Here is a 118,914-nt window from a genome sequence, read left to right as displayed (position 1 = left end):
AAGCCATGTAAAGTACTTATTTACAAATTTGTTTTTGTATATATGTAGGCTTTGCTGTTCGTGTTTCTGTGTGTTTACAGCCTGCACTTAAAGTCAGTCCATGTTTAAATAAAACCTTTTTTTTTCACACGTCATGTGGCATGTTTGGTGTGTACTTAGTACCAATACATGTTATTTTCTTGCAATGATGGGCAATTAAGATTGATGGGTTGTCATAGCTGAGTAATAGCCAGTAATAGGGCTCGGGATCCACGTTGCATTGTGGGACGTCGCAGCCATACTGACTGCTACGCAAACGTAAGCATAGCTCTGACACAACGTTGTTGTTGAAAGAAGAGACAGAAGTAGAGAGAAAAAAGATGTTAAAATCCCGAAAAGGATCTGGAATTTACCAGGACACATTAAATAGAGAAGCCAGGGACCGGTATGGTGACAAAATCAGCATTATTAATCATTTGGATCCATATAAAGTTCCAAACAATGAGTGGAGCACCGATGAGTGAGCGCCTATACTTCAAAACAGTTCCCAAGCTACAAGTCCTTGGAGTCTCATGTGCAGTTCATGAATGGATGGGTTCAGGAGCTGCAGATCATAAAGCCAGCAAACAGTGGGAACACAGTAATCCGTTCGAAGGTAAGCTGTGATCAGACGGGCTCTGGAACCTGCTAGTTTAGCAACTGCTAACCGCTAGTGCTAACAACCACTCACGCATGTAATGCACTTTTAACTAGCTGCTATGTGTTTCAAAGATGTAGTTAGTAACGTTAACTGCCAACTCTCCGGGTTTCTCGCGTATTTGAGCATTTTCCCGCTGCCGTTTTTATTATTTTCCCGTAAAAGATCCCAACTTTGAAGGAAAGAAACAAAGTAGGCTATAAAATAAAACCGTGCATCTTTAACTTACCAGAATGAAAATGCAGGGAACACACTCTCAATGACATAGGAATACTGTGGAAAGTTATGTTAGGTCGTATTACAGCCGCGATCCAAGCTAGCCGACGACTCTTTATCTCTGACGCTTGGTCTCCATGGTTACGCCTCCAGTCAGGAAAGCGGTGGAAAGTTAACCCATTTTCTATGTTGTTCCCATGGCGATGATGTGTTGAGCTGTTACAGCCCACAATACAGCAACGGTTTACCATGGTTGAAATCAAGTTACGGTGAAATTAATCAAATTAAAACACGGCTGAGAGGGAGTACAGTATGCGGTAGTCATAGGCAGTAGTCTGAGCCGCGGTAAAAGACGCATTCAACATGGCGGCGACGCAAAGTGCTTACGTCACGACGACCAAGCCCTATAGTAACTGTCCCCCACAGTTTCAAAAACCTATCTGCGCCCCTGCATTCAACGTCACTTTTTAACATTACCTCTTTCTGCTTGGTATGGAACTCAGAAGTGTTCAAATTAAACCAAGTAATTCATTAAACAAATAAATAAATCAATTAGTTATAAATGGATAAATTATTAAATAATAAAAAAAATAAATGAAACAAAATTATCAGCAGAGAATCCTTTAATTTGGATTTTATTTTCCATAAATATAATTCAGTCGGCCGTCTTAAGGTGGTTGTTGCAAATCGCTCAGTGCGCAAACAAAGATTCTTCTTCCTCTCAGATGTAAACCCAGAAGCATGCAATGAGTGAAACGGAGTTCTTTCTGTCAAACTGACAGACCTTAGTGGCCACGTTTGCTCAGCCATGTCTTTGTCCAAATACGTCGTCGCCTTTTCTTTTTAGGGCTTTCAGCACAAAATTGCACAAATTGCCAAGGCAGCGCGTTTCACTCTAGTGAGCTTCGTATGGCTTCATTCTGGCTTGTAGCGACAACAAGGTGGAGCTGAAGGAGCAGAAGGACATCATGAACAGATGAACATCAGAAGAAGCTTTTGAGTGAAACCTTTTTCATGTAGGAAACTTGATGTAAAAGTGTCGCCGTACATTTAGCCTTCATCCATTCCCTCTATAAAGAAGACAAAATTATTGTGAAATAAAACTGACAAATATAAAAAAGTGGACTTAAATAAAAAAAGCTGCACCATTACATTTGTAAAATATAAAATTAAATATAAATTAAATGATTGTGTATATATATATATATATGTATGTATATATATATATATATGTATATATATATATATGTATATATATGTGTATATATATACATATATATGTATATATATACACATATATATATATATACATATATATATAATGTGTATATATGTATGTATATATATGTATATATATATACATATATATGTATATATATGTGTATATATATACATATATATGTATATATATACACATATATATATATATACATATATATATAATGTGTATATATGTATGTATATATATGTATATATATATACATATATATGTATATATATGTGTATATATGTATGTATATATATGTGTATATATGTATATATATGTGTATATATGTATGTATATATGTATGTATATATATGTGTATATATGTATATATATATATGTATATATATATGTGTATATATGTATGTATATATGTGTATATATATATATATGTATATATATGTATATATATGTGTATATATGTATGTATATATGTGTATATATATATATATGTATATATATGTATATATATGTGTATATATGTGTATATATATATATATGTATGTATATATATATATATATATGTGTATATATACAGTCATTATTTTACTATTTCGCTCAGATTAAATATTCCTGTAGAAGTTTTTTATTTATCTGCCTACCGGTTGGAGGTCTGACCAATCCCCTCCTGCCCCCCCCAGCAGAGCACGCGGCGTCAAAGCGCCCTGGCCTTCTCCCTCTTCGGCGTCCTTGTCGCCCACGGCGACCTGAGGAACAACAAGCTGAGCCAGCTGTCCATCAACCTGTGGAACCTGAGCCACAAACACGGACACTGCGACACTCGGATTGCTGTGAGTTCACGTTTTTTTTCAGTATTTCTGCTCTTTCAGTCGTTTCTTATTTGGGCTCCTCTTCCTCCTCCAGGTTCGGACTCTGGAGTCCATCAAACATCAGGCTCAGCTGCCCGCCATGGCCCACCTGTCAGACACCGTCCAGAGGCTCGCCCTGCAGTCCCGCACCTGAAAGCTCTGCTGGGAAAACATGATCAATGATGTCACTAATGTAAATAAAATAGATTAAACTACTAACATCAACATGATGAATCTGCATTTGTTTTATTAAATTAGAGTTTGATCATTAATTTGGACTAAAAAAAACAAATTTTCTGAAGCTGGAAGTTTTTTTTAGTTAATTTAAATTCAGATCCCTCTTAGAGCTGAACACAAGACTACAGTCCCCACTGAGACACGGTGGTGACGGTACCATGCTGTTGGTGAGCAACGCTTCCCTGCAATTGTTTTAAAGAATTTTACATTTTTTTCCTTGATCAGGGGCTCCCAACGAGGGGGTCAGGGGTCATCAGATGTCATAACTGATGTATGGAAGGCCAAAATACAGCAAGAAATAAGCAAATGTTCATTTAAGACATGATTCGGGTATTAATTACAATAAATTATTTAATAATCAATTTCCAATGCCATTAAAGCTGTATTTAAAGGAAAAGTCCGGTCAGCAAGGAATAACCAATGGATCATTATTTATACCTAAAACTAATATGTTTGCAGTAATTTAATAAATTTAGTGTTAATCAGTAAAAAAAAATTAAAAAATCCTTTTTGTCGCCATCACTGAGTCTGGGAGCGGCCATTTTTCCCCAAATATAGTAACCCCTCCCTCCTGCTATCTTCCAGCAGTGACGTCACGGTGCGGTAAGCCTAGCGCCATTCTCCCCGCTTTACAAGCAAAATCAATGGGAACTACTAGACACATCTGCAATCAACAACAATTATTGAAGATTTCCAGAGGACTTCACCATTGAAATTAAAGTGGAAAAAAAGAGTTATTTCACCTTTCTGATTCCTGATCCTCCACGGACGGGTTGGTCGTTGGATCGCCAACTTGAAGAGGGAGGATTTGCCATCGAACTTCTGGCCAGAGAAAAAACACACAATATGTAGCCAACATTTGGAAGAAGAATGTTTTCAAGATGACTTGGATAATAGCGCGTTGTGACAAACACCAGATACAGCACTGGGACTTGATCAACAGCACCAGAAAGTTATTTTCACTGTCATTAGACACGCTAACACTGAAGATGTGTGGCGTTATCGTTGTCTGGGCAACCACTATGTTATACATCATGTGGCGTAGTTCAGCCAATCATGTAGCGTAACGTCACTGGCAGGAAGCAGATCTGGTAGCTACAGCGTCTCAGAGCGAACAGCTAGATGGTGATTGATGTTGGTTATTCCTTCGGTGCAGAACTTCTTTTCCATCTCTTCTCACCAACCTTACCTGATCTGAACCATTAAAAAAAAAAAAAAACACAAGTTCATGACTAATTCATATTTTTAGTGTTTTATTTTGATCCTGGAGTCATTTAATTCCAGCACTCCTTTAAATAGAGTTTCAGAAAAGTTGATGGTATGAGGCTCAGCTGATTCATTAAAAAAAAAGTTAGATGTAAATTAAATAATGGTTACTTCAACTAAAGATGCATTCAAGGTGTATCATCACTCTATGGAGGGAAGTTTGTTCTATTAATGCTGCAAGTAAGGGACAGGTTTAATAAAAAAAAAAACAAAAAAAAACAGAAATTAATACTTAATTAAATGAAAAAGAATTGAATATAAAAAATAAAATTCTTTTTCCTCATCTGAAAGTTTTATTTCTGGATTACATGGTTTTTATTTCTGTTTACAAAACATGATCTTTGCTTGCAACAATAGAATAAAATTCCCTCCGTAGCTCCATTCAAACAGACCAAACGGCGACACAAAGCAGAGACTATAAGTGCGTTTTAATTTACATCTTACAGAAGAGACGTAACAGAATAGTTGTTGAAAAGAAAGTCATCAGCGGCTCCATCTTGGCCGACCGACTGAACCCTTTGAACGCTGTAGTGAGCTCACTAAACCCCGACGCTGAGCCATCGCCGCCCAGGCGGACGCCGATCCTCCCGTCTCCTCGCAGCAGGGCGTCCTCTGATGATGGAACGAAGTGAAACAGCAAGCAGGAGTCCCAAACTACCCACAACAATGAAAAGAGAAAAGATGTTTTCAGTTCCACAGCAGGAGAGGTTGCAGTTTGGCTTGTTCAGTCCAGACAGAGCTGACAGCGGCGTTTTGGTGGAATGATGCTCTTTTGGTTCTGGTTTGGAAATGAACTGTTTGGATGATGAGACTTTTTATCTCAAAAATAAAACAAACAAATAAGGATCCGCCTGTTAAAACGTGGAGCAGCGCCTCGCCCGTACCCTGCTGGACCAGCAGGGAGGCGGGATGGTCTTCCCTCTTATTTTTTTTCTTTTTGTTTCCCTCCTCTGAGTGTTTGTTCTTCTCGTAACGTTGTTGGGACTCAGTCCAGTTCTATGGGGCTGCTGTCCTCATGGGCCTCTTCGGCGCCGTCGTCTTCTTCCCCAGAACCCATCAGGCTGTTCAGCAGATTTCCTACAGGGTGCAAAGAACTGATCAGGATTCCAGCTGATAGCAGAACATTTATCAACAATCAGACAGTCTGCTCATTTTTAGATTCACAAGAAAAATGGAGATAATTAAAGTTGCTTTCATGCTTTCCCCTGATTTAGGCCACACCCACACAATGATGAATTGGGAAGAAAGCAAAAGAGAAACCGCCTGACCTCAGAGGATGAGTCAAACCTGTAGTAATACTGTTGTTACACCAGTGGATGGCGCTCTAGCCTTGCTACACAGGTTAAGAAGTATACTGGTAAAGATTCTCATTCATTCAGTCAACCACCTGCCTTCACATTTTAGACAAAGAAGACGGGTGGTTTGAAAGGGGTGTGGAGGAAACCATTTATGCTAAGAGAGAAAAAACAGCCTGTTTTGTCCCCCCCATGCAGGGAACAAAACATCTAGCCTGGGAAGCCAAGACAACAATTACCCCTAACGACCCCCCTTTCAGAGACATAGCCCAGTATCGGGTATTGCAGGCTGACAAAGAACCCAAAACGACTCCCCATTCCTAAGCAGGAGACCAGGAGGCACGGAAGGGAAGCTGGTATTTTTATGAATGTTTGAAATTTCGTGATCACGGAGGCTGACTGTAAGGAGATGAAGCAGTCTGCTAATGCGCTATTTATCTGAGAACTGAGCCAGAACCAGTTTGGCGCGGTTCGGTTGTGTCTGGCGCCCTCTGGTTCAGTTGTGCGTGCCATTTACACTCAACAGTTATCTGGGTTAGTGTGCTCAGACCGACCTCGGCATGGTTTCAAAAGGGTAGTGTAAATGGGCCTTTTTTAAAATGACTGACGGGGGGAAATGTCTAGTGCTCCGCATGGACATCTCTATCAGGCAGTTATTTGTAAAAAACTTAAATGTATTCCCTAAAACAAAAAAACAATCTCATTGCAGCTTTTCCGACCCAACACTTCCTCCAAATCCCCACCGACATGCAGCCGTTCTCAGACTCCCGACCTTCCACTTCTCTTTATTCCGTGTCCTCGTTCGTAAACCATAGTGACATGTTTGGTGTTCAGGTTTAAAGGTTTCCTTTCTGGGTTTAACCAGTAAATCTGGACACTCCTCTGTTTGACTTGGACTGGGTACCTTTGTGTTTGGGCTTTTTCCCACAGAACGACTGATGTTTTTCTGAAGGTTTTTATAGAAATCATAAAAGGTCAGTTTTTGTTTGCTTTAACTTTATCAGCACTGAGGGAACGAAATAGGAGGTCCCTTTATTGATTCTGGCTCAGTCGACCTCCCTGTGTTTACTTTAGCTTGACAGGACCAACAGAAATGTTTTTACAGGAAACAAACTCCTCCATCTGCTGGCTGAGCTTAAAGACGTAAATGTTGATTCCTTCATGACCTTCAAGCATTTCTTTGAGATTTTAGATCATAAAGAGTTAAATGTAATCCAGTGCAACGTTTTATTCCAGAAGACCGTGACCATTAGATGGAGAGCGGCTGCGTCTGATGAAAACAGGCGACCAGGCAGCTGTAAACTATGGGCCTTTTCTCACCGTGTTCTGACTCCATCAGGGAAGCTGCTACACATTTTAAGACATCCTCAGGAATAAAGAAATGTCCTCAGCTTAGTTCTCAGGTTTTAGACATGAACTTATCTCCAGAAAAAGAGAAAATATTTGAGGTTAAAGCTTCACTGTCGCCTAAAAAAGTTGATTTTATCCAAAACTATCCTTTAATGAAGGACACATTCAGCCTTATGTGAAGGACTCTAAGGAGGAGTAGGGAAGGAAACAGCGACGTCATCATTGTTCAAACCCAAAATAAAGCTTTGGATCATTTAGGGAAGAATGTTTGGTTAAGATTTCACTCGATTGCTTTTTCTGAGATTTTGATTACGGTAGTTTATGGCTAAGACCTGAGAACTTTATCTGTGTGAGCTGAGACCTAATCGGCCCACTAGAGATGCAACTAACATTAATTAGCTAATCGATTCATCTGTTGATTATTTTTGTGATTGATTAATTAATAATCAGATAGAAAAAGTTTCCTTAAAGATGATTTTTAACAAAATTACACAAAGTGAAACTAAAACTTTTCTACATCTAGAGCTCTGGATAGAAGAGATTGACAGATAGAAAAGTTTTATCTTAAATGCTAACTATTTATATAAATTTTTACAATTTTGGTATAATTACTGCTCTAAAGCCTCTTTCCCAATGAAAATCCGCTAACATTCATCGCAAACAACACTTAGCTGGCAGCTGCGCAGCCTCTGTCTCTCATGGCTGCATCTCTTGTGACATCATCATGTTGGGTTAGCATTGATGATGTCAGAAATCCGGGTTGTAAACAATGGAGAGCAACATGGAAGGAAGCCAGGGTGTAGTCCTTGTTCTTTATTGTTTATCTCTATTATCTTTCTGAATCCCTCTAACCAGAGCTGCTCCATGTTTACTGAATGTCAACAGTGTTGTTGTTGCTTGTTAGATCAGAAGCGACTGGCGCGTCAATATGTTGTCACGTAAATTAGCGGGTCGACCCGGTTCTGGTGTCCCCACAGCATGCCGATCAAAGTCGAGGAGATTTTAACACGGGTTGCTTGCCGAGTCGTTTGACCCGGGTAGACGCGCGTCAGTGAGCTGTTATCACTGCCACTAAAAGATGATTGTTCCTGGGTTTAAATGGATTTTTTGGCCAGTGGGAAGCCTCATCCCACTGAAAATAAAAGGATAACTAGTGTTTTTCAAAGAAGAGTCGACCCGCTAACAATTAGCATTAGGCTCTCTTCCCACTGGCAACAAAAGCTGGTCTAACCCCTCATGTCTGGTGACATCATGCTGGTTTAGCGTTGATGGCGTCACCAGTGCGACTGAAATCAGAAAAGTAAACAATGGAGAGCAACATGTAAGGCAGCCAGTTCGTAGTCAGTGTTCTTTATTGTTTCTCTCTATTATCTGTCTGAATTCCTCTCACCAGAGCTGCTCCATGTTTATCAAATGTAAACAAATTGTTTCCGCTTGTTAGATCAGAAGCAAGTGGCGTTGATGTCCGTAATTTAGCGGGTCAACCTGGGTTTGGTGTTCCCACAGCATGCCAATCAGAGCTGAGATTTTGGTGAGTATTCCCACTGCCATCCCTTTCCCACTGGCTGAAAAACTGTTTTTTCAGCCAGTGGGAAAGGGGTATAAGCGGGTCGCTCTGTCAGCTCAAGGTTTTATTCTCTATACTCCCGTTAACGACTACTCGATTACTAAATTAGTTGATGATTATTTCAATAATCGAGTCATCAGATTAACTGTTGCAGCCCCCTGAAAAGAAATTCACTCCGAACCTTTGATTATTTGCTTATTTCCAGGTGAGAAATCGTACTGACTGTTTTAGAGGTGAGGAACCCGATTAAATGTTTTAATAACGTGGATCTTCTTCCTCCCATTTCATTATCAACCAGATGCTTGTCAGGATTCTAACTTTCAAATTCAGCTTTACTTTAAGATTAAGTTATGAAACTAAATCTTATTTCTAAATATTGAAAAAAAAATACGACTGTGAAAGAATTAGTGGCAACGTTTACGAGGAAACAATTCACGGTAATAAACCGTTGCAGCAAATTACTTATGCCTGAATTTTTAATGGTCAGAGTGTAAATCTTGAGCCCCCACCCCATCCTGGCACAATTGGCCCGTTCGACCCCCCCCCCCCCCCCCCCCCTCGGCGGGCGTGGTCAGAACATTCCGATCAGATTCAGCGGGATGGGAAGGAAAGCGTGATCCGACTGAGGGAGAGTTATGCGACCTGGGTGGACATGAGCCCCCTGCATCAACACGACGTAGTTAAACCTTAAATTGCTAATTGCTCTGGCTAACCGCTATCAAAATATTGAAATTATATCCTTTACAAGACATATTTTTAATCTGGTCGGTCATTTTATTCCAAAGAAACATTTAGTTTTTTAATCTAAATATATTTGAACTAAATCCTGAAATGTTGTGCCTGTTAAAGTAGCTTTTTAATCAAAGGCAGATACTCTGTTGAACTCACCCAGCAGGCCACCGCACGAAGGAGACTGTTTGGGCGGGACCCCAAAGAAAAGCTGTCCTATTCTGTCCAGATACTGTGAAGTCAGCAGAAATCAGATCAGATCAACAATAAAACAAACTCAGGTTTAACGTAGCAGTTCAAAGTGTTGCTCACCTCATTATACATGGGATCCCTCTTCAGGGAAGGTTGATATTGCTCGCATAACACTGTGAAAACTGTTAATTTACCCCTAAAAAGGACAAAAAAACTCTAATTACTGGACGTGAATGTTTTTATTTACTGTCAAAAGGCTCGATAATCAGCAGTTTTGTCTCACCCTTCCACTGCCAGCAGCAGAAACCAGATAAAGTTTAGTAGAGGCTGGACGAAGGGGGGGCCCCTCTCTATGGACGGGTGTTTCTCTGTGTATGTGCTGAACACCACGGAAGCGCTGTTTTTGTTCTTTAAGCAGAGGAACCTGCAGCGAAGAGGGACAGGGAGGAAAGAATCAGGGATGAAGAAAATCAAACAGAGGAATGATTAAAAAAAAAAAAACACATGGAGGTCAGAGGTAAAAAAAATAAGAAAATCCTTCAGCTGAAGACAAACACAAAGGAAGCCTCTCCTCCACAGCGCAGCTGTCTCCGTTCACTTACTGAAGGACGGCCTGCGCCACAAACATGTCGACCTCGCTGCGGTAGCCTCGCGACGATGAATACTCCACCAGCATCTGAGCGCAGCCCTCCCCGTCGGATGAATGAAGGAAATGATACCGAGACTCGCTGTAGTTTTGCTCTAAAAACATAAAGCAGAGAAAAATACAACATTTTAGGAGTTTTATTCTCAATCCTTTCTATAGCTAAAGTTTAAGCAGATGATACATTCTTTTGAATCCTAAAATGACTGTATCGCAGCCATCGAGTATAAATTTGCATGACAAAGCTAAGCTGGCTGCATCTATTTCACTGAGAGTTTGAATTTTCCCACAGATTTTGAAAGCATCATAAACCCCTCCTCCAAAGAGGATTATATTTTGGCCCACTACAGCAACCGGCAAACGAAATATGGCGACAGCAGGTGTTTCAGTGCAGGAATATATGATAGTGGTTTGGATTTCACGCCGAGGACGTCGAGCAAAAGGCGCTAATTTGTAAGACCAAAAACCATTGCTGCAAAAGGTAGCCATCACCTAAAAAGTAATCTGCTGCAAACTTAAGAATGCTGTAAACTCTGCATGTCAGCGTCTCCCCACACACCAATTAAAACGTTCAATAAATCAGCTGTGAAACCGACGACGTCGGCCTCGTCGTTTAAAAATAAACAATCCCATATAAGAGAAACAAGAGATGTAATCGCAGATGAAATCACATTATGACGTTATTGACTTGTTTTTTAGATGCTCTAATACCAATCATGTGATGTTCAGAGGTTTTACAGGCTTCAACTTGGCAATGTTCTCAATTTTCCAACTTTTTGTGCTTCTTTAAAATTCCCAGCAGGTAAAGATCAATGCTGATAGTTTTGATGTGTTCTAATAATGCTTTAATATTTGGACATTATTTCCACTTTTGTTTTTGTAATTTTAGATTTCTTTATTCATTCCGCATTTTTTTTTTTTTGTATGCACAAAAGAATCCTTTTTAATTTTCCATTTTATGTAGTATTGTGTGTTGTGGCTTTTCTTCCTGTTTGGTTGCTGGGATCTTGTAATCTGCTAATATTTGGACCTTTGGTCAGACTAGAAGTTTATACTGAGCTTTAAGAGGGCCAGTCTTTATTTTAACTTTGCATGTCTTAACTGTTGAACTTATTTCACTTTCTTTGTCTAAAGCCAAATTACATGCACGTTGCTTCACGGCACTTTGAGGCCTGTATTCGGTTTCAGGGGTGTAAATAATAATCGTTTTGTATCGATCCAACAGCCAAAGATCCGATGCATTAATACGTCCGCAAGATAATCGAATCATGTTTTTTTTTTCTCCTGGTCTATTTTTATCGATTTGCTCCTGGGCGTAATTCTCCTCCCGTGCTGCGGTGGCGCTAAACCTATTTTGCCCTCCTACCTCGCTTCCTGGTTATACTCTTACAGCAGTGTGTTGCAGTGAGCTTGATGCAGACATTTTTAAATTATGCTCAATATTGAAGCGTGGTCTGTGCTACACGCTGTGGGTCTAGATACGGCAGAGGCGGAGAGGAAGTCCGGGCGAGTTTAGTCCAATGACGGAGGGACATGAGGGCCAAAAAGGGCGGAGATCCAGGTGGATAAAATGGTCCCAGCGTTTTCGCGTACCTCGCATTTCTATCGGGTCAAACTTCATGAGTTATTTTCCGCTGATTTCGGTCATAAAAACAAAACAAGCCGGCCTCCTGTCTGCTGCACTGTTTGCGGTCAGCAACAATTTGGGAGAGGAGCAGCGGAGCGTCTCTCAAGGGGGCGGGGACGTCTGGAGCCGAGGTATTGCATTGCACTGATTATGTGCAGCAATTTTTGATGCAAAGCCTTTCAGAATCTATTACGCAGGTGCATTGGTATTTTTCAGTGAATGAGGTTTTAACAGGAATAGGTGGAGTGCAACTTTTCTACTTCTGTTATTTGCTGTTGTGTCTCAAATAAAATGCATAATGACATTACAGCTTTCATTGATTTATTTCAAATTTGAAACATTGTTTAGCCTGTTAAGGTGTTAAAAAAAAAAAAAACAAATAAACCAATTAATCGAATCGTACAGTGCTGTATTCTTGAGTATCGAAAATAATCGAATCATTGGGTCAGGAAATCGATACTGAATCGAATCGCCATGATGGATGTGATCATTCTGTTTTTTATGAAGTCGTGCTTCACCAACAATCATCTACTGACTGGGGTCGACATGAAGAAAAACAGTTTTCTTGTTTTTTTGTGGCTTCGTTTACCGTTCAGGTGCTTCTTGTTACCCAAGGGAGATGGAAAACAGGACCAAGGGGAGGGGCGTGCAAGAACAAGCCGCAAGGTTTATTTCACATAGAAATATAATTCGAGTTCCTAGGATAGGGAATATTGACTCTAAATACAATTTGTGGAACTTTTTAGGGCTATATGCATATTAAAAACAGTTTTAAGCCATTATGGAACTAAATCTGTCACTTTATTTAATTAGAGCTAAACAAATGCTGAATGTAGAAATAAGAAACTCCATTTATAAAATAGACTACTTAGCAGACGTCATTTTAACAGTTGTGACATCATCATCCTCAACTAGGGTTGTCACGATACTAAACTTTTCAACTCGATACCGATACTAAGTAAAATATCCGATACTCGATACCCTTTTCGATACCACAAGAATAAAAACAAAGACTCTAAAATTCAACAGAAATATTTTCATTACTAAAAAAATACAAGAAATAAATAAAAAAACAATTAGAATATTTTGAGGTTGTATGCAGTGCACAATATTAAGCAAGCTTGATAAGAAACGTACAAAATTAAAATTAAGTGTTCCTTCCTTGGCTATGCTTTGCACACATAACAATGACACTAGCCAAACCAGTTAAACAAAAATCATTCTCAGCAGCTGCACCTGTTACAGAAAAAGTCTGAAAAGTGCACAGAATTATTCAATCACAGTGGTCAGAAAGTGCATTTTCCACTATTCTGCACTTTAGATGGCTGTATCAATACTTTTGAAAATGAGTATTGTATCCAGATACAACGTTTCAGTATCGATACTTTTTTGAGCATCGATACTTTTGACAACCCTATCCTCGTCATGATAAAACTGCACATCATCAGAGCCAGGAGCACATTTGATCAGCCTCCGTTAAGTCGACCAACAGATTATAGAGTCCAATCATCATTTCAAATACATTTAATCAATAGTTTTAATGAATTTAAACTAATATATCAAACCAGGTGTTTCAGTTTGAAGGGTTCTGATCTAAAATCTAACGCTAACCTTTGATTTTCCTCCTGAGCAAAAATACTTAAATACAAAAATAAGCCAGTCTATTGAAAGGCCGCTCAGAAATAAAAAAAGATTTATCAAAATAAGCCTTCATAACATTTCTTTAGTTTATCAAATTGTTCTTAAAGAAAAAGTCCCCTCATATTCACAATTTAAACTTCTGAAAGTACTTCAAATATGAAACAATTACATACTGTTCAATAACTGATCAGAGTTTTTTTATTAAGAGTAATTTTCATTTAAATGTGCTTTACTGGACATCCATGTTTGTCAAAGTTCTTGTTCTTTTTCAAAGCCTTCAATTCAGAACAATCCCATTAATTTCTGATGCTTTTAAAAAACTTCCCTTTCATTGTTTCCATAAATAGACTGAAACTTGCCTTAAACAGCACGCTGCTTCTCTCTTTTGCACATCAGAGTTTAGCTGCTTCTCTCTTGTACCAGACAGCAGCTAATAAGGTCTGAGCAGAGAAATCCCCACAGTGACTGAAGAAAACGAGCCGCTTACCTTTCCATAAGATGACAGCGAGCAGCTGGTGGAGTTTTGGGTGACCTAACTTGCCGGATCCTCCAGTGGACCATTTCAGGGCTCTGGAAACAAAAGCCACCCTCTCTGGGGAGTTTGGGTCCATCAGGCTGAACAGCTTGGCCAGATGTTCTGCTCCAGACAGAAACAGAACAGAACCTTTTATTATTCCAGATTAATTCCTTTATAGTGCCATTTATGTAAATCAGAAATGTGATGATGGACCTAAATTAAACATTTCTCATCCTGGTTTGCAGAAAAGCATCATATACATAATAAACATGCAGTTAAAATGATCCATCTGCAGCAGTGATATTTCATTTTCTTTGAGATGATGATATTATTTGTCAGCCAACCCCTGACTTGCTCGATTCAGTGGGCCGGTTATCTCTCAGTCGCACAAAGAAAAAACAGCAAGTATAAAAATAGATAAATGCAGACAGCTTTAAAAATAAATAATATCAGCCGGTGCATCATCAGACTGAAACTCACCTAATATTTCATCTTCTACCTTAGTATCGGACTTCTCCAAAACCTCCAGCACCAGCATGGAGAGATCTGCTGCACTGTTTTGCTAAAAAATAAAACAAAAAAAACATAAAAAGGCCATTTTGTCCATTTTCACAGAGAGGTTTGTAAAAATAAGCATTAATCTGTCATAAAGCGACACAGGCAAAAAACATGTGACAATTTACGCACAGAAAATTCTGGCAACGTTATCAGTCTGCAGAGAATAACTAAAAATAGCTCATCTTTTTCTGTAGCAGACTGATGGATGTTTGAGTCTTTCTCTGAATCATCTCTGGGTTGGTCAGAGTCCTAGCCCCCCCCCCCCCCTTTTTTTTTCTCCGATTAACTGTCTCTGTGTTCATTCTGCCAGATGTTTCAGTTTGCTTGAAAATAACACAATAGTACCAAATAAAGCACTCCTCCTTTTTAAGGGAGCTTGGGATGTCATGCAACTAACTAGGCCCAGAGCATCACTGATCCTCCACTATACTTGACATAATTTAGAGGGTTGTTCTCTGTATTATTTCCCTCTCATATTTTACACAAACTTACTGGCCATATAACTAACAAAAGAGCGCCAGCATTTATCAAATTCTACATGTTTATGCTCAGCTGATTTTTCAGGCATTACTTTCCAAACAAATAAGGTCTTGTTGAATAAATTATATAAAAAGGCAATAAAGAGAAGTTTAAATGAGATTTTCTATTATTTTCAAATGTTCCAGTATGAAACAATGCTCCTGCCACATTCATCGTCTTATGTACCTGGTTATAACTGAAGAAGAGAAGAGCCCCATTGTACATCAGCTCTCTGGCTTCAGCATGTTTTCCCTGTGACATATACCTGATGGAGGGAAAAATGGAATATTAGACATTTACTCTGTTCTCTGATAATAATATTGGACTGAAACTATATTTTCAAAAAGCACATTACAGTAGCACGTCAATTCAAAATTCTGTGCATGAGAAAAAATAGATCAGTTCTTTATCATCCAGCCTATTTCACATATTGTACTTGAATAAATCTTATTGGACAAACTCACTAACGTAATTTTATCTTTAGATGTTTGTATTTTTGGATGAGAGAATGTTATTAAACACTTCCAGATTAAATCAGACAGCTACAGCAGCAGATAAATATGACTGCAGGCTACATAGGCATGTCTACCGATCATGCTTAATAACATGCTACCCAACATAGCTAAATCCTGTCACAACAGCCCACCGTAAACAAACCACCTTTGTGTGATGGCAATTAAACATTTAGCTATTATACGTTTATTTTTTGTACATTAATTCAACTGTGACGAAGAAACAGCTGTCTCATTTGCCTATCTCAGTAGCTTGGCTAACAACTCTGCTATCATCAGCTCTCACACACTGCCTCTGCTAAAACGGTAACCAGCCAATAGCCATAGACTTTCTAAAGAACGAAAGGTCAACTGACCAATCATGTGCAGCGCCTATCAAGAGTAGGCGGGTCAGGTAAGACAAGCAGCCAATCGCGTGTGAACAGCAGTGAAAGAAGAGTTGACAGCAGAATGATCTGGAACAGGTAGGCCTCGAAGCCGAATGGAAATTACAAAGTGAAGCTAGAAGCGAACACAGCGGCCATACCCACCTAAAAAATAAAGTTCTGTACATCTGGTGAGCTTCATAGTAGTCCCCCTTTTCCACGCTTGCTCGAAGTTTCCCTTCGACTCTCTGAACGCCTCCACGGTTCCTGACGCTGGAGCACCTCAGAGACTCCGGCTCAGCCATGGTCACCAGCTCCGCAGCAGCACAGCTCAGCGCTGGGAGACAGACCAAACCCTTTTAACCGAACTGGCCCTTCTCGGCTGCCGTAGTCGGTTTCTTCTAAGTGGAGGCAAGATACCAATATCTTACCATCCCTTGAAACGTTGGTAATAAGAGATTAGAAAAAGTTACCGTAACAGTAATAAAAAGACTGCTCAAATAAAATTTACACTTTTTTCAAATATTACTTATAAACACCCATTCGAAAATCAGCAACTCAATGTTATAAGATTTTACCGAAAACAAAAAAAAATCCATATAATGTTATGATCATTTATTGTTTCTTTTGTTCCAAGGCACATTGCATACTGTGAGTATGTAGCCGTGTTTCCATTTTAATTCACCTACCATGTAAATGTACCATTTCAAACTTATTTGACGAAGGTTGTCCAGAAAATGAATTTAAAATTTCCACAAATTTTTATAACACAGCTTTTAAGACGTAAATTTCATGTGGAATGTATAGCACACTCTTGTTCATAATAGAGGTGAGTATAAGCATAGGTTCAGTGATATGATATGTGTCACGATATGTGGGTCACAACACAATATTATCACGATATCAATATATATTGCAATATTTTTCCCAGCTATCACATTAAATGTATAGGTAAAAAAGAAATTGCTGTATATGTTTTTCTGAAGATATTGATGATTTAGGTTTGGGGTTTAAGTCATTCCACGTCTTCCACTGTGACCGCCGCAACCACAGATAATGCGCTGCGCCGCACAGCGCCAGGCTGACGGTGCAAATGTAGCCCAGTTTTCTTCATTGTTTTAGGTAATAATGTTTCGTTTTTAAAAAAAATAGGAACTGAAAAATCGATATTTTATTGGGTTGTCCAAAATCATGATATATCGGCAAATCGATTTTTTCCCACACCCCTAGTTCATAATTTGAACATTTTTTCATGAGTAACTGATCAAGATTCTGCTATAAACTCATTTGATTAGATTAAGTCTTTTATAAACAGGTTTTAAAAACATTTGATTTACTTAGTTATCCTACATTTTCTGTACTTTTTTGAAGATGACAATAGAACTGCTAAGCTTAATTAGAGTTGAAAAGTAAATTCAATTTTATTACTCAATTTAATAAGTGATTGACTTACGAAGGTAAGATAAGGAATGCTTTTTTGTCTCACAAGGAAGGAAATGTAGGTGTGACAGTTGCAAATAAAGAGAAGCCATAAAAACCTTTTCCTATAAAAAAGAATTGGAATGTAGAATTTGAAGATGTAGTAATGCTGCTATAAGCTTAGGCTGCAGGAGGACCCCTTTTCCTCACTCTGTTACTTTCTCCCAGTACACTCCAATTTTGTACGGTTTTGTTGTTATTACAGGTTTTAACTTAATGTTTTTTCTCTCTGTATAGTTGATTAAATCTGGGCTAGTTTTCTACGTGACATAGTCCTGGAGTGGTGGACATCAGCTAGGCTTTAGCTGCAAACAGTTTCACGTTCTCCTTCTCTAGATGAGCCCCATCTTTCAGTGGGGGCTCATCTGTCTATTTCCTAGAAAAAATCTATTGCCTGTGCTTTTACTGTCACTGATTTTATTCCCTATTTTTATCTTCAAGAATTCAATACAGGCTTAAAGTTAATCTTTTTGCTTTCTTCTCTCCAAGAAGAAGCATCTACAGGAGCTACTACAGCTATTAACTCTACTTGCATATAAAATACTCTTGGATCTATGGCTGTTCCGTCCTTCTAAACCAGCAGTCAGTGGACTCAGATAACTGTTCACACAGCCTGGTTCCGGTTGTTGCTGGATGTTTCCCTCAGTTAAAGATGACTTTTCCTCTCCACTGTCACCATATTTTATAATTTTATAATTTAACTTTATTGTCCCACAGTGGAGAAATTCACTCTCTGCATTTAACCAATCCTTGCACAGGAACCCAGAGTGCAGGCTGTGGGGACTGACCCGGGTATTTGCAACCTTCTCAGAGCACAAGCGCACTGCTCTAACCACTAGGCCACAACTCCCCATTAGTACTCTTTAGATAAGCTGAATTGAACTGATTTTCTCCAGTATATCATATTCTATCCATCTAAATTTCTCTCCGGTGGGGCCGGTGCCCATCTGTGTCACTCTATGAATGAGAGGCGGGGTCCACCCTGGACAGGCTTCCAGTCTGTCGCAGGGCAACACAGAGACACACAACCACGCACACAATCACATCTAAAATTTAGAGAAGCCAATAACCTAACAGACATGTTTTTGGGCTGTGGGAGGAAGGCAGAGTACCCAGAGAGAACCCATGCATGCACAGGTAGAACATGCAAACTCCATACAGAGATAGGAATCGAACTCAGAACCTTCTTGCTGCAAATCAACAGTGCTATCCACTGCGCCATCATGCACCCCCATTTCCAACATTAATTCTATTTCTGGTTTGTCGCTTTTGTCTCTTTATGAAAACAAATATTTTAAAACTGCAAAGTTCCAGTTCATATCAGTTCCTTCACTTTTAAATATTACCCCTTAAAGGGACCCTTTCCAGCATTCAGCACATACCTCCATGCTCCCCATGCTCCTTCACCCTCCACATTTTACAGCTTGTAGCCTGTTTATTGATTGAAAAAAAGGAACCTGTTAGTCTAATACAGAGCAACTACATTCATGTTTCTAATCGGTAATGAAGAGCAGAGGAATCTTGTCTCGGCTGGGATGCTGACCTGGCTCCAAAAGAACTCAAACTCCATGAGAGCTGAATATAACAGCAGCACTCTGAGCAGTCCTTCACTACCCAAAGAAAGGAGTTTGGACAAACCTAGCATTAGTTCATCAGACAGGAAACTTAACAAATACTGCGCGGTGTCCCCAGTTTGTTGTCTATCAAAATAAATTAGCAATAATAATGATTGGAAATAGCTGCAATAAATGAGAAAAAAATTGAAACATTGAAAAAACCTTAAACTAATTTTACACCAACAATTGTGCATAGATTTCTGTACTACCAAGATATAAAATTTCACTTGTATCTAAAGCCACATTACATGCACGTTGCTTCACGGCACTGTGAGGCCTGTATTCTGTTTATTATGAAGTCGTGCTTCACCAACAATCATCTACTGACTGGGGTCAACATGAAGAAAAAGTTAACAATTTTGTCGTTTTTTTGTGGCCCCGTTTACCATTTAGGTGCTTCTTGTTACCCAAGTGAGGCAAAGCCTTTCAGAATCTATTACGCAGGTGCATTGGTATTTTTCAGTGAATGAGGTTTTAACAGGAATAGGTGGAGTGCAACTTTTCTACTTCTGTTATTTGCTGTTGTGTCTCAAATAAAATGCATAATGACATTACAGCTTTCATTGATTTATTTCAAATTTGAAACATTGTTTAGCCTGTTAAGGTGTGAAAAAAAAAAAAAAAACACAACAAAAAAAAACAAATAAACCAATTAATCGAATCGTACAGTGCTGTATTCTTGAGTATCGAAAATAATCGAATCATTGGGTCAGGAAATCGATACTGAATCGAATCGCCATGATGGATGTGATCATTCTGTTTTTTATGAAGTCGTGCTTCACCAACAATCATCTACTGACTGGGGTCGACATGAAGAAAAACAGTTTTCTTGTTTTTTTGTGGCTTCGTTTACCGTTCAGGTGCTTCTTGTTACCCAAGGGAGATGAAAAAACAGGATCAAGGGGAAGGGCGCCGAAGAACAAGCTGCAAGGCTTATTTCACATAGAAATATCATTTGAGTTCCTAGGATGGGAAATATTGAATACAATTTGTGGCCTTTTTTAGGGCTATATGCATATTAAAAAAGGTTTTCCGCCTTTATGGAACTAAATCTGTCGCTATATTTAGTCTGAGCTAAACAAATCCTGAATGTAGAAATAAGAAACTCTGTTTATAAAATAGACTTTGCAATTATTTTACTATTTTGGAGTTTTCACTTCTTTATGTTTTTAAATATCTTTTATTTTATACCTTTATTTTAAAATGTTTTTTTTTTTTTTCATTTTAACACCATGAGGCTTGAAGTGAAAAAAAATTGCTTCATGAGACCTTGAATGTGGTTCATATAGATTTAATTTTAGATCTTTTTTTTCTATACATTAAAACAATCAATCAGTGGGTACATTTATTTGAAAATAATAAATATGTTGCTGTCAGATATTATGGCATTAAATGGGGTACAGACAATCATAATTTTTCTAATTAAAGCCTGGCTTCCCATCCGATCAATGTGTGATCTCTCTCAGAGTCAAGGGGGGCAGTAATGCGTTCATCCTGACAGACACAGTGGACCTGAGCTTTACTCCTGGGGAGTTGCAGAGCGGGTTATGGCTGTTTGGTGTCTTCAGTATATTTGCTTTTTCTATAAGGTGCCTGGACTCAACGTTCAGGGTAGAGCTGCTGCATCTCTGCATCTAGGTGGGTAGAAAAACTAAACATCATACGCAGGATGGGCCATGTGATTGAGATATATTTTATCCACACAGAAATAACAGTCCTCCAGCTTAAGAGGGAAAAGGAAAAGTAATTGATAGAAAGGCCAATATAGTAATTAGTAATTATTTAATCATAACATCTGGTTTATTTTTGAAGGTGGTGTGATAAGAAAAGGTATTTAAAAAAAGAAATAAATGAGTATCACTGCAAAATATATTATAAATTACAATGGATATTAATATTTTATAAATTAACTTTTCCCAAAAAAGCATTTAACGTTTTAATGTTCTATCCCCTTTAGGAGGAATGGCATCTAGTAACTCATGCACTGATTTTTTTCTCTGCATTTATCCGAAGCTGTAACGGGTTCATAGTCACCTGGTGACATGGAGATGAACAGCTGGGTGTCGTCTGCATTGCTATGGTAACTGATGTTATTGTTTACTAAAATCTAAGTTGAGGGAAGCATGTAGATATTTAATAAGATGGGCCTTAAGAGAACGGCACATGGAATTATTGTGGCCTCTAAAATAATGTTAAACATAAAAGTCCCTGTCCTTCACGTAGGATTAAACCTGGTTTTGGACCAGAAAAAAGAACAGCTTTCAAGGTGCTCTGATAAAATAGAGTAAGACATAGGTATTTTGATTTTGCTAACTGATTTTATTTAATATTAAGCTGTGTATAATAAGCATAGAATCAACACATAGCCTTTAGTTTGTAGAAGTTATATCACAAAACCCTGATTCTATGAAATTCCAGCATTCTGCAAGTTTCTTCCCCACTGCAATCAGAAAAAAAAACTCTAAATCATGTCACAGGCTGCATCACACTGATAACACCAAAAATACTGCATAATTGCACCATATATATTAATGCTCTGAACTTCCATATAATGCTTTTTTGCACCATGTTTTTTTCTCCCACTCTGTTTACATTTGATCACTGCTGCACTTTATGGAATAGAAATGTTCCTTTACTGCCTGAAAAGCTGTAATAAACATAATAAAAAGAAAAAAGTTAACTGGTTTTTAAATTTGATTTCAGTTTAATATGAGAAAAAAATCAGAATTCTGACCTTTTCCTCAGAATTCTGACTTTATTCTCAGAATTCTGACTTTTTTCACTCAGAATTCTGACTTTAATCTCAGAATTCTGACTTTAGTCTCAGAATTCTGCCTTTTTTCCTCCCAATTCTGACTTTAATCTCAGAATTCTGACTTTTTTCCTCACAATGCTGACTTTAATCTCAGAATTCTGACTTTAGTCTCAGAATTCTGCCCTTTTTCCTCCCAATTCTGACTTTAATCTCAGAATTCTGACTTTTTTTCTCAGAATTCTGACTTTAGTCTCAGAATTCTGACTTTAACCTCACATTTCTGACTTTTTTCTCAGAATTCTCACTTTAGTCTCGGAATTCAGACTTTAGTCTCAGATTCTGACTTTTTTTTTCAGAATTCTGACTTTAATCTCAGGATTCTGACTTCTTTCTCCCAATTCTGACTTTAATCATTTAGAATTCTAAATTAATTCTGACAGCTAACAAACATGTTAGCATGATGTGGAGCTGAGTGCTCCACATCTCTACCTTCATTGTCCCCATCTAGAGTAAGATCCACAATTCTGAGATTTAAGTCAGCATTCTGAGAAAAAAGTCAGAATTCAGAGAATAAAGTCAGAATTCTGACTTTTTTCCCCATATTAAACTGAAATAATATTTAAAAAATCAGTTAACTTTTTTTATTTCTGCAGTGGCCCTAATCCTCTTCCATACTAAATAAATAAAAGTCAATAAAAGTTGGCCTGGGCTCGCTGTCTCTTGCAGTACCCAGATTTGGACGGTAGGTGGAGACATAAACTACAAATCAAGGCTTATTAGACATTAGCTAGTTTTGCTCTGCAAACAACTCCGCTATTCCCCTCCTGGTTAATCATTACAAATGTTTTACATATGGAGTAGTTTTATCTAATTCTCTCCTCGCAGTGTGGAGTTTGTGTTGTTGCTAAAGAGCTGAAGTCAAGCCGTGGGAACGATGCTGTGAAGGAAGTGGGCACGTCGCGTCCCACGCAGAGGAGGCTTTTCCGGTTAAAGTTTCCTTTGTGATTCGGAAGTCGCACCGTGATGCTGAAGCTGTTGATCCTCACACTCAGCGCAGAAGTGGCAGACCTGACCTGTAAGCATGGCCGTGGATGACGCATGTTGGCTGGTTCTAGGTGTAGAAGGAGGCGGCAGGTAGCCGGCTGGCTGTCCGGCTTAGCGGCACCGCCTGCCCGCTGAGGGCTGCTAGCTGCTGCGCTAACTGCGGGGCTCTGGAGCCACAATCCCGGGAACCGTTCGGACCAGGCCGGTTCTGTTAGTGGGTGTGTGGTTGTGTTGTGTGAGTGTGACTGCTGGGCAGGTTTAGCGGGATGAGAGGCAGCTCCCATCCAGACAGGCTAGCATTAGCCTAGCCTGCGTGTGTTTTGAACAGTGACAGCTGACATCCTGAAGGCCTCCTGAAAGCTGGATTCCTCCAGCAGCTCATGCCTGCAGCTTCTTCTGTTAAACACGCAGGAAGCTTCTCTTTGCTCTGATCCAAACCTCTCATCTCACCGTCAGGATAAACCAAGCAGACTAATGCTTCCTCCTCTCATGTTTTTCTCCAGCTAATCGGATGGACGCCTCCACCTGCTGAAATGGAGAAGATCCTCTTGAACCTCTGGTAAAGCAGGTAAGCATCATTGTTTTTTTGTTTTGTTTTTTAAATCTAATCCTTATGGATGACATCTGATCTGTTCCTGTTTGGCTGTGACTCCATCCTTGAGAGAAATATCAGCTGTGCTGCTGCCATCAACACCTTTGTTTATAGATGTTGGAGCTTGGCCTGTTTTCCAGTGTAGTCCTGTTTCTCTGACTGTGACTAACTGGATGTGCTCTCTTCATCCTCTGACATGGGAGCTGGCTCAGAGCTCGTCTGCCTGGCTGTGTGTTTCCTGGATGGGGCCGCCTTTTACAGTTGCTTTTTGCATCTCTGCTTGGGTCTCCTTGAACCCCAGTCGGCCTCAGCAGATGGCCGCTCACACTGAGCCTGGTTCTGCTGGAGGTTTCTTCCTGTTACAGTTTTTCTGGACTGTTTACACACATTTCTGAAAACATGCCTCGTATTCTCAGAACTCTACACACAAATCCAACAAACACACACACAATGGGCAAAACCCTTCAATTCTCCTGCAAAATGAAACTTTACATTCAAAACAGTTTTATCTCTTCACAAAAGGCCATTTTGTGTTCAGATGACACACACAAACTATCATATGAACAGACAATTAAAAAAAGCATTTAAACACTGATGTGCTCAGTGTAAAACACCATTCTCCATTCATCATAATGACTTTTTGTTCAGTGTTACACTTACTACAGACATTAAATACATAAGTGCGTTGTAAAATATTTTAGAATATTGTTTTTATACTCAGAACACACAAATATACTGTAACAAACATGTTTTATTTTTCCCACAAAACAATGTACACAGTGTACATCCCAACTGACACAAAGTTGCACATACAGTGCAGAAGATTTTACTGTATACAGTTACAGTAATAATAAAAAAACAAAACAAAATAAACTATGCTGCATCCTCTCTTCTGTTTCGGTCTGGCCACAGCACCTCATCTACATCACAAGCAATGTTTTCCCTGGCCAAGCAGCGGGGGAAATATCGCCTAGCATGGCGAATCCAGCCATGAAAAGCATCAACTGCTATATCTCCACATGCGTCTTCCATAGCTTGGAAAAGGGGTATACGCGTTTCTGAATTTAGGTCGTACACTTTCCATCTCCAGGCAGAAAAAAATTCCTCAATAGGATTGAGGAATGGAGAATATGGAGGGAGATAAACAACTGAAAAGCGTGGGGGGTCAGTGAACCAGTTATGAACCAGAGCAGCCCGGTGGAAGCTTACGTTGTCCCAAATGACAACGTACCTGAGCTGCTCTGGGCCGTCTATCTGATCTGGTGGAATGAGTGTTGTGTAGGGTGTCCAGGAATGTGATCAGATGGGCAGTGTTGTAGGGGCCAAGGGTAGCATGGTGATGGATGATGCCATGGTCGGTCATCGCTGCACACATTGTGATGTTCCCTCTGCGCTGGCCAGGGACTTCAACAATGGCACGCTGGCCGATTATATTCCTTCCCCTCCTTCGTCTTTTTGTGAGGTTGAATCCAACCTCATCAATGAAGAAGAACTGGTGCTCCACTGCATCCACCTCCAGCTCAAGGACTCTCTGAAACACACATGACAATATCAGAAGTAGACATGGAGCGGTCTCTATTGTGAAGCACAATCATTATGATTACAATATAATAGAAAGAAATATGTATGATTTGTACAATGTTGACAGTATGCATCAAAGGTGGGAATGTACTGTATAGGACGTACTTGCACATAGTTATATCGCAATTCTTTGACCCTTTCTGAATTGCGCTCAAATGGCACCCTGTAGACCTGCTTCATCCTCAGTTTATTTCTGTGCAAGACACGGTCCAGCGTTGATAAACTTACCCTATCAATATTTTGAAATATCTCATTGTTTTCTATTATTTTTCTTTGTATTTGCCGTAAGGTAATGGCATTATTTTCAAGAACCATGTTCATGATCTCTGTTTCCTGTTCAGGAGACAGAAGACGGCCCCGTCCACCTCTTGTTGGTAATCTTTCAGTTCTGCAATACAAAGAGTGCAATACTGTAAATACTGTGTAGGAATACATTTCCCAAATACTCGAAACACAATGTCCTACAGAACAGTCCACAGGTAATACTGTACTACTGTACTCATTGAGTACTGTATTGATATGCAGTACTGCAGTTTTGTAGTGAGAGTAGATTTCTTACCTATTCTCATTGCGGAAAGTCCGGATGATGGATGCTACAGTGTACCTGCTCAAATTTGGCTGTACTCTTTGCCCAGCCTCCCTCATTGTTAGGCCATGGTTGACCACATGGTCAACCAAAGTTGCTCGGATCTCATCAGAAATGATTGTCCTTGGCCTTCCTCGTCCTCGTCCTCCCCATCGTCCTCCTCTTACTCTCACTCCTCTGGCTCTGGCTCTGCCTCTGCCTCTGTTTACAACATTGGCCTCCATTGCTCCAAAACAGAAGAGCTCACCTGTTGCCCTTCTATGCTAAAGCTCTGATTGCTGAGTGGAAACATGTGTGTTAGGTGTTTGCCCATGTGAGGAGTCAGTGTGCATAGTAGGGAAATTAACTTTAGAGTTTTGAATAACAGTGTGTTCCTTGTGAAAACAAAAGATTTTCTTCATGACAATTGTGTGTAGAGTTTTGGAAAAAGTGTGTTTTAGAACTGCAATTTGAGTGTAAAGCAGGAATTGTGCTTGTAGTTTAGCAGAATTGGTTCAGGGGGTTGGTGCATGAGTTACATTTTGTGGTCATTGTGTTTCAAGTACCAATATTTGTGTGTAAACAATCGAGAAAAACTGTAAAAGGGAGTTGTTTCTCTCCACTGTCCCTACAAGCATGCTTAGTGTGAGGGATTGCTGAAGAGTCATTGAGTCGTTGCAATCAGCTCGTTTTTCTTAGATAGAAAACTTTGAATAAATTTGACTGGATGATCTGGTTGAACTGTCTCAATAAAGTGCCTTGAGATGACATGTGCACTATAGAAATAAACGGAATTGAATTGATTGTTTTTCCTGTTTCAACTTTTAAAGGAAAAGTCTGGTCAGCAAGGAATAATCAATGGATCATTATTTATACCTAAAACTAATACATTTGGTGTGATTTGATGAATTTAGTGTTAATCCGTAAAAAAATAAAAACAATAATTTCTGAGTCTGGGAGCGGCCATTTTTCCCCAAATGTAGTAACACCTTCCTCCTGCCATCTTCCAGCAGTGACGTCACGGTGCGGTTAGCTTTTTAGGTTGGAATACATCGGGTAAAAGTAAAAAAAAAAAAAGAGTTATTCCACCTTTCTGATTCCTGATCCTCCACGGACGGGTTGGTCGTTGGATCGCCAACTTGAAGAGGGAGGATTTGCCATCGAACTTCTGGCCAGAGAAAAAACCCGTAATATGTAGCCAACATTTGGAAGAAGAATGTTTTCAAGATGACTTGGATAATAGCGCGTTGTGACAAACACCAGATACAGCACTGGGACTTGATCAACAGCCGATACCGCACCGTGATGTCACAAACCAGTAGGTGGCAGTAGTGTTCTTTGACAAACATGGACGCCTCCAGTAAAACACATTCAAAGGAAAACAAAGCTGAAGTTGGCTTCGGATTCGGGAAATGATTAAAGGGCGATTGTGAAACCTTCTCTGATTTGTGAAACTCCAATAAAGGCAGATTTCAGCAATTTCTTCCCCCTCTGTCCTTCATAAAGTTTCACAAATTCCAGACCTGGTTTTAATTATTCTACGAATAATTCAGAATAATCTAGTCTAGATGTTGTAGTTTCTTTTGTTTTTAAATTAGAGTAGATTAAAGATGCTGAAGGTAGGGAAAAATGCCCAACTTCAGCTTCGTCAAATGGAATTGCTTTTATTTACACTTATACACTTATAATTGATTGAACAGGATGTAATATCTTTCATATTTAAAGTGCTTTCAGAAGTTTGAATTCTGAATATGAGCGGACTTTTCTTGTAAAAGAATCCAGGCTGTCTGGACGTGCTTTTGCATCACTTTTCTACTATTGCGCTTGCATTTCAGCGAGGCTAGTGTGGGCGTGTGCAGAGAGGAATGTGCGTCTCTTTCTCCACTGCTTTGCTGCAGAGCGTGTTGGAACAGCAGCCATCTGCTGGGAAAAACCAGGACCTGATGTTCCACCTCTGAAAGGTCACCTTAAAGGAAGAGATTGATTGGACGTGGAACCCGATAAGCCAAAGGAAGCCCGGGTTACCATGCATCCATTCAAAGCTGCTCTCATTGCTCCGTCATGCCATGTTGGCAGCTGACATGTTGGCATGTTATCACATGTTGTTTTCAGGCTGTCACTTGTGTACAGCCAGCGAAACATTGGATCAGAGATTGCTCTGTGAACAACAAACGTTATCTCAGACCTGTTTGCTGTGGGGTCTCACTTAAACCCCAGAGACAGAAGCCACCGTCTGTTCCTCAGAAACACTCTGTCATGTTTTTGATGCAGCTCTTTGACAACATTAGTAGAACTGGAAGGTATCGGTGCGTTGGATGAAATATTCCCCTTTTAAACAACTATAATGTTTAATGTAATTTGTCAAAGTAGAACAAACAAATGATTTTCTTTTTAGAATCCTATGAGACAGAGCAGCACTAAGTGGCTTCTTCTAGTAAAATGTTTGTTTCTGTGTCGTTGAATACGGAGTGAATTTTGTTCCAAGACCAGTGGTGGAAAGTAAAGATGGACATTTACTTGATCACTGTTCTTTACTTGAGTGCTCTTTTTTTGCTTTCCCGCCACTCCATTTTCAGGAAGCCCTTAGTTCCTTGTTCCTTTTGGCTCAGCTTAGCTTTTTAATCCACTGTTGCTGTTTTTCTTTCTTGAAATGTCATTTCAACATGGCGGATAGTAACCCTTAGGACTAAATCAGGACGCCACTGTTGACTTAATGACGTGCGGGAGATTTGAGGAACTCGGGGCACTTGTTATTAATTGTTTATTATTTTGTTAAAGTGTCAGTTGTTGCCATGTGGCCAAGTTGTTCAGTAGGATGAGTCTCAAAGCAGAGGTTTAGTTTCTTTAAGGGATAGGAAGGTTTATGAAAACCGTCCGAACCGTTCGGTTCGACTGTCTCGGTTCGGTTCATGCGCTGCTCCTTTTTCTCATAGGCGAAGCGTTTACACTCCCGAGCAGAAGGTGGCGGTACTGCGACCAAAGCCAACCACCGGTAGTAAACAAGAAGAAGAAGAAGCGAAGCAGCAGAAAAAAATCAGTTGTTGTGGAGAATTGTGTGGGTATGGCGAGTGGGAAAGAACAGGAGTTGGAAGACGCGCCAGCAGCACTTTATAGGTCTGCTGTATGGGAGCGCTTTGCATTTAGAGTGACCTTTAATGACGGCGGAGAGAAAGCTGTGGATAAAAGTGCTACAGTGTGTAGGCATTGTGCAACACGTTTTGTTTATGCTAACAGCAACATGTCAGGCTAACAATCAGCATATACCGAACAGAACCGAAAACCATGACCACGAAACGGTGAACCGAACCGAACCGTGGATTTTGTGAACCGTTCCACCCCTAGTGTGTTTATGGTAATAGATTTAACCTTAAACCTCTATTCCGTAGTGAAAATGTGAGGAGAATCAATACTCTCCTGTTTTCCTTTTGGTTTGTTTTTAAATAAGAAATAATAATCTAAATATCTGTCCTTATTTTATGTGCATTTTTATACTGAAGTGCTTTCCAGGTGGTGTAGGATCTATAGCAGGTGGTTCTACGCATCAATACACCAAGTTGTTTGTGGAAGTAAAATTACTCTGAAAAATAGACAGAAATGTACTGATATTAAAAATATTGATTTTTAATTTTGAACACTTGAAGGTAAAGTGTAGGATTTTTCTGAATTTTTGAAAAGATTATTTATTATTAAACACGTGTGAGAGCATGCATAAGCCCATTTCCCCTCCTGCACGCTCTGGTTAAAAGTTTCTGTTCGCATCGCTCATACAAGAAGATTTCCAATTTTCCACTATGAAAATGGGGATTAGAATGTAGGACGGCCTCACGTAAACATATCTCACCAGAATGATTGACATTTAGGAGGACCACTAAGTTTGATGATCCACTTGGAAAAAAATACATCCTCCACTATACCTTTAAGTGTTTTCAAAAGTGAGTATTTAAATACTTTAACTTGAGTGGACGTTTGAGTGAGTAACTTTAAGTTGTAGTTGAGTAAGAGTTGACTGTGAGTATTAATACTTTTACTGAAGTAATACTACTTCGTCCACCACTGTCCAAGATACATTTCAATTGGTCTGCATGGATGTTGGCAACAAAAGGATTAGTCTATCTTTAAGGAGGTATTCCCTTTGATCTCCTCCTCCATTTTAGATGTGATTAAGAAGTTCTAGCCCTTTGGTTGCCCTAGGCGAGATTGAGTTTTGCCCCCCCCCCCCCCCCCCCCCCCCCCACTTTTGCCGTGCAAAATACCAGTACTGTTTTCAGCATCTGTTTAGTGCTTCATTGAGTTGTGTTTACAGTTCCACAAAGAGTGCTGTGCGGTGAATTGTGCCTACAGCTGTGCAAAGTGTGTGTTACAAAATTGCAAATTGAGTGCAAAGCAGTGTTTGTTCTTTTAGTTTTGTGAACTCAGTGAGTGGATTTGCTATAAGTATTAATAGTTTTAGAAATTGTGCTATAAGAATCAAGGTTGTGTTTAAGCATTCAGAAAAAACTGTAACTTAGCATGGAGTGATGCATAGACAAATACCAGAATAGGTTTCAGTACCTTTTCTTTTTTATTATTTCAAATAATTTATTACACACTCAAAGATAGGACTGTGCAAAAACACTTTTAACCATCTGTAAGGACACTTAGGTAAAGTATAACTAAAAAACTGGATTGAATCAATGAATGAATTTATTTCAGACAATTAACAAATTTAACACACATTAAACAAATATTAAATAAATCAAGTTCACAGACCAGTGAGATGCATAAACAAAAAACAAAAAAATACAATACAGTTCAGTAAAATACAGTTCTGTTTTATGCCTCATTCTTGTAAGTTTAAAATGTTCCAATGCTCCTGAATGCACCATAGCTTTCTGACGCGCAGCGAACGCATCTCACTGGTCTGTGAACGCTGTGCTGTGTAGATGCGCGTTTGATTTTCCACTTAAGAGAAACCTTTGCAAACTCCAAACTCACGTCGGCTATCACGGTTTAGTGTTGTGTGTAAATAGCAAGAGACCACAACAAATAAATCAGCCGTACCTTGGTCAAAATCTTTGGATTTAATGTTGTTCAAAAAATCCGTAATTTTGTAAATTAATCTGCCAAATAACCACAACTTTTTCCCCACGAGAGGTATTTTTAAACGTTTTTATATCATTAATATAAGAACCTAAGCTCCATTGAACATATTTTAATCCGTTTTCCTCGTCGATATGCAGTTCAACAGAGCGAGGCACGCTCCCGCGACTGGGATGCATATTTCGGCAGGCATGCACTTTTGGGCATAACACCTGTTGACGTCCAATCTCCACTCATTGTCCGACTCGCTGTTGTTCGTCCGCTGCCTTCTCTTCATCTGAAACATCTGGGTCGAACATGTGAGGCTCCAGACACAAATATTCTTCCTCCGATACATCAGAATGGTTTCCTGGTAGGAATCGCTCGGTTGAAGTCGAAATTTTGCTTTCAGATTTCTCGTTTTGGCTATCGCATTTAGTGCAGTAGATCGCCATGAACGCTCCCGTTCTGACGTCACGACTTCCGGGTTGGAGGGCGCTTGAAAAGTGATCAGAATCTTTTCCGATTTTCTCTTAAATGTGAAAAAATAAATATAAAAACGGTGGTATATTTATTTGTTCATATTTTGCTATTTATATATACGTAAGGTGAAGTCAAACTGACGGACGCTTCATAACCGGTTTAATTCGCTTTTTTTTCTAATTCTATGATTAATGGGAAGTAAGCCTAAGGGCGACGCTAGAGGGCGCCCCCAACACATTTGTCGCCCTAGGCAATTGCCTAGCTGGCCTATAGGAATCGCCGGCCCTGCAGTTGACCATAATATTCTTTTAGAAAGACTTGAATATTTTGTTGGAATTAAAGGAACAGCACTAGACTGGTTTAAATCTGATCTATCTGATCGAATTCAGTTTGTTCACGTTAATGATAAATCTTCCTCATCTCAAAGGTTACCTGTGGAGTACCACAGGGATCAGTGCTAGGACCAATTCTCTTTACTTTATACATGCTCCCAAGTGATAGAGTTATTAGACAGCATGGGATTAATTTCCACTGTTACGCTGATGATACCCAGCTATATCTGTCTATAAATCCAGATGAAGCTAACCCATTACATAGATTACAGGCATGTCTTGAAGACATAAAAACCTGGATGACTCTTAACTTTCTGCTTCTGAATGCAGACAAAACAGAAGTTATAGTCTTTGGACCAGAGTCTCTGAAAAAGAAGCTGATTAGCCAGTCACTTCATTTGGATGGGATTAAACTGATTTCAGATAATAAAGTAAAAAATCTTGGTGTTGTTTTTGATCAGGACCTGTCATTTAAATCCCATATCAAAGAGGTTTCTAGAATTTTCTTCTTTCATCTTAGGAATATTGCAAAAATGAGAAATCTGCTGTCCAGGGGTGATGCTGAGAAACTAGTCCATGCATTTGTTACTTGAAGGCTGGACCATTGTAATTCTTTACTATCAGGAAGTCCACAAACTGTAGTTAAAAGCCTTCAGCTGATCCAAAATGCTGCAGCCAGAGTTCTGATGAAAATTAAATCATCCAGTCAAATTGGTTCAAAGTTTTCACTCTAAGGAAAACCAGTTGATTGCATCGACTCATTGACTCTTCAGCAATCCGTCACACTAAGCATGCTTGTAGCGACAGTGGAGAGGAAAAACTCCCTTTTAACAGGAAGAAACCTCCAGCAGAACCAGGCTCAGTGTGAGCGGCCATCTGCTGAGGCCGACTGGGGTTCAAGGAGACAGAAGCAGACATAGAAAAAGAAGCATAGATACAAAAGGCAACTGTCAACCAGCTCCACAGGCGGCCCCGTCCAGGAAACACGCAGCCAGGCAGACGAGCTCCTAATGGCTAGAGCATTGCGATTGGGTTACAGAGGTTCTGAGATCAAGCCCCAACCCACAGAATGACACTGGGTCCCTGAGTAAGACCCTTAACCCCACACTGCTCCCTGAGCGCAGCACAATGGCAACCCACTGCTCCCCAAGGCTATGGCTAAAATGCAGAGATTTAATCTTGTTGCTTTTATGCTTGTGACAATGAAATCACATCCTTCCACCCAATTTATGCACGCTTATCCCTGCTGGGGCCACAAGGGTTGCTGGTGCCCATCTCCAGCTGGGTCCACCCTGGACAGGTCGCCAGTCCATTTCAGGGCAACACAGAGAAAAACAGGACAAACAACCATTCACACACACACTCACACCTAAGGAGGATCTAGAGAAACAATTAACCTAACAGACATGTTTTTGGACTGTGGGGGGAAGCTGGTGTTCCCAGAGAGACCGGGGCCGGTAATCGAACCCGGAACCTTCTTGCTGAGCAGCGCGTAATTTAATCACAATAAAGTTGAATTCTATTCTATTGTATTCTAAATTCCAACACCATGTTATTTATTAAAATGATTTTCAAACGTTTAAGTTTTGGATTGTGTCCCCAAATTTTAATTTACAAAATGTGTTTTTTGTTGTTGTTTTGTTTCAACAATATTGGAACAAAATTCACTCCATAATGGAATAGGACGCTCTCCTCGAAGCTCGAACTCTAAAGGTGCTTTCACACAGCGAGGGCAGAAGAGGGTCTCCCCAAGCCGATCAACAGTTGTTCATCGAGAACATTTTAGCAGCCGTCTGTAATGCTACATTTCACCTATTTACTAGATACTTGACAGGAAATGCTATGGGGTTGCCAGGGGTAACGGCAAATGGAGATTGTGAAACAGTATATATTATGTTCAATGCCAGCGCAAGTAGGACATTTTATGCAATAACTTTATATCCAGAAACAAGCGCAGTGCCAACGTCTGCTAGGATGGTGACGTCAAAATAAAAAAATTTAAACTGAAGGCAGCACAAAGCATTCAGAATCTATAACAAATAATTTAAATAATCTTTAATATCTCTGAACCAAAAGTAGCACAAGTGATCATTTAACTGCATTAACGAAGCAGCGACAAATCAGTCTGTTATTTTTCACGTGGGCAGGGCGTCAGCTTCACGCAGCTGAAGCCCCTCCGGCTTGATGATGCGGTCTGTGGTGATAACATGGAGCATCCGAAGACACAGCTGTGAAATCCCAGCAGTGATCGCAGAAATCACGGCGCTCACCCTCAATGCACCTGAACTGGGTTGCCATCTTCTCAGACGATTAAAAAGCATTCCCTCAGCCTGCGGCTGCGGCCACCGTGTCTCACTGTGGGGGCGGGGAGTTAAATGAAGTGGTTTTCCAGAGAGCATAACGTTTTGCATGGCTGAGCCATACATTTCCATTTGTTTCATCTGACAGCAGCTGTTTGCTGTTTGCTCTGCATGGCTGCTGACAAACTTTCCTCTATCTGGGCTTTATTCACCATTGAAATGATTTCTGAAAGCTGTTTTTATTTGAGGGTTATACAGTAAAGGGGACTTAAGTACGGCTGGAAGCAAAGACCAGTTTTTCATTTGTTTTAATATCTATGGAGAGAACTTTGATCCATAATCGTTAAAATTGGAAATGGAAACATTAGAAAAATGGAAAAAAACTATTTTTATACAAAAAAAAATGTTTTTGAGGGTAAAATGTTTTTCTTTTAACTTTTAGGTTGTATTTGAATAAAATAAAAGTTTTTAAATGCTCTGTCATCTTTTAAAATTAAAAGTATTTTTACTAAAGCAATTCATTAAAAAAATGCAATTATTGTATGCTAAAAAAAACAAAAATGAAACCTAGCAAAAAATGAGAAAATAAAAGAATGAAAATGTATTAAGTAAAATACTAAAGACAAAATATGAGTACTCCGGCCATACACTGTGCGATTTAACCCTGCGCTTTCGTCATACAGAGTTACCCCCTGTACAATACATGATGCACGATCAGCTGAATGTCGGGCCCATCGAAAATTCTCGCATGACTGGAAAGTGGGCCTGAAAAGTTATGCTTAAAACAGTTTTTTTGATTCAGACATTTTTCAGTTTCATTTCTATATATATATATATATATATATATATATATATATATATAATATATATATATATATATATATATAATATATATATATTTTTTTTCTTTTTTTTTTTCTTACTTTGCACTTACAAAACATGTTTTTTGCTGCAACAATAATGGACCAAAACCCACTCCATAGACACCATCTGTCCTTCTGGTTTATCACTTTAAATCCTAATTGAAACAACTGATTTCTCTTTGTGTAACGAGACAAAGTAGAAAATCTGCTGATTGGTCCTCAGAGTTTCTGTTGTGCTTCTCTCCTCCCGTCTTACTGGGTAAACACTCAGAACCGGTCTCTAACTGGTCCTTTATCTAACATCTTAGCTAATTATCACTTTAATTCCAGCTGAGGATCATTGTCTCTTTCTCCAAATGCCTCGAGCTGTTAAATTGTTAGAATGACTAAATGTCTGGAAGTGAAAGAGAAACTATTACCGGCTTAAATAGGGAGATTAAAATCTGCCTGTCTCTAAGAGCTGTAACAGTTGTTTAAAGCTCAAACATGCAAATTGTGTCCCGGCTCTGTTAGTTCCCAGCCTATGGCTCGCACTCTCTTTCTTTCCTTAATTTGTTTTTCATGGTACCTTGTTTCCAGGAACAGATAGCTAACCATGTTTTTCCTAAAGCCTTTATTCTTTTGATCTTACTTTTTGTCTGAGCTGGCATCAAATCATGGAGCAGATGTTCCACCCTACGATACACAGTGGGTGATTATAATCCTGGATGTTAGCATCATGGTTACTGTTAGATCTGCTGAAATCTTTATATAATCTAGGGCTGAAAAAAGCAGTCAGATTAATGATGACTAATCGATTATTGAAATAATCGTCGATCATAAACTGGAGAATAGAGACTGTAAAACATGCCTTTAGATGATAGATGATAGAGCCACCAATTTGGGGAAGGAATTATATCAAAATAATATTTTGAATGAATGTTTCTGTCTGTCAATATTCTCTATCTAGAACTCCTCAAGTGGAAGAGTTTTAATTTCAGCTGGTTTACTTTCATACAAAATCTTTAAGAACCTTTGGCTATCCGATTATTAAATCGATTCATCAAAAAAATAATCTGCAGATAAATGGATTTGCAAAATAATCAGTTGCAGCCCTAGGGGGTGCTGGACGTGTAACTTCCATATATATACATATCTATATCTCTATATATATATATATCTATATATATATATCTATATATAGATATATAGATATAGATATAGATATAGATATATATAGATATAGATATAGATATATATATATAGATATACAGGTGCTGGTCATAAAATTAGAATATCATGAAAAAGTAGATTGATTTCAGTAATTCCATTTAAAAAGTGAAACTTGTATATTATATTCATACATTACATACAAACTCATATATTTCAGATGTTTATTTTGTTTAATTTTGATGATTACAAATGACAACAAATGAAAATCTCAAATTCATCATATCAGAAAATTAGAATATTGTGAAAAGGTTCAAAATTGATGGCCCCTGGTGCCACACTCTAATCAGCTAATTAACTCAAACCACCTGCAAAAGCCTTTAAATGGTCTTTCAGTCTAGTTCTATAGGCTACACAATCATGGGGAAGACTGCTGACTTGACAGTTGTCCAAAAGACGACCATCGACACCTTGCACAAGGAGGGCAAGACACAAAAGGTCATCGCTAAAGAGGCTGGCTGTTCACAGAGCTCAGTGTCCAAGCACATTAATAGAGAGGCGAAGGGAAGGAAAAGATGTGGTCGAAAAAAGTGTACAAGCAAGAGAGATAACCGCACCCTGGAGAGGATTGTGAAACAAAACCCCTTCAAAAATGTGGGGGAGATTCACAAAGAGTGGACTGCAGCTGGAGTGAGTGCTTCAAGAACCACCACACACAGACGTATGAAAGACATGGGTTTCTGCTGTCGCATTCCTTGTGTCAAGCCACTCTTGAACCACAGACAGCGTCAGAAGCGTCTAAAGAGAAACAGGACTGGACTGCTGGTGAGTGGTCCAAAGTAATGTTCTCTGATGAAAGTAAATTTTGCATTTCCTTTGGAAATCAAGGTCCCAGAGTCTGGAGGAAAAGAAGAGAGGCACTTCATCCACGTTGCTTGAAGTCCAGTGTAAAGTTTCCACAGTCAGTGATGGTTTGGGGTGCCATGTCATCTGCTGGTGTTGGTCCATTGTGTTTTCTGAGGTCCAGGGTCAACGCAGCCACATACCAGGAAGTTTTAGAGCACTTCATGCTTCCTGCAGCTGACCAACTTTTTGGAGATGCAGATTTCATTTTCCAACAGGACTTGGCACCTGCACACAGTGCCAAAGCTACCAGTACCTGGTTGAAGGACCATGGTATCCCTGTTCTTAATTGGCCAGCAAACTCTCCTGACCTTAACCCCATAGAAAATCTATGGGGTATTGTGAAGAAGAAGATGCAATACACCAGACCCAACAATTCAGAAGAGCTAAAAGCCACTATTAGAGCAACCTGGGCTATCATAACACCTGAGCAGTGCCACAGACTGATCGACTCCATGCCACGCCGCATTGCTGCAGTAATACAGGCCAAAGGAGGCCCAACTAAATACTGAGTGCTGTACATGCTCATACTTTTCATGTTCATACTTTTCAGTTGGCCAACATTTCTATAAATCCTTTGTTTTTATTGGTCTTCAGTAATATTCTAATTTTCTGATATGATGAATTTGAGATTTTCATTTGTTGTCATTTGTAATCATCAAAATTAAACAAAATAAACATCTGAAATATATGAGTTTGTATGTAATGTATGAATATAATATACAAGTTTCACTTTTTAAATGGAATTACTGAAATCAATCTACTTTTTCATGATATTCTAATTTTATGACCAGCACCTGTAGATATAGATATCTCTCTATATATATAGATATCTCTCTATATATATAGATATAGATATCTCTCTATATATATAGATATAGATATCTCTCTCTATAGATATAGATATCTCTCTATATATATAGATATAGATATCTCTCTCTATATATAGATATATATGATAGCTAGATATAGATATAGATATATATATAGATATAGATATATATATAGATATATATAGATATAGATATATATAGATATATATATATAGATATAGATATATATAGATAGATATAGATATATATAGATATATATAGATATAGATATATATAGATATAGATAGATATATAGATATCTATATATAGATATAGATAGATATATAGATATCTATATATAGATATCTCTCTCTCTATATATATAGATATCTCTCTATATATAGATATCTCTCTATATATATAGATATATATGATAGCTATATAGGTTTATATATAACTATATAGATATATATATATATATATAGATATATATATATATATATATATATAGATATATAGATATCTATATAAGTTTATGTATAAATATATAGATGTTATCTGTATAGATATATATATCTATATATATACATATATATATATAGATATATATATGTATATATATATATATATATATGAGAGTAATGGGTACTTGTTGATGGCATTAGAAATATTTCTAATAGCATTAAAGGAGCGTTAAAGAGCATTAAATTAGAGTTAGTCGTTTCTGCATCAACAAATGGTTAATCAGTGTGTTGTATATCTATAAAGGCCTTAGCAGCCTTTTCTGTGATCGGTCAGTAGTTATTTTTAATAGAGGAGGTGGCGTCTCAGTGGGTGTGGGCGAGAACTGTTAGTGTAGCGCCGCTCTGCAGAAAGGATTTCATGATCTCTAATCTGATAAATATGCTAAAGCAAACAGCCTCCTCTGTGTAGGACGCTGGTGTCAGCGTGAACCCGCCTCCCTTCGATGAAATCCAATCACTGAACAGAAAAAGATCTGATATTATTTCTGTTTTTCAATGGCTGATCATACTGCCAGCTGGTTTCTTGGTGCATCTCTAACTTTAAAATCTTGGTTTTTATTGCAGTGTTTCCAGTCACTATGGCAACAGCTGACCCCCTGAAAGGCGGTGACCCCAGCACCGGAGCTATGGAGGTTGCAGGGGCGTCCGGCTCGGCCCCGAGCCCTCAGAGCGAGGCGGTGACCAATGAGCTTCAGGAGCTCTCGCTTCAGCCGGCTCCTAATCTGCTGCCCATACAGGAGCGCAAGAACGGTGAGTGGGAGTCGTTTGTCTCACATGTTCAGTCTAAAGGCTGTTTGAGTTAGAAAAATGTTCATTTTTATAAAGAAGAACTGTACGGCGCTGCAGACCTCATCCAGCTTTAGTCTTTATCCTGTTGATGCTCTGGGCTCAGATTCCAGTGTAGGTGTTGACATGAAAAGATTAAACGTTTGCATTTGTATTCATGTGTTTCAGCTTAAAAAGTCATGGATGCACTTTAAATATTTCAAAGATTGATGGGTCTGATTGGGGCAACTTACCATTTGATCACTTCCTTACCCCTTAAAAATCGATTCCCCCCGTCCCTCAGTGAGGTCTAGAAGCACAAGATTTATATCCAGCCATCCAGCAAAGATGCTGCTACATGGATGCACACGACGTTTAGGCATTCTCCGATTAAATGAGCCCCTGGGGGGACATGTTACCTGCTGTAAATTAACCCTGTATCGTATTTGATACATACGGTTTCTGAAATGTTTTGCATAATTTAATGGTAAAAACTTTTCTCAAAATCCTATTGTACACAATCAGATCTACCTGATAACAGCCAGTAGAAGACTACACAAAAAAAAATCTTGACTTATCGCATAGTAATAAATTATTAATATCAAAAATGTATTTCTGTTTTTTCTTTTTACATATTTTGTTAAAAGGCCAAATAAGGACTTCAAGCCAAAAAAAAGTAATTTTCTGTTTTGTTTTATTCTTGGATCGGGCTTTAAAGGGTTAACAAGTAAAAAAAAAAAAAAAAGGCTAAATTAGCGCTATATAAATAAACTGCATCAAATTAAGTGGAAAAGTTAAAAAGCTAACTGAAAAGTAAAAAAGTTGCTTTAAAAAGTTAGTTAAGTTAAAATTTATAAAATGTAAGTGCCTCTATCAGCATGAATGATCTCGGTTATGTTTTAACAAAGCATTTCTTACTGAAAAACTTCTATTTTTCTTTATATATTAGGGAAAATGACCCTTTCTTCTGATTACATTAACCCTAAACTTAGACAGACTTTGTCATTTTGTACACACACAGTGTATGCAAAACAAAATTTTGCTCAGTACTGCTCTCAAGACGTCTTCACTGTCATTGGGCAAAACTTCACCCAGAGGGTTCGATGGCGTCAGCGTACGGCAGCCTCAATTCTGTTAGTGAGCCCCAGGGCAGCTTGATGCCACCATCAGTGTGTGTGAATGATTGAATGTAGTGTAAAGTGATCTGGTCAAGTCTTCTGACTAATAAGAAAAGCGCTATATAAGTACAGGCCATTTAACATATATTATTATTAATGTATTTATCTGCTAGCTGAGGCATCGACCGACCCCGTGACATCACCGCTCTAGACTGCAACATGGCGGCGTCCTGCCAAAGAATTATAAAACAAAGCTTTGTTTGTTCTTTTACCTTTCTATTTATCACCTTTGTAATTTATTTTAGGCTGCAACTAACGGTTATATTGCAATTTTCTTTTTTTTTTCTTTAAATGCATCAATTAAAAATCAAATAGTCAAAGGTCCAAATAAACCAGGTGAAACTAACTTTTCCACTTGAGGACTTCTGGATAGAGCAGATTGACAGAAGAAAACGTGTTTTTTTCTTAAATGCAAAAAGTTTATATATTTGTTTTCACAATTTTGATGTATTTCTAAGCTGTAAGTGAGTCGCTCTGTCAGCTAAAATCAATTAAAAACCAAATTAGGTGACTATCATTTCAATAATTGATTTATTTAATTGAACTGTTTCAGCCCTAATTTAGTTGTTGATGATAGTAGACAAAATGTTGTGAATTCAGTTAGTTTGGTTTTTGTCGGGGTTTTTTGCACAGTGGCTGGATGTATGATTCTGATTCTAATCTCTACCTATAAAATTTTTATTTTTGTTCATAAATAACCCAATAAACTCCACATGAGTAATAAACCTGGCTCCACATCTCCTATCCCAGTTGATAGCAGCAGCGCTGCTGGTTTATTCCCTTCTATCCTGGCTGCTTCCTGGTTTCCTGTAGACGACTCTGCTTGGTTTGATCTTCCAGGGAGAAAATGAGCTGTTTGCATGCTTTTGGTTGCAGGGCTGTTTCCAACCTGAGCAAACCGACAGGGATCCAGATGGGTTCTAGTTTTCTGCACAGACTGAGGGGGAACGGTTTCCTCTAAAACACTGGAACACCTCAGGGTTGTGTGACTCTTTAACTCAGGATGATCTGCAGCAGACAGACTGATGATCCTGCTGTCAGAAGAACCACAACAGAGCTGCTGCATGGAGTGTTTTTAATACGCCGTTATTAAAAACAGCTTCTTCCTGCAGCTCAGTTTGAATTCTGGTTATTTGACTTTCTTATGACTGAACTTGGGCTTGTATTGATATTTTATTTGCAGCTTAGATGTAGTTTTCCTCTCAAATTTTATATTTATCTTGCTATGAGATAAATCTTACTTTGGCTGTTTGATAAAAAAAACTTTACTTTTTGTTTAACATTTATAGTAATGTTCCCCCTGCATCAGTACAAGGAGATTTTATTGATTCAGTTTGTTGTTAAATTCTCTGTATTAAGGAGATTTACTCCTGCAGAATAATAGTTTGGTTTTAGATCATGTGAATTAAACCTGCCATAACTCAGTGACAGAGGTAAACTAAAGGGGTGTTTCTGAGGTGAAAGTCTGCGTGCTTTAAAGTGACCATAAGGAGCGGAGCAGCTTCTGCTCCTAATTGGCTTTTGTCCTGCATGCCTCCCTCCTGCTGCGGCGGCGGCTTAATGCTGCGCGCTCGGCTGCAGGTCTGCTTGAGTTTTAGGTGAGGAGCGATGAACCTGTGATGAACTCTCACCTGATTTAATCATCTGACATGTTTGCTTATTTTTCCCCATTATTCACCGTTCATGAAAAGCTGTTTGTCGTTCTGATCGTCTGTGGAAAATATTCAGCTTTGAATGTATTTTCTTATCTATTATGAGATTTTCTTTATGATTAGTAAATTTGCTAAAATGACCCGTTTTATTTTAATTTTTTTTCCTGCAACCTTATTCTCCTAGATGTTTTCATTGATAATTTAGTTGCTGCTGCTTTTCTCTCCTTCATGCAGATGTTGCGTCACTTATTTGCCCTAAATTTGAGCAGGAAATAAGATGATCTAAAATCTATTGAGTTTTTTTTACCCTTAGAATAAAACAATTAGATATTATTTAGTTGAATTTAGATTTTTTTCGTATTTTTTGAACATGAACCATTTTATTGAAATGGCAAACTGTCTCACCTGCTTCATGAAGTGGAAGAGAAATGGAGTAACACTGAGTGCCTGGAGGTCTGCCAGGGCTTATCTCTGGTGTAAATGAAGGATCCTGGAAGCTGCGGGGCCACCAGTGCATCCAGTTCAGGGTCTTTAGCATAACAAAGCTCTGCTCCTGTCTCGCCACATAAGCAGAGATTGATTGGAGGTGAAACCTGAAGCTGGCTGCAGATACTCGGCACATCTTTGCATCATAGAGGAGATGTTTTTGCAGTTTTGTCCGTTTGGTTTCAGAGTGTGACGTCACGTCGCAGGACCTTATTTACCTTTTAAAGTTGCCATCAGCCTCAGGCCAGCGCTCCTTCCTGCTGTCGGACCTTTCCTGACGCTTTCCTCCTGTCAGGCAGACGTGTTGATGCAGGCTGATCGGCAGAAAAGACGCTGCAGCCTCTCCTGCTCGCTCTGTCATTACGCCGATGTTTGCAGATGTTTTTACACCCTTAAGTTTATGATGTTTTCTTCACCTTACAGCCACAAACTTTAACACGTGGCGTTGGCTCATCGTTTGAGTGATAAAGAGAGTGTGAGCGTTTCACACATTTGATGCAGTCTCCTGATTAATGGCGTCCAGCATTTACTGTCAGAACAGCAGGGCAGCCGCGGAGCAGAGCAGACGGGTCAGGAGTGAAGATAACTTATGTTTGGAGCAGACTTATCCTGACGACACCCCTCTACAGCGGCAGCATCATGCTGAGGGCTCCGTGGTATCACTGGCCTTTGATGTTAAACCTTGGTTCATATTTGATCACCGTTTCTTCTCTGTTTGCTGATTCAGTTATTTTTCCCCGGTTTGAATTTATAGGAAAAGGTTCTTCTTTTTTTCCAAAGTTTCTCTTTTTTTTTTTTTTTTTTTATGGCACTTGTGGCTCATTTTTTTGGACAGAAGGCTGACAGGAACAGGGGTATGAGAGGGGGAGTAACATCAGGCTTCCCGTGGGTCCTTAAAAAGTTTTAAAAGGCATTAAATTCTTCAAAATAAAACTAAGGCCTTAATTGGTATTAAAATGTCTTAAATCAGTCTTTCGTAGATCTTAATTTTTAAAACATCATAAATAGATTTATTTTTATTATGATTTATTTGTGTAATCAACAAAAAACATTAAAATGTACCTTTTTTTGTATTTAAAAATATTATTGGCTCGCCATTACTGGTTCCGTCCCGATAGCGGAACCAATTAAAGCGTTGTTGCGGCCGGGACATTTGGGAGATGCACCATTTACTTTTTGTCTGGAAAATATGAGCAAGTGTAAATGTAACCAAAATTGTCTCCAGCCAAGAGTTTTCTCCATGGCTAAAACCAGGGAACATACATGAGGCTCAGTGGATTTAGTGCAAGAAGTCATTCAAGCTCAGAATGATGGGAATTAAGGCAGTGAAGTCGCATGCGAAGCGCGAAACACAAAGCGTCAAAATGGAGTTACAGAGAAACAGCCGGTATTTCTCAGTTTAGTTCCACCCTTGTCTCTGCAACGCCTCCACTTATCACCAAATCAAACATACTAAGAAAACCATAGAAAGAAAAATAGCTGCAAAAAAAAACTGATTTGTTTTGTTCCCTGCTAAAACAAAGTTTGTGAATTCAGTTAAATAATTGTTAAAATATATCTGTCATTTGTTTGTTTTTAGCTTTCTTCCTGTATGGGAAGCTTTTTAAAATTTGAAACATTAGTGCAGTGGTTTATGTTAAAATAAACCTTTTGGGTTAAGTTGTCGCAAGCAAGTTGTTCTTGTTTCTTGTGAATTTGGTCTTAAATTTTTATTTCAAGTGGCATTAAAAAGTCTTAAAAAGTCTTGAGTTTAACTCACCTTATGCTGTAGGAACCCTTAACATACGGGAAAGGACAAATGTTAGATTCAAACCGGGTCGTGTGCGCTAACCACTGCTCCACCAAAACACGCCCCCTTTTCTTTTTTTATAGATTTTAGATTGTAATTTTTTTTATTTCTCCTTCTCAGACTAACTTTGGTGAATTTCATTGTTTTCAAAGTGTGTTTTTAAAGATCAAATTCGCTTCACTTCCATCCCGAACCAAACACTGCCGACCAGTAAAAATGTTGCAACTAACGTCAAGCAGACCAATAGAAAAGAGTCTTTGCTCCTCAGTCCAGAGGAAAGCCCACCCCCAGATGTGTGATCCAGAAAACACGATTTGAAAAGAGAAATTAGAAAAAATAAATTATGAAAAACAAAACAATAATGGAACAAATTTCACTCCGTAGAAACAGATAAAAAGGAGGAAACAGCAGTGAGGATTAAAGCTTAGAGATGCTCCTCATCCAGTGTGTCAACAGAAATGTCTGTGTTTATTCTGCAAAACTCAACTACACGAATAAAAGTTCCACTTTAAATCTGAAGCTCGGAGGAAAACTTCTGAGTGAATGTTTTCTGCACTGGAGCTCCGCTGAGCGTCCTGTTTGACCTCCAGAAAGGTTTGTTTACTGCAGCAGATTCCTCCCTGCGTTCTGAGATCTGTTATCGTCCAGACTAACGCGTGCATGACGGCGGATTCTAGACGGGCTGGCCTGCAGAGCTCTGAACATTTCCTGTCCTCCCAGTTCCAAACTGGCCACTGAACCAGTCTGCTGCTAACAAAAGCTGTCAGAGTGTAGGAGTGGAAGGAGGTGGAGGATGGGGAGGCTGAAGGAAGGGGGAGGTCATGTCTGATTGCATAACTTCTCAGAGGGAAGGAAGAACTGAAGAGTGGCTACTTGGACTTCACTTCTTTTCTGTTTCTTATTCCTGAACCGGTCGAGGACCTTAGAGGAACCAGTCAGAGCAAAAAGCAGCAGATCAGATATAGGAGAGTGGAACCTATGGGTTGTTATTCAAGGAGCTAGGAGGCGCCGCCGTACACGCCCTCTGAGCCGAGACATGCTCACACTTGTAGAGTCGGTCTAGAGAGGAGAGTCTGAGGTACAGCTGCCTGTGGAAAACCAGCTGCTGCCTGCAGGAGAACATTTCTGACACCTCTCTGAGTGGATGGTGTGGGGAAGCTTCGCCCGTCCGGCCGTCCGTCATCTCGGAGCATGCACCGGTAGCCCAGGAAGGAAGGACGGATTGTCTCCGGCATGGTGCAGAGGGACAGGACCATCCAGTCAGGTAAAGTCTGCAGGTTCTGCTGGTGTCGCTGCCATGGAAACGCACTGGTTTCTGGGTTTTAATGGGTCAGGGTCTAGGGTTTCTGTGCACGCCTGACTTTAGGGTCTCATCCTGAGGTTCTGTAGGGAAAATGGAAAAAGTAGGAGAAAACTGCACACCTGTGGAATAAATCGATCTCCCGAGGGCAAAGGAGGCGGGTGGGGCTGGCGGGCCCGACTAGAACCCTGTGGAAGCAGATAGTTTTGCTGACGGTGATCCAGACGAGCTGCTCGGACCGAACGAGAGCCGAGACTCTCTGATCCACAGCAGAACTCGCTAAAGTAGGTTAGAGGCATCAGCTCTGCTCTAGATTTCAGCAGAACGACATGCAGGGTTCAGTGAGAGACGGATCCTTCCAGAACGCCGCTGTTTCTGCACAGCCTGCAAAAAGCAGGGATCCTGGGTGCTTCGGGGAGGTTTCCCACAGTAGGTGCGGTTAGGAGCAAGGTGATGCGAAGGACATATTTCTACTACTTTGTGATAAAGAAATTAAAAAACAGCAAAGTTACTCACAAAATTTTTTTTTATATAATAATGAATTTTTAAAAAATTTAAAAAATCTGTTTTTTTTGCAACAATAATGGAACAGAAGTCACTCCATAGGAGGACGTTTTCTTAATAAAACAAAAAAAAAAGATGGACACAGAAAGATGAAAGGAAGGTTCATAGATGGCTGCAGGACTGAAAACATTCGCTTTGCCAAGGGAAGAGCCCCCCTTCGTTCACCAAAACTGTTTTATTTATTTATTTTTGTTACCAAACTTTACAGGTTTGCAATAATGCCAAACCCAAAAGAGGGACAGGGAAGAAAAATAATAAAGGAAAAGAATCTGAAAAGGAGAAAGAGAATGACAGCAAACCCATACAACATAGAGGGCTTTTTTAATCTGTTATAATTAATCAAATAAAAAAAACAAATAATGTTTTCCTACATTCCAATGAACAGGAACATGGTGGACATCTGAGCCTGTTGATATATCAGAATGCTCCGCTAATATGCAAAGTTGGTGAAGTCAAGAGCTTAATGCTTTCAGGTTGGAGGGAGGCAGAAACTATCAGTTTTCTGTCCTAATCTAAAGAAACCTGCAGCTGGACGCTCTCGGCCTCCTGGAAGATGCAGGGCAGCCTGGCTAACGGTGATGCAGCTGATGGTGGAGTTATGCAACAGACCCGGAGGCTGCCAGCAACCCAAGGCCTCAAAGCGCTCCGTCAGGATGAGAGTAGGGGGGGCAGGAAAGGGGCAAGATGGTCAGATAGATGCCTGCACGGCAAAAAAGGAGATGAAGAGGTGTCTGTTTAATTAGATGACGGATGAGAAAGTAGAAAAAAGAAAAAGCAAGTCAGGAGGAAGGAAAGCGGTATTTAAGTCAAAGTAAACAGCTGCTGCAGGTCTGAGCTGAAGGACATGTAATCTAACGGATGGACGTCCTGATGGGAAGCACAATCGCCTCTTTGTGGATTAATGTGGCTGGAAATCCACTAAACTCAAAGCCATCAGTAGAGGAACGTCAGACACGCATACATGGCTCTGGTTTGGTTTTCACGGTACCTTCTGACAGCATGGTATTTTTCTGCATGCACCAACACAATCCAGAAGTTTGATTTGTGATCAAGTAAAATCCTGTCACTCTGATCCGATCTCTCGCCTTCAGCCAAAGAAAAAGCTCTTCTTCTTCTTCAGCTCGTAGCAACAGGAACACGACGCCTGCACGCCCACAGGTACAGGCCCACTCATGCAGCGTGGACTGTAATTTGCAAAATGCATCGCTGTTGTGAAATGCAGGCGGTGCCAGAAGGAGAAGCAGGGATGAACATTTGCTTCGGTACATCTTGTCTTCCTTAGACTCTGAGCGAAATCAAAAAAAGCGAAATCAGTGCTTTAGATGAAAGCTCCTCCTGATCCGTCTAACGTTTAGTGTAAAGACGTGGAAGCATGCCGAGCATGGAGCAGGATCTGGGATGCTGACGGTCAGTTTTACGTTGTTTGACTTTACAGCCACAGGGTCAACAAAAAATAATTAACATTCCCCCAAGAAAACAATCAGGGTCTTGATGGAGTTTTCTATCCAACCTAGATCCAGAGCTTTGGACAATTCCTCAATGGCTCTTTAGAACTTAAGAACCAATTAAAAGTTAAACAATTGGCCTACTAAAGGCATTTTTTGCTATTTGTAAACTGAATAAGTGCCCTAACTTGACCCTGAAGATACCAGTAATATTTTCTATTGAGATTAACTGATTATGCTACGTTCAAGACCGCACGCTGCAAAGTCATCGGATGCGCGGGACGCGCTACGAAAGCAACAGCTGCCAGAGTCAGAAAAATGTAACTATTGCTGTTGGACGCGCCACATCAACCAATCCGAGAAGCTGATCTGGGCGCTGGCAGGGAGTCGGACACAGCACTGCTGATGCAGAGCGCTATGATCGCTCCTCTGAAACAGTTTATTAACGTCTAAATTAACTTAAAGGAGAAGTTCGGTTTTTAACACTTTTAGCCCATTTTCTGTAGTGTCCAGGATGAAATCGAATGATCGACACCAAAATTTTGACAATTGGTCCTGTCTCTGCTTTTTGGCTCATTTAGAATCCACCCCTGGCTGCTTTAGAATGGCTTCCATAGAGCATGTCCGATAATGTCCTTAAAACAACCTTAAACGTTCTTTTTTTAAAATATGCTACTCACCGTGTCGTCAGCGCTGTTCAATGACGTTCCAAAAAAATTTTCGTGAAGAAAAAACGTCCCTGTAGTGTTTTATTTAGCATTTTGTAAATCCCATTGAGTTCTGTTGGAATAGTCAATATTCCCCTGCCACCGGAAACGGAAATGGGGCCTGTTTACACAGTTGTAGTCTTTTCGCTTCACTCTGTGTACTCCGACGTCGAGGTGCTAACGTCTCTGTTAAACACTTTAAAAAACTCTGAAAATGGAATACGAAAGGTGGATTCTTGATTCTCGACGTCGGAGTACACAGAGTGAAGCGAAAAGACTACAACTAAGCGTAAACAGGCCCCATTTCCGTTTCCGGTGGCAGGGAAATATTGACTATTCCAACAGAACTCAATGGGATTTACAAAATGCTAAATAAAACACTACAGGAACGTTTTTTCTTTACGAAACTTTTTTGGAACGTCATTGAACAGCGCTGACGACCCGGTGAGTAGCATATTTTTAAAAAAGAACGTTTAAGGTTGTTTTATGGACATTATCGGACATGCTCTATGGAAGCCATTCTAAAGCAGCCAGGGGTGGATTCTAAATGAGCCAAAAAGCAGAGACAGGACCAATTGTCAAAATTTTGGTGTCGATCATTCGATTTCATCCTGGACACTACAGAAAATGGGCTAAAAGTGTTAAAAACCGAACTTCTCCTTTAATATGTAGAAACTTGTCGGCTAAATATGTTGGATTTTTATTATCTTGCTGCCTGCAGTTTGCTGCTTCCAATGCGTGCGGTCTGAACATAGCATTACAGTTTTCTGGCCGATCATCAATTTTTAAAAAGTCAATTCCAATTTTAACCGATACGATTTTATCACAGTTGTAATTCAGCTTTAAAGTTTTATTCTTATTTGAAAAAAAAAAATAAAATAAATAAAGACGCATGAAACGAATAAATTTTTTAGTATAGAGAGAAATTAGTTCTAGTATTATTGAAAGCAAAAAACTCTTTCAAAAATGGGAATTTAAAAAACCTTTAATTTTTAATTCTTACAGCTTTATTCAAATTTTATTTTTCAAATCTTATTTTTTTTCAAAAATTTTATTTTGAAAAACAAAAACAAACAATAAAAAAAGGAAATCAGGCTTCAAAATCAGGCTTTTGATTAAACTTTCATCAAAGTTTAATCGAACTTTTTATTATTTTTATAGCAAAAATGCAAATACTATTTTTTTTTTTTTTTGGAGAGACACGCCTTTAAAGGAATAGTACACCCAAAACATGATTAGCCTTCATTTTCTACTCACCCCCATGCTGAACAACACTCTGGAGTACTTTTTTGATATCTCAAATGCATCTGGAGATCTGGGAGGCTTCTTGCTGTCTGCTGACATTCAAATAATGGAGGTCTATTGTGCCCGAGACAGAAAGGTCCATAAAAGTCCACAAAAACGTGTCAATATTCCTCCATACTGCTCGTCCAATGTAATCCAAGTGTCCTGAGTGGGTAGCATCCAGAATTTACTCGAAACGAAGTCATTTAGAATGTTTTTAGAGCATAAACAGTAGTGTATAGGATTTCCTAATAGCGCCCCCATGCGCGCTCACGACGCTACGGAAGCCGGCAGACCAAACCGGAAGAAAGTGCGCATTCAGCGTCTGGTCTGCCGATAATGCAAGCGTAGAAGAAGAAATGTGCTGTTTACCTGTGCAAAGAAAGAAACAACGAAAGAAAAATGTCTGAGGACTTCAGTGTTGAGGAAGAGCATGAGTTCTTTGCCGAGCTGAATGCGCTGGTTTGGTCTGCCGGCTTCCGTAGAATCGCGAGCGCGCATGGGGGCGCTATTAGGAAATCCTATACACTACTGTTTATGCTCTAAAAACATTCTAAATGACTTCGTTTCGAGTAAATTCTGGATGCTACCCACTCAGGACACTTGGATTACATTGGACGAGCAGTATGGAGGAATATTGACACGTTTTTGTGGACTTTTATGGACCTTTCTGTCTCGGGCGCCATGGACCTCCATTATTTGAATGTCAGCAGACAGCAAGAAGCCTCCCAGATCTCCAGATGCATTTGAGATATCAAAAAAGTACTCCAGAGTGTTGTTCAGCATGGAGGTGAGTAGAAAATGAAGGCTAATCATGTTTTGGGTGTACTATTCCTTTAAGAATTGTTTTCTTTCAATGTGATCATACAGATTGATCTTTCTTCACTAAACCTTAAAATATAAGAAGAATGAAAGCAATTTTTGCTTCATTATCAAAAGGTTTAAGTTTTATTCAGCTGAACTGAGCAGAGAACATCGCTTTGGATCATGAATCCTGCAGAACCCTGAACCAGACAGATTGTGCTACGATGCAGATTTAACCTAAAGCTTTTTATATGTCGGGTTTATACGTCTTTACCAGCTTCTCCACCACATGATTGGAGGTTTAGTTGTAGCATTCATGCTATCAGGCTCACACGGCGTCCTGCCGTCACACGTGCAGATCTGCTGCTGCAGGAATGCTGTGTCACACAAACAGGATACGTTACCTCATCCTGCTCTGATTCTGTTCATCTCCAGCCCTGAATAATACAACAGCCATTAGCCTGTGAGTCACCTGCTACCAAACAGCAAATGTTGCACATTTAACGCCGGCCCTTGGACTAATGGGACTCCTGTGTCATATCTCTGACTCAGACAGAAGATGCTTGTTCACAGCAGCGGCTGCTGAACTTAGAGCTGCAGGCTAGACTTTCCCAAGCGACTTTTGACAGAATGATACTTGAACTCACAGGATCTCATCCTAAACGAAATGTTATTGGTGCTGCAGAGCTTTGGCGTGCAGTCAGAGCAAATTAAAGGGCACAGCTTGGATTCAGATCCCTATGATCAGTCTTTAAAAAGCCAAAGGTTCATTTTTTTTATGCTGTTGAATTGAATGTAGTTCTTTTCTAAGACAGAATTGGATCTGAAGAATTCAGCTAAACCACCAATTCTCAGAAACAAAGGTGGAGTCTGTGACCCCTTTGAAGGTTGGGGTCTAATAAACAACCCTGACGCTTCAGCCAATCAGCAGCCAGGCTTATATTAGATGTGCCACACGGTGGTGGTGGCGGGGGGCGGGGGTAGACAAAGGTCTGTGAAACCTGATGCAAATGGTTTTAAATGTAAACTTTTTGGGAAATCTTCCCGCTGTGCTCCATCTGTCTCCGTTTGCCATCACGAAGCCCGTTCCTGAGAGGCGGAGAGGAGAATCGGTCGTAATGGAGCGAATAAAGTCATGTTCTTTAAGTGGGGCATGAGGTTATGGGGTTTGCTACAGTAAAAACCTTCCTCAGATGTTGGTTATGTAACATAGAGGGGCTTATGAAGCCACGGAGGGAACTCCCCAACCCAGGCTCTTATTTTCCTCCGTCGCTGCCTCCTGCTCAGCGTCAGCGTTCCTCCCTCATTCCTTCCTCTGCAGTCCAGGGTTGCGGTGGCAGATGCAATCAGCTGCCTCTCAGACTCTGGCTTCATTGTTTATTTATTGCTGTGTTGCCATTATCTGTTAATCTGCGTCGGTATCGTTGGACATCCTTTGTTTTACACGAGGACAATGAAATGACTTCTGCTAAGAGAGCGTCCTCTCTGCAGCCGACAGCTCAGGCGTTGATGCATCGAGGACGTGCTAACAAGAAAGGCTAATTTAGGCTTATAATATATGGACTGTTCCCTGCGGTGGCCGAGGGCTGCAAACCCAAAATTCTCAGCAAACAAAAAAAAAAAAAAAAAGAAAATTAAATCAAACACATAAAACAAAGATGCTCCAAATAGCAAAAACAGGAGTGAAATGATGCAGCGCTACAAACTAGCGCTGCATGATGGAAGGGCTGCAGACCACTAGAGGGCGACGATCATTAACTCGTATGGGAGCAGAACTAAAGCCGGGCATACACTGTCAGATATTTTCAATCGTTGCAAGGAGCTACAGCTCAAACTGTGTGACGAAACCACAGGGTTTACAAGTTCACATCTCAAGATGTTTGTTCTCACACTGTGCGACCCGACGCTCTGATGCGATCTACCGACTCACACTGTACGTCTAAAAACCACTTCGGACTCGGTGCAGAGAGATGCTGCTGGTCGGACTCAATCTGGAAAAAGAAGAAGAACTCCCTTGTTTGCACATGTGCAGTGCTCGAGGTTCTGGTAAATCGGCTCGTAGCTGTGATTCAACAGCAGCATTTGCTCACGACGGACGGCTGAATTTCAAACATGTTTGATTTTCTCCCGACGTTACGATTCTTGATCAGGGGGTGGTCTTGTGAGGCTAATCGCCTCCTCGATACCCCCTGTATACGACACGAAGCACGATCAGGCTGAAACGCGGCCCCAGAATCGTCCCGAAAAGGTCAAAAAAATCCTACATGCTTTAGACGTTACTGCGAGTTAATGCCCATGAACCAAAAAAGAAAAGTATGCCGCTATCCAGAGGAAAGAAAGAAAAGCGAAGTATTCATTACAATCTTTTTAAATCATTTAATCTCTCCTAGCATCCTGTCTATGCCTTTACTAAAGCTCTCTATGAGTTGATGATCGTCGCCCACTAGTGGTGTGGAGCACTTCCATCATGCAGTGTCAGTTTACTGGTAGAATTTCCTTTCATGTTAACATTACACTTTTTCCACTTTTCTCATCCCCATTTTGTTCGCTTCGTTTTTTTTGGGTGTTACCCTAATTTTTTGTGTGTTTGTCCAACTTTTCAGTTTTACTAGCAAACACAAACTCTTGGAAAAAAAGCTCTTCTTTACTTCCTTTCCGCAGCTTTCTTCTGGGTCAGTCTGCTCCTGTGTGACTTAGTTGACTGACTCCCCCTAGTGGTCTGGTGGATTTGCAGCAGATCAGTTGCACAGCGATTATTTCTTATTTGTTTGTGTTCTCTAGAGTTTTGCATCATTCGTGTGTTTGCAGTGTGTTTACCGCCTGTTTAACCGTTTGTTTTGTTAGCCTGTGTACATGTGGGTATTATGAAAACACCCACCTGATCAAACTACAGTTTAACGGACCATTCTAACTAAATATTTTTTGTGGGAATCATATGGCAAACAAAAAATCAGCAAAGTTATTTTAAAAAGCTTTTTATTATTTTTTATTCTGGATTGATTTTTTTTTACATTTCCATTTTTAAAATATGATCTTTTTTAATTATAAAAGAACAAACTTGACTCCATATCAGTGAGTTTATGTCTCTGGATAAAAAGGGTGGTTGTAGGGAGTTATTAACAGCCGCCTTCCTGCTGGGTTTTTTTTAATCAGTGTTTTTTCTCAGTCAGATCCAAGGCAGCCGTGGAGCTCCGCCAGTGACATCAGCTGAGCTTCATCCAACTCTAAGTGGATCAATCAGTCTTTATCTTATCTTATGGCCGTGCAGAGATGAGATGATGTGAAATCTGATGTCTGTGTTGAGTTCTGGCCAAATGTTGGGAGTGCTGGTAAATTTCAGAGTGGGGGGGGGGGGATCAGGAAGTGAAGTACAAAAAACAAAACCAGCACCAAGGCTGGAATGTTAATGGTTGGTGTGACCTGTGGCAGACTGACACTGTCTGACTGCGTTCTTTAAATGTTCTGCTGGTTAACCATCAGGTTTGTTCAAAGATGCCTGATCTGGACCTTTGGCATCCATTTTTTTTTTTTTTGATCCGGTTGTTTTTGGTTGTGGATTATCGTTTAGGTTAGGAAATATGTGGTTATAGCAGCAGATTAACATACTGGAGATTCCAGCCACTTCATGATGAGACTCTCTTCAGATACTCGACTCCAGTCGGACCGCTCCACAAACTGGTTTCCAAGGAAACTTTCCTCTCATGTTGCAACAGATGATTTAAACGGGTTCATTTAACACGTATTAAATCTGCCACCGGTTCCACATTATGGTTTATCTGCTGTGGTTGGAAATTAGAAAGAAATAGAACTAATAATGATTACTGTGGATTTAAAATCCTGTAAAGAAGAGAATGAACCATGACTTTTACTGAAGGTTTCAAGCAGGAAGCTTCCTTTGCATAAAGACAATGAGATGGGTGGGATTTTTATTTTGCTCTTAGCAAATTCCTAGAAATGTTTGAAGGATAAAGGAGGAGCCAAACACAGTTCCAGGGTCAAACAGCTCTTTCTGCTATGCTCCTGGAGCCCAGAGACGTTCTGTAGAACCGCCATCCAGACGTTCTGGATTCATGAGGTAATTATTGCTGTCCTTTAAAGTAGCTCTCCCCCTCAAGGAGGAGGGATTTATTGCCTTAGATTAATACCAGGATGGATTAAATAATCCATATGATTCCATGCCCTGGTGGAGAGCCTTCTTCACCGCGAACACCTGGACCCTCCCTGCACTGCTTCACCTGAACAATGTGTGGAAAAAGCAAAGGCAGGAGGTCTTATATTGAAGGCAGAGGGTCAGGACAGACTGAGGGATGCAGAGTGGAGGAAACTCTCACTTTGTTTAAATTTTGCTAAAGAAAGTGAAAACAAAATCTGAGGGTTTCTCTGCAAAACTTGGTTACATCCAGGGGCGGATTTAGGACATTTGGGGCCCTAGGCAAAGACAGGAAGGGGGCCCTCTGAATTGAGAAGACAACACACAAAACAGACCCATTCTATAAATAGAGAAATGTTAATAGAATAGACATCCATTATCTGTTGTAGGTTAATGGATGAGCAGAGTTCGCTGCTTTTAGATGTTGTCTCCAAAGTCTCCAGTAGCAGAAAAAAGTTGCAAATATATGTCCATATATATGTGATTTCTATGTGATCTCTTGTGTGACCTGCATTCACGCAACTTGAGTGTCCCGCATGCACAGTAGAGGACCCAATGAGGTCACAAGTGGCAATCACGCTCTGTGTTTATGGAAGTAAACATGGATGGTAGGGCTGGCGCTCATCTAGTTATCTATCATTTATTTCCTAATCATTTATTTCAGCCAAGGTATTTACAACACAATCTTTTCAAGGAGGTTAGAAATAAAGACTCCTCTCAGCATCATCCACCATAGTTGTTGTTTTTTTACTGTTTCTCCGTAGCATGACACAGAATATTGACATTTGTTGAGCATAATGGCGTTCAGGTCGGATGATTGCTACCTGGCTGTTCAGATCAGATTCGTGTCGGATTCAGGACCACACAGCGGAGTGGCCTGGGTCGCATTGGAACAATTCAGATCTGTGTTGTTCAGGCGGCCATGAAAAGATCAGATATAGCAAATGGGCAGAAAATCAGATTTTGGTCATTTCAGACTGCTCTGTAAACATGTCAGGTTTTCCATGTTCCTTACAGTGCAAAAAGTGAAATCTAAATAGTTTTAAAGTGTTTTTCCTTGTCATGACCAGATAAATTAGACAATTTAAATTTAAAATGAGAGAAAATAACAACTCTTTTATCAGATTTCTCTTGTTCAATATTTTTAGACCATAAATATTCATTCAGATGGTAGATCATCTTATTTACCGGCTCAAATGCTTGCAGTGAAAGGAGCTGAGTTTGCATAAATCCACTTAGAGACGCAAATCTACCCAAGTAGAGGATGAAGAACCAAAACTAAAGAGATTTTGAAAGTGTTGTGAGAGCAGCCTGGACTCACTGGGTGGTTGGCTCTCTGAGCAGAGGAAGGGCGGAGGAGACCGTTTTGCTTTAATTGGCCATCATTACCAAATTGTCTCAGGCCGGCCCCGTTTTAGTCAATTTGGTATCCCCCCCACCCCCACTGAAATGGGGTAGTGTTACTGTTGCAAATCAGACAGCAACAGGTACGTTGACACCTTTTATTCAGCTCCTTCTTCTTCCCTAACGTCTGCAGTCTGATGCATTACTATGTGCCGTCGTTTCATTGGGAGCGTTTGCTTCTTTATTTTAAAGATGAGTCCAAAGTTCCAGTCCAGCTGCAAATGGAAAACAAAATAACAGTTTGAAAACAAATATGCGAGAAAAAGATGTGATAATCCTGACTGACTGAAAAAAAAAACCCTAATAAAACTGAGTTGAATGTTTAGAACCTCTCCCTATGGAGTGTATTTTGTTCCATTATTGCAGCAAACAACACATTCTGTAAATGTAAATTTGGAGAAAAAAAAGTGGAACCCTGAAATTAAACTTGGAAAAACTTCTAGTAGGTTTTTAGAGTGGCTTTTTTTCCAGATAAATTTTTTTAAATGTATTCAATTTTTTTCAAATTTAGTTTTTTCAGTGTTTTTTTTTTTTTTCAAATCTCCCATTTTCAGATTGCTCTTTTCGAATTGCATTCTTCTAAAGTTAAATTTTACAGATCACATTGTTTTCACTTTTGATGGCATTTCTATTGGTCTGCTGGATGTTCGCAACAACATTTTCATTCCTCAATAGCGAACATTTGTATTGGGCATGAAGTGTAGAGGATTTGAAAACACTAAAGTTTGTAAAACTTAAACTGAAAAAGAAAACTTGACAAATATTTAATAAGTTAGAACCGATTAAAAAAAAAAAAGTCTAAAATAACATTTGAATTTTTTTTTTTTAATAAAATAAAAAAAAAAACAGGTTTGAAAAAGGTTACTCTTAAAACCTATTTTATTATTATTATTATTATTATTATTATTTTTACAAAACATAGTCTCTACTTGCAGAAATAATGGAACAAAATTCACTCCATAGCCTTCTGCCTCTGCTTGCTAGAAGTAAACCACTAATTAAACGCTCCATTTATTTCAGTCTTTAAGATTAAAAGTTGTTTACTATAAATGCAAACATTGTTTTACAGTTCTTTAAAAATATTTTTCTGTAGAGGTGCAGGTGGTATCATTTAATGCTGTTTACATTTTGCTTGATCACACTTTGATCAATTTATTTAATAATTTATTAGATACATCCAACATAATTATTCAAACAATATTTTTAATCGGCACGTTATCGCATAATAAATATGATATTCTAGAGTTTTCTTGCTTAGTGTTTGTAGCTCATTTTCTATTTGACTTTATCTAAAATCTTTTAAGAAAAGATGCATCGATCTACTTTTTTTCCCCACTTTTTGATCTGATACCGATTCTTTAATTTGGAGAGCGGTGGATCCCGATATTTTTCTGATTCCAGAATGTTCTCATCGCTGCTGGTTCAAACTGGCTGAATTTGTTGTAGAGCTGCAAACGATTATTTTGATAATTCACTGGATGAGCGTTTTATTTTTCAATTAATTAATTACTAAAGGAGTAGATTAATTTAAAGATAGATAATTAAAGTTATTTATATTAATTGTTCTAGCCTGCATTTATTAAATCAAAAATAGATTTCCATAAAGAGATTTATAACTATAGCTTTAAGGTTTCTAGCTGATTACTGACATGCCAATCCTGATTTTTAAGCGATACAAATGTGTTATTTTTCTTATTTAAATAACTGACACTGTCAGTTGTTATACAGTTCATCAGTGTCAGAGTTTAGAGTTTGACTGGATGATTTTTTTAGACCACTGCAAAGGCTGATACACATGTAAATGTTGGCTGATCGGTCGGCTTAATCGGTGCACCCCTGTTTATAATCTCACTTCAATTTAAATCAATGAATTTCACTCTCTGCATTTAACCCATCCCCTTAGGGAGCAGTGGGCTGCCATTGTGTGGTGCCTGGGGAGCAGTGTGGGGTTAAGGGTCTTGCTCAGGGACCCAGAGTGGCAGGCTGTGGGAGTGGGGCTTGAGCTCAGAACCTCCAACCTCCAAGCCTTGTGGACTGGGCCAATATACACCAATATCTGATTTATTTTTAAATGTTGATAGAGGGCAGATATTAATATTGAATCGGTTCATTTTTATCTTTTATGAGCAAATAAATCGTGGACTAAACTCCTGAATTTCAACCATTTATTTATATTTCATTAAGACCATCCAAGTTCCTCTTTTATGGGGAGCGGTGGCCTAGTGGTCGGGGCAGAGAGTTTGGAATCCTGAGGTTCTGAGTTCGAGCCCCACTCCAAAAGACTGCTGCTTTGGGTCCCTGAGCAAGACCCTTAACCCCACACTGCTCCCCAGGTGCTGTACAATGGCAGCCCACTGCCACAGGGGATGAGTTAAATGCAGAGAGTGAAAATCAGTAAAGTTCAATTATGTGGAGAGGCTTTGGAAGCGGGTTGCGGTTCCCCGCATGTTGATGCCCCCGCCTTAATCCCAGGAGCGCGCCGCCAGCTCTGCTTCCTGTCCAAACCGTGAATCATAGCAGCAGCTGGACTTTAATCTCACACTCGTATCAGACGGTGATTGCAGCTTGGCGTTTGTTTAAGGTGTTGGTCCAAAAGGTCACCTGCAGGAAGTTCACTTTAATTTAGCTCCAGCTAGTGCTGTTTTTTTTGGTTTCTGTCAATAAAACTTAACTTCTTGTCCTCTAATGAAATAGATTGAGTCTAAGAAAGGGAGGCTTAACCTTCCCCTGTGTGTCTGCAGGCGGTGCCGTGTGCCCCGCTGTAACATTACCCAGCGGCTGCACAGGTGATACCAAGCTGAATATAGCCCACTTATGACCAGCTGGCCTTGCTATTTAAAACGGGTTGGAGGTAGGGGGCATGGGGGGCGTTTACTGTCAGCAGCGGGGTCCGCTGACTGCTACAGAGCAAAACTGTACTGTAAAAAAATGAACAGATTTCCTTCTTTCAGTTTGTTGTCGTCCTTCCAGCTATTTTTCTGTCTCCTGAGGTGACTTTAGAAATGATTCCTGTCTTTCTTAGCATTGATTTAGCTTCGGAACGATGGGCCTCAGACACCGTCAGGCGACAGAACCCGTCCTACTTTTCACATGCATGGCCAGAAAGACTCTTAAATAAAAAGAGGAGATTATATTTGCATCTGTTTAAGATCTAATAGTAATAGATCATATTGGTCTAGGTTTGAGCAGGAAGCTCCTCCTTTTATATGTTTCTGATGTTTGTATAAATGTGTTACTGGAGGCAGGATGAGCTCATCGCTGAAAGCTGCTCCTGGTCTGACTGAGTCACCGCTTTTCAAAGGGAGCTGCTGCTTAGGAGCTCGTTTCATGACTTTCTTTATTCTGGATGTTTGCGTTGAACATGAAGGTGGTCTGGATCAGGCAGGACCCCCCACCCCTCCACCCCCACTCGCCCCCAAGCTTGTAACTGTGAATGAATGGCAACAGCTGAGGGAGAACTTTATCAGCAAACACTTGGAGCATGTGTGTGTGTGTGGGTGTGTGGGTGTGTGTGTGTGCGGTGGGGGGGTGGATTCAGGAGGAGCTGCAACCAAAGCCGCCCTCATTGGGACTCGCTCCGCTCACTGCTGTCCTGTCTTCCTCGGCCGCCGGCTTCTTTTCTTTCCTCCTCTTTCTTCCTTTTGTTAAATCTGCGACTCGACCTGCTGATTTCTGGAAGCCGGCTCCTGAGGAGACAGCAGGAGCAGCGCTGTCGTGACTCGCCGCTGCAAAGGAAAGACGGAGGAAAAGGGAGAGAGAGGCTGACACGGAGCAGCATTTCTCCTCTCTGACTTGGATCAGAGTTTTGTTTTGTTTGTTTTTTTAACCAAAAGATTGGAGTTGGACGTCTGTTTGACGGACATCAAGGTTCTCCTCTTCAGGGAGCCCCGGCTTCTGGGACTGTGAAAGAAATGTTCTCCGCTCGCCAAAGAATCGATCGCTGCCCTGAGTGATGATGTTGGACACCAACCGCTGCCTGTCTTTTAAACCCTCCCCCCTGGACTCCCCCCCAATGGCAGACGACCTAGAGAAGGCCTTGTTGAAGATGGATCAGGAGAGACTGGTCTATCACAGCCTGAAAGAAGGTGGGCGATCCGTGGAGTCGCACAGCGCCTCAGCTGTGTTTATGCTCCTCGCTTGTGGTTTCGTTATCAGTACTTTACGACTTTGAGTCAGTAGTTTATGAGGTTTTGTTAAAGATAATGTGGTTTACTGCCTTTAAGCTTGTTTTATCTGAAACTCTCTATAGAAACTTTTTTGGACTCTGATTTTGGCGGCCGTGTTTTCAAAGAAGTTCTAATATGAAGATGAAACATCCTCTAAGACGTTTTTATCTGATTGACGAATCCAAAGTAGAGCGTTATAGTGAATTAAGACATTAAATCTGTTCTGTTTCCAAAGTATGCCCCCCTATACTCAGATACCCCTAAGTTGAATCAAGCATAATGACATTCAGACGGTGGCAGAACGTTATTCAGCATCATATGACCCATGAATGCAGCTGAAAGCTCAGGGTGAAGTTCTGGAAACAAGTAATCGATTCTGGTTTAATTGTTGATTAAATATTGTTTTATTCGATTAATTAATAACGGCCGCTTAGAAGGAATGTCTTGCAGTGTTATAGTGTTATTGATGCCCACTAGAGGGACCGCTGTCCCTTCTTCATTAGAGCAGAATTCTGAATGAGTCCAGAGTCCAGTCCGGATTATTTCCTCCTTTTAATGGATCCAAGGATCCAGAATAATCTTCCTGTGGTTCTGATAGTGAATCTAAACTCTGGATAAACTCATTCAGCTCTTCTAAATGGGCCCATTTATCCGTGCTGCATGGAGGAGCAGCAGAACTTCTCTGCTGGATCAGAAGGAGACGATGATAGAAGACTGGAGGACATTAAGCTGGACGATTGGAGCAGGATAGAAGAAGACATGCTAGCAGCAGGGGCGGATCTAGGACATCTGGGGCCCTAGGCATAGACGGGCAGTGGGCACACCTGATATTATAAGCGTTCTGATGGCATTTTAGCCAAAGGATTTTTATCAAAAACATAATTAATGTGCACGAATAAGGAATTGTTGTATTAACCATACATGGAAACTGGGTATTATTGGGCCCCCAGCAACTTGGGGCCCTAGACAACTGCCTAGTATTGCGTAATGGTAAAACCCCCCCTGATGGAGTTACCAATGGTGTCTGAGTTGAGTTGGAGTCACAGCTTCTCGCTTTGAGTATCCACAAAGTCATCTAGATTTTCATTGTTTGCAAAGGTCAGACTTCTTTTATATCGAAGCGCTTTAAATCGCATCCACCAAAAAGCGGGGAACTTTAGACCCCGAGTAAATTCAGGCAAAATAGGATACAGGCTGAATTACTGAGGTGTTGTCTTTAGCTGTAAAGGGTCAAATAAAATGGTTATTTTAAGGATATTTACATTAAAAATGTTCAAAATGTCTCCTTAACGTCTGTTATCGTTATGTTATTTTTGTCAAGTGAGTAGAGGAAGACAAACCAATATCTGTTTCAAGAATCTGCCCCAAAAAATCAGCAACTCCTATCAGGGACAGGTTAGACTGATGTCAAAATAATCAGCTTTATCGGTCGACCCCCTACTGGCTGTCCTGCCATCCCTACTCTGACAGCTCTGCTCCTTATTGGGTGAATAACCTGATTAGGGCTGCAACTAACAAGTATTTTTGCAAAAGAATTTATCTGTAGATTAATTTTTCCATTTAATAACCGATAGCCAAAGGTTCCTTAAATATAATTTTTCAAATTTTTTTTTATCCCACTGAGGAGTTCTGGATATCAGAATCAGACCTACTTTAATAGTCCCAGAGGGAAATTACTTGATAGAGCATATTAACAGACGAAAAAGACTTTTAGCTTATATGCAACATTTCTATATACCGTATTTTTCCGACTATTAGCTGCACCTGAATATAAGCTGCAGAAGCTAAATTGCATGATTAGTACATATACAAGCCGCACCAGACTATAAGCCGCTGGCTTTTTATGTTTAATGTCCACCTTTCTCGCTGTCGTTCTGTCTCGTACCACTTGCGGTAGAAGTCTGCTTCCGGAGGACCTCCGCATTCCCGCACGCGCGGCTACCGTACTTGTGTGTTGATGCAAATGTGACGTCAACATGGTGGATTGTAAAATCCATAGATTTTGGTATTACCTTCGTGGCCGTTAGCTGTAAAGGTCCATAGATAAGTCGCATTGTTATATAAGCCGCAAGGTCGAAAAATGGGGAAAAAGTTGCGGCTTATAATCCGAAAATTACTGTATTTTTTTTTTTTTTTACAAACCTGGTATAAGAGCTAATGCTGGATCAGCTGATCAGGAAGGCCAGCTCTGATTGGATGCCCTCTGGACTCGGTGCAGGAGGTTGGAAACAGACGGATTCTAACTAAATGAACATGTCTGTTGGATAATGTCTCCCCCACCCCATGCATGAAGCTGGTGCTGAACTGGAGAGCTCCTTCAGTGACAGACTGCTGCCCCCTAAATGCACCAGGGAGCGTTATCACAGATCCTTCCTCCCTGCAGCTGGAAGACTCTAGAACCACCACTGTTCCCAACAACCTCAATCAGTTGTAACATTCATGCTGATTTTGCACATTTTCTACCTTAGTCAGTTAAATAACATGCTGCTGTCATTCTGCACATCTCCGGTGTTGCTCCTATTTTCAAATATCCATTACTGTAAAGATATGCATAGCTGTATAATGGTTATTTATTCTCCAGGTGCACAGTTTTATATTGTTAAAACACTTTACAGTACAGGATTTTATTGTTTGTCTTTTAACTCTTCACTAGTATGTTATTCTTATACATTTTTTTAACGTCCACATTTGTGTGACAGTTTTTTTTTCCTACAATCTTTTTGCTGCTGTAAACACCAGAATTTTCCCATTGTGAGACAACAAAGGGATTTTTTATTCTATTCTATAATTATTGCTCTAAGTGGGTCGCCCTGTCAGCTAAAGGACTGTTTTAGAGTATATATCCCAGTTAATGATTAATCGTTTGCTAGATTAGTTGGCAATTATTTCAATAATCGATGAATCTGATTAATTGTTTCAGCCTTAAACCTGATCAGATCCAGCATTTATTAGGCAGACCACATTGATGCTACCGCAGTCTGCTGTAGTTTGACCTTTAACCTTTCGGGTCTGTGTACTCAATATTCAGCTGTTTTATTTGTTTCTTTTTTATTGTGATTAATGAATTGGATTCCGATCTTTAACACAGTTGATTCCTCCTCAGTTAGGAGTTTAGCTTTGGTTTGAACTGATGTCATGGAAAAAGAAATCCTCATACTTAAGCTGAAAGATGGCCATCATGCTCCTTTTTAAAAAAAAAAAAGAAAAACCTTCTCATAACACACCCTAATTTGGTCTGATCCGTGTTAATGCTGCAGATGTTTATAACCAGCAGTCAGTATAAGCAGGAGCCAGAGACACAGATGACACAAAGCATTCCTGGGAGCTAAGAGGGACTGGAGATGGAGGAGGGGAGGAGGGTTTTTCTGCATTATCTGAGAGGATGCTTCAAAGTTTGGCTAAAATGCTCCACGAAGGAAAAGACTGAGCTGTAACCTTCAGATGATCAGTATTCAGCCTCCTTTGATTGTCGCTAGGGTCCTGGCTGTGCTGCAGCAGGAGCCAGAGACAGGTGGGAATGCCCTTAACTTGGCCGTGACCCTGTCCTCCAGCTGCTCCCCGCCTCCCGTCATGTGTGGAACATTGGCTGGGGTCAGGAGGTGCGCAGCGGGCGCCATCGACCAGGAGAACCGATGAGCTCATACCCAGGGACGTCTTTCACTGGGATTATTTCCAGTGTAGATGCCAACCAATCACGCGCTGAGTGTCAGAATGTATCTATGCTTCCTCTGGGCCGTGCCCACCTCCTCTCTCCACTTTCTTTTATCGTCTTCCTCGCTGCCGTGACTGACGTTCTACAAACTCAGACATGCTCAATCGGATCTATGGAGACGTCTGTGCTGCCAGATTAACCCAGTAGCCTGGCTCGACCTTTCTGGCCTCCTCCTTCAGCACCTCTGATTAAAATCTACTCTCACATCTCCAGCTCCTCATTCCTTTATGCTTATTTTGCTATTTGTCTATTTATATGTGGAGTTTTCATCGGTTTCCAGTGACTTTTTGGGTACCAGTTTGACATTGTGGTGAAAACTGACATCCTGTTGCTCACTTTGACAAATCCTGCAGATTGTGGTCTGCAGTCATTTCCTCTGCACCTCCTTAAACCCGTAAATCGTGCCCTCTGAGCTCCTGCTCTGCAGTTTGTTGTGACTGCAGCAGTAAGCGTTGCTTTCGTCCCAGAATCCCAGTTAAACCAATATGCCCTTTTTTCCAGTTTAACCAGAATTGGGGAGAATAAAGAGCAGGTCATCTAAAAGGATTATTAGGTTAGCCTGGGTGCACTGATTGATTGGTCGGTCGATCAGTCCAATTTCTTTTAATATTGGCAGATCTATTAAGTGAATTTTGCTACATTTTTAAAGCAACAATAATGGAACCAAAAAAAATTAATGGTAGGAATTTAAAAAAATAGAATCAACGTTTTGTATTTTTTTTCAAATAAATAAAATCTGAACAAATAGGAAACAGTAAAAAAAAATGGTTGAACTCTAGATTACATAATATGAATTACTCTCATTACCTTTTTTCTTTTTCATATCCACCAAGAAATGACAAAAAAATAATTTTGTCCAAAAAAAAAAAAGAAGAGAAAAATTGAATTTGTTCCAAAACATTTTAAAATCTTTTTGAAAATACATCATTTGGAAACTTAAAAAAAAAACTGTAAACTGTAAAAGGCCTTTAATTACTCTATGAAAAAAATACTTTAGATTTCCATTTTTCAGGCTTTTTAATGGAAAAGTCCGGGCAGCAAGGAATAATCATGGATTATTATTTATACCTAGAACTAATACGTTTGCGGTGAATTGTACTGAATTTAGCGTTAATCAGTAAAAAAAATGAAAACAATATTTTTCGACACAACCGCTCAGTCCAATAATGGCCAATATTTGCCCAAATATAGTAACCCCTCCCTCCTGCCATCTTCCAGCAGTGACGTCACGGTGCGGTAAGCCTAGCGCCATTCTCCCCGCTTTACAAGCAAAATCAATGGGAACTACTAGACACATCTGCAATCAACAACAATTATTGAAGATTTCCAGAGGACTTCACCATTGAAATTCACCAGAGCTATAGTGAAACTGAAAATGCCCACGTGCATGGCAGCTGGATGCTGGAATACATCGGGTAAAAGTGAAAAAAATGAGTTATTTCACCTTTCTGATTCCTGATCCTCCACGGACGGGTTGGTCGTTGGATCACCAACTTGAAGAGGGAGGATTTGCCATCGAACTTCTGGCCAGAGAAAAAACCCGTAATATGTAGCCAACATTTGGAAGAAGAATGTTTTCAAGATGACTTGGATAATAGCGCGTTGTGACAAACACCAGATACAGCACTGGGACTTGATCAACAGCCGATACCGCACCGTGACGTCACAAACCAGTAGGTGGCAGTAGTGTTCTTTGACAAACATGGATGCCTGCAGTAAAGCAAATTCAAATGAAAATTACTCTGAATTAAAACACTGATAATTTATTGAATAGTATGGAATAATTTCATATTTAAAGTACTTTCAGAAATTTGAATTCTGAATTTAACCTGACTTTTCCTTTAAAGATCATTGATCGGCCAGAAAAGTGCAATCAGTGCACCCCCACCACGAAACATTCCAGGAACCTTTAGGGTCATTTTTATGCACAACTTCAGAGCAGATATTCCGATTTAACCGGGTCTCAAGTTATAAAGAGCCACTGAGCAAGGTCCAAAGAGCCACTTGTGGATCCAAACAGAGTCATGTCTTTGAACGGCTTAGTCAAAAATTAAACCTAAATTCTGTTAAGTGTTGAACTGGTGCGGATGGAGACCAGAGTTGTAAACAATTTTGATGTTTTTTTTTTTCACCCATTTTTTTTTTAATGATGATGTAGTTTGAGTTGATCTGTTTTATAAACTCCTGATCAAATAGGCTGAGGTTAAAAAGGAAAAGTCCGAAGGGATCTGCTCTCCGCCGCGGTTCAGTTTATGTTTAACCTCTGACTCGCATGTAGAGTTTATAATCAAGGACCGTCTCCCGTCTTTACATGTTGTGTTGCCGTGTTATTGTGTGTGGTAGTCGCAGGGCATTGAGGAACACGGAGAGGAAGATGTGGTGATGTGAGACAAGCAGAGAGGGAAAGTGTAGGATTCTCAATCCAAGAATAAACCTCTTCCCTGGAAGTTGCAACGCAGCGTGGCGTCATATCAGCCCTGCCATCATCAGTATGTGTCAGAGCCCCTGTATGTTTTTATTTATGTGTGAAGGGGAGGGATTTGCTGCCTGTCCATGTTTAGATTGTTTTGTACGTCAGCAACATGTTTTTGCTCTCAGAGAGGAGACTCTAGTGTTAGACTAATGGCCCAGCATGCTTGTAAAAATAACAGAGTGGTGCTGGGATAGCCAGCGATGATTGTAAGAGCCCAGGAATGTCATTTGGAAGCCTGCGGCCTCACAGTGGGGCTGCTGTCCAGCCTTGAATCGTCGTCTTAGCAGCAGCAGCTCGGCTAGCCGGTGACGTCAGGACAGGACAGGTGCAGGGTGGCCTTAAAGTAGCAGACATAACGTACGACCGCAAATGTTCAGCAGTGAGTTCTACGGCAAACACACACGCATGTTACTCCAGCAGGGACAGCTGATGCACACACAACAAGGCCCGCTTTATTTGGAGCTGATAAATACGCCGCTGCTTCAGTTAGTGATGCAACCAACCATCCAGATTACAGATACGGCAGCCGGACAATTATTATCAGTAGCATAAATGAAACTGGGCGCGCCCCCTAGGGGTAGTACAGTGTAACAGCCTGAAGGCTGGTAAAAATGGAGAAATGCTGTCAGAGAACATTTAAAGAAAAACGGATAATAAAATAGTTCTTAGATTTAGCCCCAAAATGAAAAGCAGAAGAAGAAACTAACTTTATTTAGGGTTAGCTCCAGGCTTTTAGCTTGTAATATTTCATGGGTGTAGACTTTGGTTTATCACATCTTAAAGCTTTGCATGGCATTTGAAATTTAGACTCTCTGAAACGCTATTTCCTGCATTTTGAGGTGGAATGCAGCTATTGTTTTGACTTTGTTCCAAAAAAAGTATCTGCTGCTTCATTTTTGATGTCCAGTAAAGTGTGTCCAGATGCGTCTGATGCTTCTGCTGCTACTGTGTTCAATGGCAGGGAGCGGCATTGCTATATTAGTAGGGACGGGAAGGTTTATGAAAACCGTCCGAACCGTTCGGTTCAACTGTCTTGGTTCGGTTCAGGTGTGTTGCGTTCGGTTCATGCGCTGCTCCTTTTTCTCATAGGCGAAGTGTTTACACTCCAGAGCAGAAGGTGGCGGTACTGCGACCAAAGCCAACCACCAGTAGTAAACAAGAAGAAGAAGAAGCGAAGCAGCAGAAAAAAATCAGTTGTTATGGAGAATTGTGTGGGTATGTCGAGTGGGAAAGAACAGGAGTTGGAAGACGCGCCAGCAGCACTTTATAGGTCTGCTGTATGGGAGCGCTTTGCATTTAGAGTGACCTACGATGACGGCGGAAAGAAAGCTGTGGATAAAAGTGCAACAGTGTGCAAGCATTGTGCGACACGTTTTGTTTATGCTAACAGCAACATGACCAACATGTCATGCTAACAATCAACATATACCGAACCGAAAACCGTGAACATGAAACCGTGAACCGAACCGTGGATTTTGTGAACCGTTCCACCCCTACTTTTCATATCTGATTGTGAATTTTTAAACCCTCATGCTGTCATTCTGTGATCATAATGCAACCCACTATATGACTCTGTGGTCAGGTAGTCAATAACCTGTAGCTGCCATAAATCACTGCGTTGTGTGGGTTCCTGATGCAGCGGTAGTCCTTGCTGTGCTCACCTGAATCTGAGGCAGTTGATAACATGCTGAGGATGAATGTGCGATGGAGGAAAGTATGTGGCTTTGGATCATGCAAGGATTGCGTCATCGTGTTACAGTAATGTACTTGCAGGCTTCCAATAAAGCAGTTTTAATGGTTATTTGGCCATTGCTACCTGATGTGTGCTCTTTATCTAGTTACCGTGTTTTCTTTAGATCCGAGCTAAGTAAGTTAAAATATTTCTTTTTTTGTTTTGTTTTTTAATCAATGCTCATATTTATAACGGCTAATTAATTGTAGCAACATTTTTTTTTTTTCTCATGTAAATTTTATTGAGTTTTTTGTTTTGTAAAACATACAACAGATATTTTATGCCACACCGACCTTTACAAATTTACTTTACCGTTAGCCAGTTGAGAAAGGCAGACCATGTACTATCATACTGATGCATTTTACCTAGAAGACTGTATGTCACTTTCTCATAAGAAGCCAGTTTAACCATAGTCGTCAGCCATTCATAATAAGGAGGAGGGTTCTTTTTCATCCAGTATCTTAACAGAATCCTTTTTGCTATGGTCAGAGCCAGAACCAGCCACCTCTTGTCAAAAAGTGAGAAATATGAGTCCGGGAGTTCTGCTGTGGAGCCTAAAACTGCGAGCTTGGCAGTGATATTAAACCTTCTTTCCAGTACTTCAAAAATTACTTCCATAATATTTTTCCACCAATCTTGAAGAGCAGGGCAGGACCAAAGAATATGTAGAATAGATGCTCCCTCCTTGTTGCACCTCCAGCAGGTGTCTTTGGGAATCAGGTTCCATTTATGAAGTTGCTGAGGGGTTCTGTGCCATCTGTGAATTATTTTTAATTGAATAAACTTGTTACTCATTTCTTTATACATTGTGTTTACATTTTGTAAACATGAGTGCCAATCATCCTCAGAGATGTCTAAGGCCATGTCTTCAGTCCAGTGTTTTTTAACCTTTGATAACGGATCGCCCATTTGAACAAGTAACATCTTGTATATATTAGAGGTAATACCTTTGCCATTGGCCAGCTTGGAAAGCAAGATTTCTACAGGGCTGCCCGAAGGGCATCTCAGAGGGGTTCCCAGCCATTTAGACAGTGAACTACGTAGTTCGACATATCTCCAAAATTGATTGCGAGGCAAATTATATCTATCAACAACTTCATCGAAGCTCAGATAGTTATTGGTTTTGGCATCAAACAAATGGAATACACAGGAGATTCCCACCTCAAACCACTGTGGCCAGTTGACTGATTTTCCCCCAATAAGAATTTTATTATTCCATAAAGGAGCTAATGATGACTTAATGAAATCCCAGCGACCTGCTCTGTGTAATTTATTCCAAATTAATTTGTCCGCCGTAATAATAGGGTGATCTCTATGGATTTTTGTTTTAACACCTAATAAAGTAGCCCATGGAGATTCACCTCCGTTCGCATCAGACTCCAGCTGAGACCAGGAAGGTTTATCAGAGGAATTGAAAGTGGGTAACCAAACTCTAAGTTGTTTTGCCTGCAAAGCCCAATAATACCATTTAAAATTAGGTAAGGAAAAACCACCCCTGTCAGGGCTCGCTTGTAACTTTTTAAGACTCAGACGGTGATGGGATTTACCCCATAGAAAATCCAATATTAAGGTATTTAGCTCTTTGAAAAAAGAGTCTTGAATATACAGAGGAATATTACGGAGGAGATAGAAAACAACTGGGGCTGTCATCATCCTAATAGAGTTAATCTTTCCCCACAGGGACAAGTGAATTTTAGACCATCTACCAAAATCAGTTCTTATTTTTCCAATCAAGGGGCCGGTATTCATTTTAACCATATTGTTATAATCAGAGGTGATCTGTATGCCCAAATATTTAATACTTTTGGGAGACCAACAGAATCTCCAGTTTTTATATAGAGAGGAGGGGCAGTGTCCAGACATGGGCATAGCTTCAGACTTTTCCCAATTTACTTTGTATCCAGACAATAATGTGAAATCTTCAATACAATCTAATAAAATGGGAACAGATTCTTCAGGTTTAGTTAGAAGGACCAACATATCATCTGCGTACAGAAGAAGCTTGTGATGAATGTTGCCCACATTAATACCATGTATGGCTGTATGATAGCGAATTTTTTGAGCCAGAGGTTCAATTGCAATCACAAATAAGCCGGGGCTAAGCGGGCAGCCTTGTCTCGTTGACCTTTGTAACTGAAATAGACTAGATATGAGACCGTTAGTTAATACACAAGCAGAGGGCTTATCATATAAGGTTTCTATCCATTTGATGAAATTGCTCCCAAAGCCAAATTTTCCCAGAATCTTAAAAAGGAACTCCCATTCTACACAGTCAAATGCTTTAGCTGCATCCAATGATAAGGCGATAGTTGGTTGTGTTGAGTCATATACATGATATTGTAAATTCACTAGTCTCCTAATATTATCTGAGCCACATCTGTTGGGGATGAATCCAGACTGATCTATATGTATTATGCTACCAATAACCTTTTTTAATCGAGTAGCAAGTACTTTTGCTAGGATCTTTTGGTCACAGTTAAGTAAAGAAATTGGTCGATATCCGTTAGGATCTAGAGCATCTTTACCTTTCTTGTGAATTAATGTTATAAGTGCAGAATGCATTGATTGTGGTAGGGAGCCATTCTGAAAGGCTTCATTATAGATATCTAATAACAAAGGGCTTAGAATATCTTCAAATGATTGGTAGAAGTCCAAGGGTATACCATCTAAACCTGGTGCCTTGTTCAGTGGCATGCTTTTAATGGCTCGAGGTAGCAACATTTTTTAAACATAAAAGTCCAAAAAATGCTATTCAAAGTTAAATTGGATCCAGTCAATGATTTGATTGGGAATGTCGAGGCAGTAGATTGATTCTCCAGGTGCACAGTTTTTATATTGTTAAAATACTTTACAGTACAGTATTTTATTGTTTATTATTATATTATTATATTATAAATATATATATTATATTATTGTTATTCTTATAATTTTTTTCTAAGGTCCACATTTTTGAGACCATTTTTTTAAATAATATTTTGCTGCTATAAACAATAAAGGGATTTTTTATTCTAATCTATTGTATTGTATTCTATTCTACTCTATAGATATTTCAATTTGTCGTTGACTCTATAGGAACCCCTCACATGCAGCGACAGCAGAGAGGAAAAAGCGGCTTTGTTAGAAAAGGTAAAGTTGAACTGGCCCCACAGGTGGATCTGTCTAGGAAAGGAAGAGTTAATCAGACGAGCTCGGAGCCTGACTTCATGTCAAAGCATGAAGTAGAGCATATCCAGTTTAAAGCTGAGCCCATTGCTAGGTCTAGGAGAGAAACAGGACTAAACACTGAAAACAGGCCCAACTCTATCATCTATTGTCAAAGATGTTGATGGCAGCAGAACAGCTGATATTTCTCTCGAGGAAGGAGTCACAGCCAAACAGGAACAGACCAGATGAAGCTACTATGAGAAAAAGGAGAGAGAGCAGAACGTTAGAGATTGAACTAATAGATTCTGCAGAGTGGGAGAATAGAGATAGAATGAAGCAGAATGATGAAAAGGGGTCCCTATGTCCTCCAGCAGTCTAAGCCTATAGCAGCATAACTATAGAGATAGCTCAGGATAACCTGAGCCACTCTAACTATAAGCTTTATCAAAAAGGAAAGTTTTAAGCCTAGCCTTAAAAGTAGACAGGGTGTCTGCCTCACGGACTAAAACTGGTAGTTGGTTCCACAGGAGAGGAGCCTGATAACTAAAAGATCTGCCTCCCATTCTACTTTTAGAAATTCTAGGAACCACTAGTAAACCTGCAGATTGAGAGCGAAGTGCTCTGTTAGGAACATAAGGAACAATCAGATCTCTGATATCAGATGGAGCTTGGCCATTTAAGGCTTTATATGTGAGAAGGAGGATTTTAAATTCTATTCTGGATTTAACAGGAAGCCAATGAAGAGAAGCCAGGATAGGAGAGATATGATCTCTCTTTTTCATTTTCATCAGAACTCTGGCTGCAGCATTTTGGATCAGCTGAAGGCTTTTAACTAGAGTTTGTGGACTTCCTGATAGTAAAGAATTACAATAGTCCAGCCTTGAAGTAACAAATGCATGGACTAGTTTCTCAGCATCACCCCTGGACAGGAGATTTCTTATGCGTCTTTAACTTGTAAACTCCACTGGATCCACTTTGCTTTTCTTTAGCTGACTTCCTGCCTGAGTGATTCGCTCTGCTTTAGACTGATGTTGAGTCGATGCAATTAGCAAAAAAAATAAATAACAGCGAGAAGTCTTAATGAAGCAGCAAGTAGTAGCGTATATGGGGCTCTTTAGAAAGACATTGCACCGAGTGGAAAAGGTCGGATTGACTAAAGATGCTGCGAACAGCAACAAAGTTGCTTTATTATAATGGCGTGCAGCAGATTTTTTGGCAACTCTTTAGTTTTGAAAGCTGCAGACTAAAACCAGCAGTTCATGCTTTTCTTTAGCCTTTAGACCAGGCATCCCCAAACTAGAGACTGACATTTTTTTGGGAATCCAACGGGTCACGGGATTCCCGTGGGATGGGAGTCAGTATTAGTAACGATCACGTGATTGGGACGGTACAGGATTAAACATTAACGGGAGCAGACGGGAGCGGGAGCAAACCAATAGTAACTAAAAAAAACTAAAAATAATAAAATAGTAAACTATTTTATTTAAAAAATTAAATAAAATAGAAAGAAAAAAAATCCAGTACTGGCGCCGCCATTTTGTAGTTTTTTTCCTTGAAGCCTACACTATAATGCGAGTCAAAAAAACTACACGACCCAAAAACCATCAGTGCTTCCGCTCTGAGTTTTTCACCTGCGCTCAAAAACAAGAATGGGAGTGGTGCAGGAGCGGGAGTCATTCTGAATGGGAGCGGGATGGGAGTGGGAGTAATTTCACCAGGAGTGGGACGGGACAGGATTTAGATTTCTACTCTGGCCCAGGATCGGGACGGGACACAATTTGTTTCTGTGGGGGTGGGACGGGACAGGAGTGAAAATCCACTCCCGTGTCAGTCTCTACCCCAAACTCGGTCCTCAAGGCCCCCTGTCCTGCAGGTTTTAGAGGTTTCCTTGCTCCAGCACAGCTGATTTTAATTGAAAGCTGATTATCAGGCTTTTGGTCTACTGCAATCATTATAACCAGCTGTGCTGAAGCAGGGAAACCTCTAAAACCTGCAGGACAGTGGGCCTTGAGGACCGAGTTTGGGGATGCTTGCTTTAGACAGTCTTGCAGAAAGTATCTGCAGTGACACTTTTCATCACGTTTCTGTTAAAGCTATGTTTGCCGTGACTTTGTTTTTTGTATAATTTATTAAAGGATGTAATGTGGTTTATTTAAATGATTGTGCTGTTTTTGTGATCAAACTTTCCCCTGTTCTTGACCTAATCTGAACCTGTTATGAATTTGTCTGGAGTCGTCTGTGGCCTCCACGCGGCGCGCTATAAGTTCAAACAAGGTCCTGCTCTTTTTCCCAAGCATTGTTTTCAACAGAGCTCCCTCTCTTTGCTTCTCAGTTATGTAATGAGCCACTTCCTGTTTGAAAACGATTCTGCAATCAGCCCACAATCTGCATCTACCTGTTTATCAAAAAGGGGTATTTTAACAATCCGCTGTCATCATTTTGTAGCCATGCTTGCTTAATCTTTCATTTCCTTGTGAGCCTGGTGGGGTGTTGAGGGTTTTTTCTCACACAGGTTTAAAGCTGCTGTGCAGACAAAAAAAAAAGACATGAACAGGAAGTACGTAGTAATCTGTCTACACCCACTTAACCCGCCTTCTGTTTGACTTCAAAAAATGAAGAAGGGGGAACTGGGAGGATGAACTGGCTAGCAGAGAGTGCAGGTCCTCCTCATCTCAGCTCCATCACATTTCTGTTGCTTTAGTGTTGTGGATGTGTCTGATGGATCGGTGATCGCGCTCAGAGCTCCACCGCTGCAGTTTCTTTGAATTTACCGGCTGTGGCTGACTTTTTCTCCTTCTTCTTCTCTCCTTTCTCTCGCCACCATCTCTGGGTCCATGCAGTCCTCCAGCTCAAGCTTCAGCAGAGACGCACTCGAGAGGAGCTGGTCAGTCAAGGAATCATGCCGCGTGAGTAAAACCTTTCTTAAATCTTCACCAGCAGCTTTAGATCCGCAGACACCCATATGCAGACGATGCAGTGTTGTTTTAAAGAAACGTAATTATTCAGCAAAAAGCAAAAAGAAATGTTTATATTCTGGATTATTTCTATATATTTGGAGTCTTGAAGCAATTAGGGCAGTTTATCTATGCCCTTAATCTGATGTCATGGATTAACCTTTCTATTTCCTGCATTTGACAGCACTCCAGGCGCTACTTCATTCTGATACTTTCAGCTTGATCCTTTTAATTCCCTTTTTAATTTCACCTTTTCTTTTACTTTTTAACATTTTTTCAGGATTTCTTTTCCATCTGGGCTATCTAAAACTCCAGCATTGGATGCTGTTTGCCTCTTACATAGCTTAGTAGATCTTTACGATCTGTTCTTTTCTGAACATTTTTATCTCCGTTACTGGTATGAGTAAGTGCGCTCAGCATGCGATGTTTTTAGCTGTCTTTTCGCACTAGTTTGTGTTATCAAGTAGGGCAGCTTCCTCTTCTTCTCCAGTCACTTCCTGTTTCATGAGTTAACACACATCAGTAGAGGCAGATGGTTCATGGGTTATATTTTTCCTGTTAGTTTCTACATAGAAAGTACCTGTTGTTTTGTTTGTTTTGGTTTTTTGTCCAGAAATTGTGTGTATTATTCCCCACTTCTGTATATACTATACTCTCCGTGTAGAGAGAAGTTGCAGACACATACTGTATATCAGTTCCTTTATTTAGCCGGCCCTGACAGAATGAAAAGCAGCTATTTAAAGCAGGCTTAAACTTGAGAAAGGCCTTTTTATTTTTGTTCAGTCTGCACGAAATGCCTGAATGGTCGCGTTTTGGTGCAGAGAAACATTTCAAGGCTGCTTGGTTTCTTGAATTCTCCTCCTAGGTCTGAAGATTTGCACCAAGCAGGAATTCGTTTTGATTTCGCTGGGTATCGTTTTTACCTGAAGCAGTCGCTCTGCTGATCTTTAGATAACGGCTCTACATTTAGAGCCACCGTTGGGTTGTTTGAACCCAACTGTGATGTCACACCAAGTGGCTCAACAGTTCTGCTGATATCCTCAGCTGCCCGGTGGGAAAACTGTAGGCCTGAATCAATTAATCAGGATTAATCAATTATTGAAATAACAGTCAACCCATTTTCTCATTGAAACATTATCTAAAATGATGGTACGACTTACCGATAGAATAACCTACCTATTTACAGTGAAGAACATTTAAGATTAAAAACCTTCATGCTTTTATGTATAATTCCATGTTTGTCATTTACATTAATTGAACTTCTGCTTGGGGACCTGAGAAGCTTCATGCAGAGGTTAAATGAGGCGGTGAGTTTGTAGAATAGAAGCAAAGAGAAAATTTGCAGGAAAACACGAGACCTGGTTTGTTAACGGTTGTCTATATTAAGCATATATAAAGTTTCTCTTTCAAATACGGCTTGATCATGCTTTCTTATTCATTTGCAATGACGACTGTTGTTACAGTAACACGTTATTTGTATGGAGTTTAACATATAATTCAATTCATTTTATTTCTATAGCTCCAATTCAAATTCTAAATCATCCAGTCAAATTGATTCAAAGTTTTCTATCAAAGGAAAACCAGCTGATTGCATCGACTCATTGACTCAAATATAACCTTTGAATATTAATGTAACCAGAGAATAGTTTGACTGTCAGCAAGGAATAATAAATGGATCGTTATTCATACCTAAAACTAATTTGTTCGCAGCGGTTTAATTCTTTTTTGTTCTTTCTTGCATTCGGTGCGTTTTCGCTTGATTTGAGATCAAAACATTTTATCAATAGAATAAGTTGAGTAATCCTTCAAATCAGAGAGTCCATAATATCTAATTATCTTATTTTAAAGACAAAAATATTCATTGCAGTTGTGCATCATATACTTAATTTAATATTTCTACTTATGTTTGCATCATTTTTTGCACATTTACTGTATTTTTCCTCAATCTGAGCAGATAAATTACAAGATCTTCTTATGAAATTAGTATTTTTCCCTTTAAACTAAGATAATTAGACACGATCCAGCTGAAATAGGATAAGTTTTATTTTAAACAAACATTGTTTATTCTATTGATATATTGCTTTATTGATAAGAGAAAAATACAGTTAATAAAAAACAACAATTGACCTCTATTTAAAGTTCTGCAGTGGAAAGTTTTGAAATCATAAAATCACTTTACTTCTGAGCCCTTCGATACGATTACCATAATATTACATTTCTTCTACTTAAAATCTGAGAAATATGTAGTCTTCAGCAAAAGGCTGCTAAATAATCATCAACATCACCACACTGCAAAAATAAAATCTAATTTTGTCAGTTTTTTCCTCTAATGAGGTATTTTCCCTTTGAATGGAGGAGCTAAGTGAGACGATGTAGTAATGGAATAAAATAAATTACGTTTAATTTAATTAAAACCCTTATCTTATTATACGGAAGAGGATTTGGGCCACTGAAAAAAAAAAAAAAAAAAGTTAACTGATTTTTTAATTTTATTTCAGTTTAACATGGGTAAAAAGTAAGAATTCCTACTTTTTTTCTCAGAATTCTGACTTTAATCTCAGAATTCTGACTGAATTCTGACAATTATAAAAGTCAGAATTCTTAGATTAAAGTCAGAATTTTGAGATTAAAGTCAGAATTCTGAGAAGAAAAAATCACAATTCTTACTTTTTTTCCCATGATAAACTGAAATAAAAATTAAAAATCAGTTAACTTTTTTTTTTTTTTTTCAGTGGCCCTAATCCTCTTCCGTATTATTGCATGTGCAGAATATGTAATCAGATTTAAAGGGCAGGTATATTTACTTGATCAGATTAAGGGCATAACCACTTATTCTTAGAAATTATTTGTAGGTCTTTTTTTGCAGACATGTCTTGTTGTCGTGGCCTACTTTAAGCTTAACTATGAGATGATTATTAGCTGTGAATCTGGATTCTGTTTCTATTTCACAGATTAAAACTATCATGCTTTGCTACCAGGGGAGGGTGGAGATAGTTAATTTTGTCCCTACATTTATAGGAAAAACGGTTTTAAAATATACAGACGTAACAAATTTCTACCAAAAAAGTCCTTCATTTCCAGTTAAAAGGTATTTTATTTGTTGGTCATCATTGATCGTTTTCACCTCTTGATCAATTTCTAAAGAAGGGGTGTTAGTGGTGATCAATTTGGCCTTTTATTTGTTTATTGTTTGTTGAAAGGATGTTTTAAACTGAAAACTGGATTTCAGTCATGCTGCATATCTGCTTTGGAAGATATTCCATCTAAAGGTAAAAACCTCCACATAACCCAGCCAGACCATCGCTGAAAAGTTTATTTATTGGTAAAAACAGAAACCTAAAGTAGGAGCCCCTCCCTCATCCACCCAGCGTCTCCTAAGGTTTTATGATGCTTATGAGATATGGAGGCAATTTTGTTCCATTATTGTTGCAAAGAAAGAACACATTTTGTAAAAGGAAATTTGAAAAAGAAACAATTCAATGCAGGAATAAAACCTCTTAATAAAGAATATGTTTTTGATTTGAAAACTTTAAGCAGCGTTTTTTCTCCAAAATTATTTTTTATAAAATCTGATGTTTGCAATAATAGTTGAACAAAATATAGTCCATACAGAGATGCTGTGGAGCTTGTTGAATCTGTGTAAAGATGAAGGACGTTTGTAGAAAGTGAAAGCTCTGATAAGTTCATGGATTCGCCTGAAAGGTTTTACTTCGCCTTTTCCTCTTCTGCTATTTCTGACTGCCTGAAAGGAGCAAGACTTATTCAAGGAAAACTCTCTGCTGGTTTAGTAGCTCTCATCTGATTCTGCTTTTGTTTTTATTTTTGGCAAAAACAATGAATTGGCTTATTCCGTTATTAAAATGATTACCTAGATTTGCTACCTGGATAAACAGAATCTTAGGGAAGCCATTAGCTGAAAGAACAAGAGCAGGAATTAAGCTAAAGCTGTCTGAAAATATGCAGAAAAAAAAGAAAAGAAAAGTTTAGCACCTTTTGCTACCTGGTTGCAAATAGGAAATATTTTAGTTTTGTTTTCTCAGGGTCATTTAGAAAATGAATTAAAGTCTAAATCATTTGGCATCGATTACAGTGAATGACAGCTTTTCTGTAGCAGGATTTCAGTATCTGACCAAAACATAGAAAACCCGATGATAATATTAGCAGTAGAGATACACCGATACATCAACCGGTTGATATCTTTGGCCGATATTTCTGTTTTCTTTCCTTGTGTGGCATTCAGCTGATACATGAAGGTTTTTACCGTTTCATTAGTACGCTTAGCAGCCGTGCCTTCAGATTACACTGACGCCTCATTTATTGTCATCTTGTCATTATTAGGGCTGGGTAAAAAAAATGGATTTAATCGATTTTGAATCGATTCCTTTACATTTTTGCAAAATCGATGTCTTGGAAATGAGATCGATTCATTTTAAAGTGACGCGCGTGACGTTCACATTCAAATAAGCAGGAAATATGCACTCAGGATTACTTCAGGCCAGACAGCTTCAAATATAGCAAATAGGTTGATTGAATACATTAACAAATGGAGGCTGATCAGCAAACAGAAAATGCTGCAAATATGTTTTGTGCAGTGGAGATAATGCAGCTCATGCATGTCTGCTGTGTCACAGCTGTTTGCTCGAGTGAGGCTTCACTTTTTCACTTTTCACAAACAAGTTTGCACTTCTGAGACAGTTTGTTCACATCTCATGTTTAAACTGCCTGGTTTACAAGTTTGCACTATGTGTTTAATGTGACAGGAAAAAATTAATACATGAGTATTTTGAAACACAATTGAACAACTTTCATTATTGTAAAAATTGATTGAATTGAAATTAATCGATTTAGAACTGCCTGAATCAAAATCGAATCGCTTCAGTACTTTGGCGAAAATACCCAGCCCTACTCATTATTATCATGTAAATAAATGAAAGGAGGAAAAGCAGCATCTGCTAAATCAGCCATTTCAGCCTCCAGCTGTATGGAGGGAACTTTGTTGCATTATTGTTGCATGCAAAGAACAGGTTTTGTAAACTGCATTAAAAAAAACATCTTAATACAAAATGGTTTTGAGAGTCACTTGAATGTTTTCTCAAATTTATATTTTCAGTTCTGTTTTTTTTTTTTTTTTTTTTTAACAGATTTTACAGAGTATTATTAATTGCATCCTTTTAAATTGTGTTTTTTCCAGAACACGCCCTTTTCAGACAAAAAGTAAATACCGTATTTTCACGACCATACTAAAAGGCGCAGTCTCAGTTATGTGTGCCTTCCTGTATTTAACACACACATAAGGCGCACCGGACTATAGGGCGCGGGTTTTATATACAGGTACAAGTCCTCTACTACGTTTAAATACCTCTACTGCGTATTTAAAAATAGAGCGGGAGCAAAACTGAGTATGACTGTGCTTTATTCATGTATTTATTACAAAGTATTAATCAAACCTGGGAGCTGGCCGTGAGACAGACACATCGCTGATGACACAGAGCGCTGTGATCACTCCTCTGAAACAGTTTATTGACGCATAAATTAACTTAAAATCCTGAAACCTGCCGGCACAATATCCTTTGAGGAAAAAAAAGACGTTTATTTGCGCCTTATAGTCGCGAAAATACGGTGCAAGCATCTGGTCCATTCAGGCTTCTCGGTCTTATTCCCTCTCTACAGTCTTTTCTTTCTAGCTCTCTTCTGACTTCTTCCTGCTCTCTGTTTTGCTCTTCTATATACATCTTTCTTCCTTCTCTTCAACTGTTCTTCAGTGTTTCACTTTTCCTCCACTCTCATTGAGTCTTCTTTTTCTCTTCTCTTCTATCAGTTGTACTCTATTTTAAAACAGATACATTAATCAAAATCACTTCCAAAAAATAGAATGTACAACAAGAAAATATTATTCTTATCTCATCTGAATAATACGGAAGAGGATTAGGTTTCTCAGAATTCTGACTGCATTCTGACAATAAAAGAGTCAGAATACTGAGATTAAATTCAGAATTCTGAGAAAAAAATGTCAGAATTCTGAGAAAAAAATGTCAGAATTCTGAGATTAAAGTCAGAATTCTGAGAAAAAAAAGTCAGAATTCTGAGGGAAAAAAAGCCAGAATTCTGAGAAAAAAGTCAGAATTCTGAGATTAAAGTCAGAATTCTGAGAAAAAAGTCAGAATTCTGAGAAAAAAAAGTCAGAATTCTGAGAAAAAGAATTCTGAGAAAAAAATGTCAGAATTCTGAGATTAAAGTCAGAATTCGTAGATTAAAGTCAGATTTCTGAGATTTAAGTCCGAATTCTGACTTTTTTCCCCATAATAAACTGAAATAAAATTTAAAAAGCAGTTCACTTTTTTTTTTTTTTTCAGTGGCCCTAATCCTCTTCCGTAGAATAAATACTAAAAATGCTAATTAAAATTTATTTTGGATCATATTTCGAGCTCAAATTATAACCAGCAAAATTAATGAACATTAGATAGGTAGTTGTCTCTTACTCCATCATTTCCAGACTTAATAACTTACAACTAACATTAACTGACTCTGTTAAATATAAACTAAATGTCACCAATCAGTTTTAGAAACCTCTTTAAATGAACCCTGGAGAACCACCGAACCAGATTAGCTTCTCACAAGGAGTTTTAATCCGAGTCCATTTTACTTTTTGCGTCTTCTTCCTTCTTTTTATTGATTATTTTTAAAACTGGACTAAATCAAACATTTCTCAGGGGCTCGGCTCAATCCAAATAAAACAAATCGATTAAAACACCATAACCAGGGCAGCTCCCCATCAGATGTCGGGTTGAATAACGAACTTCCTCTTTTACTTCTTCGTCTGTTTAAAAAGTATCGCACTCCTTTCTTCTTTTGATAGCAGCTGAGATCAATTAGGATCATTACAGTCCAACAAGCGGTGCATCTTTTATTCATCTTTAGGTTAAGAGCATCGCAAAATGCTACCGTAATAGCTCTTTCTGCCAGAGACATGCTCACATGCTTTTCTACCGTAATAACCGTCTGCACGCAAGATTTCCCGCCTCCTTCATAAAACGGTGAGATCAGGGACAGGTTTAGACGGGTGGTCCGAAACGGAGACTGTCCCCTGAAATCGGGGACGCCTGGTCACCCTGGCTTAGTGATCAGAATAAAATATGAATTCATTTATTTCTATTCCATCTTGCTGAACATGATGCAGGCAGGAGGATGATCTGATTCAGAAGAAAAACTCTGACAGAATGAATAACATCTGAGCGTGAAAATAAAACGAGGACTAAGTGCAGAAACAGCACTGAAACAAGGAGAGGGAGACAAGATGGCCGCCATGGCGCAGAAAGAACTAACCCCACATTTTTTTTTTTTATAAAATCCTCTCAGAGGAAACAGTTTGGGTTACTTTTTTTTTTACATTAGCTAAGAAGGTTATATTTTCAAGAGAGTTTGTAATTGTAGAGGATAAATTTCAAAGTTTTTAATGACATTTTTAGTCCAAGGATGAATCCGTTTCCCTTTAATGATGATCCGGATCACCGTCTGGATCCAGGAATGTTTGAAAGGTTCTGTGAATGCAGGTATTAACTGAAGCTGGAAGTCCCGGTATGATGAGGAAATGAGCTACCAGGTGGAGCTCTGCGCTCTTCTACTTTACTTTTTAGTCATTTTAAAAAGCTCGCCTGCATCAGGTCAGACACACTTCCTGCTGGGTTCGTCTGACCTCCTGACCTTCGGCTAGATCACGGCCGTAGGTGTGTTTAATGTCCAGTAGTTGTGACACCCTGGTTGCTGGATCCTCGGACCCCCCCACTGTAATCAGATGGGCCTTGCTGGATTTCACCAGCTCTTAGCCAATCAGATCCTTCCTCAGTTACATCACTGTAACTGTCGCTGTGTGAAAATGAAGGTTTAATTCAAAGCTGATCTGAGGTTTAGCCCCTCCCTCCTCCTGCTATAGTGTCACAGTTTTGTTTGATTGCTTAATTAATAAATGAAGCTTTTAAACATTTATCATTTGAATGGAGAAGGAAAAAGCTTTTTAGTCAAAAGTCTGAAGCTGTTTCTTCTTCTCTCACCTTTCATGTTAACAGTAACTTCTCTGTGGTTTCAGTTTGCTGAAATGTCATAAGAGTGAGAGGTTTGAGTGGCGCTGCTGACCTCCTCTCCACGCAGCTACTTCTGCTTTGAGTCGTTCTCAGCTGAAGCCGAGTTTGTTCTGCGCTGTCGCTCTCTGAACCCAGAGCTGCTAGTCATCACAGTCCTGCTGAATCCTCTCTAACTGTTCTCCGTGTCTCTGTGCAGCCCTGAAGAGCCCTGCAGCTTTTCACGAACAGCGGAGGAGTCTGGAGCGAGCCAGGGTGAGTTTTCTGTTTGGATGTCTGCGTGTGTTTTATCAGGGAGGTTTGGGTTTGTTGGAGCGTTTTCCTTTCAGGTGTTCGATTGTTTGCAGGTCTTTGTGTGTCCCTGTTTTTATTGTGCCATTTTCCTTCCTCTGCAGACCGAGGACTACCTGAAGAGGAAGATCCGGAGTCGGCCGGAGCGCTCCGAGCTGGTCAGGATGCACATTCTGGAGGGTGAGGCTGCTGGTCCACATGAGGAGAAAACTCTGGAAAAAAACTTTGAATTCTTAAAAATTTGTTTGAATTTGCATAATTTCTTTTCTACCCTTCGTAACACACTTTTTTTTTAATCAGTTTCAAGCATCTGCTTATTTTGATGTTTTGGTTTTAAGCTGCATTTGAAATCAAATAAAGGAAGTGGCGCAGAGCCCGAGCTCAATATCTGTAATCTTCAGAAGTCGGCTTCCTTTTGCAATGTTTTTTTGTTTTTTTTTAAACAAATCTTCTGCAACTCTAACAGAACCCCTTTGTCATTTCCCTTTCTGCAAGAACAAGCTCTCTGTCTCTCTACACACGATCAATCAGCTGTTTTTTTTTTCATATCCCCCTTCCCTCCACAGAGACGTCGGCAGAGCCGTCCCTGCAGGCCAAGCAGCTGAAGCTGAAGCGAGCGCGGCTGGCCGACGACCTTAACGACAAGATCTCTCACAGGCCGGGGCCAATCGAGCTGGTCCACAAGAACATCCTGTCGGTCAGCGTCCCTGTGCAGTCCTCGCTGCTGGGTAAGATCACACACACAGAAAGCAGTCCAGCCTTTAGATGCATCCCTGCTCCAAGACGCTCCAAGCATCCCGGCTCTAAAGACGCCCGGAAACGAGACGATTATTTGGTTCGGGTGTTTGAGAAGGGATGCATCTAAAATCTGGAGCAAGGGTCTAATAGATTTGTTTTTTTAATTAGTTTTAAATTAGTTTTAATTAGTTTTAGTTTAGAATTAGTTTGCTAGTTTTTCATCATACTTTAAAGGGAAACACTGTTTTTTTTTTACATTGGGCCCTTGATTTTACGTTATTACATCATGTTCTATCACCCGTATGAGTTTTGTGTCATTTGGAGCCGTTCTGAAGATATTCCGTTAGTTTATATCCAAGTAACGTCTACCTATGGGCAACGACTTGAAGGAACAAACTAAACTGTTCATCATTTATTCTTTATGGTACGCCAGCATTCAGAACATGTAGAAGAATCACTGTCCCCCAGACATCCACTGTTATATTTTTTATATTTATATATTTTAAAAACAAAGCAGAGTGTGTATGACGTCATCCGCACGCCGGCTACCGTTCATTCATCCTGTCCGCTGAACTGCTGCTAGTTTTCCTCACATGCCTGGAAGATGTCTAGTGCTGCTAGCACAGATGATCTCGCTCTCCAAATGGAATTGAACGATTCAGATTAGCTCGCCGAATTAATAGAAGGGGTAGAGCGTAGCCGCTTGTGGCCTCGGCAGCCTGTTACAACTCCAGTCCGGCGCACGGAATATCTTCAGAACGGCTCCAAATGACACAAAACTGATATGGGTGAGTAGAACATGATGTAATAACGTAAAATCAAGGGACCAATGTAAAAAAAAAACGTGTTGCCCTTTAACCTATTACCTGGCCAAACATAAATCTCTGAAAATTTTTTTTGAAAAGCATAAATGAAATCTGCTTCTGTTCTTTAAGCCAGGGGAGGATCAAGCCTGCTATAAGAAAGCGTTTTAATGGCCGACAGCCTGACTGCGGCTGAATTAGGCTGAGAATCTGCTGGCAGCGCATGTCACGGTTAAAGAGTTCATACAGATTATTTAGATTTGTTCTAACACTAGCTTTGGTTCTTTCATGCTTCAGATTGTTTTTAGGCCTTTCATTCAAAAACTGTTTTTTATTTATGAAATTGTGCAAACGAGTAATAGAACTGGTTAAACTACAGCTGATCTGAACTAAGTCCTGTGGGAAAAAACAAAACTGCAACTAAAATTGCAACTAACGATTATTTTGCAAATCGATTAATCTGTCAATAATTATTTTTTTTTTTTGATTAATCGAATAATAATCAGATAATCAAATGTTCCTCAGAGAAGATTTTTTTTTTATGAAATCAAACCAGGTCAAACGCAAACTTTTCCGCATGGATAGAGCAGATTGACAGAGGAAAACATTTTTTATCCTAAAATGCAAAATGTTTATATATGTTTTGTGGGTCGCTCTATCAGCTAAAGGCATGTTTTACAGCCTCTATACTCCAACAATTTATCAAATTAATTGTTTCAGCCCTATTTGAATCAGTTTGAAAGGGTTTTAAAAACGATTCAGAAGGATGAAGATAAAGGATTTAAATCATTTTAGTACATTTTTCTAACAGTTTTATATTTTTTCAGTTAACAAATTTTTTTTTAGTTGTGGTTTTTACTTAAGCTTTGTTTAAAAAACAAAAAGTTATGCTTGGTTCATGAAGTTGTTGGAAATTTGAAAAACTTAAAATTTTGTCTGAATTCCAATCTTTAATGCAAAAATGTATCTTAAAATGTATTTTGAAATCATTTTAGTTTTGGTTGATATAAGCGGGTTTGACAATCTATGAATGAATTAAGAAGATTTATGAGTCAAATAAAAAAAAAACCATCTTATTATAAGAGGAAAAAATGTATTCAGTTGGCAGATCAGGTTATTAATCTACTCAGATTAAGTGCAAATATACTTATTTTTAACATATGTTTACATAATTCTAGAACAGCTTTTCCATCTTTGCTCAACAAGAACTAATCTAAAAATAAGTAAAATTCCTCAAATTTGCGTATTAAAAATATTCTGCCAGTAGATTTAGTATTTTTTGGCCTTAAAACTTGATTCCATCATCCAATCGTTTTATTAATCTGCTCAAATGAAAGAAAATCCCCTTAAATGAGAACGAATTACACTGAAATCATTTTGTGCAGCGTGGAATTAAATGTTCTTATAATCAGATATTGTGCTTTAAAATAAGATAATGATGTTTTTCTTGCTTTAAATGTAAATCCTCTAATTATATTGGTACATTTTCTTACCTGCTGAAAACTAGAAAAACATTTAATTCAAGAAGAAACTGAAACCTTTGAATTAAAACCAATGCCTTGGCTCACATTCACAAGTCATTAAAAGAAGATCTAAAATGTGTTAAACCTTTTTTAAAGTAGGTGGAATGAGTCATTTGGCCCCTAGAATCAGATAATTATCTTACTGCCCTTTAATAGAACCTGATGAAGGCTTACTTTAGTACTTTCAGTATGAAAATCCTCCACTGGTAGATTAGTTTTCTTTTTCACTGAAAACAAGAGGAAATGCTTTTATTTCAAGTAAATCTTGAAACGTACTATTCCTTCCTTCCTATTGTTGATGCTGGTGCTTTAGATCTGATCTCAAACTGTTGATTTTTCACCCATTTCTGACTGATGCAGATTTTATCATCAATCTTGGTTTTCTCTTTAAAAACACAAACCTTGTAGATCTAAGAGATTTTACGAGTCACTCCCAAACCTGGATCCTGGTGTTTTTTACTTCCTGTCCGTTTATTTCTATAGCTCCAATTCACAACGCATGTCATCTCAAGGTACTTTACAGTTCACCAGACCATCCAGTCAAATTCCGTAAAGGTTAAAAAAAAATCCACTGGACTTGGTTTCCAAGATTTGAAGACGTTTCGCCACCTCTCCAGGAAGCTTTCTCAATTCAATTCCTGGAGAGGTGGCGAAATGTCTTCAAATCTTGGAAACTAAGTCCATTGGATTTTTTTGAACTTTTACGGAATGACTGAGAATCTTCATCAGCATCCAGTCAAATTGATTCAAAGTTTTCTAAGGAAAACCAGTTGATTGCATTGACTCATTGACTCTTCAGCAATCCCCCACACTAAGCATGCTTGTAGTGACAGTGGAGAGGAAAAACTCCCTTTGAACTGGAAGAAACCTCCAGCAGAACCAGGCTCAGTGTGAGCGGCCATCTGCTGAGACAACAAAAATGGCCGCAGCCCAGCTTATATTTCTCTCCAGGATGGAGTCGCAGCTAAACAGGAACAGACCAGATGAAGCTACTATGAGAAAAAGCAGAGAGAGCAGAACGTTAGAGATTGAACTAATAGATTCTGCAGAGTGGGAGAATAGAGATAGAATGAAGCAGAATGATGAAGAAGTGTGCTCCAGAAGTGTAAGCCTATAGCAGCATAATTATAGATGTCTTTCTGCACCTTAAAAACAAGCGGCTCGTCTCCGGCGGGGATGTTACAACAGAAAGCTTGTGTAATTTGAGCCGTAGGACACAACATGTTGTAGAACTTCTCTAAAATTGACCGATTACGACACAAGACTGAGTTTATTTGAGGGAGATCAAAGCTGCGCTGCGGTTCTGTTCCAGCGTCTGACAAACTGTGTTCTGCTGCAGATTCTCCAAAGGGAGCCGGAGGGGAGAGCTCGTCTTTGGACGAAGACAGCAGCGATGCCCTGTCGCCAGACCAGCTGACCAATCACGACTCTCCGCTCAGCACCGCCGCTCAGCTGTCCCCACCTGACGGGCTCGCCCAGAATGGCGACCTCTCCCCCACTCGGGTATTAAAAGCTCTTCATCCGGAACCCGCCGGGTGAACCGGAGGGACGGCCTTTAATATAACCAGAACCGTATCTTCACAGTTCCTCAGCCAGCCGCCTCCACCGCCGCCGCTGCCTCCCCCGTTGGTCAGCTTGTCAGACTCCTCTCCGCTCCCCAAAATACCAAACGGGTCGGCGCTGACGTGTCGCCCCTCTGCTGGACACCTGAAGGTGAGCGACGAGAGTTTGGAACGTCTTCTGTTCTGTTCCTCATCTTCCGTTTTAATCCCATTTCTGCCTGCGGTTCTAGGCTAAGACGGGTTCAGACCGCCCCCCACAGAGACCCAAGAAACCAAAGGACAGCAAGCCCAAGGTCAGCAGCGTTCTCTTTTTTCCTCACGTCGAACCAAATAATCTGACATTAGGATTATTCTTGTTGGTGATGTGAGTCTGTTAATCCTTAATATTACCTTTCTGTTGGGTGTCAGAACTAATTTTTTCCCAATTAGATTATCAAATGTCAGGATAAAATGTCATCTTCATTCTGCACGTGGCAAAGATTTGGGAAAGGAATGAGAGCTGCGTGCTTGATCTAAGAACAAAGTATTATTTTGATAAGGCTGGAGCCATGGATGTCTCCTCATCTGTATGATGTCATGATGCTATTCTGTGGCAGAATGGAGTTCAGGTATTTAGCTAGGAGCATTTCATAGGTGTCCACCTTAGTGTATCACATCTTTAGGCTTTGCCCGACATAGGGGGGTCCGGGGGTATCCTCCCCCAGAACATTTAGAAATTGAGACTCTCTGAAATGCTGTTTCCTGCATTTTGAGGTGCAGCTAACTTTTTGTCTTTGTTCCAACTCTACTTTTGTCCTGATTAAGGGGAAGTATGTGAGCTTGACTAGAGGTGGAAATTTCATAAGATATGATATCATTTGTTTCATAGGTCAATTCAAACAATCAGAAAGTTTAATGCGACATTCACAGCGTGATTTGAGCAGCAAAGAAGCTTCTGCTGCTTCATTTTTGATGCTTGTCCATATTAAGGTCACAACTTGCTTTACCTCGCACTTTTTCGCGATTCTTCTTTAGGTGATAAAAGAGGTTTATTGTGTTTCCGTCGTGCTCTGTGTCTGTGACGTACCCCCTCTGTTTGGAAAAGTGCTTGATCTTGGGCTGCCTGCGTAGCTGCCTCTGTTTGATGCGATCACAGGTTTAAGATTTCCGCCTCCTGTGTCTCCATCTCTCAGCGATCATGAGTTAAGTAACGTAAAGCGTGTCGCAAACCTGCATGTGAGTCAAAAGCCATAAAGCAGCATCATGTTGCAAAACCACAAGACGGCGCTTCTTTGTAGATTAAACAAAAATAAAACTTGTTTTTTTACTCATATAATCTTCGATTAGGCTACATGACTACAGTAATATGTTCCTCATAGTCTATCTCAGGAAATATTTGTTCAAATATGTGAAATAATAGTGCTAAGCCTGGTTTATGCTCAGAAACCAGGTCGTTTAAGTGTGTCCCAGTTACGGCAGATATGCCCCCGCTCTTTCCGTAGCCACTCTGCTGCACCTCTCCCAAAATTGTAGGTAACTGCAGACAGGAGGCCTCTGATTGGTCAAATCTACCTCCCCTCTGCACTATGCGTATTTCCTGTTTGGTACCTTACCGTCTTGTTTTGTTTATATGACCGCCATTGTGGAAAACGACCGAAGATGGACCAGCTAGAGGAGCGAGGTGCGTGAGAACGCTGGGACCCTTTTTCCACCTGGATTTTGCCCCTTTCGTTTTTCCACTTCCTCACCTTCTCGGCCGTATCTCGACCCACAGCTAGTTCCTGATCGTCCCTCTTGTGTTGTGGCGTGGAATAACAGCGCAGACCACTCTTCAAAATCTGTATCCAGCTGCAACAAGCTCACTGCAACACACTGCTGTGGGAGGATAACCAGCCTTTTAGAGATGATAGAATAGAATTAGCATGATGGATACTTTTCTATCATCTGTTTTATATATATCGTCTTATAGCTCAGCCCTAGTGTATGCATTGCTAGCTAAAAGCCTGCTTGAGTTGAATAAAATGCTTCTTTAATTGGGATTCTGGGCATCTCCAATGATATGAGCCAAGTTGGTAAACGCTGCCTTCCTTAACTCAAAGCATCTTCTCTGGTTGATCACATGATGGGTAAAGAGCTGGAGGGAGATAGCTTCAAGGTGTGAACACTGAGCTTTCTTTTAACCCGGTTCAGATTTCAGGTTATTTCTCTGAAGGGTTCAGAACTTTGACTCTTGGTTTTATTTCTCATGGTTCCTGAAAAGGGTGAGAAATACTGAAATAGGAACACATTTCTAATGTTTTCAGTGTTTGTTCCTTTAAAATGTGCAGAAAAAAAGCTTCTTGGTAACTTTGACATTTCAGTATGACATTCTGAGAACCTGGATTAAAAGAGGAAGGAATCCGGTTTCCGTTCAGCCGCAGTGAACTCGGCCTGTGCTGGACTTTAGTTTTAACTCTCTGCTTTTTGTTTGGATCGACCCAAAGCGTCGCAGGTCCAACATGGAACCATCAGAATTATGAAACAGAACTTTCTTATCTTCAGTCTGATTCTATCCATTTCCTTCAGCTTCAGTTGAAATCAGAACTACAATCCAAGGAGATAATTTTCTCAGATTTAAATTTACAAATTTTTGTTCATATTTTTTTTTCTGCAGATGTTATTTTCAATTCTTACTTTTTAATTTTCTTCTTTTCAGATTGAGTTTCATGCTTTTTATCTTAGATCATTTTCTCACGGTCAGATTCAGTTCTAGACTTTAGGAGAGCATTCCCACAGCATGATACCGCCACGTTTTCAGGGGCATCAGTGTAATTGGCCTCAATACGCCTCCATTTCTTGCCCCGTCTCATTAAACACACTGAAGTTCTGCAGAATCTCATGGGTTTAATGTTTTTAATGGGGCTAATTTTCCTGGATTCAGCTTCGTTTCCCTCCTCTGCCTGCAGGTGAAGAAGCTGAAGTACCACCAGTACATCCCTCCGGACCAGAAGGCGGATAAGGAGCGTCCGCCTCAGATGGATTCGTCCTACGCCAAGCTGCTCCAGCAGCAGCAGCTCTTCCTGCAGCTGCAGATTCTCAGTCAGCAGCAGCAGCACTACAACTACCACACCATCCTGCCCGCCCCTCCCAAGTGAGCCTCGCTGTGTGTTGTGTCTCCTCTGCTGTGGTCAGATCCTTTTTACAGCTGCTTCATAAAGTGTGTCATTAAACTAAAAACGATCGCCCGCTGGTTGCATGTCGGAAGCTGTGGGGGGCGTGGCTTGTTTTGAAAGGCTGTTTTATATGGGTTTGGTCAAACCATGTGCTGATTTCTTTCCCTCATCACAGACCACAAGCAGATCAGCCTCCTACCAGCGGCTCCGGCCCCTCCCCCTCCCGCACCTCTCACACCACCACCGCCACGGCGCCCTCTGCTCAGACCCCAGCAGCTCGTCAGAGTCAGGCGGCGTCGGCAGCAGGAACCAAACCGACAACCTTACCCGCCAACCTGGATGAGTTTAAAGTAAATAATCGACTTCACGTCCCGTTTCTACTGGTTTCATCCTTCCCCTGTCCAGCGAAGCGGTAACTGATCCCTCCCTCCTCATCCTTCAGGTCGCTGAGCTAAAGCAGGAGCTGAAACTACGCGGTCTGACTGTTTCCGGCACAAAGAACGACCTCATCGAGAGGCTCCGCAATTACCAGGAGCAAAGCAGCGCTTTAAAGAACGCTACACCCCAGGCGGTCCAGCAGGCCAGCGCCGTCACGTCAGCTTCCAACGCCACCCCTGAGCTCCAGCCGGCGGAGGGCGGAGGCTGCTTCACGCTGGCCTTGTCCTCTCTGGCTCAGGCCGTTCCAGGCCGGGTCATGCGGTTCGGCAGCACCAGCTCCAGCCCCCCGGTGTCACCAACACCGTCTGAGCGCTCTCTGGCCGGGCTGAGTCCGGACGAGACGAGCTGTAGTGGCGACATGTTTGGAGAAATGGTGAGACCTGCTGATTGAATCCTCTTTACCTCTTCTGTTTAATGCAGCTGCTTCACCGTGCCGCCATCTTTAATGGTTTGTCCTGATTAATTATATTTCAAATGACAAACTTCATGAACATTTGTTCAGCTTTTCCTCAAGAAAACAATTAACCGTTAACATAGTCTCCCCTATAGAACATTAAATAAGCATAATTTTGTGATAATGATTATATAAAAATACGTATTTTTGTAATAAATCTTAAATAATATGTAATATAATGGGAGTTTAATCCATCAGAAATGGATTTTCCTGTCAGGGAGTCACTTTTTTCTGCTTGTCTTCTGCTCTGTGAGATATCAGACATCTCTTTTTGTCCCAGTAATTAAAACACAACCATGGAAGAACATTTCTAGCTCCCAAAATAACCAAATGTGTTTTTCACAGGGGTGGAAAGTAACAAATTACATTTACTCATGTTACTGTAATCGAGTACTTTTTATGAGTAATTTGTAATTTTCTAAGTACTTTTTGAAATATGTAATTTTTACTTTTACTCGAGTAAATTTTAACCTAAGTCTACATTTAAAACCCCCTCACGTTACTGAGTAAAAAATAAAAATACTGATGATGAAAAAATTAAATGCGGCTGGAAATTTAAACCCCTCTGTCACGGAACCGACACTTAATTTTGTGTGCATTTTGAAAACTTTAAAATGTAGTTTAAATTTCTTTATTCCTATCATGGTGTTGTCTGTTGGACAGTAGGATTGAAAATTGTTTGCACTTAATGGTTCAGTGTCTGTGAGGAAGTATGTTCTTTAGCCCAGCTGATCTTTAGCAAGTGTGGATGTTCACTGAAATACGCCTTGAAATCGATTAAAACACCTTGTGCTCAATTCGATTCATGACTCATGCTTTTTTGCATTAAATAACTCAAAGTAACTAAGTAACTTTTACTCAAATTACATTTTAAATGAAGTATTTTTTTACTTTTACTTGAGTAAATTTTGAGATGGTTAATTTTACTTTTACTCCTAGTAATATTTAGGCAAAGTAAAGATACTTTTACTCAATTACAATTTTTTAGTACTCTTTCCACCTCTGGTTTTTCATGGTCCAATAAATGGCAAAATGTGCCGAATTCAGTTTAATCTATTTCTATAGCGTCATTTCACAACAGATGTCATCTCAGGTCACTTTACAATTCAACCAGATCATCCAGTCAGATGGTATGAAGTTTACTATCTAAGGAAAACCAGCTGATTGCATCGACTCTTACCCTTCAGCAATCCCTCGCACCAAGCATGCTTGTAGCGACAGCATCTGTTTTGTGTGAAAGACGTATGTCAGCAGCATAAAGCTTTATATTGATTTTAACTTTTGCACCCGAAACGGCAAGCAAAATCTAAAGTGAGCATCTAGAAAGTTGCATATTTTTCTATATAGAAGAAGCACCCTGTACTATTAGTAGGCTATATGTACCATTAATAGATGATGCCGTTTTGTTCCGTCCAACTTTTGTTAGCTAAAAGCTAAAGTCATGTTTTTTAATCCATTAGTCTTTCATCTCTGAAACTCCTTTTTTTTCTCCCTCCATCCTCTAGGTGACCTCTCCCCTCACCCAGCTCACCCTCCACCACTCTCCTCAGCACCCACTCCCACAGCCTTTCTCTGCTGTCAAAGAGGAGAGCCAGAGCTCCTGCAGCCACTCCAAGTCCTCGCCAGCCTCACTGCAACCCAAAGAGTCTCTGCCTGCAGCAGCCGTGGACGCCTCATCCGTAGACAAAGACCAGATGCTGCAGGAGAAGGACAAGCAGATCGAGGAGCTCACCAGAATGCTACGCCAGAAGCAGAGGCTGGTAGAGACCCTGAGGTCACAGCTGGAGCAGGGCAAGATGGCAGGCGGGGTGGCGGTGAAGAAGGAAGGAAACGAGAACAGGACACCCCCGGAGGCGTCGCTCCAATCTCTGATTAAAGCCTCGTCCAGTCAGCCGCCGACGCTTCCCAACGGAGTCGCTCGGACTGTGAAGGAGGAGGCGGAGCCGGAGAAAGAGATGGAAGGGGTGACGGAGGAGGAACAGGCCAAGAGGCCGCCGCCGCCGACGCAGTGCTCACAGGAGACGCTGCTGAGGCTGCAGCAGATCCATCGGCTCCAAATCCAGCAGGCGGAGCAGCAGAAGCAGCAGCTGCTTCAGTCCAAACAGCAGCTGCAGAAAGACTCGGAGGTTAAGGTCAACCAGCAGAAGAAAGAGGCTCAGCTGCTCCTCCGGCAGCAGCAGCATCTGCAGCAGCTCATCATACAGCAGACCCAACAGAAGCAGCTGCAGGCCCAGCAGAACCAAGTCAAACAAACCCAACAGGAGGTTCAGACTCTGCAGAAGAGCCATGTTCAGCTGAAGAAGATCCAGGTCCAGATTCAGAACCAGACGCTAACGGGCCAGAAGGCTGCAGTGAGCCAGAGCCAGCAGAGGAAGCAGCTGAGGGCTCAGCAAAGGCTGCAGCAGAAGCAACATGCAGCCGCAGCAACCACACGACAGGTGAGGGATTCAGGGACGCCATGATGGTCCGCCGCCGCAGGGCTAACAAAAAGTGTCAAATAAATGTCTTTTCTTCCCAAAGGTGACTCCAGTCATCATCAACCAACAAAACGGCTCCCCGCTCCAAACCCAAACCATCGCACTAGACCTTAAGGCCAACGGCATGCCGACGCTGGTCACCGATAGCAACGGCAACCACTACCTGATCGCTCTGACCAGACAGAACGGGGTGTCCTCATTGGCCAAAGTCAATGGACGCATCACTCTGCAGGTAGCAGCAGGGAGCTGCAGGATCCTCTCTATGAAATCTCAAAAGTCTCGGTCTGATGCGCTGCTTTCCTCTTACAGAGGCTACAGTCGAGCCCCAGTAAACTCCCCAGCACCGACGGCCAATCAAAAGAGCAGCCAGCAGCCGAGCCCGCGGGCCAACCGGACAAAAAGGTCCCACAACAACTTCTGCTTCTGCATTTTCTACTAAATGTCCATGCAGTGCCTCAATCTGTCCACAAGGTGTCACTGCTGGCAGAATTAACCAGCAGTGACACATTTGGCATCAACTTGAAAGATGAAAAAGTTAATTTTAATCAACAATTGAAGCTCATGTTAACATTAATTTACATTCATTGTGTTGATTTTGATAATTATGGCTCATTTATGGCCAGAAATGTTTCTGTGCTCTGATGCTTCCTGGCAGACGGCTGTTTTTAACCTTAATGAAACGCTGTGGAGAGATGAGACGGCTTCCCTGTAACTGACTGTGGGAACTTCAAATAATATGAATTAGAAATATGAATTTTGAATCAAAAGCTAAATACGCTTTTATCTGACTGATTGCTCTGTTTCAGACCAAATGTGTGGAATGTGACTGCCCTATAGCCCATGTTCTTATCTTTACCTACCAGGGATGCAGGTTATCGATTAATTAATTAATCTAAAGATGATTGATCTTATTGGTCAACGGATAATTGACTGATTGATCAGTAGACATTTTGCTAAAAACCTGAACTTTCTCTTTTATCAACATGGCTTTGAACACTTGTTTTAATGAAGTGGACCCTAACTGTGATCTAGCACCATCAATCAGTTCAGGCCAAGACTTTGGTCGTTTCTCAATATGTGTACTTGTGCGTTCTCGTGTCCTCGTGAAACGTCATCAGCCTCAGCCCTAGTGCTGTTCCAATTCACAAGAACAAGAAGACAGAGAACGGACAAAGTCCCCGGATGTTGTTCTGGCCCCTCCCTCTCTTTACCCAGCATGCATCAGAGCAGACTTGTCCGTTCTTGAGACTGACAGCTGTCCCAGCATGCACTGCGGCAGCTTCCAGGTTAGCGCTGACAGAGCTCAAAGTATTAAGTTAAAAGTTCACTTTTCTGTTGCTGTTGTTCAATAAAAGTACATTTTAAGATCATTTGAGGCGAGAATATTCTCGTTTAAGCATCACTATATGGTCCATTTACTCATTTAATGCGTAATTTAAAACCAAGTTGCAACTCTTTGAGGCGAACCACAGCCAGGGCTAACGTTAGCCCGTCTGCAGCAGCCCTCTCTCTGCATAGCCGTGTGTGAAGGACTGCTGGCTCTGATGGAAAGTTTTTTGTTTTATTTGGCAAAACGTTCATTTTATTTGTGTTTATCTTACCATGTTCATCATTATTCCCCTACTAAATGAAAAACAGTCATAATTTATTATTATCTAGAGACTTTTAATAACAGGCAGTGAAATGCTGTTCTAGAATAGCTGAGCATGTGGCGACGTCATCAGTACGCTTCTGTTCCTATTGACCCATATTAATGCTGCGCGCTCCCATTCTCCCCAAACCAGACTTTCCTGTGTTCTTCTCTAGAACAGACTTGGCCAGAACACTAGTCCGTACTCGCATTTTAGTGATTTGAGAAACGGCCTCTGTTCTGTTAGCAGAGCTGTTAATCAGGTGGTTCTGGTTCCTCTCAGAGTAATGTTAGAGCTTGGATCCATGAGGCTCATTACCTCTTATAGCTTCTCCATCTACTGTATTAGCTGGTAGCATGTCGTCTTCTATCCTGTTCCAATCTTTTAGTGTAACGTCCTTTACTTTTCTATTATCCTCTGCTTCTGATCCAGCATAGAAGTTCTGCTGCTCCTCCATGCAGCACCGCTAAATGGACCCATTTAGAAGAACTGAAGGAGTTTATCCAGAGTTTAGGTTCACTAACAGAACCACAGGAAGATTATTCTGGATCCGTTAAACAGTGGAAATAATCTGGCCCGAACTCTTGGTTCTGCTCCAGCATTGATCCACTCTGGCTTTACTTTTACTGCAAATAATATAAATTAATCTCTGATTAAGGATGAACTCTGATGCCCCCTGGTGGACGATGATGCCAGTTTTGTTGACGTCGGTTTATTTCTTCCTTCCACTCAATTTTCCCATCAATAAGCTTGTGAACTGATGTCTATGAAATTAAATGAAGCTATAATTATCAGAACCAACAGAAATGCTCTGTGATGAATCTGTATATTATTTTTATTTTTAGAAATTGATATTTTTTGGACTGTTCCATAAGTGCAGTGTTTCCATGGAAACAGGGATGCTGTTGGAATCTTCAAGCGATGCGTGCTTCATCTAAACTGTATTATTACTCTTCTCCTTCAGGGACAGAAGGCAGGTTTGCACTTAGACACCAACGGGACCCCAGAGCCGAGCGTGGCCCACACGGCCCCCCCCAGCCTGCAGCCGTTCTTCGAGGACATGACAGACACTGAAAGCCAAAGCAACCTGATGTCCTCCCTGAAGGTACGCGTCCCTCTCCCCCTTCACCCATCAGTCTTCACGGCTCTCTTCAATCGGTGTAAAGTTTTTTTTTTTTCCTGTTTCTTCCTTTCTTCACCCCCTCCCCCCAAATTCCCCTGCCCCCCCAGCAGAAAGAGGAGGTGTGTCCACCTTACGACCGACACACACTGTTCACCCCTCCCTCCCCTAAACCCAGCACCTCCCTCCCTCCTCAGCGCTCTAAAGTACGTCCGTTCTCTCCACCTTTCTTGCATCTTTTCTCCGTTTGCTTCGTTTCTGACCTCAGAGGGTGAAAACATTCCTCCTCTGCACGCTGTTGTGTGGGTTCCTAACGCAGCAGGTCACACTGTGGTCGAGCTGTTGCTACATCCTCTCCTAGTAACATAATAAGCGCCCATAATGCCAACCCACAGCTAATCTGCTCACTGCTTTCCTCTTTTCTGGATTTACTTCTGCTTTGTTGGTTGTCTTCTTCCCTCAGCGACTTTTTAAATGTTAAAAAATATCTGCAGTTAGAAAACAAACCTGCAACTGATCGGATGGTTATGAGAAAAGGAGAACGGCGTTCTGCTTCTTCCTGTAATTTTAGATCTGAAGTGACTCGTATCATAAACAGACGCTACGTTTATAAATTCTGTTAACAACAAAAAACATGCAAAACTTTCAGAAAACATTGAGATCCAAACTGGATGGGATTCTGCTAATTGGATGCTGAGCTTTTGGTAAATTAAGAGCAAACACTAAATCCCTGCTCGTTAGTTTGTTTTATATTTTTTATAAACTTGTTTATTTTCATGCACGTGTTCTGAACAGCTTTTTATTTTGGCTCCAGATGGGAACCTTGTTTGCACCAGTGTGGGTTTTAAAACGTCAAGCTTCTAACTGCAACACGTCATAGTTTTGAAAGGTTTGATTTGTTTGTTTTAACTCCTCTGGAGCCGCATGATGGTTTAACAATAACATTTCATTCCTTTGGATCATCTGACTTATCAGGGGAAGTATGGAGTGACTTTTGTTCCATTATTGTTTAAATAAACAACAGTTTGTAAACTAAAATTTGAAAAAAACAGAAATAAAACTTTGATAACAAAATAGGTTTAAAGTGGTAAATGGTGTTTTCTCTGATTTTTTTTTTTTAATTTTCAATCATTTAACTTTTTTTTAACAGTTTTTTTCAAATTTCATTCAGTTTTGAGTTTGCATTTTTTACTCTCTCCACTTCTAGGGGTGGTTAGATGAAAAATAATGTGACCAAATTCCCTCCATAGAGGAGTTGGTTGGTTATTCGTGGTTAAAAAGGTGATTGTTTGGCGTCTAACGGCGGCTGGTCTGTTGCAGGAGAACGGGGTGAACAGTCAGCAGATGGACGACCTGTTTGACATCCTGCTGAAGAGCGGAGGTAAGAGTCTGAGCCTTGAAGACGCCGCTGCGGACGCCGTCCGCCGCTTTGTGGTGACCGTTTCTGTCTCTGTCTGCCTGCAGAGATCCCAGGCTTCAAGGCCAACCCGGACCCCTCCTTGGCGCCGCTCCACTCCGACCCGCCTTCCCCGTCGGTTCCTGCATCCCCGCTCCACCTGTCGCCACCGCCCCCCACGGAGCCCTGCGGCGGCGGAGGGCGCCTGGAGGATTTCCTGGAGAGCACCACAGGGGCACCGCTGCTGGGCATGGAGCCCGACGGCGGCCTGACGCTGATCGACGACCTGCATAGCCAGATGCTAAGCACGCCTAGCATCCTGGACCACCCCCCCTCCCCCATGGACACGTCCGACCTGGGCTTCTCCCCTCACACCACAGAGCTAGACTTTGGTGACCCCACCCTGGACAGCATGGACTGGCTGGATATCTCCATGGGAACCGCAGGTGGAGGGAGCGTGGAAAATGGCGGAGGGCGGGGAGGCGGAGCGGGGTGCGAAAGAGACGGAGGGACGAGCTTGACCCCGCTGGCGCCCCACGCCCCGCCCAGCGTGTTCTCGGCCGACTTCCTGGACAGCTCAGACCTGCAGCTGCACTGGGAGTCGTGTCTGTAGCCACCGCCCACGCCACGTCGCGCTCCGTCTGTATTTCACACGTTTCTACGCGCTGCCTACCGCTGCGGGGGTTTATCTCTGCCTGTTACTGAGACGAAATATGCAACAAACATAGAAGTTAAATTCATAGAAAGAACCCAAACTTTCTCTGGATGTTAAACTCTGTGGGAATCCAAGCAGCTGATTGGTTCCTGCTAACCAATGAAAAGCTCCCATTTCCTGTGTGCAGACCTGGATGGAAACGAAGATGAGCTGTCAGGAAGGTTTACGCCGCCGAGTGCGTCAGTGCCTCCTTAAACTTTGCACTTATACTGAATCTGATTGGTTTGGAGAGGCGGGGTCAGCTGCTGAATATTAGCCGACGGTTCCTAAAGCAAAGGCAGCGGCTGCTGACCCCGTCTCCTCGCCATGGCAACCTGATCCCCTAAAGAGCAAAACAATCTGCGGCGGTTATCAGTTGCTGTTGAACCATATCAGACTCAACAATCTGAACGGAGGCCTCCTGGAGGCCGGGTGTGATCCCTGACCTTAGGTAGACCACTATGTATTGCTGTATATGGGGTGTATATTATATCCATTGTTCATAAGACTATTTTTCTTTGCTGGTTGCTTTAGAGTCGAGTTAGCCGGCTGGGGGAACATTATGAGAGGGTGGGGCTTCTAAAACACTCGGTCCTCGTCATTTTATAAAGAAAAAAACATGGAAGAAAAAATAAACACAAAAAAAAAATCACAAATGTTTACTGGTGTTATTTTTTATCACAGAAATAACAAAACAAACAAAAAATTTAGTCCAGAGGGTGTTTTAAAAAAACAAATGATTATCATCTGGAATGGAAAACCACAAGAGGGCGCCAAAACACAGAAAGCTGAGCTCAGCTGTCTGCAGTTCAATGATTTTTATCTAACTAAAAATATATTTCATTCTGCTGATAATTAAATTATGGTTTCAGTTCCAAATAATATTTTAATAATATTTAAGTAAATTAACACTTCTCAAGAAAAGAAATGTACCCATGAAATACCACAAAATGCATAATAGAACAATCAGCTTCTTAAAGTTATTTATCTACTTCAAGTTTTTTTTAATGTAGCCTTTATTTAAGGATATGATATTTTTGTTGGTTTCCTTTGTAAACATTTACTTATTTCAAGATGTTTTTATTTGTAATTATAGTTTGTTTTATAACGGTGCCTTTCTTGTTACACTTGAGTTAATTTTGCTTTTATTTTTAGTCCTATTTATTCTCAGGTTCCTTTTATTTCTGCCTTTTATCTTTTAACCATATATTCTGATATAAACAGAACATTTCTATGTATTTTGTGGTATTTTAAGTCTGAATTGTTTTGATGGAAAATTAAGCTAATCATATAAAAGTATCCATTAATTTATTTTTTACAGTAATTATTAGTATTTTTAGGGTTTGCCTCTGGTCTGTTGCATCGTTTTTTGGGGGGTTGATGGTTGAATTGTTTAGGAACCGCAGCTTTAAGTTATGATTCACCGACCAAATTAGTTGATTCTTTCTGTTAGCGATTCATCTCATGATTCATTTTAGTCCTAGAAAAAGGAACCTTAATTAACTCCTGGTGAGATTTGAATGCTTTTCTTTAAGAAATATAAAATTTCGTCATATTTAAACTTGCCTATTGAAACTAGTGCTGCACAGATATACAGATACCAGTATCAGGCGGGGCCCTGATCCAGCACTAAAATGGTGGTATCGGTATCAGCGAGTACCAACAAATAGGACATCGATACCATTTTGAGAGCCAAAAGTTTATTCAACTATTGTCACCCATTCCAGGTAGAAAATAAAAAGTTCTACTGGATTCACTTTGTATTAAGCCGGGCGTACACTTGAATTTTTTTCAATCGTTGCACGTAGCTACAGCTCACACTGTACGACTAACCGCAGGGTTTAGTGAGTGAAACCCGCTGCCTTGGCTTTTTGGGCAGTTTTTTGCTTAAAGCCCTAAAAAGAAAAGCAGACAACATATTTGGAAAAAAAAGACATAGCTGAGCAAACGTAAGTTTTACAGAAAAAAACCTCCATTTCACTCATTGCATCCCTGCCATGCTGCTGTGTTTACATCTGAGAGGAAGAATAAAAAGGAAAATCCTTCTTTGCGCCCTGAGCGTTTTGCCCATGACGGTCGGGAGAAAATCAAACATGTTTGGAACATTTTCTGGAAAATTGCCCAGAAAATTGCACAGTGTACTTCCGGCTTAAGTCTTTTTCCTGCTTCACAAAGGTAGGCAGCAGCTTGACAAAGAAATGATGGCAATTATTTTACATCCAAGTAGTATGCAGTTCTTCATATATATACACACATTAATTTCAAACAGATGGTATCGGGTATCAGTATCGGGGCCAAAGAATGGCATCGTGCAACACTAATTGAAACTACAAAAAATCCAGAAATATTTGCACAGATTATATATATTATTTTAAATGGGATTCTATCTAATAAACACATAATCCGACACGCTGCAATAATTTCTGCGGCCTGATCCAAAACGTCACGTTTTGAATTGGAGCCATATGTTGTTTTAAAGCCTACAAAGCGGCTCCAGCTGCTCAATCATTCAGAGCTGTTTGCTCGGCTCCTGATGTCCTTTTTAAAGATGGAAACAAAGTGTTGCGTCTTTCAAAGTAAAAATCTGAAAAGTGTGGCTTGCTGTTGTCTCTAGTCCTTCAGGGAGTAATTGGAGGATCTGCCTGGTTACAGTGACAGGCCTACAGAGACTGAAATATTTAATTCTGTAAAGAGGTTTAAGCGATGGAGATGATTTTTTATTCAGATTTACCTAAGAACTTTGACTAGGCCACTCTTTCCAATATATTTTAACCAAAAATTTGTCTCAGTAGTTTTCTTGCCCAATGTTTATGTTTATTGTCCTGCAGGAAGCTGATCCTCATCCAAAAGTCTCTCATTCAAGGCTTCTGCAGCTGTCTCTTCCTCACTCACTCTTCTGGGTTTTTCCTTTTTAGTTTTTGGCCTCTGTGTTTTACATGTTGGTGCAAAAAAAAAAGTAGATCAATTTTAGCTTCCTCTGACCCCCACATGGCTCTCCCCACACTGGACTACTTTTCCTCGTCTTCCATAAAGGCCACATTTGTGCAGTGCATGGCTAATAGTTGGCCTATAATCATAAAAAGCAGTAAATCAACCTCTTCATAATTATGGAGTAACTTTTGTTCCATCATTATTGCAGCAAAAACATGTTTTGTAAATGGAAATTTAAATTTAAAAAAATCAATCCAGAGTTGAAACTTTGTAAAATCTTCACGGTTTTGATTTTTTCCAGAAAAGTTTTTAAATATATTCTTCCGATTGAGTATAATAAAGTGCATTCTTTTCAAATTGTGTTTTCCAGATCACATTCTCTTAAAGTTGTAGGGAAGTCCTATTTAAATGGCAAACCATTCTAACTTAAAAATGTATATAAATGTACTCTTTATCAGACGATATTGTCCCAAAATTTAGAAAATGTCTATTTAAAAAAATCTGGGTTTTTATTTCGTTATCTTAGTTAGTTCTACGTCAGCCTGAACACCTAAATTCGGCCAATCATATATCAACGGTCATCTGTCAATCAAATGTTTTCAGTCATAGCATCTTGATTCATGTGTCGCAGCTAATATACGCAACGGCTGAAAAAGGAAATCAGAATCCTTTCCTTTCCCATTGAGTTCCGTCCCAGTGTCCACGGGGATGGACGTCTGTGTCTTCGGCAGGCGTGGAGCTAACAGAACTGGCAGCGTTGCGAGGCAAGGGCTCAAACATGGACGGCTGGAAGCCTTCTACTCCAAACCAAGCTTCTGCCGCCCTGGCGTCCTCTTCCACAATATCTTCATCCCCGCTTTCCTCCTCTGAATAAAAAATGGATGACTGAGGAGACTCATCCACGACCTCCGACACTAAACTCTCCTCCTCTTGCATGTTTCCTCTGTCCATAGCGTTCCTTGACAGCGTCGTTTCTAAGTCACCAATTTAGTGCTACTTGGTCCCAATGGAATTTCCCATTGGGAACCTACTAGCACTAAGTTGCTAACTGGTTAGCAAGATGCTTCTGACAAAACGGCCACAATCAAAGAGCTTGTGAACCTTCCGCCACAACAATCCCGCCCCCTTGATAATCAACCAATCACATTCACTTTATTCACTCGTGTAAAGTCAGGCACCACTCGATGGAATTCTGGATTTCAACCATTGGAACAGCCGCTTCCCTACAACTTTAATTTCAAGTCCAATCCAAATGGAAAGTCTCCTTGCTAACGTCTGGTGGGCCAATAGAAACGCGTCTTTACTCCTCACTCCAATGGAAAGTAAATAAAATGTAATTTGAAAAGCACAGTTTTTCAAACTCATCCTAAAAAAATAGACATCTGAAGAAAGTTGAAACAAAATCTAGAAGAAAAACATTTTTTCTTTTTCAATCCCCTTTTCCAATAAAATGTTTTTGAAATGATTGCATTTTTTTAAATTTCAATTTTTAAAATATGCACTTCGATGCAACAATAATGGAACATAATTCTCTCCATACTCCTCCTGCAGACACAGTTGATCTCCCCATCCCTCAGACATCCTGACGGTTTCTCTGCGAAAATGAAAGGCAGAGTGAAACATGTGCATCCAGCTTCCTGAGTCCCTTACCATCCCTAAACCCAAAGGTCACAGGAGCTCTCTGATGCCTCAGTGGCTGATGTCTCTCTCAGAGCAGATAAAAGTCTGCAGGCACTAATTAACTACAGCACCACTAAGGCTAAAGATCTTCTTTGTACTCCACATCCCTCTGACAGCGGCCTGTCAAATGATGGTTAGTCTCACATGCAGTGAGATGAGAAGAAAGCAGCTTTAGAAACTTTTTTTGGATGGAAATTACATTTACTTCAGTTTCAGCCCATCAGATTTAACTTGCTCTGAAGGTTTCAGCCTCTGGGCTGCTCTGCCCGTAGAAACAGATCAGCAATTTGGTGAAAACAATAACATGACATCATGCCTGAGGAGCTGCAGAGCCAAGAGGCAGCGGTTTGGCCGGAGCAGCAAAAAGGTGAGAGAGAACAAATGTGTCCGAGTTGAAACCATCTGATGGAGGAGAGAAAGTCAAATCTGCAGGCTTCACAACCCAAAGAGCCGTTCTTTCTCAGTCTGGATACAAGAGCTGCAAATGTTTATAGGTAAAGGCTCATTGTTAAATAAAAATCCATGCTAAGAAAATGTTTCTCCATTTTTAAATAACACAGCTTAGTTATTTTCCTTTTAGGCTTAAAAAAATAAATAAAAATAAAACTATATGTATAAATTTTCTCCCACAGGATGATATTTGTGGAAAAAGTTGTAGCAGCAAGAGAAGATTTCCAATCTGATGATGAAAGAAATTGATCCAATAAAAAGAAAAAAGGTGAACCTAAAACTTTTCAGCTTTAGATCTTGTGCATTTTTCCAACAAGATTAAAACATTAAAGGCTTATTGTGTTTTTATATGAAATGTTGCTGAAAAAAAACAGCGGAATCCGTGCGTTGGGTAAACTGCAGTCTAAAAAACATTACTGGTTACTTTTAGGCTCATCCTCACAGCATTATAACGCACAAATTTTACAGAAGATGTTCAGGTTAGAAAAGAAGAAAAAAAAAGATTCAATTGAATTTAAAACATAAACTGGTTCCTGCTGTATGGAGTGAATTTTGCTCCATTATTGTTGCAAGTTAAGGAGGCATTTTGTAAATAGGACATTTGAAGAAAAAAAATCTAATTCAAACATGAAACTGAACAAAGTTTAAATAAAAAAAGGTTTAAATAGTAACTTTGCAGTATTCTTATTTCTTCTTATTTTACATGTTATTTACTTTTATTTTGAAATGTCTATATTTTTTAAAAATGTCTTGACAAATTTTACAGCTTCTATTTTTTTCAGATCACATTTCACAGATTGAATTCACTTCACAGATGTTGCTAACGTCCAGCGGACCGATGGAAATTTTGCTCCTCACTCCAGAGGAAAGGCCCAAAAACTGAAGTGAAAATGCAATCTAACTCAATCTAAAAAACAGAAGAAAAAAAAATAAAAAATGAAAATATAATATCTGTAAAATCGATCAGAATATGAAAAATTAAAGAAATCTGAAATAAATGTGAGAAAACAGCAAAGTAAACAGCAAACTTTAATTTAAACATGTTTGATTTTTGGATTACATTTTATGGTCAATTCAGACAAACATTTGACCCCTGTTGCTGTAATAAGGAGGAAGAAAGCTGTAGAGCATGGGGGTGGCTGCATCATGCTGGGTGGCTGTCAGGGTTGGGGCTTCATTAACGTCAGCTGGTGAGATAAAAGGGTGGAGCCTCTGACCGCAAACGCAGCTGGACGTTTCCCTCATTGAAGCTGGTTTAATTAAATCAGAGATTCCCAAACATGTCGGCTCTTTATCAGTGCACGTTTTTACCTCAACCCCATAGCTGTTATGTTTTCTACCACCTCTTATCTTCATCTGTGATGCCTTAAAGAAAAAGACACAGAGTTTTTAACTAAGCCAATAGAATGCTCAAATTTGAGTTTAATTTTCTGGATTTTTCATGGTAGAGTTTTCCAGATTCTCAACATCATGAATTGAATGAATTTGTTCCTCTTAGAAGAACGACTGAGGTCTCATGTTGGAGCGAAGCTTGAAAGAGACAAACCTCATCGTCTCCTTTCCTTTTTGTTTTCGCTGGAATCTGATGTAAAAGGAGCAGTCAGCTTTGGCCGTTCCTGCTGCTTCTGCAGAGCCTTTGATAGCAGAGAAGAGGATGGATGACATTTGCCAAGTGAAGAGGGGTCAGGGAGGGGAGAAGAAGATGGCGCGGTCAAACCAAGGCAACAGCCCATGGGGGGGACAATTGTAGATTTACACTGAGGCCACCTCACTGCAATCAGTATGTTATTAATCAACACCAGTGTGTTGATTACAGTGAGATGTCGACATCATCAATCTCTCTTAAAGGAAGAATTGAAATATAATAATAATAATAAAGAATAATAATAATAAATAATAATAATATCTAAAATGTTTATTACAGACAATTTATGCTTTGAATGTTGCACCCAAAAACAGGTAGAGCCGGTATGGTGTGAATTCTGTTCCAATATTATTGCAGGCAAAGAAAATGTTTTGTAAATGGAAACTTAAAGTAAAGAAAAAAATTAACTACAATCCTTAAATGTAAATGGTATGTAAAAGGTAAAAAAAACTGTGAAAGAACCTTTTTTTTAGATTTGTTTTTTTTAATTATTTTATTTATATTCTATTTTTTGAAAATGTATTTATTTCTATATATTTTTTTGTTTATAATAATCAGATCGACTTTGAGGAATTTCATTCTTTTCAAATTGTGTTTACAGATCACATCCGCTTCACTTTTCTTGTTGTTTTCCTCTCTATGTTTTGTACTCAGCTGACTTTTCATGCTGTCTCTAAAGGAATGAAAGATTTTTTCCAAGCACTAAGCTCGCTTAGCTGATTGCTCATCCTGTGTTTCCAAAAAGGCCAAAGTAAATAACCCAGTCCTTCTTTTCACTGTAGACAAGCCATGATCTGCTTCTCTGTTCTCTATTTTAGCTTCACTCCACTGGCTGCCCATCCATTTTAGGATTCATTTTAAAATTCTTTTATTTACTTTTAAAGCCTTGAATGGCCTTGCCCCAATTTATCTCTCTGAGCTTCTGCACCCCTACACTCCCGGCCGATCTCTCAGGTTAGGTGATCAGCTGCTCCTGACAGTGCCTAAAGCAAGGCTTAAGCTCAGAGGGGATCGAGCGTTTTCTGTTGCAGCTCCAAAACTCTGGAATGGATTGCCGCTGCACATTAGACTGGCCACCTCTCTGTCTCATTTTAAAACTCTTCTTAAAACCCACCTCTTTTCTTTGGCTTTTAACACCATGTAGAGTGTTGATTTTATGTACACATGTTGATTTTATGTATACACATGTATATATTATCCTGTGCGGGCAGTGCTTTTATTTTATTTTACTTTATTTTATTTACTTTTATTTATTTTAGTTATTTTATCTTTTTGTGCAGCACTTTGGAAACCTTGTGTTTATTTAAACCGTGCTATATAAATAAAGTGGATTGGATTGGATTTTTCATTTGGATGAAATAATAGCTGCATGAATCATGACAGCAGACAAGATAGAGGAGAGCAGGAGGCGGGGTTACCAATCTACTTGCTCTGGAGAGCAGAGTTCGCTGCTTTTAGATGTTGCCTCCAACATCTCCAGTAGCAGAAAAAAGTTGCTAGATTTGGCGCTAGGCACTTTTTAGAAATCAAAGTTCTAGAGGGGTCTGAAAAGTCGCTAGATATAGCAACTAAAGCGCTAAGTTGGCAAAACTGCTCTTTGCATCGTTTGTTTTCAAATGGTTTGCTGCTGTCTGTTTGGACCTTTCTGAACATGTGCAGCAAATGGGCGGCTGGGACACAGGCACACTTGATATTATCAGTGCTCTGATGGCATTTTAGCAAAAGGATTTTTATAAAAAAAAAAAAAAAACATAATTAATGTGCACGAATAAGGAATAGTTGTATTAACCATACATGTAAACAGAGTTGTATGGGGCCCCCAGGAAGTCGGGGCCCCAGGCAACTGCCTAGTATTGCCTAACCAACAGGGTGTTTGTTGTGTTTTATTTCCCGCCTAAATTTATTTAAAGTTCTGTCTCTTTGTATAATCTCCTTTTTTTGAAAAGCAAAGTTGATTTTACTCATTAAAAAGTCAAGCTAATCTAAGATAATAGGGATTTAATGTCAGAATTGACTTTTATTCAGCCTGTTCTCATTTCACAAAAACATATCAGAGAAAGCTATGCATGTGAGAATATATCCAGTCTGTTATCACCGTCTGACTGGCTCATAGAACTATCAGCCTAATTATTGCGCTGTACTCCACTTTTATGAAGTGTCTGGGCCGACACACCCTCCCATTTAGCACCCTGATCTCATGGCTGCTCGGGCTCCACCGGTCGATTATTGATGCTTTCATTGGGAGGAACGCGCTGCAGCGTTGTTCCCCTCATCATATCCATTCTAATCATGCAATGATACCATGACAGCTCACAAACACAGATGCACTGATCCAGTATCAAGGCTCAAGCAGGTGGAAGAAAATAATACGATTGTGAATTTATTATTATTTGAAAAAAAAAAAGATTTTTATCAGTCTGATATGAAAGTTGATGCAAAGCTTAACCCTTTAGCCTAATAGATAAATATCAGCACCAGCTGATGTTTATCGTTTTATAGAAATGGCCAAAATACAGTCACATGGTGTTTAATCCACACGCCTTTCAAATGGGGCTTTAAAATTTCTAAAAAATGTTTCAAAATGATTTTTCCAAAAAAACGTTTTGCTTTATAGCTTTGTAAACAAATAAAATTAGATTTAAAATTCCTCCTGAAATGTGTGACTCTAAGGAGTAGTGCAGGTATTCATTTCTAGCCCCGCCCCCTAATGGCCACCATCATTGGAAACTAGAGGCTCAGACCTTTCCAAGGAGGGGTCGGAGGTCATTATGTGACCATTTAAGGTGATGTAACCGGCATGCGTTACATAAGCTGGTTCTGTTATTTTCTATTCAGTTTGGTGATATTATTGGAAAATTTCAATGAACCAACGGCTAAATCTTAAGGGCAAAGGCTTTGTCTTATGCAGAAAGTCTCCAATAATAGAAAATCAGTATATTTGTCTGACAAGATTCCCTTTTATGAGTGGAAAAAGTGCTTTTTTTTTTTTGCATAATTTGGCCACTTTTAGCAATGTGCCAAAATCACATTTGCACCTAGCACAGTGCCCACTAAAACTGGAACAAACATGCTTCAACTTCAGTCCAAATTTGCTTGAGTTATAGTCAAGATGTGGATCTATAAAGTCTGAGGTTCATCCATAGTTTGAAAAGGGCTTTCATGGTGTTTTGCTGTATTTATTTTGAAAAGAAATTTGCCCAGGCTAAATATTTTTCTTTTTTTTCTTTGTTTAATCACCTATAAATCAGACATGGCGACATTTAAAATAGTGATTCCACCTGAAAATTATTTCTCAATCCCTTTTTCTTATACAAACACAAGCAGTTGTATTTCCAATTTATAGTTTGGGAGCTTTACTTGATTTAACTCACATATGTAAGTTCAGGCGGAATTTGCACATAAGACACTCGGGGCTTAAGGGGTTAACTTCTGTGTGCTCATGTAAAACAAAACATTTCTTTTTGTCAGCATAGATTGCATAAAGTATTTCCACATTTCTATAACTCAGTCATACAGCTTGGCTGCCCTGAGGTTATGCCCCGCCCCCTTAAGAAAAAAAAGAGAAAAAGTGGAATCAGTTTTGTTTCACTATATTTGCAAATGAAAAACACATTTTTGAATAGAATTTTGAAACAACTGCCATCCAGAAAAAAAAAATATGAAGAACTTCATAATTATCAGATTTTAGATTTTCAAATTACATTCTTTCAAATTTCATTCTATTGATCACATTTTCCTCCTCTCAGGAGGGAAGAGACTTTTCTCTGGTGTTTGAAGCAAAGATGCATTTCAATTGGTCTGAATAGATGCTAACAACAGTGCGTGTTTTTATTTAGCTTGAAGTGAAGAAAAAGTGCAGAGCAGTTTGAAAAGTATCCAATTTGTAAAACTGAATACCAATAAAAACAGAATTTATAAATAAAAAAATGAACAAAGTTTTCAAAGTGTCTTTTTTATTTCAATCCTTTAAAGGCATTTAAATCATGTGTTCTTTGCTTGCAACAATAATGACACATATCCTCTCTTTACCTTTTGACGAGAAGCTGCTGAGCAGAGTTGACAAGTAGCTAATAGAAAGGATTAATTACTGCACTTAAGAGGAGGTGGAGCAGCTGGTGGTGCAGAGGCAACAACCTGATCCTGAATGTGGAGAAGACCAAGGAGATCATGGTGGACTTCAGGAAGAACCGTCCTAACCATGCTCCACTGGTCATCAATTGCTCAGCTGTAGAGGTGGTGAGAACAGGAGATAGGATCATGGGGCAAAATACAAAAAGACAATAAAAGTTGTCTAAGTCTAGAAGATAGCAGAGAATACCACACAGATATAAAAAGCCCAGAGCAAAAGCCTACATACTCTGAAGGACCTCGATCTCCCCCAACCAAAAGTCCTCTCCCTGGGTGTTCACCCGCAAGTGAACACCCAGGGAGAGGACTCTCTAGAGGACTCTCTAGAAGTCAGTCACCAGCTTCTCCATTGTACTAGTGTTAAAGCACAGGTGGTTGCACTCACATCAGTCCACAGAGTGCATGATGACTGACCATTGCTCTTACTTTCCCCTCAGGAACAAAGCCCACAGCGGCAGAGTCATCAGAAAAGTTCAGACAAAGACAGGTGTCAATGCTAAAAGGTGAACTTAATGGTGTTTAAGGTGAGAAGAAAAGTGACAGGATCATATCCTGCAGGGCCATAGTGCAAACAACATCACCTCTTACTCACAGCTATGTGGTGGTCTAGGGAGACTGGTCTCAATTCCTCACTTACTTTTCATACCTTATTATTTAATTTGTATGGTTTCATTCACGATATGACAAATAAATGCAGTAAAGTTTTCCTTTTAACTATCACTATCTCCTACATCACATTGAGAGCACAATAATCAGCAGCTCTTTTCATCACTCTTAATCCTTCTGATTGCTTCAGCAAATGAAATTTTTTTTTTTATTTACCATTACCACTATGTAATATTTCCACCTTACATATATCACTGATGACACTGATGATAATACCTCCAGAATCACACTTGTATTATTATTTTTCTTGATTCGTTTGGTTAAATGCATGTATTATTATTTTTTCATTGCAATTCTTTCCAATAACAAAGAGAGGAAATGCAAATTCTTTTTAAACTTTAAGAAGTGGGAGTTGTTTTATCAAAGATGTTCAAATGTAAAGCCTCTTTTCCACTGAAAATAGCAGGTTAACAAGTATTTTTCAAACATGGGTGGGCCTTCTAACAATCTGCATTTGGCTCCCTTCCCACTGGCTAAAGGAGAGGTGAGGGGTCTAACCCGTCACTGGCAGCTGCGTTGCCTCTATTTCCCTGCAGCTGCATGTCTGGTGACATCATCACGCTGGGTTAGCATTAATGATGTCACCAGGGAGACAGAAATCATTTCTGAGAAGAAAAGATTGTAACAGGTTTTGAAGGTTCAAACCTGAAGCTCCTGAGTTACAGCCATTATACTGCCAATGTTCTTGGTTTTCATGCAGTGCTGCAAAACATCTAAGGATTTCCCAGAATGGGTACAGCAGTGGGGAAGGATTTCTTGGCCTTTCAACTCAGAAATAACTCTTTAACCCAATTTGATGGATAAAAATAAAACTTTAAAACTCATGTGTAGCTTTACATCAGATCAGCCTCTAACAAACTGAAAGGTACAACCTCATCTATACTGTGGACAGGCAGACACAGAAGAACAGTGACACCTTGACCTTTTTAAGCTTCAGTACAGAAAACTCACTGGCTGAGTAGAAATCAATAGCTTGACTTTATCAATGGATTTTTGTCTGTTTGTTAAAATCCATCCTGATATATGTGCAGAAGATGTTTTGTTTTTGTTGTCCAAATTGGATGGATGGATTGTTGTTTTTTTGCCGTAGACAAAAAGGACAAAAATGAGATTACTAAATCTAATCAACATCTTAAAAATAAAGAGTGAAATCTAATTCAACTCTACTAAATTATTATTGCATGCACAATTTGGAGTTGTTTGGACTTCCCTAAGACATAATTCACAGAAGATACACCCTACACTCAAAATCAGTTCCTATAGCGAGAGCCAATACGTGTAAGTTACGTCTGTGACAGCTTCAATCTGTAAAGATATTTATCTTAGCAACATTATATGTCAGGCTCAGATCAAAAGGACCCGGTTCTTGAGGCCGAGAGACAGGTTTAACAAAATATGTATTCAATATGGAACTGAGGAGAACAGGGTCGGGTTCTAAGGCAGGAACCTCTGCAGGAGAAGAACAAAGGTTAGTGACCACATCAATCTCACACAGATGATTGTGAACGTGTGCTTCACTAACCTGGTCTTAAAGTTCAGTCCGTGCCCAGAGGATGAAGCTGGTTCTAGCCGGTCGGCTGCCAACAAGATGCGGCAGGTGCCACCTAGAGAGTCCCAGACGCTGAAGTCTTGGAGATTGGAGAACAGGCAGGAGATCAGAACCGAGCAGATGAAGGAAGGCAGGATTATCCAGAGCACGAGGCCAAAGCCGATGTCGTGGACGTGCTTTGGAGTCAGAGCCAGGAGATAAGAAATCTGAAGAGGTACAGAAGGGAAATCCAGGACATGTCAGTTCCAAGTTTGGTACACAGGCAGAAATCCAGTTGGACAGGTCAGGCAAACCGAAAGGACAGGCAGGCTCAGAGGTCCAGAAGCAGAACAGGTCAGGATCAGGTAATCACTCAGGTATGTTAGAGAATTCTCACCAAAGGCTTGAATTATCTGGCACTGATGAGTGGTTGAAGGCTGGTTAAATAGAGGCTAAATCAGGTTGATCAATGAGAACTGAAGCAGGTGAATTAACCTGCCTAGCTCCACCACCACCACCACCTCTAACCCCCCCCCCCCCCCCCCCCCCCCCCCCAAGGTCAGATTCCATATGCCCTTTTGGGCTAGTCAGGATAATCCCTGTGAGGAGTCTTAATTAGGTTATTGTCTAAGATAAACCAGCCAGGGATCCAGGATCTTTCCTCTGGCCTATACTCTTCCCAGTCCACTAAGTAGTGGATCCCACTGCCTCTCCTCCTGGACTCAGGATGAGGTTGACCGTGTACACAGGCTCCCCGTCGATGTGGTGGATGAGTGGAGGGGTCTGGAGGTTGGTACACACCTAGAAGTTGCAACAGGTTTGACCCAGGACAAATGAAAAATATGGTGAATCCTCATAGAATGAGGGAGCTGGAGGCAGACTGCCAACTTGTTCTAAGTAAACCATTGTGACGGCACACCTCACAGACTGAAGTAAAACATACTCCTCTGCACCACTAGAACTCTCCTCATCCACCTTAAACACCATGGACAGTGAGTCCGGTTTAAAAGTCTTATTCCCAGGTCTGTAAGAAAGAAAAGTTTTATTCTTTATCGTAATTTCATTAAGACCTCTATAATCTATGCATGGCCTGATGAGCTTTCCTTCTTTTTCTACAAAAAAGATCCCTGCGAACCCAGTGGCCATCCTTATGTCATTGTGTTGATGAGAAGTTGGAGTTTGCTGTCCTTTCCTGTTCTTACACTGCCTGGCCAAAAAAAAAGTCGCCACCAAAAAAAGGTCACTCAGTCTAATACTTTGTTGGATTGCCTTTAGCTTTGATTACGGCACGCATTCGCTATGGCATTGTTTCGATAAGCTTCTGCAATGTCAAAATATTTATTTCCATCCAGTGTTGCATTGATTTTTCACCAAGATCTTGCATTGATGATGGTAGAGTCTGACCGCTGCCCAAAGCCCTCTCTAGCACATCCCAAAGATTTCTCAATGGGGTTGAGGTCTGGACTCTGTGGTGCCAATCCATGTGTGAAAATGATGCGTTTTGCTCCCTGAACCAGTCTTTCACAATATGAGCCCGATGAATCCTGGCATTGTCATCTTGGAATATGCCTGTGCCATCAGGGGAAAAAAAGTCCATTGATGGAATAACCTGGTCATTCAGTATATTCAGGTAGTCAGTTGACCTCATTCTTTGAGCACATACTGTTGCTGAACCTAGACCTGACCAACTGCAGCAACCCCAGATCATAACACCGCCCCCACAGGCTTGTAGAGTAGGCACTATGGGTGCATCACTTCACCTGCCTCTCTTCTTACCCTGATTGGCCCATCACTCTGGAACAGGGTAAATCTGGACTCATCAGACCACATGACCTTCTTCCATTGCTCCACAGTCCAATATTATGCTCCCTAGTAAATTGAAGCCTTTTTTTCCAGTTAGCCTCACTGATTAGTGGTTTTCTTACGGCTACGCAGCTGTTCAGTCCCAATGCCTTGAGTTCCCTTCGCATTGTGCGTGTGGAAATGCTCTTACTTTCAGTATTAAACATAGCCCTGAGTTCTACTGTTGCTTTTCTTCGATTTGATCTCACCACACGTTTAAGTGATCGCCGATCACGATCGTTCAGGATTTTTTTCCTGCCACATTTCTTCCTTGAAGATGATGGGTTCCCACTATCCTTCCAGTTTTTAATAATGCGTTGGACAGTTCTTAACCCAATTTTAGTAGTTTCTGCAATCTCTTTAGATGTTTTCTCTGCTTGATGCATGCCAATGATTTGACCCTTCTCAAACAGACTAACATCTTTTCCACGTCTTTCGACATGATTGTTTAGGAAATGAGAAGCAAGTCATTGCACCAAATGGGGTCAAATAACTTGTTGCCAGCTGAAAGATAATCGCCCATGCAGTAATTATCCAATAGGAGGCTCGTACCTATTTGCTTAGTTGAATCCAGGTGGTGACTTTTTTTTTGGCCAGGCAGTGTATCTCCTGCTATCTGTCTGCGGCTATCGGTAAGTGTTCCGCCATGTTGGCTGTTTCCAGCTCCGTTTTGACATGTGTGTCCTCCTCAGCATAGGCTCTGCTGAGGGTGTCTGCCAGCACTAAATCTCTTCCTGGCACATATATGACTTCTACATTATATTTTTCTATGAGCAGCATCCTACCTTGGAGCCTTTTGGGAGCGTTCAGTAGGGATTTTCACACTATAGTGTGACCAGAGTTTCTAGTGGCTTGTGATCACTCTAAACCATGACATTGTGGCCATATGTGAAGTGATGACATTTTTCCAAGCCAAAAACCATTTCTAGAAACTCCTTTTCTATTTGGACATAACCTTTGTTCCATTTCTGTAAGTGCTCTGCTAGCAAAAGCAACTGGCTTTCCCATCTGAATCAGCACTGCTCCTAAACTCGTGTCTGATGCATCACACTGTAGCATCAGCTCTTACTTTGGGTTATATTATTTCAACACAGGGCCATTTACTCTTGCCTTTTGCAGATTACGAAACACCTCCTCTTGTCCTACAAGCCAGATCCACACACTATCTTTGTGTTTCAGGTCCCTCAACACTTTGCAGTTAAGTAATTAACCATACCTATCAGTCTTTGCACTGATTTTATATCTGTCTGTACTCGCACAGACCTTCTATGGGTCTGGTTTGAGTTTGTCCGCAGTCAGGCAATGTCCAATGTAGGTAGTCTCTTTCTGTTTACTAATATTTCTGCATTCAGTTTTATGTTCTTTGATCTGCATTGGTTTAAAACCTACAGTTTTCTGTCATGATCTTGCTCCTCCTCCGCCTCTCTTTCCCTGCCCTGTGATCAAAATGTTCTCAATTATGATGTACAGACCAGCTATGTTGTCTAGCCCTTGCATCAGTTTTCTCTGAAATATTTCTAGGACAGTACTTATCCGCAGTGACATTCTCAGCCATCTATACCGACCGAATGGAGTGGAGAATGTAGTCAAGTAGCTGGACTCTTCTTCCAGCTGCACATGCCAAAATACACTCTTGACATCGCATACTGAAGAGCTTGGCTTTCGACAAGTCTAGTAAGATGTCCTCTATAGTCAGTAATGGAAACTGATTAAGCTTAAGTGCTTTTTTCACAGGTTTGTGATCGATGCATACTCTGGGTTTGCCTTTTTTTGTACAACTCTGCTGAAGACTTTTATTCACTGTCCTTTAAAAATAACAGGACTTAGTAGTTGTGACGTTGTATTTAGTTTTAAAAAAATGATTTTTGTTGCCTTATTTTGTATCTTTTTGCTGCATATTATTCTTTTACTGTGTGTTTTATGTTCAACACTTTGCACTCTACTAATAAAGTTGCATGATGACGATAAACAGTAAATTTATCCAGCCCTAATATACATTTACAAATCTGAGATTAAAGTCAAGGGGAATTCACTATCTGTTTACAGCACAGTCATTAAGGGCAGGAAGGTGAAATATTGGTCGTTCTCTGACTGTATGGATACACTTAGTTGACTGATTAGAAACACAAAGACAAAGAGGTCAGCAGAGCCCAGAGGGCTCCCCATAACCACACCCCCGACAAAAACACAAAAGCCAGACTAATCAGTTTCAGCCTGGGTTTATGAACCTTCTCTGCTTTCTACCAAAAACAACAATCCAATCAAATATAGATGGATATAAGACTAGAAAACTCACTAAATCTATAAAATAAGTCTCTGTGATGAGCAAAGACTATCTTGAAATAGGACATTAATATGTAGACTGACAGTATGTTCAGATAAAGTAGTTATATTTTGAAACTAAAAAGCATTAAGGAAAATTGTTTTGTGTGAGGAATGGCTATTTTGAGACATGGACAGTGCAGATAGTGGACATGTTTTGTATGTGAGGTGTGTGTGGGTGTGTGTCTCCTTCCCTCCAATCTCACCAGACCATCCCGTCAGTTGTGACCTTTACCAAATCAAAGAAGATGCAAATATCCAGCTTCATTTGGGTCTATTATAGCTACACACACACTTACTTATAGAAGTGAAGGAGCTGTACGCAGGCACCCAGTGGGAAAAACTGTCAGTCTTCACAGCCTGCTTTGATTAGCAATTTGAAGGGCCTTGCCCCCTGACTCTACTCAAGAGATACAAATCAGCTCTGATGCTGTCACGTCCGTTACCACCATCATTTCTAGAGAGATTTATAATGAATCTTATTTCCTTGTAGTCTTTGTCTCCTTGCCCTTCTTCTCTATCCTTTCAAAAAGCTTCCACACAGTTTCTCTCGTCTTTCTGACTGTCTATTTTATGTATCTTATCTTTTTTATCTACCTGATCACCTCTGTCAACCATCACAGTGGTTGACACCGAGCTTGGATCAATAAACTGTGCCAAGCTCTGTTCCTTACGACCATTTACACACCACGCTAGCACGGTTACCTACCTCCCAGTGACGATCTACCATACTATCGATCTCTAAAGGTAAACAAGGAAACCAACATGGCGGCGCCGGTAACATTCAGGAAGTGTGGTTATAATTGTGATATGTTGTTGTTTGCAAAGAGTCAGGCAAAGACGGCAGCCTTTTGTGAATTTACTTGACAGAGTCAGCATTTGGGAAGTGGACGATATCCTAATCAGGGCTTACAGAAGCAGGAAACAACGTTGAAGTTCATCACACTGCTAAGCACTCCCTGAAACTTACTGGCTACTCACTATTGACTACTCACTGGAAATCATGTGGCACGGTAGAGAAGCTAGTATTTTTATGAATGTCTGAAATTTCATGAATACGGAGGCTGACTGTAAGGACAATGTAATGATGTGGTCTGCTCATGCACTCTTTGTTATCTGAGAACTTAGCTAGAATTAAACTGCTGATGAGCTAGTACCATGTAAGCGCGATCTGGCGCGGTCCGGTTCAGTTCTGCATGCCATTGTCATGAAAGGTCTATGGACTTAACCCACATGCAGAAACACCACTGGAAGCAAAGTAAAAGTTTAACAGGGTTTATTATGGAAAACACACAGAGTAAATGAGAACAGGTTCTGGTGCAGGTCCGGGACTGGTTTCACTGATATCTAAGGAGATGAGAGTTTGGTTTGCCAGGCAGTTAGATGGCTTGACAAATGAGTTGAATTCTGAAAGTACCTTGAAGAGGTTCAGACAGATCCTTGGAATGGGGAACCGGTTGGGTCCAGAGATTGTGGGAGTTGCAGAGAGCTCAGCAGCAGTAGCGTCTAGCTTCAGGCTAGCTATTTTAAGTTTTCTAACGGATGGTTCTAGGTGATGATCGTGTAAGTGGTGGCTGAAACGGACTGAACTGGGCTGAGATGGACTGAACAGGGCTGTACAGAGCTGTACTGGGCAGGACTGAGCTGGACTGGTATGGACTGGACAGGACTAGACTGGATAGGACTGGGCTGAACTGGACTGAGCTGGGCTGAACTGGACAGAACAGGGCTGGAACGGGCTGAACTGGGCTGAACCGGGCTGAACTGGACCGAGCCGGACTGAACTGAGCTGAACTGAGCTGGACTAGGCTGGACTGGAATGAGCTGGGTTGAGCTGGGTTGAGCTGGGGTCCTGGATCTAGACCTGACTCTGGTTCGTATTTTGTAATCCAGGTGGTCTGCTGCACAAATGAGCTCATCTAAGGTCTCAGGTTCCTCGATTTTAGCCAACTCATTCTTAACGTCTTCATTTAAAGCGTGGAAGTAAATGTTTTTGAGCATGGAATCAGTCCAACCGGAAGTAGCGGCTCTGACCCGGAAGTCAACAGAAAAATCTTCTACGGATCTATTCCCCTGTTTAAAGTTCGACAGACCCTGAAATTGAGCAGATTCAGAAAAAGCTAGAGAGAATTCTTTCAAAAAATGTTCATATGTACAAGAAACACTGGATTCAGAAGAAAAACTGGTCTTTGCCCATTTGCGGGCTTTTCCTGATAATCGTGACAGAATAAAGGTTATTTTTTCCTTGTCGTTAGGAAAACTGGAAGGAGAGAGTTAAAAAAACAAATTACATTGAAGCAGGAATCCGTTAAGTCTACTAGGTATGCCAGAATACCTTTCAGGAAGTGAGGGACGGAGTGCAGGAAGTGACGGACCGAATTCCGGAAGTGACGAGACTGGCTCTGACCCTTGAGGCGGAGTTGACTCCGGAACCGGAAGTTGAGCTGGCTCCGTGTTAGCATTTCCCACGAAGCCTGCAAATTCTTGAAAGGTTTGATTATTAAACTCCAATCGGGTGTTTAACTCACAGAGGGTTGAATCGTGTTCCTGGATCTGAACAGCTTGCTCCTTGATTAACCTCCGTAGGGTGTCTGCTGGTTTTTGTTTGTGGCCGGAGTGTTCTGTCATGATGGGGCTCTGTGATTAAACCCACATGCAGAACACACCACGGAAAACGGGAGTAAAAATTCAAACAGTTTATTTGGATAAGCACACACACAGAGTAATTGTTTGCACTGGTACTTGTGCAGGTCCGGGATTGGATTCTCAGAGTTCTTCTGCAGAGAAGGATAGTTTGGTTAGCCAGGTAACTATGATGTCTTGACAGGGTTTTGATTCAGAGTTGTACCTGATGAGGTTCAGACTGATCAGTGGAGAGAGGGAACCGGTTGGGTCCAGAGACTGTGGGATCAGCAGAGAGCTTAGCAGCGGCAGAGCTTAGCTTCAGGCTAGCGACGTTCAGACCTTGAGTAGTTCTCCAAGTTCTCTCCTGAGAACTAGCAGGGAGATTCAGACTGAGGATCTTCAGGTTTGGCTTCTTAGGGCAGGCAAGCAGGTTTCCAAACATTAGCTCCTCCAGAGTTACAGACTTCGATCAGGTTTCCTATAAGGCAGAGAAGACAGAGGCTGGTTAGAATCAGGTTACTCTCCAGAGCAGACAGATATTCTATGTACAAGCTGAGGATCAGGTTCTGCTAACCAAAACTGGTCAACACTCCGGCACTGAAGACAGGTCTGGTCGCTGCTTATGTAGCTGGTCTCCTGATGGGCTGATGATACTCAGGTGTGCAGGAGGCTCCAGCTCAGGAGACCCATAGCGCTCTCTGCTGGAGACAGGTAGCAGATCTCCAGATCCCAACAAAGGCTCCTAACCGCCAGAGAGTTCCGGCACCCAAATAACAGGATGGTCAAAATGTTTTGCTCTAAACCAAGGACCTAGGTTTAAGAGTAGATAGTAAGAATTTGGCACCAAGTTTTATCGGCCTGTTACCTATCACTAAGGTGGTGAACCCTTGGCAGTCCATCTCCAGCTCCCTTGTTGTTTGAGGATACAGCCTACTTTTCATGTGTCCCAGGTCAAGCCTGTTGTAACTTCTTGGATCGCTGCTGAGTCACAGATCCGATGTATATTAATAAGAGCC

The 118,914-nt window shown here is 40.2% G+C and overlaps 3 protein-coding genes across 11 annotated transcripts in view; 2 read left to right on the top strand and 1 right to left on the bottom strand.

The window, feature by feature from the left end:
- vps35l (VPS35 endosomal protein sorting factor like) overlaps window positions 1–3,195 on the top strand; it is a 20,223-nt gene extending 17,028 nt beyond the window's left edge. Inside the window, exons 29-30 of one of the 2 annotated variants that reach the window (XM_038269168.1) lie at window positions 2,801–2,947; window positions 3,021–3,195. In XM_038269168.1, coding sequence (XP_038125096.1) covers window positions 2,801–2,947; window positions 3,021–3,119 — 246 coding nt within the window. In that variant the 3' untranslated portion in view covers window positions 3,120–3,195. Of the gene's footprint in view, window positions 1–2,797; window positions 2,948–3,020 lie in introns of both variants that reach the window. The other variant, XM_038269167.1, reaches the window with a different exon arrangement.
- A 2,163-nt stretch (window positions 3,196–5,358) lies between these two features.
- Window positions 5,359–16,347, bottom strand: get4 (guided entry of tail-anchored proteins factor 4). Its single transcript, XM_038269177.1, has 9 exons — window positions 16,149–16,347; window positions 15,293–15,371; window positions 14,510–14,591; window positions 14,000–14,149; window positions 10,204–10,342; window positions 9,885–10,025; window positions 9,722–9,797; window positions 9,569–9,641; window positions 5,359–5,545 (listed from the first exon to the last, which is right to left on the bottom strand). Exons 1-9 carry the CDS (start codon window positions 16,286–16,288, stop codon window positions 5,454–5,456), a joined length of 972 nt encoding a protein of 323 aa, XP_038125105.1. The 5' UTR covers window positions 16,289–16,347; the 3' UTR covers window positions 5,359–5,453.
- A 6,277-nt stretch (window positions 16,348–22,624) lies between these two features.
- On the top strand, window positions 22,625–98,730 carry mrtfab (myocardin related transcription factor Ab). Of its 8 annotated transcripts, none has more exons than XM_038269179.1 (20): window positions 22,625–22,908; window positions 23,381–23,445; window positions 38,604–38,789; window positions 73,635–73,700; window positions 82,023–82,078; window positions 82,219–82,294; window positions 82,681–82,842; window positions 86,518–86,676; window positions 86,758–86,891; window positions 86,971–87,033; window positions 89,665–89,849; window positions 90,047–90,221; window positions 90,314–90,682; window positions 92,269–93,201; window positions 93,284–93,472; window positions 93,550–93,642; window positions 95,836–95,976; window positions 96,102–96,197; window positions 97,312–97,372; window positions 97,456–98,730. In XM_038269179.1, the coding sequence occupies exons 3-20, from the start codon at window positions 38,618–38,620 to the stop codon at window positions 97,998–98,000; spliced, it is 3,675 nt and encodes a 1,224-aa protein (XP_038125107.1). In that variant the 5' UTR covers window positions 22,625–22,908; window positions 23,381–23,445; window positions 38,604–38,617; the 3' UTR covers window positions 98,001–98,730. The 8 variants fall into 8 exon arrangements, with proteins under 8 accessions (XP_038125107.1, XP_038125106.1, XP_038125114.1 ...); XM_038269178.1 differs by having other exon boundaries at window positions 22,626–22,908; window positions 86,518–86,681; window positions 86,763–86,891; XM_038269180.1 differs by having other exon boundaries at window positions 22,627–22,908; window positions 86,518–86,681; window positions 86,763–86,891; window positions 96,105–96,197.
- Window positions 98,731–118,914: the final 20,184 nt, after the last annotated feature.

Source organism: Cyprinodon tularosa, unplaced genomic scaffold, assembly GCF_016077235.1.
Source record: "Cyprinodon tularosa strain WSP-4 unplaced genomic scaffold, ASM1607723v1 ctg722, whole genome shotgun sequence".
Lineage (NCBI taxonomy): Eukaryota > Metazoa > Chordata > Actinopteri > Cyprinodontiformes > Cyprinodontidae > Cyprinodon > Cyprinodon tularosa.
This window is presented reverse-complemented; position numbering and strand designations above follow the sequence as displayed.

Coding starts and splice junctions, on each gene's coding strand:
- get4 (XM_038269177.1), bottom strand. CDS start 16,288: ATGGCTGAGCCGGAGTCTCTGAGGTGCTCCAGCGTCAGGAACCGTGGA. Junction 15,372..16,148: donor TACAGAACTTTATTTTTTAG/GTGGGTATGGCC, acceptor TCCCTCCATCAG/GTATATGTCACAGGGAAAAC. Junction 14,150..14,509: donor GGTAGAAGATGAAATATTAG/GTGAGTTTCAGT, acceptor TGTCTGGAGCAG/AACATCTGGCCAAGCTGTTC.
- mrtfab (XM_038269179.1), top strand. CDS start 38,618: ATGGCAACAGCTGACCCCCTGAAAGGCGGTGACCCCAGCACCGGAGCT. Junction 86,892..86,970: donor CCTCTGCTGGACACCTGAAG/GTGAGCGACGAG, acceptor CTGCGGTTCTAG/GCTAAGACGGGTTCAGACCG. Junction 97,373..97,455: donor CATCCTGCTGAAGAGCGGAG/GTAAGAGTCTGA, acceptor GTCTGCCTGCAG/AGATCCCAGGCTTCAAGGCC.